The sequence below is a fragment of the Dendronephthya gigantea genome, unplaced genomic scaffold (genome assembly GCF_004324835.1).
Source record: "Dendronephthya gigantea isolate DGI-Jeju-01 unplaced genomic scaffold, DenGig_1.0 000094F, whole genome shotgun sequence".
Taxonomy (NCBI): domain Eukaryota; kingdom Metazoa; phylum Cnidaria; class Anthozoa; order Malacalcyonacea; family Nephtheidae; genus Dendronephthya; species Dendronephthya gigantea.
This window is the reverse complement of record NW_021163104.1, coordinates 1-133767: the sequence shown is the minus strand read 5'-3', so window position 1 is coordinate 133767 and position 133767 is coordinate 1. Positions and strand designations below refer to the sequence as shown.

The window sequence follows — 133767 nt, the reverse complement described above, 5'->3', positions numbered from 1 at the left end:
TTAACAAAAGCACCTCAAAACACATCAGTAAATTATATTGATAAAAATAATACTTGTTTTATTTTATGACTAGCAATACATGAAATGCAGCACCCCTCGCCATTTTAAACCAAGAAAATAATATCCTAGGCCTAGGTTAACTATAACTATAAGTTTATATTATGGAATAAGTCAATGGCAAAGCGTCGATAGCCAATAATTTTATCATTTCGTACAAAATATAGTCACAACATTGAAGGTGATATCATTCGTTTTCTACAGGCGTTTATAGACCCTATACCAGCTTATGTAACTGTTAAAATTTCAACAAAATCTTCAAGTACAGACATAGGCAGCCCAGACTTTGACAGCGCGTGTGATACTTGCGCGCTTGCTTAAAACATTACAGTTCTAGTTTCGTAAATGTAAAAATTAATTATCCGCGAAATTACCTGAAGAAATGCCACAAAATCTACAGCCTAATAATCACCGATGTTTGCACAACATTAGCCTGATGTTTCCACGTTTTTAAACATGATCGAAAGACATCAAATTTTGAAATAAAACAGGAATTCATACGAAATTTTGAGGAAACTATCCGCGGGTCACTTCGCCTAAGGAAACTTCATCTTTTTTAAAATATTAGCAAACGATTATATTCGCGGTCGTGCGGGTAAGCCATTGATCGACGCCGGTCTAGTCAAGCATGGATTGGGTGCATGGAGAAGATATACCAAGGCCTGGGTTAGTAGTTGACTTCACGGACAGAGCTAATTGTTTAACATCAAGTTGCTCTCTAATCTCTTATCTCTGAAAGCAAGGAATTAAGTAGCCTGCAAGTGACAGAATCTTTTTATACGCTTATTCCACGGTGGGAAAACGCAATAAATAGATCTATTTATCGCGTTTCCCCCCCTACCGTGGAATAAGCGTATAAACTTATTCCGTTATTCGCATGCTAGGAATTAAGGAATGGTTTGAAATGATCTTCAATAGAAGTTGGTGGCGTTGAATGTTTTCGGAATTGGTATTACAACTTGTCGTTTAGGTTGTTTTGGATAAATTCATATAGAAGTATTAACAAATAGATAACATTGAACCGTTGTCTTTAGCTATTTTCATCATAACAACTGTATGAAAACTTAAATTGTATAACTCAGCCATTCAATGGGATGCATTTTAGCCTTTGACAGTTTTGTCAAAGTTGGGTTATCTTCAACACTTTATTTTGATTGTTTCAGGTTGATGTCTTAGAGGCTAGCTACCTCTTTCATGGCATGTAGCGTGTGCACATGACATCATGGGACTCGTAATTAGGAGAATAAACCCCAGGACAACGATTTAACGGTCATTTAAGAACGAGTCTTTAGGATGAGAGATTGACCACAAGGAATTACATCCTGTAGGAGTGCTTTCCCCAAACCCCTTCTCCCACAAAAAAAATTACGCGTATGTATGTGTATTGTTTTGCGCAGAAAACCCACTTGTTCGTAATCCTTCGATCATTAAGGGCATCTATAACCTATAAACTCCCAAATCAACAAAAAATTTTGGTCACATGGGAATAAATTTTAATGTTTAAAATGACTTACCACAACTCTGGTTATAAGATTATTGGAAATTATTTCAGGACTTTGAACAGTTGGTTTTTTCTAGAACAGCAGCAAAATACTGATGCATGCTAGCAAATAAATTATTCTTATTCTTATTATAAACACTCAACAGCAAATAAATTATTTAAGTGCAAGCTGCATAATAAGCATCAACGTCTCTTATTTGACAGTTTATGAATAGTCGTATAGCGCCGAGGATTAAATATAATGCGGTTAGGGAGAATGTTGTCTCTGAAGTAAAGTTCTGAAACGGATAGTTTTTCCGGTTTATAAATCAACGAGGATACGCTCTATTATACTAAAATGCATAATCGACCTTTCCATAGATCACTCTGAAAAATGACATTCATCATAGAATAGCAACAATGAAAGGTTTGACTTTAGAAACGTTATAGTTTCCCCCGAGAAACGTGTACATATCACGCGTGAAAAAAAAAATCGAATTCGTAGTAATCTTGCATTAAATTCTCAATAATAACTTGTTCGGTTTTGAGTTAATTAAAAAAGCGAAAAAAGTAGTTAAATAAAACTAAATAGTTATATAAGTTATTGCATGTTAGGAAGTGCTTTCCGCTTTATTTTAACTTCGACTTGAGATTAACTGGCGCGAATAACTTTTTTTACCGGACATCGTTTTCCGTTAACGTAAACAGTAAAGTCTGGGTAATTGAATATTATAAGTACGTCTGGAGGGGGCTTTGCAAAAAAGGTAAACTTTAAAAAAAGTCGTTTTCAAAATCAACCCCAAACAGCATTTTTCGATTGGGCAAAAAGAAATATTCCTCATACAATCTTTTGTTGAAACTGAATGTTATATCCCCGATGATGTAGCAAAATGTCCTGTGATTAAGCTAGTAACAAATTATGTAGTACACAATATTTACGTTGTTATTGCAACAATTGCTGAACGTGATGACTGATTATTAGTCTCATATGTATGGTCAAACGTTTAAACTGTATAAGCTCGCATTCAAATATTCATTGCGAGCAAATCCACAAAAAGTGGTTTTTGGACGTTATCTCTATTCTTTTCTATCTCCTCGCACAAAATAGATAAAATTTTAATTGTTTGGTTCTTTGTCCCGCTTGTGTTTACATTTCGAGTGTGAGTTTATTCATGACAACTGCGTGAAAATTGCATCAGTCAAAATTTAAAATTTAATAGCGTTCTAATCAAAAGAAAATCTCTTGATGTCTTAATTGATGAGAACCTAACCTGGAGTTACCATATCGACAAAATAACTAAAAAAGTAGCTTCTTGTATCGGCGTTATTAAGGGTTTGAGGTCTGTTGTTTCATCAGAAACATTATAATTTATCTATCAAGCTCTAATACAACCTCACTTTGACTATTGTAACGTCGTATGGGGAACTGTGGAAAGACCTTAGCCAATCAACTCCAGAAACTACAAAACCGAGCAGCTCGAGTATTAACCCTTTCAAACTTTGACGCGGATGCAGGACATATAATGGAAATTTTAGGATGGGACAATCTAAATACGCAACGCCAAATTCAGAAAGCGTTGATGGTTTATAAGTCTACACACGGGCTCACTCCGGAATATTTACATTCAAAATTTATAAATCGTAACGATGTAATTAAATATTCGCTCAGACTGAGACTCTGTGAGCAAGCTTGCTGTTCCATTACTCCGCACTATTTTTTTTATTAACAGCTTTAGTTATAGTGCTGCGGTCTTGTGGAACAGCCTACCTACTAATATCAGACAAGCAGAATCCCTAAATGAATTTCAAAATTATTGAAACGTTATATTCGATAAACACGGCATTCATGGAAAACAGGTTCATTTGTATTTGTATTATATATTTTAGTTTGTATATAATTATAGTTTAGTTGCATGTAGCTACAATTTGTAACCCTGATGAATCCACCGTGGATAAATAGTTCAGTTCAGTCAGCCATTCAATGGGATGCATTTTAGCCTTTGACAGTTATGTCAAAGATTGGGTTATCTTCGACACTTTATTTTGAATTTTTCTTGACAATATACGGCATTAAAAAATAATTTCATTCATTTTACTTGTCTCAAGTGCTGTATGTGAACAAATATTTAAACTCTGACACTGGCAGCTGCTCATGCATAAATAAATATTACTGTAATGCAAAGATGCATGTGTGTTAATTTATATATTATTTAACAAAAGCACCTCAAAACACCTAAATTATATTGATAAAAATAATGCTTGTTTTATTTTATGACTAGCAATATATGAATTTAAAATATTAGCAAACGATTATTGGCGGTCGTGCGGGTTGATCCCATTGATCGACGCCGGTCTAGTCCAGCATGGATTAAGTGCATGGAGAAGATATTCCAAGACCTGGGTTAAGGCCCTGTTACACGGTGCAATTTTTCTTGCAACTCGCAATGCAATTCTACTTCTAATATATGTAAATTAGTGAAGAGTCTTGCAGAGGAAAATTGCATGAAGTGTAATAACCACAAAAGTTTCGTTGTTCCCAAATATACATCCCTCAAAATTAGAATTGATTGCAAGGTGCAAGAAAAATTGCACCGTGTAACAGGCCTTTTGTAGTCGACTTCTCTTTCACAGCTAATTGTTTAACATCCAGTTGGTCACTAATCTCTCATCTCTTAAAACAAGGAATTAAGGGAAAACCCTCCCACAGCTTAGCTATATGTGCGAAGTAAGGCTTGTTGGTTTAAGATCATCTTCAATGGAAGCGGTGGCGTTGCATGGTTTCGGAATTGGTATTACAACAGCTTGTTTAGGTTGAGTTTCGAAAAATTCATATAGAAGTATGAAAAAATAGATAACATTGAACCGTTGTCTGTTCAGTTATAGGTACACGATAAGACGTCAATTGTGATAAGAACAAAACAAAGTGGTGGCCACGAGACACCGGGGCGAGTATTTTTATGTCTCAGAAGATTTTCCATGACGGTAGAGAGCCACTTGACGTTTCTTAAGACAGCGCTTAAGTTATGGCGTCATCAGACGAGCGGACTGTGGTTGATCTCAAGGGGAGAAAGCGATCTGTCTCAAAGAAGAGGATTTTATCAAATTTCTTGAACTTCATCTCGTTGTCAGAGATGTATAGGCTATCATATAATTATTTCGATAATCACTTCGGTCAAATGTAAACCATATTCCGGTTTATTATATGCATGGGGTATTTTACTGAGAACTAAAACACTCGTAGAACTCATACGCCACTACATCCGGGGTACAGTGCGGATATTTTTCGCATGTAATTCACGCTGGGGGTGTCGAAAATCGTCACCGAACATTTTGCATTTTATTATCTAGTTACGTTATGCAGTTCAGTGTTACCATAGTGATATCGAAGAACTTTGGAATCGAACACGAACGAACACGCTTTCCGGAGATTTGACAAGAATTTTAACATTTCATTTTCAATTTTTTATGGTGTTTAATGCAAAATATTTGATGCAAAATATATTTTGAACAATTGAGAGAACTTTTCATCCAGTGGTGCGGGGAGCGGGAGCGAGGCAAATTTCACGGCAAATTCCCCACACTGAAAGTGGAAACAACGGCATGATACCGAACATTTGAATAAATTTCTCGTGTTTGGCAGCGGTTTATGCATTGAACAAATATGTTTATGAACAAATTATCTATAAAGGGAACATGGCTACAAAGGAAAAATTTCAAAAGCAATTGGCAGTTCCCGAACTACAAATGTGTGAGACAGAGGAATTCATCACCACCGACGACATCGATGATGTAAAACATTCTGATGATCGGGTTGGACAGTTAATAAACCGACTACTAAAGGCAAGAGATGTGAAAAGGGCACACCTAATGGACAAATATACTAGTCTGGACTATATTAAAGATGAGAGCAAAAAACACCAGGTGACCAGAGTTTCTTGGTCTCTTTTCGGGACATTCGTACGAAGTTGAAAAAGCAGATGGAAAAAATCAATGATCGAGAAGTGGAAGAGAAACTGAAGAACGAGTTATACTTTCAGCAGCGACTCAATGATGAGCATATGAAGTTCCAAGCAATACAGTGGAAAGAAATGGAAGCAGCTGCGATGGAACAAAAGCAAAGAGAGGTGCAGTGTTACATGCAAAAACGGCGTAAAGCTAGCATAGAGACGGTCAAAGCAAGAGGTTCGGCGGAAGTGGTACTAGTAGCAGGAGCTGCCATAAACGACGATATCAATGCGACGGTGAAAGAAAGCCTGGTAAAAGACGGAGACGAAAATGTGAAAAGTGACGGAGTTTGGGAGAGGATCTTCTTACGAGCACCAGTTATTGGAGACTTTTAAGAAACAAGAAAACCCGTCCACTGAAATGAGTAAGAACAAAACCAGGAAGGCTTCTGTTGCTATGTTCACTTGTGCCAGCACGAGAGCGGTACATCTAGACCTGTGCAAAGAGATACAGCTAGTGAGTTTTAGAAAACGTCGAAGAAGTTCGTTGCGAGAGGGAGATCCATGCAAACTTGATCGTTAATTCAATTTTTTACACAAATTTACGCTTGTCTCACCAATGGTCACATGCGTCAGCAACAAGAACGAACAGTCAGGCAGAACAATTTTACATTCCTAACTATCGTAGAAATACATATAGGGACACGTATATAATATCCAGTCTCTTAAATGAATAGTAAATTATATAGATGTTTTTTACTAGTAGTGTACAGTATAATTTTTAGAATGTTTTTAAATTGTTGCATGGCCTCATGCAATTCAGCCGATTGGCTGCCATATGAGTTTTATTAAACGGTTTATCTATCTATCCATCTATCTGTTCTGTTGGTTTATTTTCTTAACTTTGACTTCGGATTAGGCTAGGCGTAGGAGAAGAATCTCCTCTATGTAAATACACGTCATTTATTACACGATTTTAAATATTTACAAAAACCAACAAGTTGCGTGTTAGTGCACTGCACATTTTAGAAAGTAAACGTAAACCTTCTTTATCGTTCAACAACTTTATTTATTCTTTCCAAATTCACGTGGTCGTATCTTCATTGATGTTGATTTCAGAGAATAACGATATCCTTTCCAATGTTTCCAGTTGACTCCATCAGCGAACGATGTGTGTGCGCCATAATGATACAAACCATTCAAATTGGAATAATGACAATCACGATACCACCAGGCTCCTTTGAATGACACTGCACAGTTAACCTTGTTTTTCGCAATATCATTGTCAGAATCTTTTGTGCTGAAAGCCATATCGTTATGATATGATAACGAGTTTCCTGCTGTACCTTAAAATGTAAAAATATATGCATGAATTACCTCCTAAAATCCATAATGGTAATGGAGTGCAATTAATGCCAAAATCATACGCAGTTAATATACTTTGCAAGAAACATACGTAGAGCGGAAATCTATTCATAACTTGTGCCTGGCGCCCGTTACCATGGCAACAGACACGTTTCAAAATGGCCGACGAATAGGGTTTAATCGTGTTTAAATCGCAAGGATGTTTGGTGACCCCAATTTTCTTTTGCATTTAGCGTTTACATTATAGATGCTTGATCTATAAAAAAGTTTCAAAAGAATCCTGTAATGGACAATTTTTTCTATTTACGAAAACGCTAATTCGGCTTATTAAAAAAATTCGCCTTGACAGAATTTTTTTAAAACTTATTTATAGATAAAAAAGCCCCATAGAGTAAACGTTTATAAGGAAAAAAAATTCTGGGACACCAACCTCGTTTGCAATATATAGACGATTAATCCCGGTTTGTCGGCCATTAGAACATTTTCAAACGTCTCTGTTCCCATGGTAACGGGCGCGAGGCGCAAGTTCGGAATAAATTTCTGCTCTATAGATATATGTTTCTGCAAAGTACATTAACTTTTAGCCTGCTAGTAAAACATTTAGATGCCCAATATCCCTGTTTATTAAAATGCGAATCTAAAAATTTCTAGAAACTGTATAGAGCTATTCGTTACTTAATTCCATACTTATTTAATTATTTTTCTTCTGTAATTTAATGGTAGAATTTATTGAACTTGAAGATAATAGTTTCCAGGTAAACGATAATTGAAAAACATAATTACTTCAAAATAATAACTGCAAGATAAAAGACAAATTTTACCACAACAATGCTTCGTAAATAGAACATTGCGATTTATTAAAATTTAGCATAATTTAAAATTCATATTTTCTATCCTGAATGGTGATTGGCTAATTGTATATGCTAGAGTGATTTTTATTAAAGTTCTATGAATAAGAGTGAAAATTACAACTTGGCAGTTAGTGCGAAGACGAACGAGACTTCCGTGCGAAAAGCCTTCGACGGAAAATTGAACGAAGCCTTTAGCGCGTATCACTTGCGTCAACGAAGAGGATGGAAAGAACGGTAAAGCACCCTGGTAATCCTCGTGTGTCAATCACCCTTTCTTTACTTCCAGGAGAGTTATCACCCCAACTTCAATTGCGTAGAGAGGATTATCGCCCCTTTCTCAAAGGGGATTAAAACCCTAACTTTAATTATAGAGGATTATCCTCCTTTAATTCCAGGCGATTATCACCGCTAAGACATGATTATCTTAGAAATGAAAATAACGTAAATTTATTAATAAAACGTAAATTTATTATACCACATATTCATACTGATCTAGCCAAGAATTATTTTATATTTAAGATCGCAGCAAAAACGTAATTACATTTAATAAATAATTAGACTAAAATTAAAATGTTGTATTTTTAAATTAATTAATTTTACTGAATTTTATAAATATTATGCAATTCAGTTTTTCGGCTGAAAGGTAATTTTAATACACTATCTATCAATCTATTCAGGTTAGAGAGGGGATGACAACCCCAGGCCTATTTTGGATGAATTGTGTATTAATTGTCAAACAATTTTTGTAAAAACTGTTGCGGAAGTATTTCAACCCGACAACCCATTCTCCCACAAATTGTTGTTAACAGCGCTTTGATATTTACACGTCAAATGCTATGACCTCAATGTGAATTTGTGATCTGAAATTGTGATTTCGCTAAATTAATGTCATGTTCACTGTTTCATCCCGTCATTGAAAAGGATGTACGGATACTCAACAGTAATCTTGATGAAATCCAAGTAGAATGTTATGCTGTTTGGAAAAAGCGAAGGCTTGATGATGGTTACTGATAGTCGTAGGATATAATATTGTTAATCAAAGTTAATGAATAATACAGATTTTAATTTATCGTTTGATCAAATCTATCACGTAAATAGCAGGGATCTTAAGCATGTATGACGGCAACACCACGACGATGTGGCTGAAACACCTCATTGAATAAATGCCATTGTAAAGAGTTGTTGTAAGTAACGTTCAATTAACCGCGAACTTGGCTCGAATTTGACAATTCCCATGACAGACCCATGTGTACAATCAACAGGACGTGGTTAATTAATGAAAAAGTGTTTAAACCAATTGAACTAATTCAACGTGGCGTGTGTGCTAGAAAAACGATTTGATAAAACTGTTCTTTTTTATTTACAAAGCTTAGAATGCATTTTAACTCCCAAAGGGAACAAACCTAATGTTACCTAATTAACAAACCTGATGAAATATTCATGAATTTCACATTAATATAAATCGTATCAATTTAATGAGGTATAAGACTCTGAAAACATTTGTGAACAATTCTATACAGCATAGCAACGTTGCCTCGACGGCACGTTATCGAATATCTCTGAGTCCTGAGATTTTTGTTTTCATTTTGTTTTGTAATTTTTTTAAGTATTGCAACTATATCGTTTAGAAATTACATCCATGACTCAATGATGATTTTCCCAATACAATATTTGATATACTGGGGCAGGTTGTTGTTAACTACATTTTGCGTAGTTAAATCGCGAAGTAGTTAACTCAGAAATACATAACTCTGATTCGTTAGTTCTGCCACTAACTATAGTTAAAAGTTTACTACGTTTTTTTAAAAAGCCCCCAGATTTATATTTCACTGCAAAGTTGATTGTAAGAAGAGCTGGACAATCCTATAATATCAAACTCAGTTTAATGTAAAATGCTTACCATCATAACCTCGAACCTCCAACTTGTACTTCTCATTTTCGCTGCTGACTTTAAATGAATCATAATGAGCGTATCTGGTGTTTCCAGATGTATCTTCCATGTCGATACGAAGTTTATTTTGTGAAATTTTTGTCATCATGTGTATTTTGTCAAGACCAAGCCAATATTCTCCGCTCAAGTTACCAAAACCTTCTTTGTAATCTTGCCATCCTCGGTAGAAGTCAACACTTCCATCAAGACGACGTTGAAATACAGTCCATCCTCCACCTGATGTTGTCATGTCACAAAACACTTTGAAACTTCCCTTTCCGTCTGGATCAATTTCATAAATACCACTTTCTTTTATTCCTTTATGATATATATCAGCGCAGTCTTTTCCTAAATTGTTCAGAATAAGTTTAATTATGTCAAACATATTTGGCAAACTCAACCTGACTATCGTTTCCATTGAAATTACTTAATAATACGAATGGAGAACGAATGAAGGGCATTTGTAGGCATCAAACTGACTAAAGGCTTATTATCCACTCTGCTCGTTGCTCGAGATACGTTTTATTTTTCCCAATTTGTTAATCGTCGGGTAATGTAGTTAGCAAAATGTTCTCCCAGGTTTTGAATTGTTTTAATTCTTTCTATCATCAACACATACCTCTTTCATTTTCATCGGACGTCTTTTTAAAACAGCTTTCATTGTAACCCTGTAATGAAGAATGTTGTTTGCAATGCAGGATCATATAACGCTAAACCAACCCAGAAAATTGAACCTTGCTAAAGCAGTCAGGTTTATATTTAAATGTCTGAAAATCTTAAATAAGTGACGATTACAACAGAGATATTATTTTATTCCACTGAATCATACCTTTTGTGGGTTAAGAAGATAAACATGATCGTAAGAGGAATTCTTCTCCAGTAAACTCTCAGATGTATTGTAAACCACGTTGTGTAACATTTCGCAATTTGATTCATTTTTTGAAGCCAATACTTCTTGAAGTTGATAGATCTACAACATATCTCAGTTACACACTCCAATAGGCAATCTATCCATTTAGAAACGAATTCTGTCTTAACAACTGTTACATTCAGTCGGAATCCTAAAGCGTGAAATAATTTAATTTAAGGAAAACCTACGCATGGCAAAGTTTAGAGGCACTTCAATGTCATTACCCCAAATTCAAGAGCTATCGTTGCCCCTAACGTAGTAGAGACCTTTAGCTTGACGTTTACGGCAAACGCCAAACGTACCGTTAACAAAGTTTGATGTGTTTTAACTCCACTCTCTTAAATGCGCAGCAATTTCACCAAATTACAAACGTTCTACTACGTGATGTTCAGCAGTAATGTAAGAAAGCAATAGGCTATTTCTGATGTATTTACAATGCAGCAAATTCAGCTTTGCCGTATTATGTCCCACGTTCGCCGTATGAAATTTAATGCTTGAACGGCTGTGGGTGTATGCATTCGTTTAAACATGAAGTTTTATACGGCGAACGTGAAACACATGCGGCAAAGCTAGATTTTATGCTTTTTTAAATACACCAGAAACAGCCTATTGCTTTCTTTAGTTACATTCGGCTGAACATGATAGGTTTTATGTAGAACTTTTATTTCAGCGAAATTGCCGCACACTTAAGGATAGTGGAGTTAAAACACAAACTTTGTCAAACGGTTTGGCGTTTGCAATAAACGTCTGGCGTCAAGCTAAAAGTCTATAGAAACGTAAAGTCAGCCTAAAACGTTTCATATCATCACTGGTCTCGAACCAGATTATTGAAGTTTTGGTATAGTTATAAGATTCGGTAGGTATGGTAGGTATGGTACGTAGGTATGGTATATAGGTATGGTAGGTATACGGTAGGTATGGTAACCTACATGTGGTAACCAACCTATGGTAAGGTTATTCAACTGCTATAAAGAATAGCTATTAATGTTATTGGACACTAATTTGCCGGGTGTCAAAGATGTGAATTTTAGGGGTTGCTTATTTCTTGACTCAAGGCTATACCTCAGTTTTGCCTCTTTCTTCTTAAGACTTTTCTTAAGATGTTCAGTCTATATTCAGGTCCATTTTTGTTCGTCCAGAGCAAGCTCAATTGACCATGCTAGGGGCGAAACTTTATGGGGGGGGTGTGTGACACCCCCTCAAAATTGGTAAGGCAAAATTTGTAGGGCAATCGTTCCTGTAAGGGCAATAAAGATCTCGTTTGGTCAAGTCACGCTTTTGGGAGATCGAACTAAATTACTGAAGGTTGAAAAATCATTGAATAATCGTTGAATATTATGTTATGTATTTTGCCGAGTTAATCGGCAAAAAGCCTTTCAAAGAAACTATAGTGACATCAGTACATTAAAGCGCTATGTGCGTGGTAGTGCATAGAAGCGGAGACAACACTAAAGATTTTATATAATGTAATGACTAAAATATGCTATATGAAATGAAATTATTATGAAATAAATATATAATCATCAAGAGAAACATGGAAGGTGAGCGAAATCTCATTGATTTAGTGATCAAAATATTTGACATAGATAGACATGTATTTTGCTAGTTGCTATCAGACAAAAGCAAGGCATAAATAACTTTGGCAGGGCAAATCCGCGAGACAAACCCCGCCCCCCCAACTAAAGGAGTCTAGTTTCGCCCCTGTATACCTGAATGCTCTATTTTGCAAACGCCGAAACCGATCAGACATTGAGACGCCAATTTCCTATAAACTTCACAACGATAATCTAAACGAGGCAGGATATCTGTCATACGCAGAAAGTTTTCTGATCACCCGAAATTCGATGGCAATTTTGTTAGTGACTTGTGTTAAGTAATGTGTTTGTTTCAATTGTTTGCATGAATTAAGCTTTTAAATTTCTAAACAAAGGGACCAGCTTCATTTTATATTTCTATCTGGTTTCTGTTATTCTCATATTTTATATTTAAAAATGTTTTGTAAAAAGGAGAATAATCAAAGCCGCGTATCATGCTAATAAATTGAGTACAGCGTAAACGGAGGGATAGTCATGCAACGGATATATAGAAAGAAGTTCAACTTTGGAAATTCTCGATTTTACTGATATATATTCTTGTGCAGTGCATAGGGTTCTGACATTGTGATATATTTTCAGATCAATAATTCCTCGCACTTGATTTTTTTCACATAATAGACCAACTTTTGATTTATGTGACAAAAAAAGAATTTCCGAAAAGTCCATACAAAACTTAGTAAGATTGCCAAGTTTGGCTGTGAAACATTGTAAAGTACCGAAGATATAGCCATCCGAAGTTGGTGAATTTTGTATACTTTTGTGTTACGACCGAACGTGTGTAACTAAATTAGTTACACGCTTCCGGCCGTAGTAGAAAAGTTTACAAAATTGGCAACTTCGGATGGCTATATATTTCGTACTACTTGAGATTTTGCAACCAAACTTGGCAATTTAACTAATTTTGGTATGCTCTTTTTAGCTGTGGTTATTTATTTCATGCTTGTCACCTGACCTGATATGAAGTTGGTCTATTATGCATGTGGTCCATTGATCTGTCCCACATTTTCATGAACGAATAGGTTTATACTTGGATGATTGACAAATAAGTGATGAATTATTTAATTTCAATCAACATTTTAATTTCTATATCACTCAGAAGCTATAGCTGTAGGAACCGGTCCGTTTTTAAATGGGGTGACTTTCAAAGATTCTGACAATATGTTGATATACATTATGTTTTACTTTACCTTCAAGAGTGGAATTGAAGCAAAAGTTTGCACTGGTTTCACTTGATATGACATTTAAGACTGCACTTGATATACATGGTACATATAGGAATAAGAATTGTTTCAATTGCATGGTTCTTCAACTTTCAGTTTTTGCAAAATGAAGAAATTTTCCTGTAATGAAAATAAAAAAGCCAGGATTGTTGAATGTAGATATGCATGGTTCGTCGTCCTGAATTTTCTTGCCTTGGAATAAACTAATATGAACGAGTTTTGTGCTTGGCTTTTTGTACGTAACCATGGTGAACAGTGTTTATGATTCGTTCTTTAAGAAATTAATTTCCATAGTTTATTGTGTTTTATTGTTATCATCAACCAATAACAAAGCTTGTTTATATAGGTACGCAACGACCCCAAACTCGTGACTGACATTAATTTGCGTAGGCTGCTAGTTTAATTTAATAATTTATTCAGAGTTTGTTTATTTTTCTCTCACGGCGGTTGCCTAGGCAACTGCAGTAAATATTGCTCGCATGCGAACGACTTTATTAGATAAAAATACACATTTAGGTTTTACACACTTCATTTCTAAACGGCAAATAATCTAAACGGCTAAGAAAAGTATTCAATGCGTCATCTAAAATATGATCGGTTTCGTGTGACAAACGCTGGTAAAGCCGGTTTTCCACTAGCGATATTTTTCGCACGAAGCGACTTTATTCCTTTGTATTTGAGCAATTTGTTCCAGATGGTTGCATTTGAGAGCTCTGGAACAAAAGTAAATGTCGATTCACGCGAAAATTATCCCTAGTGGAAAATCGGCTTGACTATCTTAAAACGACCGACCAGTTTCATTTCAATGATATACAGGGTGAGTCAGAAAAAAGTCCCCTCTATTGAAATCAAGCCTTTGTTAGAATCTGATTGCCTTAATATTATGATAAACCCAATTGAAAGCAAGACGCTTTATTTGAATGCCTCAACCTAATAACTATGCTATTTACACACTATACTGCGTTGATCATGCATTCAAATCAACAAAGGCTTCATTTCAATAGGGGGGACTTTTTTTTGACTCACCCTGTACTCTAAGAATTTACTTTTCCCAAAGAATTGCAGGCCATTTTCCTGGAATTGTATGTCGAGAAAGCTCATACATATATGTGTTGATTTATTTACTGATGGCATGCCAGCTCGTTTTTCACGTTTAACTACGTGAGGGAAATTTGATTCAGTTCTTGTTATCACTATCGCGTCTATAAACTACAACTAACGAAACAATTGTCAATGGAAATAAATTTTAATGTTTAAAATGACTTACCACAACTGTGATCAAGATAGATTGGAAATTATTTGAGGACTTTATTTTGAAACAGCTTGTTTGCGTAGAAACCGGAGGAACAGTTACTAATATACATGTTAATTAACACCATGCAGCAAATAAATTATTTAAGTGCAAGCTGCATATTGAGTATTGACGATCTTTATCACAGGCAGCCGGGTAAATGCGGGTATATGCTACCTTATGTATATAATTATCCTAAGGCTGGCAACTCTCTTACAAAAAATTCAATGCATACATTATACCATCGCTTGAAACACAAAAATTACACTAGTTTCTTGAAAAAAAACTAGATACAAAATAACTTGGATATATTTACTAAATTTGTCTGTCATTTTTTAGACTTGAAAACAATTTAAAAATGCTTAAATTTTGCAAATAAAAAGTGTATTTTTATTTGTCTGTCATTTTTAGGCTTAAAGGGCGGTTTACATGAGCCTAGTTACCCGAGACACGACGAAGCGTGAGAGAACTTTGAGGCATTAAAATAAGTCTTTATAACACCAAACAAGCGCATGCTATTAAGAGGAGATTTTTTACAAACTCGCGTATTGAGCGCTCAAAACCAATCAGATTGCTGGAGAGTGGAGTCTGGAAGTTGATAGAAGCAATTCCATGTAAACATGGCGGCCGGATTTCAAATAGTATGAGTGTTTCAGTGCCGTTTTCACAACCATAACTCTCGGAAAGTTATGCAAATTAACAGAAAATAAAAAGCATGTGATCATCTAAAGATATGAAACTCTTAGACAAAATGGATTCACTGTTTGCCGAATAATTAAGGATGGTGGAATGTTATACAAGAGTTCGCTATGATTGCAGTTCATAGAAGTTAGGATTGTATGATTATCATTTTACTGTTTTTTAGCTAGGTAACTGCCTGTGATCACAATGAATAAAATATAATGTAATCCTTTGACATATCAGTGTTCAAAAATTGCAGTTTCGTAGAACTTTTAGTGCCTAATCTTATTAATATACCATCTTATTTTACAAACGATTCAATATTGGAGTTGCCATTGCAATAATGTATTACAATCAGCACTTTTGACCGTATATCTTAAATATTAGACGGAAATACTGTATTGTACGTGATTTTCTTTTGCAATATATGTATTTTATGTAAAAGCATGCATTAGTTTTAAAATCCAAACATTAGATGTACCTAAAATAATTGCTGAGGTTTTGCTTGATTTGACATGAACTTAAAACATTAGTCTATTGCTAAAACCTATGTTCAACACTGGTAAATTACCCCAAAACTGTTTCCGATCAAACTAATTCATATTTTTCCATACACCCTGGGTATTGTAGTTTACAAAAAGTATAATTTGATTTAAATTTGGGTGGTAGGTCCATGGTCGTTTTTTGACATTTTCAAAATCAAGCAATTTTCCAATTATCACAGCACATATTTACCTGACATCTCAGAAAAGCTATCTACTTCTTGAGTAGAATTTGAATAGAGATACTTTGAGGCATATAGACACCTTCCTTAGTTTATATTACAAAATTTGTAGCAATTAATTTACTGAATAAGCAATTTTCATCTAAAAAATACATAGGTTTTTATTTAAGTTGTTTTTGTCAAAAAGGGACTTTATGCGAACCTTAAGTTTAGCCATTAAAATTCAGTGCAGAATTGTTTCCGATCAAACTAATTTATATTTTATGATAAGCCCCAGTTATTGTAGTGTGCAAAAAATACAATTTTTTTTAAATTTGGGTGGTAGGTCCGTGGTCGTTTTTTGACATTTTTAAAATCAACCATATTTTGTATATTTACTTTAGGCATTAGTATACCAAATGAAGTGGCACCTGTATTAACAATATTATTGATGTAATGGAAATACCTAGGCAATTATATTTATAAGAGGTTACTGTGAAAACAATAATTAGTGGCACAATAACTTTGGTAGTTTGCCAATGTAGTTAAAGTGGCTTTGTTACATTTTTTTCACTTGAAAGAAATGTGCTAGGATTATGTATTACATTACATTTCCTTGAGTTAACCATAAAAAAAACAATGCAAATGTTTCCAATCAAATTTTTTTCTGTATTCACAAAGATGAGTATTATAATTATATTATAAGTATTCGTAAGTATTTAGACTCCCTCCTAATTATTACAGTATAAGTGTAGTACACTATTTATTGCAATTATTGATATATTTTAACAACAAAGTCAGATTATAATGTACAGCTATATGTACACATATATCACACTATATGTACAGCTGCATAATTTTGGAATAAATTGTCCCATGATTGTTCGACCAATTGTCCTACATGTCCCATATTATGTACCCACCACACAAGGAATTCATTGTTAAAATAGAGAGGGCAGTTGTTCTTGAAATAAATGAAAATAGTTTGACTTTATCTTTCTTTCTTGTGTTGTTTCTTGAAATAGATTATTTAGGGTCTTTTTTTATTACTGTATCGTCAAGCTACTACACATAAGTGACATAACCATCCACTATGCGAGTTTAGTAGTTTTCTGGTATCTGTCATCTGAAGCTATTTTTCTGATTTGTTCATATTTTCCAATATGCGTTGGAGACCTAGGAATAAATACGTTGACATTTGAGAATTTCATTCTATCACAAGGTTAATTCTAAATCACTAAAATCAAACTTAATCAGTATATTTCAATATGTTTATACTTTAGTGTGTGACTGTGTGTCACTCCTTCGCACTAATAAAAATGTACGCATAGAAAATTATATCATTCAAAATACTAAAAAAATTAAACGAACACTCACCTGATGTTCTTCTTTATTTCAAGGAGCTTTTCGCCTTTTGAAATTCTCAAAAAGTTAGTATAAAAACAGCTGTCTCTCGACACGAAAACGTTACAAAACGTGTAAATTCAAAATGGCTGCGAAGCATATTTTAGCGAAGGCCTGGTTGCTAAGTTTTGAGCGATTTTGGGCAAAAATACGCGACTTTCTAAAAAATCTCCTCTTAATTGTTCTGGTGATTAAACGACTGCCAGGAACATGTTATCTGCTCATTTCAATACCTCAAAATCAGCTCACGCTTCGTTGAATCTCGAGTAACCGGGCTCATGTAAACAGCTAAATTGTCAGGCTGGGTACGCCACTGTCGTTTCAGCACAAAGAGTTGTTCGCCTGTGCATTTCACGAAACACTCTCTGAATCATGTCTGGCTGCTGCCGTCATATGCTGGAGTCGTTGAGTTACATGCAAATTTCTACAGTTTTGTTTTCTCTTGCACGATTAGAAATAACTCCCAAAGGGAGCAAAATTTATGTTTTAGATTATTTAACCATTCAATTCAAGCAACTTTTGTCAAATTACAGGCGTTATGCGGCAAATTTGAATATGAAAGACATCAGTGTTTTTTAGTCAGCGACACCGTGTAATGGTTGCACATAGACAGAGAAGAGAATTCAAGCAACTAAAACTATATTTATGTGACTATAAAAATATGTCATCAAGAGGTTTTGTAATCACTGTTGATTTTGGTAATATACCCTTGTGTTCGACGAATTGAGAAATGTACTGTGCGATAAGGTAAATAATTATCCAATGTACTTTAGTGTTAAATAAACTATACTCCGATAATACTATAAGTTCATAGAGACTATTGCGCGATGATACAACCGACACAGCTGTCTATATTTCACTGCATGGCCATGGGCTTCGATGCTGCCGTTTGTACCATTAAATATTTGCGTTGTCCCGTACGTTGCCGGTCAAAATTAATAGTCATATTTTCCAATTTGAAACCTGTTCATATTCTCGTTTGTTGTATTGTTTAATAGTATTGTCAAGGATTTTCCTGTATTTCATCTAAGAAACCAACACCTTCAGCTCCAAGTTTATAGGAGTTGAAATCCTTGACAGCATTGTATATATTGTCCGCTAGCATAATACAGGGTGAGTAAAAAAACTGACACCTTTGAAATTCAAATTAGCCGGCTGTAATGTGACAGAAGTTGCCTAAAATATCTCATGGGTATACGAAGCATCTCAAATCATTAATCATTCACAATTGACCTAAAACATAAAATTTGTTTTGTAAACAGTTTTATCAAATCGTTTTTCTAGCACAGGCACCACGTTGGCTTATTTCAATTGGTTTAAACACTTTCTTAACCACGTCCTGTTGATTGTACACATAAGTTAGAGAGCTAATTTGACTTACAATGTCAGGGTTTTTTACTCACCCTGTATATATCACTAATTTACAGTGTTTAATTTTCAGTTATTGCTATGGGCTATACATACTTCGCATTTTTTGGTCGCGTGGAGTGCAGTTCAAACAATAGATAATGAGATGATAAACCTCTTAAAGCGTTATCCTTTCATGTTTGTCATAATTACACGGAATCTCTGGTGAATACTATCTTCAGCGGCTGATTTAGGCCTAGATTAGACGTCGCATTTCAGTCGAATTTAACTCGTCGCATTTAACCGCAGTTTTGTGCGACGTAAATGAGACGTTTGACGAGCTCAGTTTAGAATTTATTCCTCGCGTTTATTAACAGTAATTTACATAAGCAATATGGCGGCTTTTACGAAGTTAATTATTCTAAAGCAAATTTTTAAAATAAGAAGAGAAAGAAGCCAGGGTAAATTACGAATATTGCACAGTATCAAAACAAGAAGGAACAAGATTGTCCAGTTATGTTTGTCATTACCTACAATGATGTTCATTAAGGCCACAAAGCCTCGAATTCGTCAATGTCGCCGTCTTGAAAGAACCACAAAATGGTGGAATTGGTGGAATTTTGTATGGGCAAACTATTCTGAAAGTCGGTTTAGGAATATGTTTAGAATGTCACGGAATATTTTTATCACGATTTTTGGCAAAGTTTGGCAAAATGTCCTGATGGTGGGCGCCAAGCTGCAAAGAGTATCATAACTCCAAGAAATTTTACTGCATGTATACCAACACACCATTTAAACTTGTTTCGGACCTGCTTGATGTTGAGTGGAAATAAGGCCTGTCTCTCCTTTATCTTTTGCAAAACGAGCCGATAAACCTTGATATTTCTTGATATTTCTTGATATTTGTAAATATCAGCTTTCGCTCAAACTGTTCGCTGTTGGTAATGATGTCAACCATGTGATCCAAATGTTCATGCAGATGTCCACATTCGTCTTCTTCCGTTATTGATCTTTCCACTTTCGCTTTTACGTTTGAGGGTTGGCGGATGTTGCAACGAATCATTTTGGCTTTCAACTTCAACTTCGTCTTCATCCTTATCCCCGTCAATTTGTTTGATCGGTTGTTGTTTTGGTGTGAGAAAGCAATCGTTTGCAGTACGATACGCAAGCTTGTTCAATCCAACCGTCAGTTTCCTCGCCTATTTCTGGCACAGAACACTCTGAACGATTACAGACTACAATCAATACATCTGTATTTTGTAGCTAGGCCACAAAATTTACAAAATTCGTCTTTGCTCGCCATGTTAAGTTAATGCCGCTATGAGCAAAATACGCCCTGTGTAAACATTTCCGTAATGACTAAAGCAAGTTCTCATCCCCTTAGCACAAAGATCACAAAAAACAATATGCGAAAGTTTTAAAAACGTCATTTAAACGCAAAACTTAAGCTTCGTAGAGTCCACAAAGCAACAATGGTTGGATCATAATGGATAATGTGGTACAAAAAACAAATGTAGTTTTATTTAACGTCTAAACTGGTGTCGCGCTTAGGTCGAATTATGCGACAGAGCTTGTCGCAAAATTCGACAGCGTCAAATTTAATCTGCCGCGTCGAATAACAAGTACGATCGTACTATAGTGGACCAGGAACTGCGTGACCGAGTTTCTGAACTGCATTGTATTTACAACAATAGAGAGGACAATGTATTTCTAATCGTTTGCGTTTACTTATACAAGGTGTCCCAAAAAAAACGAAAACTATTGAAATCACCCATAACAATGCCATTGTTAGAGTTTGAATGCCTAAGTACTCTGTTGGGCCCACAAGTGTATAAATCGGGGTTGCCATAAGCATTTTTATGCATGCATATGACGCTGCAAAATTTACTTGTTCGCAAAAATGATATTTATTAACAATATTTACAATTTACAAATATGGATAACATTATTTAAATGTGCATCTCAAGGACCATGACCTTCGACATGTCCCCTTTCTCCAGCAACACAAAGCATTTAGCATTTTATAAGTTGCATTAAATCCCCACGGACTGAAATTCGTGAACACGGCATTCAAATTTTAACAATGAGTGATTTCAATAGTTTTCGTTTTTTTTGGGACACCCTGTATATAGGCTGAATATTAATGATATATAGGCTGAATATTAATGATATGTATATATTATTTGCTGCACATATAGACAAGAATTGCTTGTAACTTGCTTCAACGGTCAAAAGTAAAAATTCGAACTCCGTCAATCGATGCGGAATATTACTTAGAATAATTGTGCCAAGTTTCATTCCGATCAAACAAGTAATGATAGAGCCTTAGGGTTTTTTTAAAGATCGTCGCCCCCTAACAACAACAACAACAACAAAAACAACAACAACAACAACAACAACAACAACAACAAAAACAACAACAGCAACAGCAACAGCAACAGCAACAACAGGAACAACAGCAACAACAACACCAACACCAACAACAACAACAAATTAGCAGCGGTTAGGGACCAGTTGAAATGAGCAGATAACATGATCCTTGCAGTCCTATAATCATCAAAACAATAGCATGCGCTTGTTTGGTGTCATAAAGATTTATTTCAATACCTCAAAGTCCTCTCACGCTTCGTTGAATCTCGTGTAACCATAAGGCCTAGTTCATACGTCGCATTTTTGGGTCGCGTCGAGTGCAATTCAAACAATAGATAATGAGATGATAATGAAGCTTAATGAGGTTTATCATCTCATTAACTATTGTTTGAATTGCATTCGACGCGACCAAAATGCGACGTATAAAGTGGGCCTAAGGGCCTGTTTACATGGGGCGAGCTATCTCGGCTAGGCGAGGTAAAAGGCTTAACCTGATTAGTGTTTCATTATAATAATGCAGTTTCACCTCGTCTAGCTGGGATAACTGGCTCAATGTAAACAGGCCCTAATTTAGGCCTGTTTCAGACGTCGAACTTTTCATGTGCCGAATCGAATGCAAATGAACTTGAACAAAGACTTTAGCTCATTAACATTAGGGTTCGCACATGAAAAGTTCGAAGTATAAAAAACTAGCCTAACTTTAAAATTTCCCAATAATTGCACATATTTATAATCAAGCCGAGAGTGACCCGGACCTTTATTATCATTTTAATATAAATGCCTACAAAGAAGTAGTCCGTTGAATTGCATGTCGGGGAATCTGATGAATAATGTGCTGATAAATAAATTTGAGATTTAACTGAAGGCATGTAATTTGCAATGTCCCAAAATAATTCAAATTTTGGCTCCATTTTAACCTATAGGTGATCTTAACATCGACTAAGGCTATAAATTTCTATGAGAATGCGAGCAAGCAGTGCAACAACATGCAGATGCTGGTATAATTGTTATTTCATAAAGGTTTCTTAAAGTTTTTTTATAAACGTTTTGCAATAAAGAATTTCGAAAACAATCAGGAAAATTATCAAGCAGCATTTATTTAAATATACACGGATACTGGATACAGTTCGTGAATGAGTGGTAACGTAGGAACAATTTATGATCTATATTTATAAGATGAAAACAAGCTAAAGCTGTGAAAGTTCATAAAACGCCCGCTCAATGAAGCAGAAAAACAAATTATGTTTACTTCGTTTTTTAATATAGCGAATATCAAGTAGCTTAAGCTCTATCGTAACTGTCATATAATTATTCTGCTGTCACACAATTTATCGTTATTACAGTGCTGGCAATGTGTTGTTTTTTATCATCAGTTATCAGGCTGATAACTGATGATAAAAAACAACACCAATATCAGGATACCTGGTATAGAATTATTATATAAAATAACGCATGTTTTTTGGGTAATCATGACAAGAACTTTAGTTTCAGTTAAAAAACTCGCATAAGTATTTATGGCTTTATTCATAAGCTAATTTTCTAGGTGTCTTGCAAAACCCATTCTATTTGCCGTCACTTGTTTTCCAACGCAAAGATGTATATTATGCGCAGTATACAACGTCTCATGCAACAATGGCTCTGAAAAAGACTACATTATGTTTTATGCATGTTTCTTTATTACGATGTTAAAACATAAAATTTATCGTGTTGTAACTAACACGCAATGCATTTTAATTATAACCGGAAATTGCAAAGCACGTCTAATCGTACGTCTATATTCAGACCGTCTTCGCAAAGCCATTTAATTTTCGCTCATAAATTTAAATCATATTTAATCACCGAATATACCGACGAACTATCAGAATTCTCCTCTTCGAGGTTTTTCACTGGGTTTGCCCGACGGATCAAGCTATAATTCCATCTTAGAGTGAATTTATATGATATATGCACGATATGCACGTCGTTAAATTAATCATTCAATATAATGACTTTTACTCTTTTTTGCTCAGTTTAATAAAACTGCCTCGTCTTTATATGTAACCTATTGACTTATCAGCACACAGGTGTGTATTCAAAACCGACGCAAACGTATCGCAATTCCTGAATAGTTCGTTATCAACTGGTATACAACGTCTCAAAATGACTAATGGAACAACTTTTGCCCCAGTTTCCAGCAGCGTTCTTATCTTTTCAGTTGCTTTTAAATTTATCGCGATGATTATTGGAGTATTGGGAAATGTCACAGTTATAATATACACAATTTTGTTGTGTAAAGAAAAGACAGCGACATCTTACTTGGTAGCAAACTTGGCATTAGCAGATCTTCTCGTGTGTTTAACATTTTATCCACTATGGATTATCGAGTTGACTCAGACTTTATTAAACATTGAAAGTGATCAGGACTTGTTTTGTAAGTTAAGTCGTTCTACCATCTGGTCATTGCTGTTTGCTTCAGTGGCTACAATTCTCTTAATAACTGTTGATCGTTATTTATTCATCCAAAAACCTCTGAAATATCCTATGATTGTGACACGTCGACGAGTAATTCTGGCCATTTCTGGAGTCTGGTTGACTGCTTGTTGTCTTTACGTTATATTTCACGTTCACTATCGGAGATTTAACAATAGAATCAGAGGCCTTTGCGCTTTATCTCCCAGCATTGAATATCCATTACTAGTTCCCCTTGGTTATATTCCGCTTACCTTAATATTCTTTTTGAATTTCCAAATTTTAAGTGTAGCTCAAAAACAACGGAAACGAATCTTTGATGATTCCATGGTCGAAGGCTGCAGCAACCACAACGAACAGCCAAGCAGGACAAGGGTTATAATTCGTCTTTTTCAGGCGCTTACAGAAGTGAAAACATTTCTTATTGTTATTACAGTGTTGGCGATCTGTTGTTTTTCACCAACTGTTATCGGGTCTTTGGTAAACAATTATTGCAATGATTCATGCCGACAGATTTGGTTCGTGGTTTTTAACTTCGAGTTTTATGGGATAAACTCAATTGTGAATGCTTTCATTTATGGAATAAGACATATCAAGTACAGAAAAGCGTATGGGAAAATTCTTTTTACAATTCTTTGCTGTGGCTGTTGTTCCCACTGCTTTTCATAATTGTGAAAATTCCAAAGAGAATTGCAGAACCAATTAGTGTCATCCATTGTCATTGATTTGTCATTTCCGTCTTTAAATGTATACATTTAAAGAAAAGATTTCGACTATACTTATTTGTTTAGAAATCGCGGCACTTTAGGCAGTAGCGTAGCCAGCCTGTCGATTTGTCCCGCTATGCTAATATTTTGGTGTTCACTCACTGTGAAAACAATAGATTTCTAAAGACATGAGTAATTATAATAACTCGAAATTTACATAGCGGGACAAAATCGTCAGGCTAGCTACGCCACTGACTTTAGGACTTCCTAATCCGAAATATATTTTTGTAGGAGATTCTTTAACTTTACTGGGGCCTACAAAAAGGGATAAACTATCTTACGAGGCCTATGTACCTCCAAAGGTCACTCTCACTCATTATAGCCGCCTAGAAAGCGTCGTTTCTCCCAACAAAATTCTAAAAAGCTAACATCCTTAATTTAAGTTTAGTAAAAAACAAATTTTTGGAGTGGAGAGAGTGCTAACCCTATTTTGAGAGAGTTTCGGAGCCTCGGAACGCGCGGTAAATCGTGCTTAAAATTACTCAATAATTATAAAGTTAGTTTTCTGACTTTTGAGATTACTGCGTCTCAGACAACTTGGGGCCATAGAGATAACATAGATTTGGTTTAAATTGAATCCATCGACGTCAGGTAAAAAATCCTTTTCTCGCGATTTTTTTCTCAAAACCCCACTTTTCCACTCTTCGAAATTTTCCTTAAGGCCCGTTTACACTCGCAATTTTTGATGCGTTTTCATGTGCGATTTTCTTCTTTTGACGTATGTGAACTAGTAATCGTAATTAACGAATGCTCTGAATTATAAGAGATTAAGAGCTCTTATTTGAACAACAGTAACTAATTTACTCGTTCACATTCATCAAAAGAAGAAAATCGCTCATAAAATTGGAAGTTGAACGGGGCTTTATTCTTACAGAGAATTTGCTGCTTTTATCAGCAAATCAAACTAAATCGGAATGCTGAAATCGTATTGTAATGATAAAAATGATCGCACTTTAAAATGATCATACAAACGTTCAATTGTGCTAAGAGCCTTGATGTCTGTCTAATATTGCATTTTAATTTAAGCTATCAAACAACTATCACGTTGCAGCTGCTTCCATTTCGTCCAGAAGACGTGACTTGACCGCGGCGAGAATCGTAAACTTCCTATCATGTATGAGCATAAACACCGAGCTAACGCGCAATAAAATCACAAAATATCCTAGCGAACTATCGGAACTTTCCCCTTTGAGGGCGATCCAACTATTCTATATATGGGATCAATTAAATGTATGTCGTTAAATTAATTGATAAAGATAACAAGTTTCACGCTTATTTTAGCTCAATTTAATAAAACTTCTCGTCTTTTGACACTTATTTATATATCAGCAAACACTCAGGTGTATATTCAAAACATTCACAAGAGCATCGCAATCACGGCAAAGTTCCATCGTTCACTGGTATACAACGACTCAAAAATTATTGTCTAATGGCACAATTTTCTTTACGGTCTCCAGCTGACTTCTTATCTTTTCAGTTGCTTTTAAATTAATTACGATGATTATTGGAGTATTGGGAAATGTCGCAGTTAAAATACACACAATTTTGTTGTGTAAAGAGAAGACAACGACATCTTATACTTGATAGCAAACTTGGCATTAGCGGATCTTCTCGTGGGTTTAATTTTATCCACTATGGGTCACCGACTCTATATTCAGTTTATTGTTTTGCAATTGAAGTCGTTCTACCATCTGGTCATTGCTGTTTGCTTGAGTGGCTATACAATTCTCTTAATTACTGTTGATCGTTGTTTATTCATCCAAAAACCTCTGAAATATCTTATTATCGTGACACGTCGACGAAAGGTCTATTCGTCTCGTTAAAAAAGATCGTTCGTTTCAATGGAAACATCATTCTTGGGAGTATTGTTATTCACGTATGCCTAAGCAAGTTTTGATGCGTAGAGATAAAGCAAATGACGGCTTCCGTTATTAATTTTGACACGCATATTTCTTCTTGCGTGTAATTGTATGCCATTCATTCTCTTCTTAATCGTCGAATCAAAATTTATCATAAACTAAAAATATCCGGTTTATGCTGACACCAAGCTGGCGAAGTAATTAAAAATGAACAAAGGAACAAAATGAACAATCTTCGTAGCAACATCTAGTAGCATCTCCATTATTCAGAAAACTCCTTTAGCTAAACAAAAATTGTAAAAAATATCCGTACAACTGTAAAAATATTAGCCTACTGAGGGTAAATGAATTAAAGCAAGGGTTTTAATTTCGAGTGGATTTATACACGTTTCAAATTCAAGCCAGGAACAGTCAACTATCGGTCCTCCGGCAGGAATCGAACTTACGCTTTTTCGACGCCGAACCTACGCTTTTGTGTCAAGAGCATTGCACCGGTATCGCAAAGCGTAGGTTCGATTCCTGCCGGAGGACCGATAGTTGACTCGTTTTCCATCAACTGTTCCTGAATAATGAATAATTTGCATGGCAACAAGTGTCAAAACACATCTTAAAACAAATATAATGAAATTAAAACCCAATTATACTAACTGAATTGTATAAACTATGATTCCAAACACTCTGCACTACTTCTTAAATTAGCGAAAAATATCAAGAGAAAGAAGATAATGGACACGTTTTCTTTTGGATGTACTGCATAGCAGTTCGTATAAAAAAAACGCTGCGTAACCCCCTTAACTAAAAAATCTTCAGCCTTGCTTTTTTCAAATTATGGTTCAAAGAAGAGCTTTCCTGTTTTTTTTTTGAAAAGACGACGACAGATTAAGACAGCAATGAGTTAAAAATCTCTTTAAATAATTATGTATGCTAATTTTTGCACGGAATATTGCAGCACCTATATAATTCCGGTGCTTGTTTGTCAGTCACCGCACTTTATCATACAAAATCTCAAAGTAAAGTAAATGTGGCATATAATATTTCGCCATTCACTGGTAGACAAGGTGCTGGATGCTGAAAAGATGATTAATACAACAAATTTCAGTCAAGTTCCCAGCAGCGTTCTTATCTTTTCAGTTGCTTTTAAATTTATTGCGATGATTATTGGAGTATTGGGAAATGTTGCAGTTATATTATACACAATTTTGTTGAGTAAAGAAAAGACAGCGACATCTTATTTGATAGCAAACTTGGCATTAGCGGATCTTCTCGTGTGTTTAACGTCGTATCCACTATGGATCATCGAGTTGATTCAGACCATATTAAACATTGAAAGTGATCAGGACTTGTTTTGTAAGATAAGTCGCTCTACCATCTGGTCTTTGATATTTTCTTCAGTGGCTACAATTCTCTTAATTACTTCTGATCGTTATTTATTCATCCAAAAACCTCTCAAATATCCCATGATTGTGACACGCCGACGAGTATTTCTGGCCATTTCCGGGATCTGGTTGACTACTTGTTGTGTCTACGTTATATGTCACGTTCACTTTTTAGGATTTGGGAATAGAGTCAGAAGTCTTTGCTTCGTGAGTGACTCTTTTCGCTTGGCCACAACAGTTTCTCTTGGCTTTTTTCCAATTACTTTAATATTCCTTCTGAACTTTCGAATTTTCTGTGTGTCCTTAAAACACCGCAAACGAATCTTTGATGAATCAATTGTAGCAGAAGTTAGCAGCCACAGCGAACGCTCAGGAAGAATGAAGGTTGTACTTCGTTTATTTCAAGCCTTTGCAGAAGCGAAAACATTCTTTTTTATCATTATTTTGCTGGTGATCTGTTTCTTTGTACCAACAGTTATCGGAAACGTGTTATACAGCTATTGTAGTGATTCATGTCGGCAGGTTTGGTTCGTGGTTGTTAACTATGAAATTTATGGAATGAATTCGATTGTAAATGCCTTCATTTATGGACTGAGACATATGAAATATAGAAAAGCTTATAGGGAAATTTTTCTTAAAATTATTGCCAATTGTCGCCAGCTTAAATTTATTTTAACTTTGTGTCCTAATTCTTCGCAATTGTAACACGTTGAGCATGCAATGTTTTTAAATGTATAACAAGACGCCTCTTCTGACGTTAACTCCGGCGTGCCGCGCACGTGCCAGTCTTCAATAGAAAGCTTCTGAACCTAAACAATACAGTTCATGCTCATTTAGATGCTCCTGCGAACCTACATCTTCTTCGATCGCTAAATTCAGAAGCACATCGTACTTTAAAAAGTATAGAAGTTCAGTTGTTCAAAAATGTAAATAAACGACATGATACGTTCACTTTGTCTCAGATTTGCCTTTGGAATTCGCGCTTATATAGTTATATTAAACCTTCAATATTGTGCATGCAAACAGCGCGCCCTTACACGGCCACATCTTGTTAAACGGCCAAATAGCAGAGATATTATCAAAATAAAACCAGAATCTACATGTATTAAATATATTCTGATCCCAATTCAATCTAAACTTAATCGAACGGCATCAAAAGAACGGTTTATTTGTTCCTCCTTGAGAAATTGCAGTATCATGCAAGCGAAATCAAATTGCGCATCGGAAACTGATTAGGCAAAGCTGTGCACCACAACTATTGGGAGACAAAACTGTGACGTAGATAAATACGGTCACATACACATAATAAAACTTTCGAAATTTCAACTCCGTCGCTGACGCCGGAGTAATATTAAGCAATTCGCTTCAATTCAGAAATTGGAAAATTGCAAGAAAAATGTGTTGTAGGCTTTTGTAGACCTCAATTTTATATGGTTTATCATTTTTATTGTTTTTATTCTTCAGCCTTTAATTTTGTACTTGTATAGTTAATTGTCAGGTAAAGAGCCATGGCTGCCAGGATTAATTTCCGCGCACTGCAAAATCAAGTGTAGAATTAATGTCGTTTTTGGTAATCTCAGTACTTTGTATACAACGCTTTGTATTGATATTTGTTTTTTGGGCCGTGTACAGGTGAAGGATTTTTGCGCAAAGCTGTTAAGCGACAGACCCATAGTGAGTCAAATAAATAACTGCAGCAAAACAATAACAATTTAAAGTACCTGCGTGAATGCCCAGTCTATTATTACATCTGCCTCCGGATTTAAGTTATCTATCTGTCTATCGTCCCAATATAAAGAATATATAATTAAAAATTATTTGAGACAATTATTTGAGACAGCAGCGTAGCCAGCCTGGCGATTTATCCCGTAAATATTATTCGTAATTAGTACCAACATTTAAAAAAAATATATTGAAACACTGCTTGAGGGACCTCCTACTTTTTTGTCTCTAGCAAATTTCTTACAGATCGTCTCGTTCTTTATTCAATGTGTGATGACGGAATAACTCAAGTCTCGTAGTGGCAGTCTCTCTCTAATGGAGATAGTTCATGATTATTCATGCTTATCTGGTATATGAATTAGCGTTAAATCACACATACTTTAATTGCATCCATATTGAACTAATATAATAACTCTCCTGACGAACGCCCTCAGGTCGAAACGTCGAGAAGTGTTTTGTCTCTTCTATGCAATTGTTATACCCCATTTGGTGCTAAGTTGCATCCATATTGGCCTGCATTTCTGGCCATTACCATCTGGTCATTGATATTTTCTTCAGTGGCTACAATTTTTTTAATAACTGTCAATCGTTGTTTTTCATCCAAAATCCTGTGAAGTATTCTATGATTGTGGGTATTTCTGGCTATTTCTGGACTGACTTCTTTATTGACTGTTTCAGTGGCGGCCTGGAAAAGTCAGAATAAATTAACAAAGCTCTAACTTGCATTTATATATATATATATATATATATATATATATATATAATATATATATATATTAAATATATATTGACCATATATTATATATATATATATATATATATATATTGACCAATATATATATAATAATATATATATATATATATATATATTAATATATATATATTGGTCAATATATTGCACTTTGTCACAGTTGGCGTGGCGTTGGACGTTGAACCTCGTTGCGGCACATGCCCTCATATAATCACCGGGGACAAAATTGAACTGAAGAATGGAAAAACGTGGACGGTAAAATATGACATGAACTGTAAATCTAAAGGAGTTATTTACATCATAATATGCCCAAATTGCAACAGTTTCTACGTGGGAACGACTGAAAACCTCAGAAACAGAGTAACTTTGCATAAGCAGCATATTAGACACAAAGAATATCGACATTTAACCGTCAGTGAACACCTATCTAAATGTAGCAAAGGCAACTTTAACATTATGCCGATCTATAAGTGTATCAACGCTAATAGACTAATAAGAGAGACCAAAGAGAAACAAATAATTAGAACACTAGAACCTAATCTTAATGCATGCTAATTTTATCTTTGTAAATAATACAACTAGCTTTAACATAGTCACACTAAATAGGATGTATCATATTACACTATATGTAAGTAAACAAAATAACCACTGTCATCATTTATCACCTGAAGAGCTAAGAGAGCGAAAACGTTTGTGAATAAAGTGATATTAAAAAATACAAAGCAGTGGTTATGTTCGAAAAATATCTCTCTAGTTGACAAGCAACCTTTTTCTATATCTACACTTGTATTTGGCACAACGCAACTTTTATATATATATATATATATATATATATATATATATATATATATATTTATATATATATATATATTGGTCGAGTTTTCTGTAAAAGTGTTCCTTGAATATAAGTAGACATGAAATAGCGTTGTTATTAAGGTATTTTGAATTGGAAATTAGGCTGTGTCATTTATTTTGACCCTGACTCCCCCCCCCCTGAACTGCTCGTGCTCTTCAGGTTCAATCATTATACATGAAAAACTTGTATGTTTGGATATTTACATAACTAAATATAACGTCGCATACGTTCTTCGGTGCATGTCAACTAATAGACCATAATCTACGAGCGCAGGCAAAGCGTCGTTAATTTTTGGTGCATTCGGAGAAGTTTGGAGGCCGAATTTTCTGGTCTTCAAGTCTTCGATGACTTAATTTGTCCGCCATAATGAATTTCGTCGGAGTTTCAATGAGTTGAAAACGTATATAACTTGTATTATAGCTATATTAATATTTTCAACCGTCATCTAATGACTGCCATTGAAAAGAATATCGCGCTGGAGTAACAATGAAGAAAAATAATTAATTACTATAAATAAAAGAGTCATTTTAAGGTTGCAGAACGACTCTTTTGGAATCGTTTTGACCCTGTTGAATTTATAGTGTATGATGATAAACAATTTTAATAATCTTAATATTTTACAAAGTCCGATAATTAAACTAATTTAATTTAGCATTATTTATTCTTCTGAAAGATCAAGTAATAACCATGCAATCTTTCCTTATTTGTCGGAGTTTAGCGTTTGAGTGTTTTGAGAACGACGACCTTAACTGAACAAGGTGTGAAATTGTTATAGGTCAATAATATGACGACCCACGTGCAGATCAATTCCTCCTGACGCAGTCACGCCGCTCCGTGTATTTCGTTGTCTTCATTCACAGATAATGTATCAGATAAGCGGTCCAAATATTTCCTCATGGCCAGAAATTACGGGCGCGTGAATTACACATGCGCGCGGTTCGCTTTCAATAAGGCTGAATAGCAGGAGTGAAAATGTATAATAAGGAAATTTACATAATCGTTATTTGCAAGGTTTGTGTGTTAAATTTTTTACTTGCTGAGCTCCGTCGTGATTTACATACATGTCCGAAAGCATCTTAACAATTCCAATGTATGTTACGAGTTGTTACGAGGCCCTGCATTTTACAAATGATATTTCAGCACTTTACCTTATATGTTCTGTATATAAAAGAACCAGATTTTCGCCATAAGGTGATCTTTGTCTTAGCATTAGGCGTTTTCTACTGTTCGATTCACATCTGCTGAGCTCGTTTCGTTTCCAACGTATGTACACCTAATAGTCCAACGAATTTGAGAACTACATTTGTTTTCATCGCCCTGCAAATCTTTGCCAAAAATCGTATAAAACGGGCCGTGAGGACAACGTACTAGCTGTGCTTGCCTCATAATTTTGATAAGAAGAAGACGAAGAAGAATTCCTATTTTGGCAGATGAATTCAACGAATGTGTCAAAAAATTTGTGTGTATGTCAAAATATAGAATAAACACTGTTTATAATCGACCCTCGAATCGGCCACATGTTTACGCTTTGCACCAGCAGAGGAAGCCATTTTACTTTGTAAATATAAATTTTAATTAGATAAGCAGAGCCGCTGAGGGCGTGCGAGCGGGCGCGTGTCCGCAATTTCTGGCCATGCCTAGATCTTAAATGAACATAAATTCATCAAAACAAATCTCTCATAGTCGTTCAACGTTAGAGCATTGCAATTCCAATAGGTTTCTCCAGTAGTTTTCCGTTCTAAATTTTGGGACACAACGAGACATGATAACCTCGTTATCATCATTGTTGAATTTATCTGAGTTGATAAAACTTGTTCACGCGTGGCATTATTTAATATAATATGATAATTAGCTTTTTTAAACATATCGTAATTATTTACCTTCATTTGTCATTCAACGCACAGGTGTATATCGACCTTTCGTATTTGTTCTAACATCTCTGATTCTAGCAGTCATTTTCTAATATACAGCGACATCAAAAATCAAAAATGACTAATGGCACAAATTTCGTCTCAGTTGCCAGCAGTGTTCTTATCTTCTCAGTTGCTTTTAAATTTGTTGCGATGATTATTGGAGTATTGGGAAATGTCACAGTTATAATATACACAATTTTGTTGTGTAAAGAAAAGACAGCGACATCTTATTTGATAGCAAACTTGGCATTAGCGGATCTTCTCGTGTGTTTAACATTTTATCCACTATGGATCATCGAGTTTATTCAGACCATATTAAACATTGAAAGTGATCAGAACTTGTTTTGTAAGTTAAGTCGTTCTACCATCTGGTCATTTATGTTCGTTTCAGTGGCTACAATTCTCTTAATTACTGTTGATCGTTATTTATTCATCCAAAAACCTCTGAAATATCCCATGATTGTGACACGTCGACGAGTATTTCTGGCTATTTATGGAGTCTGGGTGACTGCTTGTTGTCTTTACGTTATATTTCACGTTCACTATGGGAGATTTAACAATAGAATCAGAGGCCTTTGCGCTTTATCTCCCAGTATTGAGTATTCATTACTAGTTCCTCTTGGCTATATTCCGCTAACCGTAATATTCCTTTTGAATTTCCAAATTTTAAGTGTAGCTCAAAAACAACGGAGACGAATCATGGATGATTCCATGGTCGAAGGCATCAGCAACCACAACGAAAAGTCAGGCAGGATCAGGGTTGTACTTCGTTTATTTCAAGCGTTTACAGAAGTGAAAACATTTTCTATTGTAATTACTGTGTTGGCAATCTGCTGTTTTTTACCAACAGTAATCGGTACCATATTTGGCAACCTTTGTAGTGATTCATGCCAGCAGATTTGGTACATAGTTGTTCACTATGAAATTTATGGGATAAACTCCATCGTGAATGCTTTTATTTACGGAATGAGACATATGAAATACAGAAAAGCTTATGGACGAATTCTATTTAAGATCATTAATTGTTCCTTTTTTTAAAATATTCTTTAATTGTTTATCTTAAATCTGCGTAGCTGATGTGAAAATTTCCTATGCATAAAAATCAAGTGAACGTTTTACTGTTTTACTGTTGCTATGTCGTTGTTTCACGGAAGTCATTTCCAATCCCATCCCTCTACTTGAGTTAGGTCACAGAATAGTAAATTGCTGGGTTTCTCTAGTAGTTTTCCCTTCCTAATTTTAGGACACATTGAGACATGAATATCCTCACTCTCACTATCATAATTGTTGAATTGATGTGAGTTGATAAAACTGGCTCACGCGTGGCATTATTTAATATGATAATTAGCTTTTTTGAAGAAACTTAGCCTAAACATGTCATAATCATTTGCCTTTATTTGTTATTCAACGCACAGGTGTATATTGACTTATCGTATTTGTTCTAACATCTCTGCATGCTTCTGGCTGTCATTTTCTGATATACAGTGACATCAAAACTCAAACATGACTAATGGCACAGGTTTCGATGTGATTATTAGTGATTATTATTATTTACTATTTACTGTTGCTATGTCATTGCTTCACCGAAGCATTTTTCAGTCAATTCCATCCCTCTACTTGAGTTATGGCACAGAATAGTAAATTGCTCGGAGTCGTTCTGCTCAATACTCGAGGTCTGATAACGTGTGTCAAGTGTGGAATCCAGCGACTTCCGCCTGCATGGGATGATTTTTCTGATATAGATCAAGTAGATAAGTACTAGTTAAAATACGAGCTTGTGAAATGAATTAACGTGCTTGTGAAATAAATAAATTAAGCTTAAGGCATGTGTGTAACAAAGTTATGAATACAATTTAAGATTGGTTGTATCAAAGTTAATATATTAATTAACAATTCATGAGACCTTTATGGAGAATTACAGATGTATACATGTGACCAAAATACTGCGCAATGATTGCAAGTTAGACTCATTAATTGTTCATGAGTTTCACAAGTTCCAATATAACCAGGGGACAGCGTGGCAGCGTCTTCAAACAGCTTAGCATTAAATGTGGTACAACAACTGTCTAAAATAGACAAAGCACTTCTAGACCTTTCGATCTTAGACCGTTTCGAAAACCGAAACGCGAACTGATTCTTAACGCGAACAAGAAATAGCATTGAAGATTTACTCCATGGGAAGCATTTTTTTGCCGTTCTACCTTCTATAGTTATGACACCGTTCTACCTATTATAGTTATACTCTACGTGGAAGAAAAATTTGGCAAATATAGATATAAAAGCTAGCTGAGCTTAGTAGCGTTCTCGTTATTTTATCTTCACGCTGTATGTATCGGAGATCAAATTATTCAAATAGCCCAAATGCTTTCGATGGAAACGTTTTAGAAGTCGCCAAGTCTCTACCGCCATATATTACCTGATCGCGGATAGCGCATACCAATTTACACTGTCATTGAGATTTCTATCGACTATTGAGACTTAGGATTCTCATATACTATTTTTTATGCCAGGCAAATTCACTGGGAAAAGGAATAAACTGATACACTCTCATACTTGTGTATTTATGAATATATAGATAATATAATTATGATGTACAAATTCTCCGACGGTATATATACAAGACAGATTCAGACATCTACTCTGTCGCCTCATACACAAACAACGACAGTGGCATTTACATTTTCCGAGCTGGCTCTTCTAACTCTTTCCTGGTTTAAACGTTCTTTGTTGTTTCTTTCGAAGTCTTGAATAATTATATTGATATATCAAAAACCAGACTTTGTTTTATAAATAAACGTACGGCTGAAAAATAATATCGCAAAGCGTATAAATTAAATGAGTACGAACTGTAGTCAGGAATCCGCGAATCAAGAGGCAAAGCGGCAGAGTGAAACGATTCCCGTGGACACGGAGCGCTTGAACATTCATGGAAGAGGAATGGTGTGACCTGGAGGTTTTCTTGTATAGACGTGAGCGCGTCGTTGACAAGAGAATCTTCATTGGGACCCTGGCTTGAGGTTTCGATTCCGCGGAGGTAGAATCTGTTGGGGTAGCTAGACGCCATGGTGAATTTGGAAGACCCAGAGGTTGGTAAGAAGGCAACAAGCTTTTGCGTAGCAGCAAGGCAGCAAGCTTTTGCGTGGCTGGCTCGGTACCGAAGACACCAAGGTCACTCGAAAGAGAGGGCAAAGCCACATGACTCACGGACACATTTGACGTTGACGGGCGGCACCAACAGATAGAGCATTGGGCAAAACTTCGAGCTTGGCGAGATGTTGTTGGTAGGTTCTGAACAGCTAGACTCTCGCAAAAACTGCTGTTGGAGCAGTGACACGCTTAGAGCTACGCACGGGTGGCATTGTAAAAAATAACACTTTAAAAGCAGAAATAGATACTTATGGTGGAAATAGATACATTGAGCTTCAAAAGAGATGGGTATTGAAGGCGGACGAGTTTCCTCCAACTTGTATTGTGTTTGTGCATTACTCCCGCTATATGCTATTTTAACCTTCTTCGGTTATGTGCCAGGAACCTCTACAAAGGCTTGTTGTTCAAAAATAAGCTATCCCTCAGCTAAAATGGCTTAAGATGAATTTTATCCTCGAGTTAATTTATTGCATAGGTTTTAAACCCCTGGGTTAGCTGACCTTTAGTTGAACAACCGACTCGTCAGTTGTATGACCAAAACGTCTTTTGACCATCAGAGGCTGGTTGTTCAAAAGCAGGCTATTCCTGACCTAAAATAGCTTAAGATGAATTTTGCCTCGGAGTTAATTTATTGTGTTGTTCAAAACGGGGTTCGCGGTAAACCAGGAATTAGTCATGGGATAAATTTAACCCACTTCGCTAGGCTTTTTCAAAGTTATTGTCAAACAAGGATTAAGATATTCGAGACCTATACACGTTACATTACATATTTCAATGTTATCTCCGCGGGTGATATGGAAAAACCTTTTCTTCATTAACAAACACATCAAATTTTTTTTTTCAAACAGAACGATATTTATTGATAGAACAAATATATTATGTATGCAGAAAAAAAGCAAATCGTACCGCATAGAAAATCACTAACCAAGAGTAGCATGCGTAGAGTAGAATCACAGTTTTTTTTTAGCAGCAAAAATTGACGCAATATGGATAAGACCATACAGAAGGGACAACTTTGGACAAAACAAGTCTTTGTTTTGTCCTCAGCATGCTCATACTAAATGCACCTCATCCATTTCATATTCCTGTTTGCAATTCACCATCTTTCTCGTATTGCGTGCACGTTATTACCTCGCGGTCTTAAAGTCTGCCAAGCTCATCTACCCCAGCAAAGCCATATTTTGCGTACACACACAGTCTATTATTTTTAAAAACTCAAAGTACACAAGTTCCTATGTCCTTCGTAACTATTCTGTTTTATGTGCAATGTGGCAAACGAAGATATAGCTGTCATGAAAATTAGCTGCTTTTAATTAACTATATTTAAAATGCACTTTTATACAGTTGGTTTATTTTCTAAACTTTGACTTCGGATGAGGAGTAGAATTTCCTCTATGTAAATATACGACACGTATTACACTACTTTAAAGTAAACTTTATTTCTTTTGAGTTATTTATTGTTCAAAAACTTTATTTCTTCTCTCCAAATTCACGTGGTCGTATTTTCATTGATGTTGATTTCAGAGAATAATCATATCCTTTCCAATGGTACCGGGCCAGTTGACTCCATCAGCGAACGATGTGTGTGCACCATAATGATAATGATAAAAATAATGATAAAAACCATTCAAATTGGAATGATGACAATGCCAATACTACCAGGCTTCTTTGAATCTCGCTGCACAGTTACGTTTTGAATCAATATCATTGTCGGAATCCTTGGTGGTGAAAGCCATACCGTTTTTTCAACAGGTCTCCTGCTGTACCTTAATGTAAAAGTATATGACGCATTAAAAATTAATGATGTAATAGAACGAATAGGAGTGCGTTCGAGTGCGAAGCAGGAGTGGAATAAACTCGATTGTGGAATAAACGCGATTGTGGATGCTTTTATTTACGGAATGAGACAGAGCAAATACAGAAAAGCTATATGAAAGCTCGACTATGAATGATGTTGCTAGTTTTATTCAAATAAGCGCTACATGCATACATGGAATCAAAGAGAATAACAGGGTGGGATATCATTCAAGCAGCCAATTTTTCGTGGATAAATTAAAGCCCATAAATGTTCTCATTAGTTAACATGGACCGAAGGACTTATAAAGCCTCATTAACGAACGAAACTTACGTTAAGATCATAAATTGTTCCCTATTGCCTGAGACTGCCAAATTTGTTCGTTACCGTAAAATCCCTGTCTCGCATTGGTTGAACGCTTAGTGTGATAAATTATATTCATAAACGCAAATAAGTTTGCAGTTCTGTTTTGCACAAGTTCTTTCAACGCAAGTTTAATATATTCCAATCTTAAAACACCTGCACGCTGATCGATTATTATGTAGCTTATGTGCATTCAAACGCACATTCATTCAACATTATGTAGACTTTTTGGTACAAGGGTCGAACGTCGTTTACGATGACTTCCTTTACGATGTCATCCAAGCGAGCGTCATTCCTTCTATAGCGATCGTAAATCAAATTTCTCTCGACTTCGTGGATTACTCTGCGCGCTCTAACGTGCTCGTAGTGGCATAATTATTGAAGGCAGTAAGACTTAGTTTTATAGAAGACTATCTAGTATCGCAGTTTGGTAATTTCAACTGAATAGATGTTTGTGTGTAAAAGACTGCTTTATATCTCTGTAATATTAATAAACCTTTCTTATAATGACGTCAAAAGCGGAAAGTATGATGTTACATGAAATTTGATTGGCTCCACAAAACTATCGAGCCAATCAAACTTCATGTAACATCACACTTTCCGCGTTTGACGTCATTATAAGAAAGGTTTATTCATGCCGGCTGAGCGAAAACTCGTCCCACAGGACTATGAGTTATTATTTCTCGTGTGAGATGAAAACTTTCACGGTCATTTCGTGCATGCATGTTATAATAGTTTTCTGACTATTATAATGTTTGATGCATATAAAAATTAATAGTGTTAAGTTCAAGTATACGGGGTGTGTTGTCCGCAGGCCCACCCTATAAACCCGTAACGAAAAATGCCATAAATATATAGAAAATTAGTCTGCGCTCGACTAATTGTTTTCAACGAGCATCGTCTCATTTGCAACATTACACATATTTGTTTGGATATTTACATAATTGATATATATAACGTCGAATGCGTCCTTCGGTGCATGTCAACTAATAGACCATAATCTACAGGCGCAGGCGAAACGTCGTTCATTCTGGTGCATTCGGAGAAGTTTGGAGGCCAAATTTTCTGGACTTCAAGTTCTCGATGACTTCATTTGTGCTCCATAATGAATTTCGTCTGAGTTTCGATGAGTTGAAAACGTATATAATTATAATTTGTATAGTTATATTAATATTTTCACACGTCATCTAATAATGATTGTTATTGAGAAGAATATCGTGCTGGAGCAGCAATAAAGAAAAAGAAATATTGCTATAAATAAAAGAGTCATTTTAAGGTTGCAAAACGACTCTTTTGGAATCGTTTTGACCCTGTTGAATTTATAGTGTATGATGATAAACAATTTTAATAACCTTAATATTTTACAAAGTCCAATAATGACTCATTAAATTTAACATTATTTATTCTTCTGAAGGAGCAAGTCAGGAGTCAATCTTCCCTTATTTGTCGGAGTTTAGCGTTTCAGTATTTTGAAAACGACGATCTTAACTGAGCATGCAAGCTGTGAAATCATTATCGGTCAATATTATGACAACCCACGCCAGATCAGTTCCTCCTGACGCAGTCACGACGCTCCGTGCATTTCCTTGTACTCATTCACAGATAATTTATCAGATGAACTGTCCAAATATTTCCTCCTAGATCTTAAATGAACATAAATTCATCAAAACAAATCTCTCATAGTCGTTCAAGGTTGTTCAAGAAACGAAAAATACTCGAGAAACCTATTGCATGGAATTGCAATGCTTCAACAAGCATTGCAATTCCATGCAATAGGTTTCTCGAGTATTTTTCGTTTCTTAATTTCAGGACACATCGAGACAATGAATATCCTCAATATCATAATTGCTGACTTAATGTAGGTTGCTAAAACTGGCTTACGCGTGGCATTATTTAATATGATAATTAGCTTTTTTGAACAAACTTAGCTTAAACTTATCATAATTATTTGCCTTCATGCATTTGTCATTCAACGCACAGGTGTATATCGACTTATCGTATTTTTCAGTCTAACATCTCTGATTCTGGCTGTCATTTTTTAATATACAGCGATATCAAATCTCAAAAATGACTAATGGGACAACATTTGTTTCAGTTGCCAGCAGTGTTCTTATCTTCTCAGTTGCTTTTAAATTTATTGCGATGATTATTGGAGTATTGGGAAATGTCACAGTTATAATATACACAATTTTGTTGTGTAAAGAAAAGACAGCGACATCTTATTTGATAGCAAACTTGGCATTAGCGGATCTTCTCGTGTGTTTAACATTTTATCCACTATGGATCATGGAGTTTATTCAGACTATATTAAACATTGAAAGTGATCAGGACTTGTTTTGTAAGTTAAGTCGTTCTACCATCTGGTCATTGTCGTTCGCATCAGTGGCTACAATTCTTTTAATAACTGTTGATCGTTATTTATTCATCCAAAAACCTCTGAAATATCCCATGATTGTGACACGTCGACGAGTATTTCTGGCTATTTCAGGAGTCTGGTTGACTGCTTGTTGTCTTTACGTTATATTTCACGTTCACTATGGGAGATTTAACAATAGAATCAGAGGCCTTTGCGCTTTATCTCCCAGCATTGAATATCCATTACTAGTTCCTCTTGGCTATATTCCGCTTACCGTAATATTCCTTTTGAATTTCCAAATTTTAAGTGTAGCTCAAAAACAACGGAAACGAATCATGGATGATTCTATGGTGGAAGGCATCAGCAACCACAACGAAAAGTCAGGCAGGATCAGGGTTGTACTTCGTTTATTTCAAGCGTTTACAGAAATGAAAACATTTTTTATAGTAATTACTGTGTTGGCTATCTGTTGTTTTTTACCAACAGTAATCGGTACCATGTTTCGCAACCTTTGTAGTGATTCATGCCAGCAGATTTGGTACGTAGTTGTTCACTACGAAATTTATGGAATAAACTCCATCGTGAATGCTTTCATTTACGGAATGAGACATATGAAATACAGGAAAGCTTATGGACGAATTCTATTTAAGATTATTAATTGTACTTTTTCTTAAAATATTCTTTAATTGTTTATCCTAAATCTGTGTAGCTGATGTGAAAATTTCTGATGCATTAAAATCATTTTTTTTACAGTTGCTATGTCGTTGTTTCACGGAAGCAATTTTCAATTCCATCCCTCTACTTCAGTTATAGGGCACAGAGTAGTAAATTGTTCGGAATCGTTTTGCTCAATACTCGAGGTCTTATAACATCGGAATACAGCGACCTCCGCCTGGGATGATTTTTTCTGATATAGATCAAGTAGATAAGTTCCAATATAACCAGGAAGTAGCGTGGCAGCGTCTTCAAACAACTTAGCATCAAACGTGGTATAACAGCTGCCTAAAATAGACAAAAGACATCTCGAAGTTTCGACCTGCACGAGGGCTTTCGTCAGCAGAGTCAGTATGCTAATAGTCCGCTCTTCTAAAACTAATTAACTTTCGAGCCGAAACACGCACTGATTCTTAAACGCGAGCAAAGAGATAGCGTTAACGATTTACTCCATGGGAAGCATGTTTTAGCCGTTCTACCTACTAGTTATGATACCGTTCTGCCTATTTTATATACCTGTTGCACTTTACGTGGAAGAAAAATGTGGCAAATATAAATATAAAAGCTGAGCGTAGTAGCGTTCTCGTTATTTTATCTTCACGCTGTATTATTGTACAGGGGCCGGTTGTTCGAAAGGCGTTTAGCTTAAACGGTGGATAAGCCAAAGTTTAAAAATACTCTCATAGGAATGAACCTGCATCTTATGCGTTTAATATGTACTTTCATTGAAAATTAAACTATTTACATCAAAATATTTCAGCTCAGTTGTTCAGTAAATCGATAATTTTGTTTTCCATTTTGAACTTATCCACCGTTTAAGCTAAACGCCTTTCGAACAACCAGCCCCAGGAGATTAAATTATTCAAATAGCCGAAATGCTTTCGATGGAAACGTTTCAGAAGTCGCCAAGTCTCTACCGTCATATATTTATATGATTGCGGATAGTGCATACCTATTTACATTGAGAATTGCTATCATCTATTGAGGCTTATGATTCTCATATACTATTTTCAATGCTAGGCAAATTCACTGGGGGAAAAGAATTACTGATTACACTCACATACTGTGTATTTATAAATACATAAATAATATATGATGTTCAAATCCTCCGAGATATATATCACTGTCAGAGTCAGACATCTATTCTGTCGCCTCATACACAAACAACGACAGTGGCATTTACATTTTCCGCGCTGGCTCTTCTACATCTTGTCCTAGTTTAAGCGTTCTTTGGTGTTTCTTTTGAAATCTGAAATAATTATATTAATATGTATATCGAAAAACCAGACTTCGACTTATAAATAAACTTACAGCCGAAAAATAATATATTGTTATTACAGTTTTGTTATTATAATATTACCGTTTGTGGATTGGCTAATTGCGTTTGGACTGAAAAGGGGCGGTTGACAAAAAACATAATTAAACCCGGCAGGTGGTCTTACATCGTCGTTGCCTTGCCCGAATTTAGGGACCGCCTGACATGCAGGCTATACATTACATTGCCAATTAAAGAGACGCCTGATTGTGGGCTAAGAATTAATAGCCCAGCTGCTTCTATTAACTATATACTTAAAATACTCTTTTATACAGTTGGTTTATTTTCGGAACTTTGACTTCGAATTAGGCTAGGCGTAGGAGAAGAATCTCCTCTATGTAAATATACGACGACACGTATTACACTATTTTAAATGTTTGTAAATCCAACAAAATACGCGTTAGTGCACTATTTTTTTTCTTTAGTTATTTATTGTTCAAAAACTTTAGTTCTTTTTTCCAAATTCACGTGGTCGTATCTTCATCGATGTTGATTTCAGTGAATAATCATATCCTTTCCAATGTTTCCAGTTGACTCCATCAGCAAACGATGTGTGTGCGCCATAATGATACAAACCATTCAAATTGGAATCATGACAACCCCAATACCACCAGGCTCCTTTGAATTTTACTGCACAATTACCTTTTGAATCAATATCATTGTCAGAATCTTTGGTGGTGAAAGCCATACCGTTATGTTTTTTCAACGAGTCTCCTGCTGTACCTTAATGTAAAATTATATGACGTCTTAAAAAATTAATAGTGTAATAGAACGAATAGGTCAATAGGAGTGCGTTCGACCGCGAAGCAGGAGTGCGATTTGTGATCATGCACAAGTTTGTGGCACTAGGTTTTTGACACGAAGTGCAATTTCCATGATAAAATCAGGGGCGGATCTGGGGGTAGTCACTGCGATCACGCGATTAACATAAAAATTTCGGCATTAATATAAGTGGAAATTTATCTTAGAACACGGTCCAGTTATAAAATACATCAAACACGAACTGGCGTTTGCGAATTGTTCGTTTGAATTCAAATTTAAATTTCCCCAATCATTCGTTCATTTATTTACGACGTCATGATCGTTTTGGGGGTTTGGTTTGCTCGTTATCGAGGTGTACTAATAGCTAAATCGGCAGTGTCGGATTTAGAGTTAGGCAGAATGAATTAAAAAGGCCTAATTTTACATTCAAAATACCTTAATAACAACGGAATTGATCATGGATTTCCAACGAATATTTTTAAGTAAACACCAGTACCAATTTATTATGCCTAACTCTGAATCTGCCACTGTAATTATGCGGATACGGATGCGAAACTCTATCGACGGGACGGAACGGATATTGCGGATAAAATGCGGAACGAATCTGGGGGTAAAATGTGGAACGGTTGTTGCATTTTCTCGAAGGAAAATAGTAATAAAAATGTCACAACAAGCTGACTGAAATTTCATCCTAAATACTTGAAAAAAAGTCGTCGTTCGTAAAGTCTTGAGAATGAAAGATAACTTTTCCATTGCCATACTTTTAATTCGTTAGAACGAGCCTGGATGCAGTATTTTGAAATGTGACTTTAATGCAAAATGCTTGTAAAGAGGTTGTAAAAAGAGCTGGACAATCCTATAATATCAAACTCAGTTTAATGTTAAATGCTTACCGTCATAACCTCGAACCTCCAACTTGTACTTCTCATTTTCGCTGCTGACTTTAAATGAATCATAATGAGCGTATCTGGTGTTTCCAGATGTATCTTCCAAGTCGATACGAAGTTCATTTTGTGAAATATTTGTCGTCCTGTGTATTTTGTCAAGACCAAGCCAATATTCTCCGCTCAAGTTACCAAAACCTTGTTTGTAATCTTGCCATCCTCGGTAGAAGTCAACACTTCCATCAAGACGACGTTGAAATACAGTCCATCCTCCACCTGATGTTGTCATATCACAAAACACCTTGAAGCTTCCTTTTCCGTCTGGATCAATTTCATAAAGACCACTGTCTTTTATTCCTTTATTGTATATATCAGCGCAGTCTTTGACTAAATTATTCAGAATAAGAATAGATTAAACACTTTTGGCAAACTCTCCTTGACTATCGTTTCCATTGAAATTACTTCATAAAAATGGAAAGTGAATGAAGCGCACTTGTGGGCATCAAAATGACCAAGGGTTTATTATCCACCCATGGTTTTGAATTTTTTTTAATCTTCCTATCATCAACACATACCTCTTTCATTTTTATCGGACGTGTTTTTAAAACAACTTTCATTGTAACCCTGTAATGAAGAATATTCCTTCTTTTTTGCAATCTACGATCATAACGACGGTAAACCATACAACAAATTTAAATCTTACTAAAGCAGTCAGGTTTATGTTGAAATGTTTTAGGGTGAAAAGTAGTTGATGTATCTCAAATAACGCAACAGGTATGCTACTAAAACATACCTTCTGTGGGTTAAGAAGATAAACATAATCATAGGAAAAATTCTTCTCCAGTAATTTCTCAGATGTATTGTAAACCACGTTGTGTAACATTTCACAATTTGAATCATTTTTTGTAGTTAATTTCTTCTTGAAGTTGATTGATCTACAACATATCTCAGTTGCACATTCCACTACGCAATCTATCCATTCAGAAACGACTTTTGTCTTAACAACTGGTTTATTTAGACGGAATCCTAAGAGTAAAAAGTGTCGTCGTTAATCGCTAAGTGAATTAATGGTATACGATATAAGGCATTTATAATTAATGTCAAGGCGAACTAAAGAAACGCAAAAACCAACGCATTTTGAATTTTATAATGACAATCGAAAGGGATAAAATTTGTAATTTCGTAATTGAGTATTGTTTAAATATTCTTATTCAACCACAATATTCTCCACTTTAATTAATTCATTATGATCGAGCTCTATAAATTGTGTCATCATTCGATCACTTTATTGTTTTCTCGATTTTGATTGGCTAAATTACCTGGAAATAACTGCGTGCGAATAATAGTCTGAGCATGTGCATTTGTTGCAAACGTTGCTCAGATACAAATAATACTCTGAGCATGCGCATTGGCTTCAATGTTGTAAGCAATAATGGTGACACGTTTTGTTGAACTTTCGGAAAATGAGTTGTATTGTTTACTCGAAGACGAAAACGCGGAAAATACCAAAAATAATAGTATATAAGTGAGTGATAAAACATATAAAACATTAGATATATTGCATGTAATTACCTAAATTTTATAATGTAAATCAGCACACAGTGCTTGTAAACACTTCATAATTACTCCGGCGTCAGCGACGGAGTTGAAAATTCGCCTCGGTTTTGTTTTGTTTTTGTTTTTGTTTTTTTTTATTTTTTTTTTTTTATTATTTTTCGTCGTCGCAAGTCTGTAATGGCGCGAAACATTCTAGTATTTAAAATGTGTATGTGATTGGATTTATCTATGTCCCAGTCTTGTCTCCCAAGAGTTGTGGTGCACAGCTTTGGCTAATTTTCCGATGCGCGATTCGATTTCGCTCGCATGATACGGCAATTCCTCCAAGAAGAACGAATAAACCGTTGTTTTCATGTTTTTCGATTAAGTTTAGACTGAATTGGGGTAAGAATATATTTAATAAGTGTAGATTCTGGTCCTATTTTAGTAATATCGCTGCTATTTCGCCGTTTAACAAGATGATGTGGTCGTGTATGGGCGCTTTGACTCGTCGTAGTTTGCACAGGATTGAATTAATATAACTATATAAGCGCGAATTCCAAAGGCAAAGTGTAAGACAAAGCGAATGTATCATACCGTTTATTTACATTCTTGAACGATTTAACTTCTATACTTTTTAAACTACGATGTGCTTCTGAATTTCGCGATCGAACATTTAGGTTCGCAAGGCATCTAAATGCGAATATGAACTGTATTGTTTATGTTCAGAAGCTCTATATTGAAGACTGGCACGTGCGCCGGAGTTAACGCCAGAACAGGCGTCTTGTTCAATTTTAATCGCAAAGAAGTGTAATTTTATCAATAATAATAATTTAATAATAATTTATATATTGAACTGGTTATTGCAAAAATTCGTGATTTGTCGGTGGCTCTGCCTTCGGAATCGGCAAATCACGATATTTTACTCAACCTCGTCCAATAATCGATTATTATACGCAACATTCGTCGTTTATGACGTGCCATTCTTGGCTTTTGGACTAATTGTAGACCCAATCAACTGCAAAAATATTAGCCAATCAACTGCAATATGAATAAAAGTGTTAAGAATAAATGATGTCCGTGTATCTTCCTTACGGCTTTGTTAATGATCGTGAAAAACGTTACAAATCAGTCACTGAGGTAGAGCTACACATCCTTGCTGAATAGGAAAGGCGGTCTTAACTTATCAATTTCAAAAATTCTGAATAATTATTGCCTCACCTTCGAAACTGGAATTGTAGCAAATGTAATTTGCACTAGTTTCAATTATTTCGAGGTTCGCCACTGCAAGTGATATGCACAGCAAATATAGCGATAAGATAAACTTCAGTTTCATGGTTCTTCAAACAATCCTTTTAAAGGTTTTCAGTTAAAATGTGAAGACTTTTTTCTGAAATGAAATGAAAAATGGACCTAGAAATGAAATTTTAACTAAATATTCCGCAATCCTTCAGTTGTAAGCCTGGGGCCAGTTGTATAAAACTCTTAACTACATTTTGCGTAGTTGAATCGTAGTTAACTCAGAAAACTCCGATTGGTCAATTCTGTCAACTAACTATAGCTAAAAGTTAACTACGTTTTTATACAACCGGCCCCTGAAGGTTTCCTCTACGGAAAAACATGCCAAAATAATTAAAGATGAGGTAAAGTCCGTTCTGCGCATATATTCTGCGCAGCAACACATTCCATAAGCAACTTTTGGAATGTTAATGATATGCAATATTAGCGCGTTCTATTACAAACAATATAATTATGCTGAAAGGAATGCTTCAAGAATTTGTTTGTTGAATGAGGACACGAGATTGCGAGGCTATATTTGTCGTCGCTACAGACGCTACTTTCTCGCTTTTCTTACAATTACAAATTTATAAAGTTTTAAATAACACTTTATTTACAAGCTTCGCTTTATATCTTCTTCAAAATATAATAATATTTTCTTCAAAATATAATATGAAATAAGCATATTCATCACAGCCGGTCGAGCGAGAACGAGAAGAATATGAGAAAATTAAAACGATACATACGTCATGTAAAGATTATAATTATAACCAACGTAAACCAACATTGTTATGCGCGGAATATATGCGCTGAACGGACTTTACATCGTCTTTATTGTCCGGAGTTATCAAAACGATATAATTTATAGATCTGTAAACTATAGACTTGCATCCATGACAACTAAAGAAAACTTGCACATTATTACTTTATCAAGATTATTAACTTTGTTTTTGGCAAATTTATTAAAACTCAGCAACATGAGTATATATACATTATCGGCTATATATAAAGTTCAAACTTTTTCCGCAATGCATAGAAAAAATATTAGACATAAAGTTCAAATACCGTCTGATATTTCGTAAAATATCGTTACAAAACCTGGCACAAAATGCGATTTTCATTAATTCTTTAAAAAAGTGTCGATTCGTTTGCCTTATATTTCTTATTAAATACATAACATAATTCGTAATGAAACTTAAGTTATTTTTAAACAGTTTTGGCTTTTAGCCTTTTAAGCAGTTCTACTTAGGAAATAAAAGTTGGCAATTGTGAAAATGACTTACCAAGAACGTGACGAAGATCTGTTAAATAAGATGTCTCAATGACAATGTCGTTAGATACAAAACAAGAGGCGTATGATTTAAGCAGTAATACATTGCTTTCAATAAATCAACTTTTTAAGCTCGTGTGCCAGCTGCTTCATATTAAATATTAACGTTGCTTTTTGCGGAGTGTAATGACATACTTGACATTGTTGTATAAGATATATCTAACTTTAAGAAGCACCCTGAACTGTTTATAAACTAGCGAAATTGCATTTTTCGTATACTTTATTTGGATGAAATACTGTAGTTCATCGTCTTAATTAACAGATGACATCATTGAAATACATGATATTATTGATAAATTGAAGTCTGTCGTTGATAGTATATTCCTGCCGATTTTCACTGCTCTATGACTATCATATTTTGTGTATTTGCAATGGCCTACTGAATTGATTTTATATTTTGGTTTTTCCTTGTCTATTTCAAGATGTCACATCAAGTGACATTTCTGCATAATAAACAATGCGTAACAACAGGAAATTTACAGCTCTTATGAGAGTGTTTTCGAGGTTTCTCCATAAATAATTTCTAGTTGGCACTTGTGTGTGAATTTTAACGACTTGCTGTGAATTTTAACGGCAAAAAACTTTTTCTCTATAGTATTTGGAAAATTATGAAATTATTTTGATGGAATTTGAAATTAGCCATATTATTTTCATCGATTCAACGAAATACAATTATTTTAGTTCAAATCGGAGAAAAATGTGTGTATAACTCAGCCCTAAAAATTTTTTTGAGTTTAAAAAAGTCGTAAAGTTTAAACGGACGCACAACTATTTATTAACAATATTTACAATTTGTCCTTTGTCGACCTTTGTCGAAAAGCGTTTCGCACTTCCGTTGTACTTTGGGTACGCGTATAATTTATCGCAATAAACACTCGTTCTGCGGTCAGCTGTACCATTTTCTTTCGAAGCAATAACAAGGCTAATTTAAATTTAATCATAATCACAATCTTAAATTTCTCGTATTTAGCATCTTATAAGTTGCATTAAATCCCCACGGGCTAAGACTCATGAACACGGCATTCAAATTTTAACAATGATTAATTTCAATAGTTTTCGGGTTTTTTTAGACACCCTGTAGTTTCAACTAAAAGTCATATTTGCATAATAATGCTTTTAATTCAGGTCATCAGCTTGACCTCAATGGGCTATAAACTTTTTCAGTATTGTCGAATTGTACCCCTGGTCATAGAAATGAATAATATTCATCTCTCCATAGGCTCCAATAGCCCTCTTGCAGAAGTGCCTGCAGATTAAAGACACACTACTCAGTCAATGCGTGTTTATAATTATTTATTTCCTTAAATAATAAATATAATATCATGGCTGCCTCGAAATTCTTTTGTTTTACTAGTACTGATTAACAACTAAATAACCCGATGCATATACATTATAGGGACGATTACTAACTAATCGTACCTAATGTTTATGCCAAATACCCGCCTTTGTTATTTATTTATCTCCCAGCACATCGAATAACTATAAAAGTATTCCTATTGTCCTGGTAGCCATAATATTACAAACGAAAGGCGGATTTCCACTTGCAGCGAAATCGTTCGCTAGCGAAATATTTGCATATTTTCGTTTGAATTTTAACAGCATAAATAAATTAGTTCGACTTGATTGTTTCGAATTCAAAAGAAAATATGCAAATATTTCGCTAGCGAACGATTTCGCTGTAAGTGGAGATCCGCCTTAATAGCATGGCGTTTTGGTCGATTAGCGATTAAATGTTCCTCAAACCTCGGCAGGTTTAGTAAAAGTTTACTAAACCTGCCTCGGCTTTCGGGGACATTTAATCGCTAATCGACCTCAAAGCCATGCTATTACTTATAATAACAATAATTGGTATAAAAACAGCTTTCAAAGCAGCCGTGCATGATATTTAGAATACGATGACATTAATATCAACAGAAGCGAACAAAAGTGATGTCTTCTTTGCCAAGAAGATTACTGCAAACCAAAAGTTTAAAAAACATGAAACGAGATAAGTATTGTGGCAATCATTGCAAGTGCAAGTACATGCGAGTTTTAAATTAGAAAAGACTGTAAAAAATTATTATTATAGCGAATGGTGCTAAAGAAGTGACCCACCACAATAACCTTCCCATGTCCAGAAAGCTCTTTCATACTGTTAAAGCAGTTATGAGTCAACTAAAGAAGTCAACGGTGGCGCTGAGATGTTGACTCAAAAACAAGCTTTGGATGAAATGAGGGCGGATGGAGTGATTAAGAAAGTAAATGAGCTTAGACTGAATGGATTCTATTGTGGTGGTCGAAATAACAAACAACAGGAAACTACGAATCTGTGTCTTATATAGACAGAGGAGCATTGAAAGATGCCAAATGCCAACTATTGAAGAAATAGCAACTGCGCTGGCAGAGGCTACGCAGTTTTCGAAACTGTATGGAAACGACGGTTACTGGCTGGTACGTTTGATGAGAAAAGTGGGCTACCAACAACTTTGAACACTACGACAAAAATTTCCCTTTGGAATAAAGTCATCCCAGGAGGTGTTACGAAAATGGACGAAGCATTAGTTTAAAAACCTCGGAGTAGAATAATAGGAATAGAAACGACTGTTGACGATATTTTAGTTTTTGGTATCACGTACAGGTAGTAGCGTAGCCAGCCTGACGATTTATCCCGCTATGCTAATATTTTGGTGTTCATTGACTGTGAAAACAATAAATTGCTAAAGACATGAATATTTATAATAACTCGAAATTTACATAGCGGGACGAAATCGTCAGGCTGGCTACGCTACTGCGTACAGGAGACATATGATGAACGCGTCTAAGAAAAACACAGCAGCGGTGCCAAGAAATATATCTTATCTTTAAATGAATTTGAGGCAACCGAAGTCGAATGCATTAATTGCTCAAAAATTGACGACGTATGGAATAAAACTATGCATGCTGATGAGACGAAAGTGGATGCCGTTGGCAAAATGCCTCAGCTCTCCAGGCGAATTTTAGCTTAGATTTATGAGGAAAAATATCTATTTTGGCAAAGTTCAACTTGAAGTACCAGTAAAATGGGTGATTTATTATTTGGCATAGGGGTATTGCAAGTATTTGAGGTATAGGAAAAACTTTCATAATGCATGACAATTACAAAAACTGCATGCCAAAAACCAAAAATATCTATCTCATTTCAATCTATATGCAGTATTGAAAGCCATAAAAGAGTCATTAGCATGAAATTTAACTGCATATTTAAGATAGATTTTCCCCAATCGTATTTCGTAAATAATGATTAATTTAAAAAGAATAACTTGAATAGAGAATTGGCAAATAGGTTTTCTAGTGAAAGATATAGTTTTATTGTATTTAGATAGAGAATAATACAAGGATGCGCGGATATATGGAATTATTTTGAGTGTTGAGAATAATCAAAATAAAAACTGGATTTTTTGAAAAGTTTTTTGTTCCCCTTCTTGATTCAAGATCGGTGGATCAAACACTAATATTATATCTCAACTGTAAATCATCAAATCAGAAAGCTCGATTTGTACCACGTGATCAGTAAACTAATCATTGAGTTCCATCGAATTTTTTCACATTATGCTATAAAAGTTGAATACCCCGCTGCAGCGGGGCATTCGAGTTTGCGTGTACCACGCGTGGAAGCCTCGCACACGATTAGAGGTTGTCAACAATTTCAAAATGGAGGCAAAAGAAGCCATTTCACCCAGCTTCTGTGCTGCCTACACGTTGTTTCGGTATATAATTTATAGACCTTCCGCTCGGGGAATTTGACGAAATATTACCCCCTCGGGAAGATATATCCCTCGGGGGCAGCCCTCGGGATATATCTTCCCTTGGAAGTAATATTTCGTCGAATTCCCCTCGCTCCAGGTCTATAAATGATAATAATCGCACATGTGTTATTATCATGAATAATCACACATGTGTTATTATCGCCTTTCAAAATGGTGGATTCGTCAATAAAACACTGCATAATTTTATTATATGATAAAAGTTAATAAACGGTAGACAATGTAGGCATGCATGCACAAAGGAACAGTCAGAGATCTCCAACTTCAGATAGAACTCCAATGGGTATATGTGCAAATATTTAACGTTGAATTGAACAGCTATAAAGCTGTACTTGATGAAGGATCTTAGGCAATATGACTGAAAAGTTGATAATTAGTTACGAGTACATGCAACTATTTATATATATATATATATATATATTATATATATAATATATATATATATAATATATATATATTATATATATATATATATATATATATATAAATATATATATATATATATATATATAATTTAGTTCAAATTGACGAGAAATTGGGCAACCATGTCTTTCTAGTATAATTGTATCAGAGAACTTCTGCATGTGTCGGAGATCTTGAATTAAGTATTCTATTTCTAGCGTCTTAATGTCTTTTATTTATTTGCTTGGGCCTGAAACTGCAATGTTTATTAATGAGACACTCTTTAATTCATCCAAAATTACAACAGCATATGTATCAATTTTAGCATGTTGATCTTGATTAGAAGGAGACAATTAGCAAACAGGATGCATGTTCGGCTTTTAGTATAAGTGGTAGTGAAGTCTTACTCGATAGCAGGGCCTTTTTAACTATACTAATGGGGTGGAGAGCCTTTTTTAACTATATAACTGTGGTGGGTCATTCAGCCCCCTCTCTCATTTTTAACTCATTTTTGCTTCCCAGTGAATGAGATATTTTCCTTTTACAAAGCAATAAAAAGTTAAGAAACATGTGATGCAAATGTTTTCTTGATGCACGCTGGTCCAACTTAGCTAAGTTTCTCCCACTCGTGCAGGCTCATATTGTCAGCGGACAACTTACATAAAATTGAGAGCAAGGCGTAAAACGCCTGACCGCTGAAAAATTGAGCCCTCTTTACCGGGAGAAAATTTGCCGAATATGACCAACGTGATGGGCTCCATTGTAAGCATGGTTTATACATATTTATAATATAATATTTATAGTATCGCGCGTGCTGATTGCTCGAGAAGCGTTTTTCTATAACTGTTCCCGCCGAACTTGACCAGCGAAGTAATGTAATAGGAATTTGTAATTAAATCGAATTACAACATTTGTACAAAATCTTTTTCATTGTTTGAGTTATCTTATAAAAGAAATAGAAACCATTTTTTCCTGTGAAATTTCCTCGAAATAACGTGAAAAACTCACCTAACGGGCTCGTTTCCCTCCTGATTATTTCTTGTTTTTCCAAACTCCCAGACGTGTTTCCATAACTGTATAGAAACACGGAAAATGTTTTCTATTTCTTAGAATTAATATCAATCACGACTTCAGGTCCCTTTTGTCATTTCATCCCCCCCCCCCCCTCTTAAAAATTCTTAAAAATGCCCTGCAAAGTAGTGTTAAGAATTTGGTTTAAGTTTTAAAATAAAAACGTTAATTGAATCATCTGAAGGTCATTATACGTCAGTGGGCGACGATCGTGCTGGTCGATTCGCCTTGACGGGCATTTTCTGTATCCCCATATTAATCAGCGCATACACAGACGAATGCTGGCTGGAATTTTGCAATTATTATTACTATCTCATCTAAGATCTTTAGCTGATGTCGTTCGTTTGATTCAAAATTGTGCGGGATCAATTTAATCCATGCAAATAAATCACGTTTTGCACCTGCACTTTCGGGCTATCAGTCTAGGTTATTTCAGTGTATTTGTAGGAACACAACCTACATAGAATACTGCTTTGTATTATGAAGTTGAATTATTTAAATACTAATTCATAAACCCTTTCAAATACTTAAGGTCGCTACACAACGTGTATGCAAATTTTCTGTGAAGGAAAATATTAATGACCTTAGCCATTATTTCCCTCTTAATGCAACTTATATACATGCATGCAGGGTGTATACTTAAATATTCAACGCGTCAAAATCGTTGTGGTACACTCTGAAAATCACCGGTATACAAATAGCTACAAGATTTTTTTCAAGAAATGAATAATAACACGATTATCGTTGCAGTCGCCAGCAGTGTTTTAATTTTTTCAGTTGCTTTTAAATTTATAGCGATGATTATTGGAGTATTGGGAAATGTCACAGTTATAATATACACAATTTTGTTGTGTAAAGAAAAGACAGCGACATCTTACTTGATAGCAAACCTGGCATTAGCGGATCTTCTCGTGTGTTTAACATTTTATCCACTATGGATCATCGAGTTTATCCAGACTATATTTAACATTGAAAGTGATCAGGACTTGTTTTGTAAGTTAAGTCGTTCTACCAGCTTGTCTTTGCTGTTTGCTTCAGTGGCTACAATTCTCTTAATTACTGTTGATCGTTATTTATATATCGTAAAACCTCTGAAATATCCCATGATTGTGACACGTCGACGTGTATTTCTTGCTATCTCTGGAATCTGGTTGACTGCTTGTTGTCTTTACGTTGTACTTCATGTTCACTACCGGAGTTTTGACGAAGAACGAGAGGTTTTTGCTACATATCTAACCGCATTTATTATGCTGTAGAAGTTACACTTTTTCATATTCCACTTATTTCAATATTCATTCTTAACTTCAAAATTTTACGTGTGTCACGGAAACAACGCAAACGAATTTTTGATGAATCCACGGTCCCAGACTGCAGCAACGACAAAGAACAGTCAGGAAGGACAAGAGTTATACTAAGTTTTCTTAACGCGTTAGCAGAAGCGAAAACATTTTCTATTGTCATTACAGTGTTGGCGATCTGTTGTTTCCTACCAACAATTATCGGAACCGTGGTATTCTTCAATTGCGATGATTCATGCAGAGTGATTTGGTATGTGATTGTTCACTTCGAACTTTTTGGGATAAACTCCATCGTGAATGCTTTCATTTACGGAATGAGACATATGAAATACCGAAAAGCTTTTGAGAAAATTATTTTTAAAATTCTTTATTGCGATTGTCGTTGATAGATTAAGATGTAAACTTCATGGAGAGCATGACAGAGTTGAGATCGATATCTTTTTTGTCATCATCAATATTGCGCCGGCGTAAAACACATCTGCACATTAAGCCTGCAGCTATCAATAATCAGAAAAAGATCCGTGTTGTTTGAATCATAGCAACAGATAAAAGAAAATAATAGCTATCATTATTTATTCTACGAAATTGAAGCCAAGATTGCCGTATTTGCCGAAATTGGAGCTGTAAGGTACCCAAAATGCCCGGAGTACATGCTTCTTGTACAATTTCAAACGTAAAATTATTCTTTCTCGGGTCATACTTAGGCATTTCGACGTAAAGATCGATAAAATTGATGAAGTTTTGGATGTGGACAAAAATTATTTCCCAATTTGGGTTACATTGAAAGCAAATTTTAATAATTCCCACTCATTTCTCAACGGGACGTCATATTGAATTTTAAATCATGCAAGCTTGGCATCCATTTTGGTCTCAATATCTGGCCATGCGACAAAATATCTGTATGCATATAAAATTGCATGTCATTAATTGATCAATTCATCGTTGGAGTTTATAACCATAAAGAATACATGGAAAAGAGAATAAAAAGCCTGAAGAGAAATTCTATATTCTTGTGATAAATAAATTGGTATATATTAAAATATTAATATTATATATTACTATCATGCATGACAACGGCGATTTCTATAAATCAATGACGACAGGATTATTATTATTCGCATCATCGATTTTCAAAGTTTCATTAAATTTTTCTCCCGATCGCCCGGTATGTCATATGCATGTGTATTGTAATTACTTGTCATAACTCTCTCATCAGACAAAGAAGCAGCAGCAGAAATTTTTCTCCCGATCGCCCGGTATGTCATATGCATGTGTATTGTAATTACTTGTCATAACTCTCTCATCAGACAAAGAAGCAGCAGCAGCGAATCAGCGTACGTCATTTTCCCCCTCGCCGTATACTAAATTGTGCAAAAAAGGCCAGATCGTGTCCCAAAAAAGGTGTATCTTCTGTTGAATAATTATTTTGTTGTTAAGGGTACTTTTTGGGACTCCACTGTACATGTACACATGTGCCCTGATTTATTTCTTAATTTTATTTTATTGGAAGATCAAAATATTTCAGTTCGATCATGAACTGGTAACAGTGTGAGTCATGTAAATATAATAAAAAAAGATAATAAAAATAAATATTAAAAAATTGGGATAGTTGGGTCAGTTGTTCAAAGCCAGGTCAGCGCTAACGCTGGGTTAAATATTAATTGAGTTTTTTAGATAATGTGTTTCTGATCCACTGTTTGTTTTAAAACTTTAGAAATTATGATTTCTATATTGGTCCAGAGAATATTTATGAAAAAAATATTCAACTTGTAAACAAGCGATTAAAAAAATCGATGTAAAGATTTGCTTAAACCCAGGGGTAAGCTGATGGCCCCCGTATATACCTGAAATTTAAAAAGTTAACAACAAAAGACAAACTGATTGCCAAGACTGAGTTTATTAAATAATTTAGAACATTAATTTAGGAATATTCAAAGGCAGTCCACAGTATAGTTGGAAACTTCATAACTCTGAAGGCCGTAGTAAATAGCTACACTACTGTCCAGAAATAACCTAACAAAATCCGCGATCAAGCTATAGGTTGAACCTCGGTCTGATCACGATTGAACCGCGAGGTCAGACCGAGGTCAAACCGTGGTGAGACGAAGATTAAACCTCGGCCGAAGTCGGTCTGACAGACATTTCTTCAGATCTTTTCGATTTGGTCATTGTTTTGTTCGTTCTAGGCTGTTCATAACATTTCGTTGGGAAGCGAACGGCGACTACGAACGTTTTTTTCCCTTGCGGTCGTCTGCAACCGAATCGAGACCGAGCCGCAACCGAACCACAACGGCAGTGTTAGGTTATTTCTGGACAGTACTGTATATAATAAGAGACAAACAATGAATATTCAAAGTTCATCTCGGGAAAACCTTCTTGACTTTTATTCTGAGTAACAGCTGGCAATGCAACTCGTCCACATAACTTCAACTGCGTCACAATCGATTGCTAAACATCTCATACAAGGCTACTGATGAGTTAAACTTTGTAGAAAACCCAAGATCACTTCTATCAATATCTACTGCTGTTTCTCTAACATGATGCATTTCGTTATTGTGATTGACATAGAGCATGACAACCTTAATCAGCTAAATGCCCTTAAAATTAATGAGAAAGTCAAACAACACGTCTAAACATTATGTCTTTATTCTGAATACGTGTGCTCATAATGTTAACAATCTGTTCAAGCATGTCACTCTGCTTTCTGCCTTCTGCCTTGTCAAGCACGAAGCGTGTGCATGAGTTATGCGACACCCAGATTTTAAGACGTAGTCAAACGTGAAGTTTGTCGCACGAGCGTCGGTAAAAAATTGAGTATAACTTTGCTAACCTTAGTTAATGGCAATAATAGACCTTTTTCATAATGACGTTAAACACGGAAAGTATGATGTTACACGAAGTTTGATTGGCTCGATAGTTTTTTGGAGGCAATGAAATTTCGTGTAACATCAGACTCTCAGCGTTTGACGTCATTATAAGTCTATTACACATGTCAAGTTGGTAAATCAGCTAAGTTAGTAATAAAACAAATTCTCAAAATTTCCACTCTAATGTATTTGTCTATACACTTCCCAAAATGACGAGATTACTATATATGCTATCTATATATCTACATACACTTAAAGTTTGGTGCCACAATCCCCTGTTAAAATAGATACGATACAAGTGCGCATAGAGTCCAATGACTGCATGATGCAAACTAAATTGAACGAATTGCATCTCTTCTTTCTTGTCTTATTCAGAGGACTGAATTACTCGGTTTCTCTTAGATCAGTGTGTTTACCCGCATTCAATTATAAACGCATTTCCACACGAATTATATCCCAATTATGTTCTCTAGACTTTGGTTAGGTTTTTACGACAAATAAAACTATGCCATACATATGGGATAATCATTTTCATCGGAATTAGCGTATTGAAATTCCAAAAGGTTTTTTCAATGTTTTTTGTGTTCTTCTAAGACACAACTTGACGAGAACACGGCATGCATGTATGATCAGCTGGAATAAGTCATTTAAGTGAGTTTATAATACTCGCAGCTAAGTATACATATGGCGTTATTAAAATTATATAATTATTCACAAACTACTGAAGATGCTGTAATTATTTGTTTTCATTTGCCGTTCAACGCACAGGTGCATATCGAAAATTTCAACTTTAACATCCTGATGTTGTGTTTACTTTGTTTTATACATTAGTCATTGGGAAGGCGAGTTTGAGCGCCTAATTTTGCAGAAATTTTAGTGCATATACTTCGTCATTCACTGGTATTCAACGGTCAAAAATGACAAACGCCACATCATTTGTTTCAGTTGCCAGCAGTGTTCTTATCTTCTCAGTTGCTTTTAAATTCGTCGCGATGATTATTGGAGTATTGGGAAATGTCACAGTTATAATATACACAATTTTGTTGCGTAAAGAAAAGACAGCGACATCTTACTTGATAGCAAACTTGGCATTAGCGGATCTTCTCGTTTGTTTAACATTTTATCCACTATGGATCATCGAGTTGATTCAAACTGTATTAAACATTGAAAGTGATCAGAACTTGTTTTGTAAGTTAAGTCGTTCTACCATCTGGTCATTGTTGTTTGCTTCAGTGGCTACAATTCTCTTAATAACTGTTGATCGTTATCTATTCATCCAAAAACCTCTGAAATATCCCATGATTGTGACACGTCGACGAGTATTTCTGGCTGTTTCAGGAGTCTGGTTTACTGCTTGTTGTATTTACGCAGTAGTTCATATTCACTCACGGAGTTTCGACAACAAATTCAGAAGTTCTTGTTTCATACCCGACAGCATTTATTATTCAGTACTATTCCCTCTCGGCTATATCCCACTTTCTCTAATATTTGTTCTAAATTTCCAAATTTTACGTGTGTCACGGAATCAACGCAAACGAATCTTTGATGAATCAATGGTCGCAGGCTACAGCAACGACAATGAACAGCCAAGCAGGACAAGGGTTATAATTCGTTTATTTCAAGCATTTACAGAAGTGAAAACATTTTCTATTGTTATTATTGTTTTGACGATCTGTTGCTTTTTACCATCGGTTATCGGGACCGTATTGTTGAAATTTTGTGGTGGTTCATGTCGGCAGATTTGGTTTGTGGTTGTTAACTATGAAATTTATGGAATAAACTCGATCGTGAATGCTTTCATTTACGGAATAAGACATACGAAATACAGAAAAGCTTATGGACGAATTATTCTTAAAATACTTGACTGCAATTGCTGTTTGTAATGTCATTTTAATAAGTAAACATTTTATCATTTTGGTACTAAGAAAAAATATCTGCATATACGTAGCTGAAGATCCAGAATTGATAAAGCATTGCAGAGTAATATTTACTGATAATGTTTTGCCATGCATGCATATCAAACAGCGCCTCATTTTGACTAACATTCCTGGTAATAAAATAAACAAACTTAAAATATTTGAAACATTCTCTGGGGTACATAATTTTTTTATTTCCTTATCTTGCTTATCCCCAAAGTGCCTGCTTAAGGTATCGAAAGCCTGGTCTAGCCTTAATTCTTAAAGTGATTTCCATTCAGTGCAAAATGTCGCGCGATCGACTGTTTCCGATCGCTTTCTTTTGAACTACAAACAGTCAAGCGGGACTAATCCAGTTAGATGAGCTTGAATAAACATGCACATTTCAAAAGAAATTGATCGCAAAAAATCGATCGCGCAACTTTTTGCACTGAATGGAAATCGCTTTAAGGCTAGACTAGGTTCTGCTTGATGTCACCGACAGTCAGGAATGCATATGGCTACCGTGGTTAACCACTGATGAATCACAAGTTCGTGCTTTGTTATTTTGAACACATTTTCTTCGTCACTGGCGACAAAGAATAAATACATTATCGAACGTCGGTGACATATGCATGACAACCAGGCTTAATAAATAATTCAAATAAATAATTCAATAGCACGCATGGCTGAATGAACACTTTTAGGTTAAAAAAAGCTCTTCAGAAACTTCAAAATCGTAGAGATTTTACCAAACTCACTCAGAGGCCTCAACCCCCCCCCCCAACGTCATGCATGACATAATAGCGAACAACTTCAATTCAATTTCTTTATCTGAATTCAGTGGCGGGTCTACGGGTGTGCAGAATAAATTAAACAGCTTAATTTTAAATTCAAAACACCTTACTGAACAACGTTAATTTTTGGTTATAGATCTTAAAAGAATATTTTTACATCAAAATCTTAAATCTGCCAATGCGATTCCGATTTTAACCTGTAGTAATTTATTCTGCACACCTCTATAGATCCACCACTGTCTGAATTTATAATTTGCTGGAAATGCAAGGACAAAAGGGACTGGGACTTACGTATCGTTGACGTGGTTGCTATCACTCGTGTTGGCTTAATGCATTTTTACAGCTAAAATCAATGTCAGTCATCGTTCCAGATAAATAAATTAAAATGTTAACTGAAAAAGACAATCACTGCAAACCAATGTGGATTAAACATTTCCGGGAAAAATGAGTATCCTGGCAGCGCCGCTACCTTTGATAGAACTTAGCTTTTCGCATATATTAGCATGCAGTTGTTGGGCTAGATATTAAAGCACCTTGGTAATGAAAATTTACTATATCTTATTTTAAAGCAACATTCAGTGTATTTCAAAATCCAACCGGTTTGGTTTATCGTGCTTCGTTGATAGGAGAAGAATCAGTAAATTTTCTCGAGCAACTAACTGAGCACATAATGAAGTAGAGGCCGTCCCCAAAGGCTCCATTTCATGAAAATGGCGTAGTATGTATATCTATGGTTGCGATTACGCCATTTCCACGGCATCTAGAATGTACTGCATGAGCTAGAGGACCTTGAACAAGTCATTCTGCAACTTTGGACCAGGTATAAGTGTGGTATAAGTATATGTTTGTTTAATGAATGTCCCGTTAAATCGCGCTCTCGCATTAAAACACAAATCTTGCATGTCTTCGTTGTAGCCCAATCAGGACGAAAAATTGAAAAATAAGGAAAAGATACCAAATAAGACGGCTTCTCAGGTAGATTTTCTTTCGAAGGATCTACTCGACAATGCCGACTGAAAGCCCAAGTTTGCGTTTATTTGAAATTCGCAAATATACAAACAAATCTGACACGCTTGTAAAGGCCTGTAAATGGCTCATCAGTGATTTGACAATGACTTGAAAACGGTCGAAATATCACCAGGGCCGATTGTACGAACTACTATCATGTCGATGAGCGCGCTATCCATCCTTCGTAGTACGATACGATTATGATTTTTTAATCGTTATAAAAATGCTCGAAAAGAGATAAAATTTCATATCTGAATTAAATTTCATATCAAAATTTCATATATAATTATAAAAGAAGATTCTCGATTTAGGAATATTAAGATTTAATCAAAGTTGTAGCAAAAAACGGGCGATTTTAAAGCGATTGAAAAATCACGGTGGACAGCGCTATCCGGCTTTCATACAACTAGCCAGAACTTTGCGTCTTTTGTGTGTTAAAGTTTAGTTGAATGTTTTATTGATAGAAGCGTCGGGTGAATAAGATTACGTAATGAATGAAATTTCAAGGAAATGGCATCCATTTCAAGGAAATTCGAGGATTTTAAATTCCAGAAATTAAAAATCAAAAAAAAATTTGAAATTGAATAGCATGCTGTGGAAACATTGTCTGCGACACGAACAGACACGAATGCATGATGGCCGAAGAAAAGGAGAACTTCCAGGAGGTCTCCTCAAATGCTATGAAGTTCGAGGACTTACATGAGTTTTCAAATATATTCGCTTCCGAATTTAATAACAACAGCATACACGACCGTGTACTATGTTTTGAAATCCTTGATTGCGAAGACTCTGTGAATGAGAAGGCTGAGACTTTACTTCCTTGCGATAGTGAAACAATACCAACCAATTGCAAACCAGTAGAACTGGAGACTCAAGTGGACAGCTCAGAATGCGGTGATCAAAGTGACGAGAAACGTAGGTTCACGACTCAACATCAGAATAGCTCATAGAAATTCTAAATATTGCACCATATTGCCTATTTTTTATGCCAGAGGCAGAGATAGCAATAACCGAATATTTCCGTCTGTGAAGTTATACCAAGGACAGGGGGGGGGGGTAGCCAGGCAGCCGTTTGACCATATATTAATATTTTATAACCAAAGCTGCTCAAAAATTAGTTAGACTTCCCCCCTCAGGCTGGTATAGATTTGGTAATTATTAAAATCAGATGGGGATGAATCCTGACTGAACCTTGTCTTGAGTCATACTGCCACCCTGGCCCTACTTAGCTTCTTGCTCCTCCCCTCTCTTTTCCTCAAAATCCTAGCAATGTCTCGGCATACATGGTGGGAAATATACTAAGAATATTATAATAAAGAATATTACCAAAAACATTAGCAATGTTCATTGTCCCAGAGATGAAGGAAAAATCAATCAGAAAGACAAACACCATGCATTCCAATCAAATATTCTTAACCCTTCCAAATTATTGTATGACAGTTACAGTTACATTTAATTTTACCAAACCCAATTTTTAAAATCATACAATAACCTTATATCTACTCATATTAATTATTAGCTTGAGTTATTTCACTATATAATTATGAACAGTACTCTGCTAGCTTATTTGCAGCACCACTGTAATTAGTGCTATATGACTAACAAATAACAATATTGCTGACAGTATGGCTAACAACTTTCTGAGAGAAACATGGAAGATATGGTGCATGAGATTCTCCAGGATGATCCAGAATTTTTATCTTTTTAATTGAAAAAATTAACCTTTCAAACTTTTCATGTGCCAAATCTAATGTTATAGAGCTAAAGGCTGTGTTTTAGTTTATTTACATTCAATTTAGCACATTAAGAGTTCAACATTTAAAACTGGCCTTAAACAAAGTAGGAGTCATCATTTCCTTTGTGCGCAACATTGGTCTCAAGCAAGGGAGGTGCATCATCTTCGGCAAACTTGATATATATATTAATATATATATATATATATTAATATATATATATATATATATATATATATATATATATATATATATTTATAACTTATTTTCCAGAAACATGCATTGATGAATCAAAGAAGAGTGTCAATATTTATAACTTATTTTCCAGAAACATGCATTGATGAATCAAAGAAGAGTGTCAAGACAGCCATCGAGGAAATGTCACTCATGAGTGGCATGAAGAAAGGGCCAGATTATGCAAAGGAAGATTGTGAACGACCATGTAAAGAAGATGACAGTAAAATATCTGAGGCGTTTGAGGATGATCAAAAAGAAAAAACTGATAATGGTAGTGCCATTGTTGAGGAAAAGATATTCCTGAAAAAATTATATGTTCACAGCCAGTGGCTAGCAGTTCAGAGTCCATATTTCAAGGCACTTTTCTATTCTGGCATGAAAGAAAGTTATACTAAAGACGTAGTAATGAAGGTCCATGAAAATGAAATCGAAGCTCATACAACTTTAATTGAAGCGATGTACACGCTTGATGTTCTCAATGGCAAAGACCTACGTCTTGTTGTGAAAACTTTTGTCCTTGCAAACAAGTATGATGTATCGTTTGTGGCTAAGAAATGCAAGTATGTTATGTTGTCATCAAGATTAGATATGGAGACGTGTGAATATATTCTTGAAGAAATAGAGAATCTGTCAAACACGGAAGATTTATTTAATATGATTGAGCAGTTCCTTGTGGAAGAATTTACCCCAATTGACAAGACGTGGACGATGGATAAGTTTTCGACATTGTCTGAGGCGTCCCTAAAGCTTCTTTTAGGCAGCGATAGCTTGGCCATACTCTCTGAAAACACAATATTTGTTGCATTGATGAAATGGGTTGACTTACATGTGCCGCGTTATGAACGCCATAAATGTGATCTGTTAAAGGTTGTGAGATTTCAGTTTATGTCTGTCGATTTTTTATATGATGTTGTACAGCATCATGTCGTGGCAAAACAAATGCGTGGATTTAACTCGTACGTTTGGAACGGTTTAGCATATCACGGATTTTCGCACATGCGACGAGAAAAACTCGAAGATAAACCAATAGAACGACCGATCTTACAAGAGAAGGATCCCACGTTTTCTTGGAAGGTCGATGAAGAACTTGACAAGAAGTTATCGAATTCTAGAGGAAAATCCAGTTATTCAACTATATTTTGGTTTAAAGGATATAGCATGGAACTCGAGCTAGCTTATCTAAATGATTCCAAGCATTGTAGATTTTATCTTCGTGTCCTTCACATGAGGAAAGGTGCATATTTGAATCTCAGTTGCACAGCCAAATCAAATTTATTTGCTAATAGGTCAATTCAGATAAAACAAATATTCACGGACGAATCCAACGCTTGGGGATACCAAAGTGTGAAACGTAGTACGATTCCCCTGGGAAAATGCTACACAATTGATGTCTGGGTGAAGTCAGTTTAATAAAAAATGCTGATATTAATGTATTAAAATTGTTAATATTGAAATCCTTGAAAATCTTGGATTTACCAAAATGAGAGCTGAATTGAGGAAAGATTGAAAATGTTGGTTGCATTATACGTGAAAGGCAAGTCTATATGTAAACAAACTTAGTTATAGTTTGTTCAGAAAATTTCGAAAAACGTGGACAATGTTTATATCAGGGTCCTCACATTCTTATTCTATGAAAAATAATGGATTGATGTGATGTACTGCGTCTGCAATGTAAAAATGAGATTTATACACGAGTGGCTAAGGAGAATATTTTCTCCTCCATGGTGGAAATGAGAGCAAGAACAGAGACAACAAAAAAGAATGGACGAGTTTAAAAGGGAGTTTAATTTAAAAATGTCAAATGAATGTGTTAGAATATAATTATTTAAACTTTAATTTATCATAAAATACTAGATATCATTTACATAAATCAATCAGGACGTTGTTAAGGATGTTATAATATAAAGTATAACATTTTTCATTGAGTATATTAGCATTTCAAAATTTCAAATTGGTCTTGACCGACTCTTGTTTGGTCTTATCGTATGTTTGTTGATCTGTGCTGGGAACGTGTCCTGATGGTGTCCCTTTTTCTCTCGCACTTTTAATGTGAGATTGCTGATCATCAAAATATATATGGGGATTGATTGCTTTCAATATTTCACCCTTTGGTGCACCTGCCATGAAGAATGACTCATCAATCTTTAATCCCCAATGACGTAATGTCTTCAAAGCACGTTCGCCCACTTCTGCGTCACGTGATGTTACTAGAAATGTTCTGATTGGACAGTCTTGTTCGGAAGGTTCAAACTTCTTCCTCATCTTTCCCAACGCCATAGCGAAAGGTTTTATTGGACCCTGTGAAAAATATGTAATTTTCATGAAATTGGATTCTAATTGGCATTTCTATCACTATTTTAACTAAAAGAGGAAAAAGTATTTTGTTTCCTTCATTAGCAATTTGTGTTTCGTAATTTAAAGAGATACGATTCTGTGAATGCCCTCAAATAACGAGGTAAAAGGCGTCAGGAACTGAAAAATAGTTGCTTTAACTAAAACAATAGACTGGTCTTTCTGAATAAGTTGCTCTAATTTTCATGCTGAGGTTGCCCTTCCGGGTGTTTCTTTAATCTATTTTTCTAATTTTTTACTCCAATCAAAATAGTAACGAGTCTAACTCTAGACAGAGAAGGTTATTTTTTCTGCTTGCGTTACATTAACTAGAAAATGTACGAGGATCCTATCTCTTACATACTTCATCTAAAGGTTTTTCCTTATTCTTTTTTTCGTGCGCCAAAAATGCACCAAGGCCATATTCTTTGTAAATTCTCTCAGATTCATCAGAGAACAACACAGCGTCAAGATCGAATGCGACACGAAGCTGAGTTTCACTTGTAGTATTAGTGACTTGAGTCGACATCACTGCCGAAGGAAAACCTGCAGGAACAACCAATGTTATTGTAGTTGGCGTTTGCACTATTTTTGTCACTCCGAAATTAGTCCATATTGGCATAATTATAATAAAAAGAACATTACACGGTCACGGTATATATATATATATATATATATATATATATATATATATATATATATATATATATATATATATGGTTCAGTAAATATGGAAGGTTCAGTCGTGAATATACAGTGAATACGATCGACCTAATCTTCCTAACCTTGTCTAAGAGCTTCTTTCACATCTTCTTCTTCACTTGTTAAAAATAACGTGATGTTCAAAGCTTTTAGATAATTAGTGGGAGATGTTCCACCTGTTAGTGCCATACGTTCAATTTTCAGTTCTATAATATACATTTTGCAATTTGTTTGGTGAATGACTACATGAATTGTTTAAACGCGACATTTACCCCCAGGGGTGGATCCAGCAATAGTGCACTAATTTGCATTACAAAACAAAATGGCTATTTTGAGCAGTTTTCTTGTGTCTAAGTAATGTTGGGATATATTGTTTGAAATCACTAAAATAAAAAGCTCAGTCTTTGTACCTGGGTAATTTTCAATTGATTTCTGGAGCCGTATTCCAACTTGAGCACTATTCTTTGACATCAGCGTAACTGTAAATAATTCTTCCTCTGCATGATCTCTTCTTTTCAAAGCATCATTGACATTCTTCAGAGCCTAAACACAAACATATTATTGGATTAAATAAACCCTGAGATGCAGTGGACCAGCGAATGGCTATACTTGATCACCGCCCAATTCCCTGGTTTTTATCCTGTCATTTTTATTCAGCCTTGATGGCATTAGACTATAAGATTAGAAGAACAATCGTCCAACGGAACCGCGAAATTCGATGAAGTAACAACTGATAACCTTGATAAAAGGAAAAGCAGATCCAGGTTCTAAACACTCATCTTCTTTGTTCACTTGCATCTTGATATATTCATGCAAACCTTTGTCAACGAAGGTTTTATGCTCCTCGTCTAAACCAAACAGTGCTCTTGATGAGACGGCAATGTTTATAGTTTTTGTAGGATCTCGTCCCTGCAACGAAGTTTAAAAGGAAACTGATGAAAGGCTCTTTTCAACCAGCGCCACTGGTTGTATAAAAGACTAGTTAACTTTCAACTAGCTATAGTAACGGACCGACTTGGCCAATCAGAGTCGTGTATTTCTTATGTAGTAAACTATGCAAATGTAGTCAACACAACGGGTCCCAGTAATCATGATATCCTATATATATATATATTGGGGAGTGCTCGGAAGCTTTCGTCCAATTGGATAAAGTTTTTCTATGATTTCTAAAGAACGAAGCTATATATGCTATTGGTTGAAACAGAAATGTATTGTAATGTTCAGCCAATGAAAATCATTCTTGCGAGGAGCTGCGACATTACCCATATATTGATACTCCATTGACTGCTTTTGTGGATTATACATAAAACTGAGTACAATTAACTTTAACATTAATTACATGTGGTCTATCAGCTACACTGTTAGTTGCTTGATTCGGAGTGGTTGGAACTTGGGTTGGAACTTGTAATTGAACTTCATCAGATTCGTTATGTTTATCGTTTGTTTTCTCGTCATCAATCTATATAATGAAAATGATTATTAATTTCCTCTTTTTAAAAATATATAGCCAAAAAGCATCTTGGTCTTCGAAATAACAACTTGGCATTAATGTGGATTTATCATCGGTGATCGGCTGCCATGGCGTAACTAGAACTATGTCGGGCAGAACTGAATATATGAATATCTACCCCCCCCCCCCCTCCCCCTCTCTCGAAATTATACCAGCACTTTCTCCATTACAAGATAGAAAAAAGATAAATTCTGAAAGAAAATGGCACAAATAAATGCTAAAAGGCAACTTTAGGTGTTTCGACTGAGAAAGGTGTTTCCAGACGGTTTTAAGTAAACTATATGATGCAATATATATTTTGTTTTTAGTGTAATACGAATTCATGCATTTTTTAATCTTTTTTTGTTTAAAGTTTCAAGTGCAAATGCATGTCTTACTTTTTAAGCAAAATATCAAATTACTTGCTCGGTCTTTTCTTCCGAGCCAATTAGGTCCGACATTTAGTATATTTATAGAAAGGATTTTTTAAAACTTGTTATTATTCCAGTATTATAAATTATCCTTTTGGTTGCCGGAAAACAACGAGTACGTTCAATAACGTTGAAAACATATTTTGAGTGATGGGATTTTCACAGAAATTCCCGCGAAAAACAACAATGGCAAACATGGTCGAAGCAGTGAGTTCACTGCAGTGGTTAACTGGGTTAAAGCAGGGTTAAAGCAGGGTTGAAGCGGAAAAATCAACTTCGCTGAAATTATATACAGAAATGAACTTTAAAAAAATCATTTCAGAAAAAGTAGGATGAAGTACAGTATTAAAAGTCGTAACTGTCGTAAGTACAAGTTAAGGCACCTGATTGCCTCTTGAGCATATTAAATAGCTTTATTTTGCAGTCTTTAAACTCATTTGTGTATATATTCTTTAGTAATTGCACCAGTAAATTGTCTTTGCAACAATGAATTAACTGTGGGTTGGTAGCAAAAAATGGCACCATGGTAGCTTCAGTACAATGTTTAAAATTATTATATAGAAAGGGCTTATCTTCTGCCCCACTGCTGGTAGTGGTACAGTAAAGGCAAAAGAGGAAACCATCCTTTCTGCCACCAGTTCTTAGGCCTCTGTGGATAGCTCTACTGCATGCATACTTCTGAATTCTGATAGCACCTATTAACCTTGCAATTAAATACCCCCACCTCCCCCTTGGGCCAGTTTTGCTATAAGACTGTTAAAACCAAAAAAATTAAATGGTGTACATGCACACAAATACATATGAATTTATAGCTCGTACTGAATAGTGAAGTTTTACGAGTACTATTCTGACATCTGCATATTAATTATCAGTACTTAATACAGTGTAGATCTACAACATAGTACAAGAAGTCTGTTAATTTATTCAAATAAACAGAGCTATTCATATGTCTCTATCTGGGATTTCATGGCCTCATAGCTCTGGTGGTGATAACCACTCAGGATGTCTGCAATATTATTGCAATAAGTGAAAGATTAACATATGGGTGTTGAGGCAGTGGATCAAAATCATACCTGATAATGAAGTTGACTTTTAGGTGGCTAATTTTGTCAAAAAAATAAAAAAAATGTAACACCTAACTAAATTTGTGATTTGATAGTCACAATCATAATGTAATTTAATCCCAACTACTCAAAATTATGATTGTAATCATAATTTCATAATTATAATCATAAAAATTAAAAAGTCCTTAATTTAATTTGGTAATCATAGCTAACACTCAATATGGAGGAATATACAGTTGTTTGTTGTTATATCTTCTTTTTACCAAGCTGATCGAAAAGTGCCTAGAACTATTCATCGATCCAGAGACAACATTTTTAAAACTTTTATACAGATAATTTCCGTGCTATAATAGCATGGTATTTCATATATACTGAGTGAATGATCTTCCAAATACGCTAACTACAAAAGTGAAAGTGGTATATACAGCGATAATACTTTCATTAAAGACATTAAAAGTATTGTTAATAAACCAACAAATCTAGTTGTTCTTTGGTTATACGACAACTAGTTATAGAACGGTCCGGTTATATTACTGACAAAATCTCAGTTTCTCAATGTATATATTAATATCGTGTGGCTGTGGCATAGACAAAGGGCCTAAATGAAAATATTTCACCTTTCTACATTTTTTATTTCCCGGTTCAGGAGATGTTGTATTGTTTTTTCTTGACTGATCGCTCTTGCGTTTCTCCCGAGTCATCATTTTTGCTTCGTTCGCCAATAGTTGCTTTAATAAAAATATGTAGACAACGTGGAATAAAATGTAACGAAATTGAACAATAGAACCATGGATAATAAAATCACTGGATAGGAAACTATAGTCACGTGGGGTGCTTAGGAACATTTTGATTGGTCGAGACGCGTTTTTGATGTTTTTAAAATTTCTTGTGCTATTTATAAACTTTAAGATAAACCCATTTATGATTTTATAAAAATCAATCACAGAAGTTGTTTTAATATTCCAAGAAGACCTGATCAACTTGACGCGACTTGAGGCAAGCAGCAAGCTATATCGTGCGTGACGTTACGATTTTCAACAAGGTTAAAATGCTGACGCCATGAGTTTATAGAACGTAGAACAATTATATAGTTGAATATTTATACAATCAGAACTCGTTCAAGTCTCAACACGTGGAAGTCTCGCGTGTATAAATCCACATAAGAAGACGTCATTCGTTCGTGTGGAAATCCTTTTAAAGAATTACCAGGTATCCTTAAAGAAAAGAACTTTTAAAAAGGCTCAATGTTTGGGGCCACAATTACACAGTATGCTGCTTAAAAATACGCATCCTTAATAACTTCAGTAAAATAAAAAGCAAACCAAGTGCTAAAAGTGGTATGTGCACTAAATAATCCGAGAAATATTAGTTATCATGAAAAGGAAATCTTGCGTAAACGTCGGGAATGGTCTATTCTTGGAATGGAATTCTCGATCTTGGTCGTCTTGTTGCTGTTGGGTTGTGTTAAAATGTTGGAATTCTGACTACAATATTTCTTAATTCATGTTGTTTATATTGTTATATATCGTTTGAATGGCAATGGACGTTGATAACGAAGTAGACCAAGATTTCTTAACAAGGTTTAACGCGCTAGGAACGACAGATCGAGATATTTTGATAACAGAATTACAAAGACTGTTGAATTTCCAGCTCAGTCACGCAGGATGTATTTTCTTTCTAGACATGACAAATTGGTAAATATTTGTGTAAAATTGATTTTTGAAGAGTGATGCGGTTGTTTAAGCATGTAGAGCATTGTAAAGTGTTGTCACTGTTGTAAACTCATAAACTAAACTGTTAACTTTCTCTTGCAGGAACTTGCAGGTATGTAAAATTTGATGTTACAGTAGGTATAGTCGAGAGTATAGTTAAATATAATAATGTTATACACAAGCGTTAATATAAACTATGAAGTGCGTAGTAAATTTGTGCCATGTTTGGTGCAGTGCTTCAAAAAACTAACTCCACTTACGTAAAGCAGATCACTAGCCAAAGTGCCAGACTGCATGTGGCAATTGATACCCAAAATTTATAACATTTTACCCAAGATTTTAAATCAATTTTAAACTAATCTGTCCATGCATTTCTATTGCATTTAATAACACTCTCCTTACAACAGCCTTCAGAAATGCCAGCAATGGTGCAACTGATTTAAATATTGTATAGATAGTATTCCTGTATGCATGTGGTTGTATTGATTGAAACTCACTAAATGTGGAGTGTATGTCTGGCAGTTAATACTCATGCAATAGCATAGTTTGGTAATCATTCCTCACATGGTAATTATGTGATCTGAAAACTAATGAGTCTACATTTTAAAAGTACCTGGCAAAATGAATTTGTTACAATCTAATAAATAATTTGACCTAACAACCTGCTAATGCTGTTACAGTGATATATAGCTCTGCTATAATTAAGCATCTCTAGTTTGCAGCCATTGTCTGATTAACATTAACAGTTATCAGCAAGGACAAAACTTAACTTCACTTGCTCACAGCTAGCTAATTAGACAGCGTACAGTAATTTTGTTTCAAATGGTGTTAAGTGTTTCTACTATTATTAATGTATCAATGAAAAATTAAACGATGTTGATCAGCCAACTCATTGGTATGCAGCAGCAGTGTGATCATTGCAACCGGGCTACTGTGTACCTACATACAGACATCAGAGCAATTGGCTTTGTTTGCATTCCACTTTCTTAGTTTTTCTTAATCTAAACCTCACCATAGAGTGTATATATATATATATATATATATATATGTATATGTATATATATATATATATATTATATATATATATATATATATATATATATTATATATATATATATATCTATATAGTGTATATATACAATACACCATAGAGTGTATAGTGTATATATACAATAAATAAATATTAGCTGTTTATCTTTTGAAATTAAGGCCAATAAAGAATTAATTTGTACATGCACACAGACTTTTTGAAATTTTAACCTGTTCATTTGTCCTGCTATTTACATGTACAAATCTCACTATAGCTCAGTGGCAGCTTACTCCATAGCTCAGTGGTTTGAGAGCATGAATCAGCAATGCATGGGATGTAGATCCCTGCTTGATGGCCACCTTTAGAACCACCTTAAATGAGATGAATTTCAAGTTTTACTCTCATAAGCTATGTGAGGTCAAAAGAAAATCTCTTTCATGCATGTTGAGAAGGATGTTTTGCATCTTTGCATGTGGCTTGTGAGAGTAAAACTTGAAATCCAGTGGTTCTAAATTTAAATTTGTGACATACAATTATTGAAAGGGTTGATTGAGATTTTCCAAATTGCGTAGCGTTAAGTTTTCAAAGTGTATAAATATTACACTGGTTTTTCTACCACCTGGAAACCCTCTGTGAAGGTTACACCAGATTGTTTCTTCTTGATCATTTTTAGGCAGCAGTTGGTGCTTATTATGACTTCAATAGTTCTCAGACAGTTGAAAAGTTGCCAAACATGGAATTCATGCAAGATATAACAATTGGTGAAGGAGAAGCTGTCCCACCAAATACAAAATTTATTAAAACCTGGAGATTAAAGAATAACGGTAAACAACTTTTGAAATGAATTTAGTTTCATGTTGTGAATTGTAGTTGTTACGCGCATCATATATAAATGTTAATTTTGCACGGAATAGATATTAAATTATTATTATATTATTGTGGGATTATACTGTAGTAATACTGTAATTCCACAGCTTAATTATACACTTTTCCTCTAACAAGTAAATCATCAAGAATTAATATTCTTGTAAGTTTCCACGGTGGCACAAGTAAATTTACTTGTACAGTAGGTACACCTCGTAAGTACATGTATTTAATACTGCTAAGCTTTTGGTCCGTTAACCTGGAACGTCATCATTGCAGTATTAAATACCTAAGGGATGTACCTACAAGCTAATTTACAGTATATTCATCAAAACAAGAATTAGATGAACCAAAAAACTAAAGTTAATCCATATACTGTACTGGTAATCCTATTTACAGTACCGCTATATTTTTTGGGGAGTCTGACATTCTTTAGTGTCTTTACGTTGTTGAAAAAATCTATTACTTCAAGGCGTATTTTGTAAAAGTACACGAGTATGGTCGTAAACAATTTCAGGCAGTGGACAAATGTCCACCTTACGTGTGATGAAAACTGCGTAGCAGATTGTGGTTGGGGCTTTCTCCTCGGAGAATTTTAGACTTTCAGACTCTTGGAAACCCCAAACCATGCAAGGGTGGCTGGTAACTGGTTGCATTTACAAATAATGAAGTAGGTTTTCAGAATACAATGTCTGAATGCGAGAAGCCGAAGTATTGTTCTCGTAATTAACGGAATATATTTTATGCTATTGAAATGAAACAGCACAAAACGGGACCTTTAAATGATTTTGATATAGCTGCACGCGCAAACATTCTTCACTTCAAAGATCGTTTAAGGATATTTTGCAGAATGAACTGTCAGTGGTAAACCAATTTCCCATGTAGTATGCATGATGAAAAGATTATTATGCTTTAATAAAGTTATAGAAGGAGGCCGTTGTAATATTTTATCTACAGTATGATCCCCACATGTTACGCCGTCGTATTTATAACCTTCACGCTCGCATGCTGGGTGGTTAGAAATATACACTTTATAAGCAAGACGAAGGCTGGTGAAACGTCGAAGATGCATTTCTTTGGTCCTTTCATTGTTTCAATGCTTAAAATTTAGAATTTATTGGGGAACTGCGTCTTACAGATTTCCTCGGTGTTTGTTGGGGTAACAACTAATGTAATTTCGTAAACTACAGTACATGCAGGGGTGAAGATTTTTAGTTCTAAACGTAACTTGGACGTTTCACCACTGCCCCTCCTTCATTGAACTAGAGTCGAGTAAAGTCTTACTACAGTCTATTTGGAGTTCACTGCCATCCCTTAAATCAGAGAGCAGAAGATTGACAATTATTTGCAAATTCGTTTACCTGAGGAATGTGAGCATTACCATGCAGTTGTCGACGAATCTCGCTGACACTGTCGCTGCTGTAAAATACGCAGCCATACAAGGCAGAATCATTGTCTGTCTTCAAACATTGAAAATGTGCTTTTTTTATCAAATTATGATAATTTTGACTTTGTATTCTGAATCAGCATGTCTTAAAATGGTAAACAGCCAATTTTCATACCCCTGGTATTAAAGGAAGCAAAATTATGGTCGTCATACCATACATGCTTTTTACCAGGTGAATATTTATGTACTGTAACCGACACCCGTTTTAGGTGAAATATTGAAAAGCCAATATTTCAAGAACGAATAGAGCTATTGAGCTAAAATTTGGTGTGCTTTCATATCTAACTAATATCTTCACTTGGTATAATTTTGGTGACAATCTGAGAGGGGATGGTGTCATTTTTATTTTTTTCTTGCTGATTTGATGTGGAATGACCCATTAGCAAAATGTTCCCCACAAGGATTACATTGACTCTTTCAACATTGAAGCAGATGAAGTTACCATGAATTTTCCCAACGTTTTTATCTCAGTAATCATGTTATTGTAAACTAAACACTAAACATGCACATGATTTCAGGGACATTGCCGAAATAAATGTTACTTTATAACCTTGAAAGTTTAGCCGAAGTCTCTTAGGGTTCTCCCTCGGGGCTGTTGCTAAATCTTCCTTGGCTTTGCGGGACTTTTATTTTAACCAATTACCCCTAAAGCATAATTATGTTTACTTACACACGTACTGTATAATAATTTATCAGTATTTAATAAATGTGATTCTTTTTCTTGCATGTTTCTAACAGGAGTTGAAATGTGGCCTCCGGGAGTTTTCCTAAAGTTCACTTACGGGGATCAACTTGGACCGATCACATTTGTGTCAGTTCACGCAGTTGAACCAACGAAATCTACTGATGTCAGTGTTGAAATGATCTCACCATCAAGCAACGGCATTTACCAAGCACAATGGAGAATGTGTACATCCATGGGTCAATATTTTGGGGGTGAGTTTTGAAATAGGAAAATGCTAAAGAAGAAACAGCATCTTGTATTTGAATAACATATACTGTAGGCTTTTATTAGCGATATATTACTAAAATGCGATATTTTCTCGTTTGCTTGTTCATCACCAAGAAATTCGGATTCCGGTCTTTTCGTGCAAATCTCGCCTTACGAGCTCGATCGGTCAATACACAAAGACCTCGGTTTGCATAAGCAGACTTCTGTAAATAATGCCTGGCTTCCCTTTAGTCGTAAGTGTCGATAAAGGATTTCTATGTGTACGCAGTTAATAATGACCGATTTGAGTGGTGAAAGACAAATTTGCATCCGGACGACATACTTCTCATCAAGACATTTATACATACGACTGAATGGAAAACCAAGCTTAATACTGCATGCATGGCAACGTCACTACTGTACAACTGGCTGTTTCTATTGAGCCTATTTATATTTTTAGCTTTTTTATTGATCTTATCTATATTTTTATTTATATATGTTCTTTGTTCTGTACGCTGAGATGTATTTCTACTTTGCTTTTAGATATAATTTGGGTAATAATTAGTGTTAACGAGAGTGGTTTGTTACGGGTAACGCAGCAGTTTTCAGAGTTAGGACATGAATCAAGACTATCTCCCGTCAAGCCAAATGATCAACATAATGAACAAACACCATCTGGATTCAATCCATTTTCATCATCTGATACTCCAACTGTCCCATTTAACAGTCCAGTTAAAGCCACAGAAAACGAGGTAAAATCTAGAATATTTGTTTTCGATTTGAGTATACTGACCGCTTACAGTAGAAGGGGCTGGATTGAACTAGCATCTCAGTCATGATGCGCAAGTGCCGTTTGGTCCAGCCAGCAACATTGCAATGTCACTCACTATATCGATACGTAAAATAATTGCTCGCATAATTCGCGTATACATGCCCATACAGGTCAGTTATTCTCGTAGTCTCCGTGTCCATCGACAATTTTCAACACAAGAAAAACATTCCATCATGCTTGCATGACCAGTATACATGCACAATTACGCAAACACAAGCTTCCTGATCTGTCGTTTGTATATCTATATCTTTCCTAAATATCATTACTGATGAAGTTGCTGTATCTTCAGGAGAAATTTCTAGAAGTCCAGTTTCCTTTCGGCCGAAATTTATGTTTATTTATGTATTTACTAACTTCATCACGTCTAAATGTTGTACGCAAATTTCCATGTATAAATTATATGTACTATACATCAAGGTGTATTGCTATACTCAAAAACCTACATGTAATCAGAAGAGAGTAAGCATCCATGATGTATACAACTATTCCATCGTAATAGCCTAAGTGCATGAACCAATATTAGCGCGCGAAGGAGCTTTATACTGTATATTTAACGGCACTTTTGTTTCTTTTGTCGTGTACCATAATTTTTATCCATTCCCGCCCATATAGAGGCATGTCATTCATGTCTATTATGTCTAAATCCTTGCCGTACGCAAACGAACTATTTCTAGGAAAAGGGGTTTTGTTTTTAAATGTCGAAGCTTTTACTATATTTCCAATGAAAGGCATTCAGCCAGTATTCAATATATTTTAATATAATGACAGAGACGGAAAAACAAGAGCATGCATGCGAATGTGGTAGAGTATAAAAAATAGCGTTTATGTTCTCGTGCATGTTATTATTATATGGTATACCTTCACTTTTGTTGCCCCAAGGAGTGCCTAAAACCATTGTGTATACACACAGCGCTGTTACTATTCGATCTATAATGATTTATATGGAGGTGTATATTTATAGAATAGCTGTAATAACCAAATATCAAAAGAAGATCAATGATGATCAATCATTATTCGTTCCTCGACCTTATGTCCCGTGGAAGATAAACTAAATCAGGATCCAAACGAATATCTCCAACCCTTCTCTGACCGCTCGTCCGTAGTCTAGACGGAATATTGGCTGTGCCAAAAATCCTAGAACTATGGTAAAAGTACCTAAAATATATTCATTCCAAAGTTTGAATGAATCTATAGTTAATACGTTTCAGTTCCTGATAATGAGTGCAAGTACCGGGGTACTTCCGGTTGTACGAAGACAGTTTTTAAACCGTGCATGGATTAGTGAAATCGATAATTACGGTACTCTAATGACTTTCGTTAATGTTATATAAAGTATGTACTATAAGTATATCTAGTCGCATTATTTAGTCCATCAGGTCATGCCAACATTTAGGGCTGCTTTCCACTGTCGCGTTTTTTGCACATACATATACAGTGGCGTACGGGGAACGATAATTGGGTGGGGGGTACAAATTCATATTATCATATATTCATGTTGTACAAGACTAATTTCTTTTCAAATCAATTGTCTTTATATATAGGTCTGTCAACATGAATATATAAGAATACGTGACCCCCCCGCCCCCCCATTATCGTCTCCCGTACGCCACTGTACATATACACGCACCAACCCTATGCATCTATTCAATCGTTGATTTCATAAGTATCATTAAAATGATTTTAAACTTTCACGTGCGTATACGTAGGAACAAAAAACGCGACAATGGAAGGCAGCCCTTGCGCAAAACAGGGTGAGTCAAGAGAAACGTGAAATCGAATTAAACATTACATGGCGAGAAATTTTGGACACGCACGCGCGGTAGATACACAGACTTCGGGAGATTCGAAACAATATGGCCACGCGAAATTACACGGCTTTATTAGGGTTATATTAAAAATGTGGCCTTACCTCTAAACTTTTTAAAAATGTGAAAATGTTCTATCTGATTCTGTTTTTAGACGTAAAACTTGATATTTTGATATCATGGATGATATTTAGATGTTAATACTTCTTGCGGTTTTGCAGGAAATAGCCAACGGCTATTAAAGTATAGAAAAACACCATTTATAGCCTCGAAAGTTGTTTTGACCGTTGAACTTGTAAGCTTTTCGCGCGATCGGGCCACGATTACCAAAATGTTCTATCGGTTTTCTAAACTCTGAGCGATGATTTTGAACACCCATCAGTGCAAAAATGTGAAGAATATATATCTCTTGCGGTTTTTAGCTTCAAAATCAGCAAATTTCAACGTTATATTTTCATCAAGACTGACCTTTTTCCCCAAAAAACTCTTCAAAAAATAACTGAAATTGTTTTTCATCGTCCATATTTGCTAGGCAACCAAGCCTTGACTTGTTGCCATGGTTTTAAGGCATATTCGAACTTTTTTTGTCGCATTTTAGGCTATTTAGAATGTGATATATCGTGTGTATTTCACTTGTGATTCGTTAGAATAAATTAGAACAATTTATTCGTTAGAATAAATTAGAACCCCCCTGTGCGTGTCCAAAATTTCTCGCCATGAGTGTTTTTCATCTTTCCCTGTGGGTGTTAAAACGCTTTCCAAAAATGCACAAATTTGCATGGAAGCTAGGCATTTTACTTGGTGGGAACACATAATGGTTTAAATGTAGCGGATCCTCGTGTCCCGTCATGATTGAAAAGAAAATCAGCCGCTGTTTGACACAAGAGAATTGTCAAATTAAGCCAGCCATAAGTTCGCAGCAAATTTGAATATTAGAGCCATCAGTTTTTCTGGACTCATTCTGCACCCTTGTCAACTTTGCTAACTTATATTTGAAATAATTCCCCGTTTAGCAGTGTCACATGCATGGCTTCTTATAACCAGCCCTGATAAATACGAATAAAATAAAATTTAATATATTTCTATCACTGCTGTTCATAAAACATTTTAGTCACCTGAAAATTGTATTGTCCCCTTATTTTTCGATTATTGTCAGTCGTGTGCAGTGATTCCATCCATCACATGTACGCTTGTTGCATTTCCTATTAGGAGGTTACTATACATGTACGCCATCGATAGTGACTATAGATGACATTGGACGCTTCCCCTATGGGGCCGCGGAGAGAAGGGGGGGAGGGGGCAGGGGAAGCATTTTGCCCCGGGCCCCCAACCTGAAGGCGCGCCTGACTTAAGAAAGAACCTAAACTAAAGCAAATGACGTTTTTGACTTCACAAACGGCATGAATAACGTGAAAAGACTGGGTCAAGGATTGTGATTGGTGGAAAACAAAAACTTTACTTCCGGTTAACGTACGTGTTGTCAAAAACGTCACTTGCTTAAGCTCACTAATTTCTATAAGATACGTTGATATTGTTTGTAAAAAAGTTTTTTTGTTAAACTTTTTCACATCGCTTTGAAGTACTTTATGCCTCGCAGATATTTAAAACCATGACGTCATAGGGCCGCCGAAAAAATTTTTGCTTCGGGCCGCACAATTTCTCTCGGCGCCCCTGCCCACATACTTTAAGCCCGTTTTTCACTAGGCGAATTTATTCGCGCGACTCGAAGCGATATCTGAAATCCGGTGATGTGATTGGTTTGCGAAAAATTTCGCCACGAAAAAGTAGAATCGCTTCCTACTTTTTATCTGTTCGCGGGAAAAAAGTCGCCCAGTAGAAAACGGGCTTTACTCGCATTTCTACAATTAACGCCGGCCACGCTGTTCACTCACTCCCTAATATCGCCGCTCGTTCGAGTTATGAAGCACTTGAGGAGGAGGTTGGGGCGCATATATTTATAAGGAAAGAGATTTAAAAATGCCACTACGGCTATAGAAGGATAAATTAGTAATAATGCAAAGCTTGGTTACAAAATCATTGAAAAATGAGAACACTGCAGATATCAAATACTGAAATTAAAAAAATATTAAGATTATAAATAAAATATTAGCGATGGAACATTATTTTATTACCCAAGTACTGTAATTTCTGCGCTGACATAAGTCGACTTTAAGTCCTTCTTTATGCCACTTTCCCTGAGCTATCGCCTGACACGTTAGACACCATCTATCAAATTTTCCTCCAATAATTACCGATAATCGTACCACTTATGTCACCCAGCCCTTTAGTTTTCCATTCCAAATACTTGTTATACTCTGTTTCATTGTTCATCAGAAATTTTAGGTGTTCAGCCAGAGCGGCTGGATTTTTGAAATCCCTGACATTAACGATGGAATTTCTAAGATTTCCTGGTAAAAATTCATAAATCTTGTCCGTACTCATTACAATAGGTACAGCACCTGCATTTAGGGCATGCAAAATTTGATCATCGACGAAATAATCGCAATCTTGGTTAAAGAATGTTATCGCAAATTTATAGGTCTTCTGTAAGAGCAACTTTTTCTTTTTAAAGTCAGTTTCGTAACGGTTAATTAGTCCTTTTTTATTTCGTAAACATCGACCATACGAATCTATTTTAATGAACTTCATCAGTTGTCCAAGATACTTGGTTCGAACCGGCTCACAGTTTGAAAATGCAGCGATTATGCCTCCCGTTTTGTTTTTAAATGGTAACGGAAGGTCCAAACTTGGCTTGGTAAAAAGAGGAATGGGAAAATCTGAATCAAGTCTGTAGCTTTGTAACAAATGGAACTGTGACATGTATTTTGGGTTTTTTAAAACCGGTGTGTACACAGGGTTTTCCTGTGTCATAAGAACCCAAGGTATGTCTTTATTTGGAGGTAGGGGGTGCGGGTCACGTGCATGAACTAGAAATGAATCTGCATCCTTGACCCTGTTCCGGTCAGACGTCACTTCACAGGCAACTGGACATTTCCCTCTGTCGTTTCCCTTCTGTATTTCTATGGCTTTTTTGGCGGGCTTGCCCCATAATTTAGACCAGAATAGAAGAACGATTTTTTCATCAACAGCGTGAGGTATTGGAGCCACGTTTTTAAATGTGTCGTTCGATGAAATGGTCACGACCAAAACCAAGACCATACCAGTGACGAGGATTGATAAGGCGACAAACAAAATTATTTGTTTCCTCGTTTCGATATGATAACACATCTTCTCAAATAACACGTGGGATAGGCTGTTGCGATAGAATTCAACCTGTTGCAAGTTCTATAGATAAGAAATTTGTTGTTATAATTTCTCAATGTCGTGGCCTATAGGTAGCCCAAAGGTATTTGTGTTTTAATGTAAAGCGTCCATCCAGTTTAATATTGCGGTCTGTGACGTAAACACCAATTGCTATATTTGTATTATAATAAGATAAGGTTGGCAACTAAATATAAATTATATTTCAGAACAGTCGTCTCGATATAACAATGTAATACCACTTTATTTCACTCAAAATAGCGAAATAAAATGGCAACAAATATAAATTAACCACGTACAGCCTCAAAACTATCGACAAAAACATTGAAAATATGAAAAATATATCACAAAAAACATCATAACAATAAAATTTGATGTTTTTAATTGCTCCCCAGTACATGTTCTTGTTGAAAACAACTCTAGAAATACGAAAAATTTAGCGATACTTTTCGTGTTGCCATGAATTTTTTCGCCGTAACGATGCGGGATGTCTTTTGCCTAGCACTGGTTTTCGATTCAAATGGCGAAGCAGCGACCTCATTGGCTATTAAAATTGGCGAATAATTAAATTGGTGTTCGCCAATTTTATGAGCCAAAAGACATCCCGCATCGTTACGGCGAAAAAATTCATGGCAACACGAAAAGTATCGCTAAATTTTTCGTATTTCTAGAGTTGTTTTCAACAAGAAAATGTACTGGGGAGCAATTAAAAACATCAAATTTTATTGTTATGATGTTTTTTGTGATATATTTTTCATATTTTCAATGTTTTTTGTAGATAGTTTTGAGGCTGTACGTGGTTAATTTATATTTAGTTTCCAACCTTATCTTATTATAATACAAATATAGCAATTGGTGTTTACGTCACAGACCGCGATATTAAACTGGATGGACGCTTTAGATTAAAACACAAATACCTTTGGGCTACTAGGGTCGTGGTGGTAATAATTAAAAGGCGGTTAACGCTAATCTTAGGATTAAAAGCCTTAGGGTGAGTAAAAAAAAACTGACACCTTTGAAATTCAAATTAGCCGCAAACTTATGGCTGGAATTTGACAATTCGACACAATTTGACATTGTGTACAATCAACAAGACGTGGTTAATTAATGCGAAAGTGTTTAAACCAATTGAACTAATTCAACGTTCTTTTTTATTACAGAGCTTAGAATGCATTTTAACTCCCAAAGGAAACAAACTTTATGTTCAAGGTTAATTAATGGGTTCACTTATTTGATATGCTTCGTATACCCATGAGATATTTTAGGCAATTTCTGTCACATTACAACCGATTGCAGACACATTGCAGCTAATTTGAATTTCAAAGGTGTCCGTTTTTTTTACTCAGGCACCCTGTACAAATTTTTTCATAATTTTGGTTTGCTAACAATACAATAGAACAATGAAACAATAGAATACGCCGATCGAACTCTTTTGTTTGCGCGGAGTAAAACCAATAAAACTTTTTGTTTAATTCTCGTATATTATATTTTTTGAAAAAAAATATTCAGGATCGCTTAGAGATAGCTACATTTAAATTTCAGTTGAATGCAAATTCATTTGAATACAAATTTTAGTTGAATACAAAGTAAATTCCCAGCCGATTTCTTTAACTTTTAGCCTATAACAATATTCCAGGGTTCTTGACTGTGAAACAGTCAAATTCTAAGGTGCTGATTGAATGTTTTACCAGGAATACATGCATGCAGCAAACCCTCTTGCCAGTTCAAACCAAGTATACAAAATTCTCTGAGCTAATCGGCTGACCTAAATGATCTAAACTTAAATAGTTATAATGCAAAGACTCAGGTGTGTATATTAAATGTATATGTGATGTTGCTACTCTGAGTCACCAACCGGGCAAGCTGAAAAATTAGCTTGACGACGGTGGGAATCGAACCCGCGACCTTTGGTTTGCTAGTCCAATGCTTTTCCAATACCTTGTAGCTCAGTTGGAAGAGCATTGGACTAGCAAACCAAAGGTCGCGGGTTCGATTCCCACCGTGGTCAAGCTAATTTTTCAGCTTGCCCGGTTGGTGACTCAGAGTAGCAACATCACATATACATTTAATAAACTTAAATAATTATGAAATGACTCAAAAGTCTTTATCGAGTATATTTAATATAGCTAAGTGTTTCCATCATTCAGTACAAAATAATCGTAAAGCTAGTGTAAACATTGTCATTGGCCGTTCAATTTTTGCCGCATTATATGTTATGGCAGCAATTAAGTATAAAATAAAGCTTCACACCTTCAAGACAGTACACAATTTCAGAGACAAAGAAAAAGCCCTAACTGTTATTACTCGGACTACCGTAGGTAGACCGAGTTGTAAAATGGGCTCGGTTTTTTCTTTTGCGTCGGGAGTTTAATGTGCCCCAGTTCAAAATGGCTGACACGTCGATTAAGAGCTCTAACAACGAAAGCGAATTTGATGTGGATAACAACGAAAATAAAGAGCCTAATGCGATAATTAACGCCACCTAACATCTAACAGTTAACCACAAAGGCAAATTTAGCTGGCATGGTTCGTTTGAAAGCCTTCAAGCTTTCATGAGTAAAGTTACTGAGACAGAGACAAGATGGACCCTGCCCGGTGGCTCGTGCAAAATGCTTGAATTGAACGAGGCGGGGATCAGATGGTATGCCGATAGCAAATCACTGATAATTAAAGGGAAATCTAGCGACAAGATTATTACACAGCTTCGCATAATCGCAAATTTAGCTCAGGCCAACAACGAGGAGATAAATATCATCGAAAAAGCAAACAACTCTGACGACACTTTGGTCGATAACACTAACAGTAGCGGGGGCGAGACCATAAATGGTCCGGCAGATGACAAATTAGAAAAACTAAGTGTCGCCGTACACGAACTTGAAGCAAAATTCGAACGAAAGATGAGTCAACTTGCATGCGAAATAAATGAGACAAGAATCGACTTATTTAACGAAAAAATGATCAGAGGAGAGAACGAAACCTTGAATAAATTAACGAACAATGAACAATCATCGGTTCTAAAAGGGTTACTCGCGAAACAAAACGAGAATTTGAAGAAAGAAAACGACAAACTTAAAGAACAGATCGATAATTATAAATGCGTTATGTCTGATCTTAACCAAAAAGTGAAAGACCTAGAAAACGAAAAAAGCAGCTTAGTCACAGTCATTAAAATTCTACAAAACGAGCAAGAACAACATAAACCTGAGTCAACATGGAATATCGCAAATAGCTGCAAAAGAACGTCTAAAACCCAAAACATCCCAGAACGAAATCCCAGCGGTATTAAGGTGGCTCCCTACAATTTTTTAAAATATTAAAAACTTGTGGTTTTGATATAAAATTTTAGCACGAGATTTCTTGCTAAGGAAAAGAAATTTCCCAGATGTATTAACCAACATTCTAACAGTCAGAAATTGCCCATAAGCATGACGTCATTACCGTTGTTATGGTAACAATGGCGATTCAATATGGCCGACATTTTACCTATTCATGCATTTTACTCGAAAACAAGTTCGGTTACCCCAATTTTTTATTTTATAAAAAGTTTTCTTACAAAAAAATGGAAAATTTGAACCATTTAAAAAAAATTCTATAGAGCCAAAATTATTAAAAATTAAAAAACGTGTTTTTTCGTTATAGAAATTTTTTGGCTTTATAGAACTTTTTTAAACTTGCTCAAATTTCCTATTTTTTTGTAAGAAAACTTTCTATAAAATAAAAAATTGGGGTAACCGAACTTGTTTTCGAGTAAAATGCATGAATAGGTAAAATGTCGGCCATATTGAATCGCCATTGTTACCATAACAACGGTAATGACGTGAAACTCAAAGATAATTTTCGACTGTTAGAATGTTGGTTAATATATCTGGAAAATTTCGTTTCGTTTAGCAAGAAATTTTCTGCCAAAAATTTCAATCTAAATCATTAGTTTTCAATATTCTAAAAACTGTAGGGAGCCACCTTAAAGTCAACGATGAACAATGTGATTTACATCTACAAAATCAATTCGACATTGTAAGCGACGACAGTGAAATTAACCGAGACGTCTCGATAGAAAGAACAGATAAACAAAACCAACGCAAACATATTAGTGGTGATAAGACTAGACGACACCGAGAAACCAAAAGAAACACACAGGATCGTGGACCATACATGCAAAAAAAAAAGAAAGCAATGAACCAAAAGCAGTAAAACAAAGTCAGCCCAAGAGTGACATTGTAATCTTGGGAGATTCAATGTTAAAGCATCTAAATCCTCGGCGAATTCAGCATGGAATTGACCAAAGGATTTCAATAAAAACCTTTCCTGGGGCTGGTGTAGATGATATGATCCACTATGTTAAACCGACCGTCCAAAACAAACTAAAGCATATTATTCTACACGTAGGTACCAATGACTTAAAAACGAAGTCTCCAGATGCGTTGATTAAAGCGGTAACGAAACTTGGAAAGGCTATTACGGAAGAAGAATGCGGCATTGAATTAACGATGTCTCAAATCATCACAAGGAACGATGATCAACAACTTGATAACAAGGTAAACTTATATAATAAGAAATTAGATGATTTATGCACTGAACGCAATTGGGGACTTATCTCTCATGAAAATATCACTAAGACTCATTTAAACAGTTATGGTTTACATTTAAACCAGAAGGGAACAGTCACATTAGCTAGAAACCTGAAACAATTTTTAAAGAATCAATCCTTAAGTTGAAGTCAAGTTGAAGTCAAGAATACCGACAACCATAAAACTTTTAAGCATGCAACCGGCCCTAAAGCTACAAAAGCTACAAAAGGATTTAAGATTGCTCACATTAACATACGCAGTTTAACGAAGCATATCGATGAGTTAAGATTATACCTAGATAAACAACAATTTGAAATAATTAGCATTAATGAAACTATGCTCGACTCGTCGGTGTCTGACCAGGAAATCAAAGTTAAAGGCTACGATGTTGTAAGGAAAGATAGAAATAGACATGGCGGTGGAGTCGCAATATATGTACGAAACGTAATAAATTTTACAGTAAGAGACGATTTTAGTGATGATAGTCTTGAGACAATCACCCTTGAAATTTCGAAACCAAAATCCAAGCCATTTATAATTAATTCTTGGTACAAACCACCTAACACCACACTTGAAATTTTCGATGAGCATTTAGTTAACCAAATGGACTCTGAAAACAAAGAAGTAATTTTACTTGGAGATTATAATTGTGACTGGTCTTGTCTGGCTTCTAATAACGCTAATTCTCAAACAAACAGGCTTGCCGAAATTACTCAAATACTACAATTTCAGCAATTAATTACTGAACCAACACGGATTACATCAGATAGCAAAACGTTAATAGATTTAGCATTCACAAATAAACCTGAATTGATTAATGGTTCGGGAGTCATTCACTTGGGCATTAGCGATCACAGTTTGATCTATATTCAGCGGAAAATCGCTGCCCCTAGTGAAAAACCAAAACTTATAAAATCAAGAAATTTCAAACACTATAATCTAAGTTACTTTAAGTCAGACCTCTCTACATACCTGTATGATCAAACGTATTATGATATAATACTTGATCCAAATATTATGTGGGAAAAATGGAAAACTATATTTCTGTCGGTTGCAGACTTTCACGCCCCAGAGAGAACAAAAAAAGCTAGAAGCAAATATGCACCATGGATAACTGATAAAATTAAACAAACAATGCATCGAAGAGACTTTTTAAAGAAAAAAGCGGTTAAAACTGGTTCGAAGCAATTTCATGACGCTTATAAAAGCGCACGGAATGATTTAAATAGACTAATTAAGAATACAAAAGCTATATACTTCACAAATACGTTGAATGGCTGCGAAAATAACCCAAAGAAAATGTGGAAAATAATTAATAATCTTACAAACAAACAGTCAAAAACAACCCTTATATCTGAAATTCATTATGAAAACCAAAATTTAACTGAAAGGAAAGATATTGCAAACGCCTTAAACCTACATTTCAATGAAGCTGCCTTTCGGCTGGCTGAAAATATGCCACAGAGCTCAAGGACGCCCGAATCATCATAACAATTCCCAATGCACAATTTGTATTACAAAATGTTCAGTAAATAAAACATATAAATTACTATCTACAATCAACATATCCAAATCAGCAGGACATGATAGAATATCAACTAACTTCTAAGAGATGCTGCCGAAGTAATAGCTCCATCACTAACAGCAATCTTTAATACATCTATAAATACTGGCATCCTGAAGATTTTAAGACAGCTATTATTTCGCCAATACATAAAGCTGGAAGCAAAACTGATTGCGATAATTATAGGCCAATTTCAGTTTTATCTTCTGTTGCTAAAAACTTGACAGACTTATCACAGAACAACTAGAAATTTTCTTGAAACTAATGAAATACTAGTAGAACAACAAGCAGGATTTAGGAAAAATCACTCTACTCAAACTTCACTACTTAATAATACAAACCACTGGCTAATGAATATGGACAAGGGTTTATTAAATGGAGTGATTTTTTTGGATCTTAAGAAGGCGTTTGATTGCGTTGACCATAACATATTATTTAAAAAAATGCATTGCTATGGAATAAGGGGTCACGCGCTCGCCTGGTTCCAGTCTTATCTTTCTAATAGAACTCAAATGTGCAAGGTAGATCAAATATTATCTGAACCAAGAACTGTTAAATGCGGAATACCTGAAGGATCTAACCTTGGACCACTTTTGTTTCTATTATATATAAACGACTTGCCAAATTGTCTAACTTCATCATCGGCAAGCATGTTTGCAGATGATACAAATATTTCAACCAGTGACAAGACTAGTGAAGAATTACAAGAACACCTAAATACTGACTTAGAAAACGTGCATCAATGGTTACTTGCAAACAAACTTACACTCAATAAAAAAAGACTGAATATATGATTATTGGCTGAAGACAACGAATTTCAAATCTAATATCAAATCCTAAAATTGAACTCGGCGAATCAGTTATTAAACAGGTCCAAAAATCAAAAACATTAGGTGTTATAATTGACCAAAATCTTTCATGGAGCCATCAAATCCAACACATTTTCACCAAAGCTTCACGAGGAATAGGAATGATGCGACGAATAAAACAGTTTGTCCCAAAATCAACTCTAATAAAAATTTATAATGCTATAATTGTGTTATCACACTTTGACATTATAGCCTTGTATGGGATAACTGTTGTGAATACTTAAAATAGACTTCAGAAATTGCAAAATAGAGCAGCTCGCGTCATAACTGGTAAAACATACGAAGTTAGTAGCGAAGATGTCCTAAAGGAATTGGACTGGAAGCCTTTAAATCAACGATATAATGTCAACAAAGCAATCTTTCTGCACAAAATGCGAAATCAAAAAAATCCATCATCAATTTCTAACATGTTCAAAATAAAAAGCAACGATAGATATAATCTAAGAAGCAACTATAACGATTACGATCTTGGGAAACCTAAAACAAATTTCATGAAAAAAAGTTTCAGTTACTCAGCTGCATCACTTTGGAATGGTTTACCCAATGAAGCGAAAGAATTAGGCATAAGTACTAAAAAATTTAAACGTATTCTTGACGACACTTGACCCAACACCAAAGTATATGTATAGTTATATTTGTATATTTCTGTAATGTATTTTAGTTCTTTTTAATTGCATGCGTGTGATACACGGCCCTTTGAAAATCAGGCTAACTGAAAGGTTACCGTGTTTAAATATTTTTAAATAATAATAATAATAAAGATTACAAAAATCACGCGTGGGCGGCACGAAGTCTTATAAGCTTGCGGATTATGAATGGGTAGTGTCGCAGCTCCTCGCAAGAATGATTTTCATTGGCTGAACTTTACAATACATTTCTGTATGTTTCAATCTGCATTCAAACGGCGGCAAACAATTTTGCCTTTTACTTACAAATATTTTTGGAAGGGAAACGACGTATCTCTCCGTTTTTAGATTGTTACGAAATACATTATCTAGGGGGCAGATACAACGAAATATCCAGGAAATGGGAGATATCTCTAATTAGGATATAGTGGGCCATGAATATAGATTAACCACATCAAGAAATCCAAGACAGTAGCGAAAACGAGGAGTCTAGGCTAATAGACGATGAAGCAGGGGTGGATCCAGCACTAGTGCACAAATTTGCATTACAAAACAAAGTGGTTATTTTTAGCAGTTTTCTTGTGTCATGCAAATTAGTGCACTAGTGCTGGATCCACCCCTGCGATGAAGACTCGACAGAGGTCTCTAATGCCGCACTAAACGCTATACGAGGCATGGAAAATTTCTTGACAAACTCGTTACAAAGCCTTGCAAAAACGTTACAATCCAGCCTTGCTTCGTTGCAAAGCAATTTGGCGCCAACGCGGCCTCGAAAACGACAAGGAAGCCCTCCGTCCTCAGTCTCAGACGACGATAGCTCGTCTGAAAGCTCGGGAAAACAGGCCCTAAAGCCAAATAACAAGAGAGTCATGAAAATCCTGCGGATGAACTTGATTACGCGGTCAATGCGCTTTTGAATAAATCAACCGATCAATCTCTAGTTGCTGAAAAGACGACTTCCAACGCAGGTGGCGACGCCATTTTGACAGGCATTGCCAGCGATTTTTATCCTATTGATCAGTGTGGTGAAGACATCCCCACACGTACAGCTTGCTGAACTTGTGGTAAAAATTCTACAATCAAAAATGACTGAAGGAAAATTAAGAGAGAAGCAGCAAAAATATCTTCGGCCGATATCCCCACAAAAGTAAACGCTGCATCTGGTCATGGTTGCAAAGCGAAAAAGATGCAGAAGGTCCAAATGCTATTGCTTAAAGCTCTAATTGCTCAAACTCGAGTGACTGAGAGTCGACAAAAGGATTCGACTCCCATAGCATCTAAAGCGCGGAGCGACACAGCTGATGCAGCTGTTATTCAGTCCACGGATGCCTTTGCCTTCGTAGTCCAAGCCAAGTCTCACGTAAAGGGTGGGTGGCACACTATGTTACCAAACAACAGGTAGTCGATGGAGTATGGTGGAGTCAGCATGCCATATCCATCACCCGCACTTGCTGGCTGCTTTTCTTGCCCTAAAATCATTTTCAGACAAACTAAAATATATTCGTGTTGGTCTGAAAATTGACAATGTTACCGCAGTTACTTATACAAATAATACGGGCGGCAGCCACTCCAAAACTTGTAATACCTTCGCTAGGGAGATTCGGTTATGGTGCATTGACATCTGGCTTACTGCTTCACATGTACCTGGGGTGTTGAACAAACTAGCTGATAAAGCATCCAGAGAGTTCAATGACACAACTGAATGGGCTCTTGACCCCCAGATCTTTGCTAGTATAACTAAAGCACTTTTTACACCTGAGGTAGACCTGTTCGCGTCAGGGCTCAACCACAAAACAAAGTTGAGAAATACATAGCCTGGAGACCTGACCCACAGACCTGGGCAACTGATGCTTTAGCCCAGAATGCCTTTCCTCCTTTTAGCATGATCAGCAGAATACTGCACAAGATGGAGGAAGTAGAGGGGATCCTTATTGGACTACTCAGGCATGGCAATGAGAATGCTGGTTGCAAAACCCCGGATCCTACCAAACAAGGACAACGTTGTGTACCCCTTTCTTTGACCCCAACAGAAAGCACCCACTTACAGGAAAACTGAATGAAGTTAATAGCTTGCCATTGATCAGGCAATGCTACCAAAAGCAAGGAGTTTCTGAACGCTCAGCAGATTTTTTCATCAGTTTGAAAATGGATACAATATTGCTGCGCAAGGCATAGGCAAAATTCTATAATAAATCAGTCCAACAACCTGGACTTTTTGGACAGTCTATATTAGCAGCAAATTTGTAGCTGTTAACTTGTTGTGTTCATTAGTTTGTTGATGTTAAGGCTATTATAAAAAAATGAATTCTTTCATCACCTAACCACTGGGCTTTAAATTCTCCATGTGACTCCTTGTAACAGGTTATGACAAGGAGGTAGAATTGTAAAATTAAACGAAACTTACCTGGAAGTTCAAGTTTGACGAGGATTCTACCGACTTGTCATACCGGAACAAGGGGTCACACCCAACTCAATATGCAGCATTGTCAGCCCCACTATTGCAAAAAAGGTTTAAAACTGAAATTACCTCATGAAACTTGATGAAATGGAAGGTTTGTGTTTACCCAGCAAGTATTAAGTCGGGGCGTTCATCTAAGTTATAAAATATGTAATTTTATCACGCATTGTGGCAAAACGCGAAGTTTTTGTGGAAGTTTTTGTTGTTATCATTACAAATAATGCCTTGAATCATGTTACATAAACGACAAAAAGAGTAAATATTAATATAGGAATATATGAAAACGATAGACTCAATAATTTTGAATTAAATTAACACATTTAGTTTGTCTTCATTTGAAAACATTTGGCGCCCTTCCTCGCTAGCCCCAGTCCTAAAGCGCATCACACATGCTTCTTACCAATATATCGCATCAATTGCATTGCAACTAATAAAAACTCGATGCAGATAAATTCTAGAGGTTTTAAACCGTCTTAATTTCGAGTGGAATTATACACACTTCAAATTCAAGCCAGGGCAAGAACATTGCACCGACCGGCATCGCAAAAGCGTAGGTTCAATTCCTGCCAGAGGACATATGGTTGTCTCATTTTTCCATCAACTGATCCGGGCTTGAATTTGAAGTGTGTATAATTCCAATCGAAATAAAGACCGTTTAAAACCTCTAAAATCTGCATGCATCAATTGCTTTGCAACTTGATTTACATACACGTATCAATTGCCACTTCAGTACACGATAAATAACCTACTTTTTCAATGTGTAACAACTCCGCGAATGCACAGGCAAAAACACATAAATATAGCTTGAGTCTTGAGAAAAGTACAATCGCTTCTGTTGTTATAATCCGGAAATGGACACCGCAGTGTAGCTGTCAAATTAATGCGGGATTACAAAGTGATGACAACCGGAAATATAAATCGCCCTTGGAATTTCGTTATTTTCTTCCTTATTTATTATCCTGTCGTCTTTTAACCGTTATATATAAACAACAAGACGCCTGTTCTGGCGTTAACTCCGGCGCACGTGCCAGTTTTCAATATAGAGCTTCTGAACATAAACAATACAGTTCATATTCGCATTTAGATGCCTTGCGAACCTAAATGTTCGATCGCGAAATTCAGAAGCACATCGTACTTTAAAAAGTATAAAAGTTAAATCGTTCAAGAATGTAAATAAATGGTATAATACATTCGCTTTGTCTTACACTTTGCCTTTGGAATTCGCGCTTATATAGTTATATTAAATCTTCAATCCTGTGCAAACTACGACGAGTCAAAGCGCCCATACACGACCACATCATCTTGTTAAACGGCGAAATAGCAGCGATATTACTAAAATAGGACCAGAATCTACACGTATTAAATATATTCTTACCCCAATTCAGTCTAAACTTAATCGAAAAGCATGAAAAGAACGGTTTATTTGTTCCTCTTGGAGGAATTGCCGTATCATGCGAGCGAAATCGAATCGCGCATCGGAAAATTAGCCAAAGCTGTACACCACAACTCTTGGGAGATAAGACTGGGACATAGATAAATCCAATCACATACACATTTAAATACTAGAATGTTTCGCGCCATTACACACTTGCGACGACGAAAAATAATAAAAAAAAAAATAAAAAAAAAAAAAACAAAAACAAAACAAAACCGAGGCGAATTTTCAACTCCGTCGCTGACGCCGGAGTAATAAAATCTTTAGTTATCTTTTCTGATAGTTTTTAAGACAGGATGGGCAGAAAAACTCGAAAAATAACGATTCTACATTGTTGTTGATTCTACATTGCTGTTGAAATTATCACTACAAATCACCCAATGTAGTGTATGTCAAGTAAAATAGATGAAAATGTTGATCACAAAGTGAGCTACAAATATTTGTAGGTTTGTAGGCGAGATTCCTGGAAGGCATTGCGTATTTACGCTTCTCTAAGATTCAATTTAAAAAGTATTCGATCGGCAATAAATATTTTGGCTATAGGAAAGCTTTTGAGATGAACTAAACTTATACAAAGCTTTAAGATAATACAATTTCTAGTTGATTTGATGATAAATACTTGCGGATATAATCGAAATCATCTAGATCTGCGTGCGATGGCAATGATTAGTATCTTAAAGTATACTGAGGCCGGTTGTTCGGAAGGCGATTGGAGAAGCAAAAAGTTTACTGAATATACTCTCGTACCTCTTGTGAAGTATTAAATATTTACTTCCATTAGTTTTAAACTATTACAGCTCGGTTGTTCAATAAATGGATAATTTTGTTTTCCATTTTGAGCTTATCCATAGTTGATCATGACTTTCCCGTGTTTAGGTTACTTTATAACGCGTGTTTATGTCATGCTTATTTACCACATGTCAATTATGACGAAATATTGTTTAAAATTCACAATAAAACTCTCCACTGAAATATAGGTGTGTATTTACATGGTAGTCAATTTATTGATACGGCAGGGGTAAAATTGGTACCTGTACCTAATTCTATTAGTGCTATGCTACCAAAACAAAGGCAGAGCGCTGATGAATTGGTTACGGGTACCCGTTTAAGCCGTGCATGCCGATAAATTGTGTGTAGTGAAAACAGGGCTTATATAAGTGAGTAAAAATTGACAGCATGCATGCATCCATGCATGCACCAGCATTTTGATACAATGATAATCGAAAAGAAACTTTTCTAATAATTATGAGTATTGACTCACCTGCTCTGCCTCAACTAGGGTTCACCAGGCAGTTTATTTCAACGTATATTCTTTGAACGATGTCGAGTAGCAGAAGCTTGTTCCGTCTTCCACGTACACAAACTAACATAATAATTAACAGCACCATGCTGTGTTTTTAACGCATTAATTTACTTAGACAAGCACAAGTGGAATCACTGATCTGAAATAAAACTGGATAACGCATCTATAGAAGGCAAAAGTGAAACAAGAAGAGAATTGAGCAAAAAATGTTATGAAGTCGAAATATTCCAAATTTTTTGCTCAAATTTCTTCTCTTATGCTTCTATGTTTGTGATTCTAAAATTGGCCCGGATAGAAACGTGAACAAAGCAAAAAACGCAAAAAACTCCGGTTCTGTAATAGAAATCTATATTAAATTATACGAAAGTGAGGCCTTTGAATCGGATGGCGGCCGGATCACTTCCGGCTTCACTTTTGCCTTCTATAGATGCGTTATCCAGTCTTATTTCAGATCAGTGAGTGAAATATATATAACGATATAACTGGAACGCTACCTTCTGACCGGAAGTTGAAGCTAAGTCACCCCAGTCTTATACACTGTCAAAACAAAAGTATTTTGTTGTGATTTCGTAAAAAAAAATTTTTAGGGAGATAAATAACTGATTTTCTTAGTACTTCCTGCCGGCTGAGGCATTCTTGATGTTAGTAGAATGCATTTTATGGATCTATTTTTGGAAATGCGGAGTAAGACGGTTCTTTGCTAGGAAAAAGCGTAAAGACTAGCGTGACAATGCAGGAATATTTGTTTCACTAGATAATTAATACAACTTTTTTGCCATCTAGTCGCTTAGAATTATTTAAACATAAACTTATAATATTAAACAATGTCTATCAAGTGTATTTTGCGATGAAAAGCTTTTATATAGGATATCCGTTTTGTAGTACAAATATTGTTGTCAAAATTGTACATTTAGAAATTTCACTGCGACTATGCGGGTTGCAAGTTGCCTGATACCGGCTTCAACTTGAATCAGAAAGGCTAATTTTCATTGTCTCTTAAAATTTTCGAACTTTTAAAAGCCAATGAAATATTGAGAACGTACTGATTACTGTAAGAGACAACATGTCATGCTTCTTAAGGCGCGGATTTCCATTTACACCAAAATCGTTCTCTAGCGAAATATTTGCATATTTTCTTTCAAATTTTAACTGCATGAATAAATCAGTGCCACTTGACTGTTCTCTTCAATATTTCAATTCAAAAGAAAAAATGCAAATATTTCGATAGCGAACGATACGCTGTAAGTGGAAATCCGCCTTTAGAGATGAAAGGCTTGATGAAATTCATTACATGCATTGGCGTCCATGACCGTGCTAGCCTATATGGCAGGCGGTCCCTAAAATCGGGCAAGGCGTCCAGACTCTTTTCACCTTTAGTCGAGCATGCCCGTCGTAAAACAAGGTTTGCTTAAAGTCGCTATAAACTTAGTTGAAACGTAGGACTGTCGACGGAGAACATATACCGTATACAACGCGATACACCTTGACCAAAATGTTTAATTCAATTTTCAAAGACGTCAAGCCAAGCCGAGAAACAAAAGATCAAAGAATATACACGACAACAAACTGAAACACAAACCTATACATTTACCTGTTACTAGTAATACATTAATTAACACGGTCAGTTTTATTCTAGGAAGAGGTTCAAAGGGATATGGCAATAAAAATTACTTTCTCAGTTAAACTTTCTTTCATAAAAATTACGTCTAAACGAAAAAACCACTTGTTATGAAGTGTTTTACATTAAAAGTGCTATTTTTGGGGTATTCAGGAAGCCTGGACGTCTTGTATCAAGATTCCCTCTTCTAAATAATTGCAATTGAAAACACCCGTTCACCCTTTGGACTGATGAAGTTAACTTCAGCGTATCTTGTATTTCTGGAATGTTGCTCACGATTTAATTTTAATGCTTCACGTAAATAAGGAGCAGTATCGCCATTTATGCTCTTATAAGCAAATACAGCTTTATTTACTTTACTTTCCTCATAAAATGGGAGCCGTTTCAACCGGTTAAAGAGACAAAGAGTTGGATTGTCGATGACATGTATAAGGAGCGTCTAAGATAACTCTTGCCGCCCTCTTTCGCAACTTAAACACCATATCGGCCATCACTCGAATACATCATAATGGGCTTAATTACATGATTGTAGTAAAGGAGCCCTTTAAACCGGTTTTAAAGATGGATGTTTTTTACCATAGTAATACTCACAGTAATACTACACACATATTATTTATTTTTTGTTGCAGCTTGATTTTGAATTAATACAATATTTTTTCTCTTCTTACATTAATCATTGAAACTATATTTTACCAGATTATGCATGCATAATTATAATGCAGGTGAACCTTACAAGCAGGCTTGGTAAACACACTAGCCAACTTCAAATAAGATGTTACTCTTGTGAGAATTTTACTCCAAAGTTTAGCTATTCATATGATTAGAAACCTCACTTAAGATTTAAATAAAAGAAAAATTGCATGTTCCTGAAATATTTCATTTTTTTTAAATTTGTACTAGCCGCCAGAGGTCCTGTTTCATCCTCACAGTCCTGTTCCACTGAACCTATGGAGATGATTTTTCAGAAAACTCATTATGCTTTGAAGATGATGTATTGAAAGTGTCAATTCCAAAACCTGTAAAATATTCTTTCACTAAACGTGTTAAAGTAGAGCATCCAGAGTACCCAGGGTATTCTGTCCATATATGTGATTCAGAATTGCGTGCTATAGCTAAATCAGGAAATGTCCACAGCATTAAAGCAGAGGTTGATCAGATCAACTGTTGTTAACATGACAGCAAGAGCAGCAGCATCTGAGCCATTTTGTCTTTAAATCTGCTCACAGCAGAAATAGAGGAGCTAGCATCGATAATTGGGAGCGGGACCCATATTCATATATTCATGTCAACAGACTGTAAAGACAATTGATTCGAAAAGAAATTAATCCTGCGTATCATGAACATATGAATTTGACCCCCCCCCCCCAATTATTGTGCTGGCTACGCCACTGCTTGTAGCTGTATGTTAAAATCATCTAAAAAGTATAAGGAGAACTCTTCTTGAAAATTATGCATGTATTATATATATGTACACCATCTTTGATATTTGATGTTGGACCCTCTGTTCCATGTTAATCGTGCATGGTGAGTTTGGTTACTTTCGTTTCTTATTTTCCATCACAAGGATGCTGAGTAACAACAATATGACCAAAAAATCGGATGAGAAATAAAGAGTTTTGCCCTTCAAAAGCTCTTAAGTACTTGTCGATAAGCATTTAATTCTTATCATTATAATTATATTCAAATGATTGGCAATTATTTTTCCGCATTTTCTCATTCAACTACTCCATATTGCATGGTAACGTCGATGATCTTTTATTGAGAGGACATATGTGACCGTTCTGACTCATTGCCTGAGAATATTATGCAATTTTCGTAACCATATGATCTAAAGGTCACCTTGATTGATCGTGGTAATGAAAACTAAGAAAGTAACGCATATGCTTAATTTTATCACTGCACAATATGCTTGGAAATTGAACAGATTTTTTCCTAAAACCAAGTTTTTAAACAAGTTGGCCAATTTTGCAGTCACAATTCTTCATTTCGCAGTTTTTTCTTTCCCACTTTACATCTCTGGTGCAAAAAAAGTACAAAGCTGCGATGACTCACAATGACATGAAGACACAAATTTCAATATGAATTCTAATTTTAACAATTATCAGTTGACAGAAATATGGTAAACATGTCAAAGAATTTAGATACATCTAGATGCATAATGAAACGAACCTATGAGTTTTCAGTTTTATATGGTACGAGGGGACCAAATTCGTGAGGGAATTTTCACTGATTGCACTAGCAAGCGCAGGTATGTTGAAGTATGTGCATTACATCCACTTATTGAAGATTATATTTAGATACCTAATTCGTTCGAGGTAACACCCTGATATCAAGCCTTGAATTTGTAATATAATCATGAAATATAATTTATCATTGCACATTTTATTTTCATCACTGCACATAATGAATTGTTATTACTGCACACAAAAATTAGGTATGAATACAATCGAAAATAAGTTTGTTATTATTTTCTTACATCTGGAGCCACGCTTATTTATTGGAATGCTGAGGTATCCCTGTATGTTAAGGAAATCACAACCAAAAAGTGTTAGTGTGATATACAATACATGCGCTAGAGATTAAGTATATAACACCAAAACCAACATAAAGAATTATGAAAGTTTATTTAAATGCAGCTAGTTGATACGAAAAATCAACTCCAGACTCTTGCACAGGAATCAAACCTGCATACTCCTCTGTGACACTCGATCTTATAAAACATTCATTTTCTTCCGTGTATATCCTCTACCTACAAAATGAATCTTCGTCTCGCCCGTACTGCAGTGAATTCTTTCAATTTTCAATGACAATGCAATATTCTGGAGGAAGCATGTTCAAGAGAAAGAGATATTGATTTCATCACGTCAGCTGTGAAAGATGTTTTTATTCCAAGACAGAACAAGTTTAACAAGAAGGAACAACTTGGATGAAAAAAAATGGAAACACGAGTACCGGAAAAGTTGAATTATCATTGGTTGGGGCGTGGTTATCAGCTGTCTATAAAAAAAGTCGCTAGATGGTTGTTTCATTCATTTCTGATTTCACAGATACCTCAACGCCTAGCAAATTGATCTTCGTGAAAAGTTCTAGAGTCGCTTCAGGTTGGGAAAGTATTTTTATTTATATATATGTATATACATATAGCTATGTTTCTGATAGTATAAAGTGATCTATGCCGTCAATTTATTAATAGTGTACAATGATGCAAGTGGCTTTCGTATTCCTTATATTTCTGGTTAACGTCATGAGCGTCCATGCTGGGACCGACTTCGATAAGACATGGACATTCACTTGTCCACATGGTATGTTAAGTGTCCTCCTCCAGTATTTATTGCTTTTATATTATCAACAATACAAGTGTCAAGGCTCTGCAATGATATGAACATTAGCTTAATCACGAAGTAAAAGTGAAAGAGGAAAAAATAAAGTTTTCTTCTGAAATGCGAACATTCGTCATTTGAACTCAGGTTTTTGACCCCAGACGAAGTTGAAATGCATTGTGCGATTTGTACATACACCTCTTAGGGCCTGCTTACATGGAGCGAGATATCCCGGCTATAGGCGGGGTAAAAAGCGCATCACATTACAGGATTAGTTATTAGTCTTTCATTATATGCAGTTTTCACCTCGCCTAGCCGGGATAACCCGCTCCATGTAAACATGCCCTTATTTTTTAAACTTTGATTTCACATACATAATGTACAGTAACTTTGAATTGAAGCTACATGCATATACAAACACGATAAAAATCCTGCAAATAGACCTTTCTTATAATGACATCAAACGCGAAATGTCTGATTATACAAGAAATTTGATTGGCTCCACAAAACTATTGAGCCAATCAAACTGTGTGTAACATCAGACTTTCCACGTTTGACGTCATTATAAAAAAGGTCTATTGCCTACAACCAAAGTCACTTAATAACTTCATACCTATAATAATGCCCTAGTCCGGCTAGATTACTTTGATAGGTTGTTTTTAGCTCGAAATTGCAGTTCACAAAATCTTAATTCTTAAACATAGGACAATCTATTAATCACATCAGCAGTGTCCATAGCAACAGGCACGAAGACCGCTCGTGGACATTCAGGTGCAGATATAGCTCGAAAATTGCTGCGACATGCTACTGGACAGGATGGGTGAATGCGTACGATCAAGAGCTAATTTATCAATGTCCTAATGGAGTTATCGCGGGTATAAACTATATTGTGATATACGTGCATAAGTAATTTTCACATTGGTTGGTTGATAAAGCATGAATGTTCAAATCTCAAAATGTTTTTTTATTAATATAATTCAGGTGTTTATTCCAAACACAGCAACAAACGTGAAGACAGACGATTTAAGTTCAGATGCTGTCGTACAAAAAATAATTGTCAACGTGATTGTTCATGGACCGCTCATGTTAATAACTGGGATGGTTATATGAATTACAATGTACCCTTGACTAAATTTCTCGTTGGAGCACAAAGCCTTCACGATAATGGAAAAGAGTAAGTCTGTGAATATTTTTCTTTTTCCACCAATGGAAGCTAGGACACAAAAATTATTGACTTCAATCATCGCTGCATGGTAGAACTCGAAGAAAGCACATTCAATGATAGATTGCCTTAAAAACCCCAAACCCGGCCAAAGTATAAAATTATAATACCCAAGCATATTATATAATACCTATAAATATAAAAATTATACATTTCACTGCTTCTCTCTCTCAAGAGAACTTACTTTTCCCTGTTAAATTCAACAGCGCTGCACTGGACGTAACAAACAAACATGCATCAAACAAACATCAAACTATTATATATATCAAATGAACAACACTCTGATTTGCACTGATATTTTCACTATGATTTTAATTATATTTAATGAGTGGCCTATTTTTCCTGTTTTTAAATAACATGCATTAGTTGTCAGCGAAGATTTATGCTTCTTAATTACTGCATGCGTACGGCATTGATATTATTTTCACGTTGATCACTTTTTTTAATTCCTTCATAACCACCGCAAACTCGTATTACTAGGGCTTTATAGACCAGATATGAAACCCTACGTAGAGTCTTTAAATTCCCTTGATTATTACAGATGTTTAGATCGATGCTGTTTTCATACCCATGATTTTTTTTATAGGGACAGGAGATGGAGATTCCTTACCTGTCGACAAAGCTGAATTCTGATCTTTTATTGTGTCCTCACTAATTCTCATATAATGAAATCATGCATGTTTAACTAAATTTTCTTAAGAATCCTTACTGCAGCATAAACGAAGAAATAGTTTTAACTACGAAATTCTTACTTATCACAAATAAAATTTGAAAAACACAACAGTTCTTTATCACTTTCAATTATTCCTGCACCTCGTCTCGCACTTATCCTAACCGTATATATACGTATTATAACTAAATTCATATATAAAGCATTTGTCTGAATTTGTGGATGCAAAACCGAATTTCTTTAACTTCAGTCTTCATGTTTTATCGGTCTTTTTACTCGTTTTGATTAGCTTTACGAAGCTGAAACTTCATAACAAACAGTTTCAATTAAACTCACGCAGTGACCGATTTTAATAAGCCCGGTAATAATATTTTGAATGATGTCAGACTGAGATACGATTTTTATTGAACTATCAGACACGAACTATTTCAAGACATGCCTGGTATGTTTATACCAAGTACCAACGATCAATAGGGTCACACTGATTTTTTGAAGTTGCGAATCTCACCTTTCTAACCCGATATGTAAATATAATTTAAATTATCTGATAGAAACCTACTCATCTGTAATATTATGGTGTTCATTCTAATCTATGCAAATTACACAATAGACATGATTTAGGAAAAAAATCCATCGGGCTCGCCCGGGAATTGAACCCGGGACCTCTCGCACCCTAAGCGAGAATCATACCACTAGACCAGCGAGCCACGCTTGTTTTATAGTTTTAGAATACAATATTTATATTTACTACCAGTTGTACAACAAAGAAGTATTCACGGCAAAATTGTTGCCTGGCAACTTGGGCTGGTGGCGTGCGCCATATCTACAGGTCATATTTCACATTTTTAAATCTTGTCAGGGAACGCACGCAATAAACCTCGTGTAACTCACGGGGTAAATATCATTGAAAAACCTGCGGTTTTTAAAGTCTGTCAGTCAGAGTTTCAGAGATTATGATACACAGGAGAAACGTTAAGACTTTTGTGATTGTGCGACGTCAAGGTGCAATTTCAACTGAGGTCAACCCTGGGTCAATCGACAACGGGCATCAACTGTCACAACATTGACAAAAGAGCGGTTCAAATATGCTTTTCTTTGCGACGATACAATTCTTAAGCCTGGTTTCCATTTAATCGTAATTGTCGTGCATGAGTCATTTTCGCCGATGAGAAAGAGTCCGGTTGTAAATCTCTATTTGTTGTCTGCACACAAATAGAAATATTTTATCACATCAGCCACCTTGACATGTTCACGACACTTAACGACTTTACGGAAACCAGGCGTAAAGGCTGTTTTCCACTTATCGCAAAATCAACTCGCGAGGTCGCTGCGAGTATTTGCGTGTAATTGAAATAATTTTTTAAGGATAAAGTTCTCAAATTTCTGAGATCTGGTGTTGTATACCTTTTCAAGTGATGATGCTGTTCCACATCGTACGTGGGTCAAACCACACGCCATCTACACACCAGAGTATCCAACACTTGGGAATTTTCCCTAACTGGAGACCGTCATCCAGTCCAGTTAACCATCATCTAGTCCAGTTAAGCGTCATCCAGTCCAGTTAAGCGTCATCTAGTCCAGTTATGTCGAGCATGAACTCTATATGATAAGGCAATTCCTCCTAATGATACGGCAATTCCTCCTAGAGGAACAAATAAACCGTTCTTTTGATGTTGTTCGTGTTTAGATTTAAATGGGGTAAGAATATATTTAATATATGTAGATTCTGGTCCTATTTTAATAATATCGCTGCTATTTCGCCGTTTAACAAGATGTCGTCGTGTATGGGCGCGTTCACACGTCGCAGTTTGTACACGATTGAAGATTTAATATAATCCGGCAAAGTGGAAACGGGGCGCTTAGCGAATGATCGGAGAGCGTAATTGTACAACAACCGAATGTAAACTAGGTTAATTCACGTCAAATTCACAGTTGCATGTACTACACGGAACAATGTCAAAAGCTCTTGACTGATATTATGACACATCGTCATTTAATACAAAGTGTAAGTTCCGATACCCAATATCCTCGTAAATTCTATGTACACGAAGCTAGCGAGTTCAGTGCCTCGGCGAATATTGTCGTGGGTCGAGGAATAAACCAGAAATGCCTGGAGAAACTGAAGTTAATGGAAAATGAATTTCAAGAGTGGAATCGTATTTTTAATCGCATACTATATCGCAAAGGTTTTTTACCTGAAGAAGATATATATTTAGAAGCTACATTGTGATTTTAAGATAAAATAATAATTCCCGCACAAAGATAAAATTATTGCATGCGAGTTCATTTTTTTTATTATTTGAACGTATGCATGGTTTCAGTGTGAGCAGATCTGGTAATTTTTATTACCAAATTCGGTGCATGGGATGCACAAAGGCAACCCCGTCTGATTTTAATAATTACCAAACTTATACCAGGAGGGGGCATTCTAAGTAGATTTGGACAGCTATGGTTTTAAAAATTTTGCGTATATGGTCACACTGTATGGTTTACCAATTGGTCTAACAATATCAAAGTGTAAAATATTGATCCCTTTTTCCCACCCATCTTGGGCAGTGCAAAGGAATGAGAACTTTATTTTGTTATAATTTAGATTATTAGGACCAAAACAGTGTGCAATTAATATGGTTTACAGTACTGAAACACTAGCACGCATGTCTTTACTCGAATACGCTGCCAGGATTTAATACTGGAATTCTACAACGACTGGACTCAAACTTTTGCCCCCTACTGTATGGTCACACTGCAGTATGGTTTACAAATACATGGGTGTAACAATATCAGAGTGACATATTGATCCTCGACATTTTCTCGTCCCCTTTGGACTGATTATCCTCGACCCTCGACTATTAGTAAAACTCGACGCGTGTGAATACACATATTCAAATCAGATTACCCTTCATGAACCAAAGGAGGAGCAAACCGCATGAACCAAAGGAGCAGCAAACTGCTTTAACAACTTGAAGTAAAAATATAACTATACGATAACTGGTTTTGTTACCTCGCGAAAACTTTAAGAAAATTTGTTATCCAGGAAAATGGCGGAACTGAAACTCCTCGTATTGCTTGTCATCTTTCACGCCTTGCTGCATTGGCGCAAAAGGTATGCTCCAAGTTTCATTTTAGGAATTTGAAATTTAAGACGGAAAACGAACGGGGATTGCTGATAATACAAACGTATAGCATACTCATATTGAATACCAACATATAAGACAGGCTGGCGCGGTAAATTAGGCCATAAAAGGTCTAAAGCTGAGTGATTCCGAGTTTGATTGAAAATTTGAGTGCAAAATGAAAGTGCTAAATTTTTTTCCTTTGCTTAAGACATCTCATCATATGACAAAGAGTGACATGAGATAGAACTATTGTTTGCTGATTGCACATTTGAATCACCGAAGTATCGTTCAATCTGACTTTTATTTCTCTGACTTCCTTTCCTGTAATGTAGTTTATTTCCTTCACTCCATTTTTTTATTATTAAGCACATGCATGTTTTCTTAAAGAGTTGTAAACAATTATGAACGCTGTGTGTCTTTCTTCTTCCGTTTAATATGAATTCTTTGCATATTGAAATATGGACAAAAATGTTTAACAGCAATCTAATTTAGTCATGTGGAGAATGCCATGCAAGAAAAGTCTAAACGCTTTTATATAACTGCTTATTTAGTGCATTCGATTTTATTCCTAGTCTAGCAATTCCCCTCGTTATAATTCAATACACGTTGCAAAATTTGAAACAGAATTAATAATGATAGAAATAACATGTTGGGCTAATATAAGTCGTTGGCAATCACTGAATGAAAGCAATTCCTGCGGTTGTATACAGGTTTGAATTATATGGCAATATAACATTACTTGAAGCAAACACACATGTGACTGTCAGTGTCGCAGATGATCTGTCACTTTTCCTGATGTGTCCGTGGCGTGGCTAACACACGCTTTCCGACAAATATAAGTAGGCTTGTATTTGTGCATCGGTCACGTCCGGTCTGTGTACTTATACTGACATTGATCTCAACTTTTATGAATGATGCAGTATTTTGTTTTGTTTGTTCGACGGGTTTCAACTGCAACCATTATTTGGTACAACTTACTCGTTAACGGTCAAAAGAGAAAAGGTACCTTCATGTGGCGGGGCAAGCCCAGATTCCACAAGCCAAATGTTTAATTTTAGCAAAATTATGGAATAGTTATACGCATGCGTGGTGAAGACAGGTGAGATTTCGGTTGGGAAAGATAGTAACAATTTGGCATCACGTATCACGCATGGAGATATTAATTCTCGTGAAAAAATTCCGCTTTATTACACAAAAACACGAAAGCCCTGTTCATCTGGGCGGAAGTTTACGACCAACTAAATTCTACCTTACAATTTACATATGACGAAACTTTATCCGGAAAGACGTAAAATTTTCAGTTGTGACGTATGCTCTTCCTGGTTGGCGGAACTTGGCGACAAAATTAGGAATTCGACAAAGATGCTGACCAAACATTTGAGGAAAATATTCTCCCACTTACCGAGATCTCGCCTTTTATCAAGCGACCGAAGCGAGATCTCGGCAGTTGAATTTGCAAATAAAAATCATCGCTCGGATTTACATTCCTCCACTGCCGAGAATGGACAAGAGTTCATACATATACAGGGTGTATCAAAAAAAACGCAACCACTTAATATTCTAAAATTCATATTGTTTATAAGCTCAATAGATTTTATGCCCCTGGGATTTTAAAATGGCTTCTAATCGTACAGCTCAACTGCTAATGGTCAAATCAGCTAAACTAATAACGGTGCAGTTAACAACCGAACAACGAGTTTTTATTGTCGTGCATGATAACTTGAATGCTAACTGTCGACCTTGTAAGATGAATTGTAAATAAAATTTTACTCGTTAAATACTTTCAATTCAGCTCGTTGGTTTACGCACCCGACTTTGTTTACCAACGATTGTGCCGCTAGAATATGATTACAAGCTTTCTCGCATTCCAGGGGCCAAACGTCTTTTGTGTTGTAGAACAAAGAGGATATTCATGAATATTAAGTGGTTGCGTTTTTTTTGATACACCCTGTATGTACAAGAACATCCTGCAGTAAATCAATTTGAAATGAAACGAAAGCGTGTTGAATGATGTACGAGCAGCTTTCAGGCTTAAAATGCCAGAAATCATTGCTTGGTGTTTAAGTCAGTGTTATTTATTACCTGGAAAATGTGAGTTGCTACGTTCGAGCAAATATCAAACCGGTATATATTATTACTGTAAACGCTTGTTATACCGACGAATATAAGTGAGAACAACGGCTTAACTTAGAGCCTCTACACACGAGAAGTTTTTTTGTGGATAATTATTTAATAACTTAATAACTTAGCCATACATTCTATACAGAACGTAAACGCGGAAATAAAACAAAAGGCACATGGCGGGGTTGACATGAGCTCCCTAGGACGTTAATCAACAGAAGCTATTTAGGGTGAATTATTTGTTGTCAAGTCGTCGAGAAGTTAGTGAAGTTAGTCGTAGACAACTATATACAGTCGATTCAGTTTAGTTGTTGGCAACTAACGAGAGGGAAACTCGTTATTTGTTGATAACTATTTTTCAGAGCGACAGCCGACAAGCTATAAATTATAACGCGTATGAGACGGCCATCTTCAACTAACTTAAAAACTAGTGGAACTTTCTTTCACCCTGAAGTTTGACACAAGAGTCTTAAAGGGTCTTTTTTTAATAAGTATCATTTAAATGATTTTAAACTCAGCGTACATTGTACAACAGTGGAAAACAGCTCTTAGTCAGCTGCTGTTGATTTCGATGATATGACTTAAAATGCAATTGTTATATACCTAGTGTTATATACCTATTGAAGTTAACTTTATATTATTTCATATTTTAATTTATACAGGTAATGTCTAGGAATTGGCTTTTCTTTGGCCTCCGGTTTACTTTCATTTTGACACTAGATATAAAAACAAATCATTTATTTACTGACACCTCGTGAAAGAAGTGTGTTTTGTTGACTCTCGACCGTTCGTTGTTGCCCTCGGCTTTGCCTCGGGCCACTACGACGGTCTCGGGTCAACAAAACGACACACAGTTTCCCTCGGCGTCAGTAAATAAGTGCTTTTAAAAAATCTCTTTTGACTCGACTTGGAGTAGTTTTAAATGATACATGCAGCTGTTTAATTTAATACTTTGATTCAACCAGTTTTAAATATTAGCAATCGTGCCTGTCGATAATATAATTTGTTGTTTCCAATAGAATGTTCTTCTCCGTGGCAAAATTTTGGCAATGTCTGTTATTCCAAGACTACTCAAAGTGCTACCTGGAATAATGCGAAGGAGCGATGTAAAAGCAAGGGTGGTCGACTTGCAAGAATTCATTCGTCTGCCCTCAACACATTTCTTTTTCAGACGTTTGTAACAGGAGATATTAACGTGTGGGTTGGTTTAAAAAGATGTAAACATGGACCATGGTGTTATCCATATGGAGCGCGATCAGATTATTTCAAATGGGCAACAGGACAACCTGATAATGCAAAAGGGAAGGAAGATTGTGTCGCAATGAACAACACCGGATTTTGGAATGACGAAACATGCAAATTCAAGAAACAAGGAATCTGCGAGAAATGTGAGTGAAATGAATAATTACACACTACCAAATAATTGGTCTTTTTAATGTATCCTGAACACATATTAGTCATGATTTTTATATACCTATCCCTGCCTCTAGTGTTGTTAAACATAGACTAATCAAGTTTAAAACTTTGCATTTGACAGTTGTTTTTAGCAACAGTAATAGCACAACCTGCCAGATGTTGAAATAGATTTTCAGTTCTGTATATTCCGTTCAAACCTAGTTACAAACTTTCCAAATGGGTGCGAAAAATCTTCAAGACGAACAATGCTTAGCACGCGAAACGAGAGCCTCGCTTTTTTGCTGAAGCTTATCTCTGCAATGGCCGAATTCCTTTAAGAAATTAGAAATCCTTTTCATGCCCAGCATGAATTTTATTAATTGTCACGACAACAGAGATTAAGGCGAGGGATTTAGGGACAGCTGATTATAGATGGGAATAAAGATTTCCGGCTCATCCCCGATATTAGTGATGACATAATTTTTATTAACGCTAAATCATTTCTTTTGAAACTAAAACATTGTAGACCAGGATGAATGTGTGTTTGGAAAGCCAAAATGTCATTCTAACGCCACGTGCAGCAATACTGTTGAATCATACAATTGTACTTGTAATGAAGGCTTTATAGGAAATGGAAAAGTCTGCGAAGGTAGAGTGCATAGAATACGAACAGCTTATGAAGAATATTTAACACTTATTTATTGCAAACAAAGGAAACATTATGTTTTCTGGACCCGAGGCGAAGCCGATGGTCAAAGCCGAAATATCGATGGTCGAGGGTCTACAAAACATAATGTTTTCTGAGTTCTCGGTAAATATTAAGTTTTTTATTATATACCACTTGTCAAAGAAAAATTCTATTTAATACCACTTAATTGTCAAAGGTAAACAACGAAATATCTATTCATATAAAAGACATAATTTTAAATGGATAAACAGTCTGAAGGTCACACGTTTAGGTGCGCCTAACACGTTATCTCACTCTGCAGGGGGTCGCGCTGGCGACATCAAAATTTCGTAACTCTCGCGCGATTCGCTCTCGACCCAAGAAATGCAACGAACACCAAACTTTGACAAGTGGTATATAATAATCAAATTTCACATCGAGTAAATCAGATATTCGCTCGGTGAATATGGTATTCATGATATTTATACTTATGATATCACACGTGGTATGAAATATATTTATGTAATGTCATTTATTTACGCATACAGCCATTTGCAGGCCATATATTGCCAGCCATGAATTTCGAACACCCCTTCCGCTCAGTTTTCTGAGCATCAATAATGACACATTAAATTTTACGCAGTTTTGGGATAATTTTGGCTAAGAGTAATGGTTCTCCTAGCCGCTTTATTTCTGTCAAACAAAACGATATTTATTAATACATTCCATTAAAATTCCAAATATTTAGGCACACTACTGCCAGCACCTGTATATACGCCTACTAAGATCGCTAATTAAAATATAACGGTCGTCTCTCTATATATATCAGCTACTGTAAATCATGCAATGTACATAATTGCTAGTGGAAGCTTTAGGGAGGAGGTGGGTTCAACTTTAAACGAGATCTTTCTTCTTCGATGTCACGCTTAAACTGCCCGTTTGTGGTTTGGGCATTCGCTCTTGTTAGTTATCAAATTGTTGCTGGCCATTGACCACCGTTCCCATATTCCGTGCACTCCATTACCTGTCGGTCTTTTAGATAGGGCAGCCAGCCCATCCTATAAGAGTTTTAATTATCGTCGGCAAGGCGTATCCTCTTGGGGTTACACCTTGCCTTAGTACTCTATTTATAAAATCACATCACATAAATTTCTTATTTCTTTGTAAATTTTTTGTTTTAATATCAGAGTGTGAAATTAGTCTCAATTAGTCTGGCAAAAAATGGTCAAATATTCCGGCAAATTTTGATGACCATATTTCAATGATCTAATTGCCAATGATCTACCAATACTAATAGCATTCTCTATCACACGCGACTATATTTAATAATGCATCCGAAGAAAATAGAGAGTTTAATTAATTCTTTCATGAAAATCTCGATGAAACAAATCTCGAGGAAAACATTTGGATTTTATGGAAAACAACACTGTCTCACTATTTCGTTCTCACTGTTTGTTTTTACAAAAATACTACATAATATAAATCCAGTCAATCCATCCATACTCATTTCTTCGTATAAAAAGGAAAATCGTTTTTTTTGAACGACACGTGATTACGAAATCAACGTGAGGTTACCTTCACATAAGGCTACCTTATGTGAAGGTCTATTCACATGATCCAATTTTGTTGCATCCCATTCACTTCTGATAGATGTTTTATAGTTTGTTGTCTTGTCTTGTATATCAGCAGCAAATCCACTGAAGTCAATGCACTACGGCTTCATCGATAGTTGACTATATTCCATACGTCTGAAGTGGTTTGGATCCAAGAGTCCTGTTATTTTCAAGGTTTATTTGCGGCGATAAACATTAATTGGATATTGCATGTCTTAATTAACATTATTTTGAACTTCAACCGTAGATCAGGATGAATGTGCGTTGAAGACTCATGGATGTCATTCTTACGCCACGTGTCACAATACCATTGGATCATACACATGTTATTGTAATAAAGGATTTACAGGAAATGGAACCGTTTGTGAAGGTAAAGAGTGCGACCCGAGGTACAATGTTCCTTGTTCATTACAGGAATTCGGTACTTATGGTCTAAAATAGTCATAACTTGTCCAGAAGGAAGATCAAGGAGTGCGCGTAGCATGTTGGGAAAACTTAAACCTTTCTCTACCTAAACCTTTCTCTTCCAAAACCTTTCTCTTCCAATAATTCACCCGAGCCTCATGCATATATGTAATAAACTCTATCCATCTATTTGTTCAAAACTAAATTCTGCAATCTGTTCTAGACGTGGACGAGTGTGCGTTGGAGACCCACTATTGCCATTATGAAGCCACGTGTAACAATACCATTGGTTCATACGCATGTGTATGTAATGAAGGATTTTCAGGAAATGGAACTATTTGCGAAGGTACATTGCAAAAAGTTGAACGTTGCACTCAAATACCGATTGTAAAATCCTTTCTGTTTAGCAAGCCGATGTCCATCAGCGTCCTGGACAAGTTTTGGAAGCTACTGTTATCGTTTGAATTCCAATGCTCTAACCATGCAGGATGCGAGCGACTATTGTGACAGCATTGCCGGACAGCTTGTCAGACTTACGGGGGAAGATCTCAAAAACTTTCTTGTTCAAACGTACGCAAAGGACATCAAAACAAGGTTTTGGATTGGTTTGCAGAAGTGTAAAAATGGATGTTGTTATCTTGATGGGAAGAAAACGATTTACACCAATTGGGAAAGAGGAGAACCGAATAATGCAGGGGGAAGGGAAACTTGCGTCGAGATGTTCAGAAATGGGCGATGGAATGACAATCCATGTTATCACAAATACCCATCTATATGCGAAACCAGTAAGTCATTATTGAAAATTATCACATTTCGAAATTATAATTATTCACGAATAACTGGCAATTAAATCATTTCTCTTGATTTCCCACTCAGGCATCGATGAGTGCCATTACAGATGTCATCATAATGCAACATGCAACAAAACAATCGGATCATACACTTGTGTTTGTAACGAAGGATTCACAGGAAATGGAACCGTTTGTGAAGGTATGGTAGGTCAGTATTACTATAGTCTATCCTCGCGTTACTACAATGCATGTTGATGCTACGTCTAACAATATCATTGAATTGGATAATACATGTGTACATGTGAAGAAGGGTTTACATTAAACGGAAACATCTGCATAGGTTGATTAACGTCAGCAAAAGTACACGGTTATCTACATATGTTGGGTACTAATTATCAAACACTTAAAAATTAAAACTTTAGATGTAGATGAATGTGCATTGGAAACGCATACATGTGACTTGAATGCCACGTGTAACAATTCTATTGGATCATACACATGTACATGTAAGGAAGGATTTACAGGAAATGGGACAAAATGTGAAGGTATGGTAAGACGTTAGCAGGTTACGAGAATGACATGACGATGATCATCTTACATAATTGAAACTGAACATTTAATATATTTTTCTAACTCCTAAATTCTAGACGAAGATGAATGTGCTTTGGAAACCCATACATGTGACTTCGACGCCACGTGTAACAATACCATTGGGTCATACACATGTATATGTAAAGATGGATTTACAGGAAACGGAACTAATTGCGAACGTACGTTAAAAAAATTGAATGTTGCATTCAATTGCAAATATTCCCATCATGCATAAAAGATTTGAGCTACGCTAATCAGCACTGATACTTTACAGTAACAGAGTCAAAAAAACAATTGCACGAGCTAAAATACGGGTTGTAAAAAGTAAAAACCTTTCTGTTTAGCAAGCCGGTGTCCATCAGCGTCCTGGACAAGTTATGGCAGCAACTGTTATCGTTTAAATTCCAATGCTCTAACCATGCAGGGTGCGAGCGACTATTGTGACAATATTGCCGGACAGCTTGTCAGACTTACGGGAGAAGATCTCAAAAACTTTCTTGTTCAAACGTACGCAAAGGACATCAAAACAAAGTTTTGGATTGGTTTGCAGAAGTGTAAAAATGGATGGTGTTATCTTGATGGGAAGAAAACGATTTACACCAATTGGGAAAGAGGAGAACCGAATAATGCAGGAGGAAGGGAAACTTGCGTCGAGATGTTCAGAAATGGGCGATGGAATGACAATCCATGTTATCACAAATACCCATCTATATGCGAAACCAGTACGTCATTAATGAAAATTATCACATTTCGAAATTATAATTATCAACGAATAACTGGCAATTAAATCATTTCTCTTGATTTCCCACTCAGACATCGACGAGTGTCATTACAGATGTCATCATAATGCAACATGCAACAAAACCATCGGATCATACACTTGTGTTTGTAACGAAGGATTCACAGGAAATGGAACCGTTTGTGAAGGTATGGTAGGTTAGTATTACTATAATCTATCGTGGCGTACTACATTGAATGTTGATGCCACGTCTAACAGTACCATTGAATTGGATCATACACATGTACATGTAAAGAAGGATTTACATTAAACGGAAACATCTTCAAAGGTTTATTAACGTCAGAAAAAGTACACGGTTATCTACATGTTGGGTACTAATTATCAAACACTTAAAAATAAAAATCTTAGATGTAGATGAATGTTCTTTGGAAACCCATACATGTGACTTGGATGCCACGTGTAACAATACCATTGGATCATACAAATGTATATGTAAAGATGGATTTACAGGAAATGGGACCTCGTGTATAGGTATGAAATGCAAAAAAAATTTATATTTACTTGCGAGGTACTGATTATTATTGAACATTAATTCTCAACTAAAACCTTGAACGACGATGAGTGTGTTTGGAACCCTATGGAGATCACTTTAAAGCCACGTGTAACAACGTCATCGGATCATACCTGATTTACTTGATTACAATAATTTTGAAAATTTTAACCTTAGATGAAGATGAATGTGCTTTGGAAACCCATACATGTGACTTCGATGCCACGTGTAACAATACCATGGGATCATACACATGTACATGTGAAGAAGGATTTACAGGAAACGGAACAAAATGTGAAGGTATAGTAAAACGCTAACAGAATACGAGCATCACATCACGGCTTATGTACTTGGAATTGAAAATTTAATGTATTTTTCCAATCTAAAATGCTAGACGAGGATGAATGTGCTTTGGAAACCCATACATGCGATTTGGATGCCACATGTAACAATACCATTGGATCATACACATGTACATGTGAAGAAGGATTCACAGGAAACGGGACCTCGTGCAAAGGTATGTAAATTGCAAAGTAAATTCATATCTACTTGCGAGGTACAATTGAACAACATTGATTGAAAACTAAAACGGTAAAAAAGCAAAACCTTAAACCAGTGGTGTACCGGGAACGACAATGGGGGGGGGGGCAGGGGGTCACATATTTATATTTTGTTAACCTGCAAAGACAATGGATTTGAAAACAAATTAATCTTCCACAACATGAATATATGAATATGTGCCCCCCAATTACCGTCACCCGTACCGCGCCACTGCCTTAAACGACGATGAATGTGTATGGAACCCTATGGAAATCACTTTAAAGTCATGCGGTGTAACAATACCACACTGGATCATAGTTGAAATGCTCTAATTTCCACATGCCTTTATCTGATTACCGTAATTTCGAAAATTTTAACCTTAGATGAAGATGAATGTGCTTTGGAAACCCATACATGTCACTTCGATGCTACATGTAACAATACTATTGGATCATACACATGTACATGTGAAGAAGGATTTACAGGAAATGGGACAAAATGTGAAGGTTTGTTTAAACGTCAGCAAAAGTGCATGGTTATCTACATGTTGAATCTACAAGTTTATCAAATATATAAAACTAACAACCTTAGATGAGGATGAATGTGCTTTGGAAACCCATACATGTGACTTGGATGCCATGTGTAACAATACCATTGGATCTTACACATGTACATGTAAAGCTGGATTTACAGGAAACGGAACCTCGTGTATAGGTATTTCATGCATTTTAAATGTATATTTACTTGCGAGGTACTGATTATTATTGAAAAGCAATTCAAAACTAAAACCTTAGAAGAATGTGAAAGTGTATGGAACCCTATAGAGACTACTTTAAAGTCACACGTATGTCATTGGACCATACTTAAATGTTCTTCTTTTCACATGCTTCTGCTTCATTACAATAATTTTGAAAATTTTAACTTTAGATGAAAATGAATGCGCTTTGGAAACCCATACATGTCACTTGGATGCCACGTGTAACAATACCATGGGATCATACAAATGTACATGTGAAGAAGGATTCACAAGAAATGGGACCTCGTGCAAAGGTATGAAATGCAAAGTAAATCTAAATTTACTTGCGAGGTACTGATTATTATTGAACATTAATTCTCAACTAAAACCTTGAACGACGATGAGTGTGCATGGAACTCTATAGAGATCACTTTAAAGCCACGTGTAACAATGTCATCGGATCATACTTGATTTACCTGATTACAATAATTTTGAAAATTTTAACTTTAGATGAAGATGAATGCGCTTTGGAAACCCATACATGTCACTTGGATGCCACGTGTAACAATACTATTGGATCATACACATGTACATGTGAAGAAGGATTCACAGGAAACGGGACCTCGTGCAAAGGTTTGTAAATTGCAAAGTAAATTGATATTTACTTGCGGTACTGATTATTATTGAATATTACAGTAGTTCAAAACTAAAACCTCGAACGACGATGAATGTTTATGGAATCCTATGGAGATCACTTTAAAGCTACGAGTAACAACGTCATTGGATCATAGTTATAATGGGGTTTTTTACTTGCTTTTACCTGATTACAAAAATTTTGAAAATTTTAACTTTAGATAAAGATGAATGTGCTTTGGAAACCCATACATGTGACTTGAATGCCACGTGTAACAATTCTATTGGATCATACACATGTACATGTGAAGAAGGATTTACAAGAAACGGAACAAAATGTGAAGGTATAGTAAGACGCTAACAGATTACGAGCATCACATCACGGCTTACGTACTTGGAACTGAACATTTAATGTATTTTTCCAACCTAAAATGCTAGACGAGGATGAATGTGCTTTGGAAACCCATACATGTGATTTGGATGCCACGTGTAACAATACCATTGGATCATACACATGTACATGTGAAGAAGGATTCACAGGAAATGGGACCTCGTGCAAAGGTATGTAAATTGCAAAGTAAATTGATATTTACTTTCGAGGTACTGATTATTATTGAACATTAATTCAGAACTAAAACTTTTAACGACGATGAATGTGTATGGAACCCTATGGAGATCACTTTAAAGCCTCGTATAACAACGTCATGGGATCTTATTAACATTCTCTTCTTTTCACATGCTTTTACCTAATTACAAAAATTTTGAAAATTTTAACTTTAGATGAGGATGAATGTGCTTTGGAAACGCATACATGTGACTTGGATGCCACGTGTAACAATACTATTGGATCATACACATGTACATGTAAAGATGGATTTACAGGAAACGGAACCTCGTGTATGGGTATGCTATGCATTTTAAATGTATATTTACTTGCGAGGTATATACTGATTATTATTGAACAGTAATTCAGCAAATAGAACAAAATGTGAAGGTATAGTAAGACCCTAACAGATTACGAGCATCACATCACGGCTTACGTACTTGGAACTGAACATTTAATATATTTTTCCAATCTAAAATGCTAGACGAGGATGAATGTGCTTTGGAAACCCATACATGCGACTCCGATGCCACGTGCAACAATACCATTGGATCATACACATGTACATGTGAAGAAGGATTTACAGGAAACGGGTCATCGTGCAAAGGTTTGTCTAGAGGTCAGCAAAACTTCATGTATACTTATGTGTTGCGTACTAACATTTGAATTATCGAAAATTGCTATCTGGTGAACCAGATGAAGATGAATGTGCTTTGGAAACCCATCCATGTCACTTCGATGCCACGTGTAACAATACTATGGGATCATACACTTGTACGTGTGAAGAAGGATTTACAGGAAATGGAACCATTTGTGAAGGTATAGTTATGTGTTAACTGTTAACAGATTACGTACGACCTGGCTGCTTATAGATGCTTGGAACTAAAAATTTAGTATAACTTTCTAATCTAAATGCTAGACGAAGATGAATGTGCTTTGGAAACCCATACATGTCACTTGGACGCCACGTGTAACAATACCATTGGATCATACAGATGTACATGTAAAGAAAGATTTACGGGAAATGGGACAAATTGTGAAGGTATAGTAGCAGATTACGAGCATGATAAATCGTTTATAAAGTGATAAAAGAGAAAAATTTTGCATCTAATGACAATGTCCAATCAATAATTGTGTACATTTCTAAACGGATAACATTTGAGTAATTTCTGCCTCATATTCCTATCCAATTATATTTTCTGAAAACAATCGGCTCTCATTGCCAATATGATTTCTTTAAACACGCCTAATGTTACCGGTAAAACATGCGGCTTGCACGTGAATGACTTTTTAGAAACTACAAAGTTCGACGATGATGAATGTAAGTTGAAAAATTACACATGCCATTCGGAAGCAACGTGCAGCAGCACCAATGGGTCATTCGTCTGTACTTGTATCAAAGGATTTACAGGAAATGGAACGGTTTGCAAAGGTAGGGTCTTGCTGTGATGTATGCGTGAATTGCTTTAGATTCAAAATTTTAGAGTAAAACGCCTTCAATTTTAAACGAAGAAGAATTTTGGTTGGAAAGAAACAAATGTATTGTTAGGCCATGCTTAGAGATACCACCAGAACGTACAGGGTCTAATTTTTCTAAAGAATAATTTGTCTGCAAACCTAAGTGGGGCGAAAAACTACTTAGAGGCGCACAAGTACTAGTATAGAAAAAAGGTTCTTATCCAGTCTTTTTTCGTGACTAGTACGTCTTTTTGCGCACTTCTTCATGGAAAACCTGTTAAAACATCCAGTTTTAAATAATATTTTTTGCATCGGGAAATGCTTGAAGTATCAATAGTGTTACAAATAACAGATATTTGTTTTATATCTTACAACAATAGACGTGGATGAATGTGCGTTGAAGACTCACACATGTCATCGTCAAGCCACGTGCAACAATACTATTGGATCCTACATCTGTACTTGTGATCAAGGATGGACAGGTGATGGGAGGAGTTGCAAAGGTACAGTTCACAAACTAACTATGCTTTAAAGTGCCTATATCACTTGTGGGATCTTTACATGAAGAGTTTCACTGGCGATATAGTTTGGCTTTTCAAGAAAAAAATGCGGGAACGGTGCGTTGTGTATGGCTGTAGTTGTGTATGAGTTTTTCTCAAAATATTTTACGTTATTGGAAGATCGAAGTAAAATTACAATTGATTATATTATGTTTGACAAGAACTCGGTTCCTGAGTCCCAGGCCCCCGAGCACGACGGAAATTTAGGCAAATCGTCATGTTTAGATGTAAATATTTCCGAAACTATTTAACTATATCAAAAAGGGTTGTAGAACTTATAAACTAATTTTTCAAGCTCTGTTCAAATCCGTAAAGATCCCACAAGTGATATAGGCACTTTAAGATACTGGCTGTTGAGTTAAAAGCCGATAAAACTGAGTGCTGCGTATTTTCTTAACAATGTGAGGCTAACATCGTGTGAAATTTAATTTAATCCCGGACCACAATAGTTTAGATATTGCCAAAATCTTCGCTAGTTTCTAGTAATTTTAATATCAAACTCGAGTCTAAAATGAATTTAAGCTACAACAAATTCCACAGTACTTTCACGGGAAAAAGGAACATAATTAGATTATTATTATAATTCCACTTTAAATCATTTATTTAAGTCGAAAGATATGAAATTTTTAATGTTTTTGACTGTTATTTTCATATCAGTTTCCGATATATAATGTTTTGCCAAAGAATTAACGTCTTTTTTCCGATTGCATAAGTGTCTATTATTTCTATGATAACTATTTACACGCCATTACTAAATACAGTATTTTTGAAAACTGAAACTTACGTTAGACGACGATGAATGTGCTTCGCGAACACAAAGATGCCACCTTCATGCTATTTGTCAGAATACCATTGGATCATACACCTGTATTTGCAAAGATGGGTTTTCAGGAAATGGAACGGTTTGCAAAGGTAGTATTATTTTTTAACACTTTTGGGTGTAGGTATAATCCTGGCTGAAAGGCTGAAAACTGATTGCAGGTACACGAGGTACCTACAATCCTCGTCAAATTAAAACTTTAAAGACACTCAGAGTTAATTGACACTATAGTCAACAGTCGCTGGATTTATTTCAAAATTATCGCCCTTTCCGCCGCAAATCAAGGTTGAGTGATGTTTCAAACTCATTCAAGCATTTAGCATAGATTCAACATTGATTATCGACACAGAAATGTTGATGTTTTGCGTAAAAAACTACAAATCATTCAGAGTGTAGTCGATGGTTTTGGCCAGGATTGTAGCTCAGTTTTACGTAATTAAAGTATTTACTTAGAGAACGCATTGCATTGTTTAGGATCCCATCCAATCTGTTTCTCAGCGAGAGACACGTTGCATAGCAAGTTCAGCGTTGGAATGCTGGATAGACTGGATGAAGAGGTAAGAGATAAAATTATATTTTCTTCACATTTTTTATCTATTAGTTTGAAAAACGAGGCCATAGCCCATAAATGAGTTCTCCCAAACTTCCACAAGTGTTTCTATAACTGTATATAAACACAGGAAAAAATGTTTTCTATTTCTTCTATAAGATACTCAAAAAACGATTTTGTTCAAATATTATAATTCGATTCAATTACAAATTCTCATTACATTACTTCGCTTGTCAAGTTAGGCGGGAAAAGTCCTGTGTTTCTTTACAGTTATAGAAACACGCTTCTCGACCAATCAGCACGCGCGCACTATAAAAGTCTTAATTGATTGGTAACATTGGTTCATGATTCATGTTCAAGGCATACGAACTCTATCGTAAAGACAAATCCACTGAAGACCGCAAAAACGTCGCACAGGAGATTATCAAAGATCTGACCTGCGTAACAAATCTTGACGCAGTCACGGGTAAAACAAGCCAAATGAACGAACAAAATTTAACTGAAGCGGTCCGAATACTTCAAAAAATAGTTAATCTGAACATTTCTGATCTTGATGTTTTGGGTCCTGTAAACAATATATTGGATCCTAGGAATGCAGATGCTTGGAGAACTATGAAGGTAAGAAAATTAGAAATAGCAAATGCGATTTGTAGCATTCTGGGCGATGTTTTTATTGAAATTGTGTATCGATCGAAAATGCCCGATTTTACAAGAAAAAGCATTGCAAACCGTGAAACCTTGTTTGTCGGAAGAAGAAAAGCGCTCTTATTCTAATTTGTTTTCAAAGTTTTGCGATGATGTAATCTTACTAAGGCTCACAGGGCCATGGTTATTTCGGAGATTGGATTGGGTTATCCTTTTGCTTGATGCAATATTTTATATCGATTCCTACCTTCTGTACTAACCTTTGATTCATTTCGTTATCAAAAGGACGGAAAATTAATCGGCGATCTGGTAATGACACTGCAAAATTATGCAACTCAGCAAGGAGAAGCCTTAAAAAACGATGCATCTAATTCTGCTATATTTTATAACCGTTCAAACATCCAGTTACGCGTTGAATACACAAACCAAAGTCAATTGACGCCAGAAAGAGGAATTTTTAATTTTCCAAATGCATCCTTTGTTCTTTCACCTGATGCACTTGCTAAAGATTCTGGTGCTGTGGTCGCCGTTGTTTGGTATAAAACATTGAACAGCTTTCTAACGGACGGTTTAGATGATAAAGATGATATTAATGGTATCATAAATAGCACAATCATCAGCGCAAGTGTTCAACCTCATCCAATGAAGAATCTGGAAGAACCTGTTCGAATCAGCTGGGACACAAAAGAATCAACAAAGAAGGTCGGTTGTCTTTTATCACAACAATATTCGTATCAATGGTTTAGATAAATTTACCTTTCATTTTCACATTTTAGGATTCTTTTACCGATTTATTTCTATCCTTCTAATTCAAAATTTTTAAAATTAGATATATTGAGATTATGCAGTATTATGCAATATTATTGTCTGGACAAGTATAAAATACTCTATCCCGTTACCCTCAAACCATACTCTGTATGCTCGAAAGTCGTCAAAGCCTTAAATATATCGACCAAATTTTACTCTTTCCGGAATTTATTGCGGAGAAGGAGGTATAGTTCGTCCCCTGAAAAATTCCAGGCTTCGTGATAGTGTATCAATCCATTGTCCTGGCCTAACGCTAGTCTTCACTTCAATTTTGAAACGATATCCAAAATTTTTCAAAGATGGCGGTGATAGTGACAATATTCTCTAAATAGACCTTTTCGGCTTGCATACAAATTAACCATTTCAGATGTTGTGACCATGGAATTGCCAATAAAACTTTCAGGCCATTTGACTTGAAGTGGATTAATTTGCATACAAGCTGAAAATGCCTATTGAATAAAGTAAAGTAAGCAATGTGAAAATTATGAAATACTACTAGAAATAATTAGAAATGGAAATATTGTGTGTTGCAGAACAGAAAATGTGCTCACTGGAATCCTGAATTAAGTGAAAGTGGATGGAAAACAGCTGCATGTGAAGAGGTGTTTGATGAGTCAAATAATCACCGCATTACATGTGAATGTCAGGAGCTGGCAGCCTTCGCTTTTGTAGAAATTTTCAGAAATTTGGTAAGATCAAATTAACCTTTATTTTTCCTATTAATTTGTTGTTTCTTAAGAACGCAGAAAGAAAAGTTGAATTGACTTGATCACACATCCAATTTTTAAAATATAATTATTTCGACACGTGATAAAAAAAAACACTGAATGCGGGGATACTAAGTGGATACTTGTGTGGATATCAAGTGGACACTTAGATAAATATAACGTCACTTTAGGCATTCCATGGAGGACAAATTAACTTTGTTTTGATTTAACACATATATTCAAAAGCCAATCTCGATTTGAATCAGGCATCCTGTACCATGCGTCCTAAATTTTTTTACTACAATTTTTTTTTACTATAATTTTTCTACGATTTACTTATCTTTTGATAAACACCTTGGGAATTATTTCTTTTTTCTCGGATAAGTAATGAACGAGTGATCCTTCAATTCATATCGCTGCTTTGTTTTGGCGAAAAGTTACCAGGCGTGTAACCCAGTGTATACCTATATGCTTGCCAATGTTTATCTGTTTCAGTTGTGAAACCAACCGTTGCGCCCTTCCCCCCAATATTTGTCTACGCAATCGCTGTCTTCACTTCTTATTTTTGTCACAGAGTAAGCTCTCCAAAACATTGCTTGGTCAGGGGAACATGAACCCCGGATGCCCCGCTTAACTTGACACCCTGGGTCCCTGACAGCCCCTCGTTTTCGTCAAATTTTGAAGATAGCTATACACTAGGGGTTTAAAAACAATAACATATAGCGATACTTCAATGCTTTCAGGTTCAATCAATTCAGGCTCAGGTTCAATTCAGTCTATCCTTGACAATACTTGAGTATCACACATAACTCGGGCTAAATACTCGTTACATTTGCGATTTTTGCTGCGATTTTCGTTTCCTTTGAACGAGTAATAAGTTACGAATGCTCTGATGTGTACGAGTTCCTATTTTGAACATCCGTAACTAATTCACTCGTTTATAAGGAGAAAATCAAACACAAAATCGCAGTGAAAGTGTAAATGGGCCTTAAATATTTTTCAAGGAGAGCCATCGTGAAGTGAGAAGATCTAATGTTCACCCAATGTCAATTGTTGGCTGCACAGTATCACTGGTTTGTGTATTGCTTACGATACTTGCGCACGTTTTCTTGTGGAGAAGGCTTGATGAGAGAGCCAAAATTCCATCTAAAGTTCTCATGAATCTCTGCGTCGCTATTGTAATCGCAAATATCTTTTGCATCATCGCTGAATCCGCTCTACATCATGAGGTAACGCGAATATAGTCACCTAGAAATTTATAGTATAAGCAATGATTATATCTATAACTATTTACGGGTTTTTTATGTTTCAACTATAATGACTTGCTTGCCTTTAAACAAAAAGCTCACATATTATTTGAACCATGAATAATAAACAAAAGCGTTAAACAAACGTTTAGTCGTGCGAAGCCAAAAGTTTCAAACTTGAAACGTGCACATTTCATGCTTTTTGATCGATAAGGCACGTAATTAAAGGTTTAAACTTATATTCGTATTCCTTTGTTTTAAAGTCATTAGTTGCATGTACCCTACTGTTTGGACATCTCCGGTTCGATAGGGACATGTCACTTTGCTCGGAAGATTTCGTTCAGTTGGATAGATAATGCTTTTCTATGATGAAATAGGTTGTAACAGAAATGTATTGTAAAGTTCAGCCAATGAAAATCATTCTTGCGAGGAGCTGCGACACTACCCGTTCGATACTGTTCTTGGGTGTGCGTGGGTTTTTCCCATTTCATTGTTCAATACATTGTTCAAGTCGATACCTAACAGTCTGAAGGTGACAAATAATTAAAACTTAACCAATCCCTGAGCCAGTTATTGCAGAGATAACGTTTTGAGCTTGAACGCAATAATTATAGAATAGCAAGTAACAGCTCTTACAGATTTCATTCAATTTTTCTATTTGACCTGATTTCTAGAAATTCTGTATTGCTGCATCGATATTATTGTATTTTGCTCTACTCGTTCTTTTTGGATGGATGTTGGGCGAAGGATTTATCATTCTCTTTCGACTTGCGAAGGTCTACCTGGTTTCAGATTATTGGGGAAAATTTTTGAAAGCGTTCTACGGCATATATTGGGGTGAGTATAGTTATAATTTACATTTATGAATTTACATCCATTTTTCATTGCCTCGTCTGAATGCCTTTAATGGGCTTAATTTTTGTATAGTCTCTTACGCCCAGTTTTCATCTAATCGTTGCTTTCCACTGTGATGACAACTCACAAGTGGTGGATGTTAAAGAGTGCCATTACATCTCTGCAATCAGTGAACTGTAATATCAACTGGAACGCTAACTCCTATATTTCAGCGTAATACTTAACTGAATTAAGCCAAAAATTGAAGCAAAAACTGAGTTTTTGACTGACTTTTTATAAAAATTAGCAAGTGACTGTATGATTTTACATAGTTCTAGACGTTCCTAGATAATTAATCTCTACGTGTCTGTCTTAAACGTTCAATTGGCTTCATATTCCGCGTACACCTTCATATTTGGCTTCAAAGATGGCGGCCAAGTTAACGTTCCAGGTTTTATTACAGTTCACTGGTGAAGACTGATTTGCCACACTTCAACAAAAGACGTGATAAACTTTCACTATTTCCTGTCTACCATTTGTCACTAAAGAGACAGGCATAAAAACCAAACGGAAACTAGACCTAATTTTGCTTTTCGCCAAGCATTAAAAGTTTTCTAGTAGACTAACGCCTGTATTCTAAAAGCTCACTCACACTCAAACTTCTCATAACGTTTCCATGGCGGTATTTCCAACCGAAAAGGGGCTTGATTTTCAGTGATTTACCTTATATCTTTCCATCTATTGAAAGAAAACTTTCTCATTCACCAGCATTAACAAAATTTATATGCCACACTCGATGAGTGTGAGTGAGCTTTTTGAATACAGGCGTAAGTAGTTTTATAAACCAGTTACTATGACTAAGTACTTTTATAAACAATGTTATAGGCAGCTTTTGTATTCGTCTTCGATAACAATTGAATCTAATCTCAACTATATTATTTTCAGTTATTTTTACAGTAAATACTGCTATCGATTCTCATTCAGGTATCCCAGTTATCATTGATATTAACGTAGCTACTGGAGTAGACGATTGGGTGATTCATAACGAGTATGTATGTTGGTGCCGTAGTGGAAGTGAAGCATTCTGGATTTTCATTGCTTCTCTTTGTGCAATTTTACTTGTAAGTCTTCACACGAATCTTTCAGCGAAGTTCAACGTATTTATCTGATTTGCTAATTTAAAAGAAATCACACACAAAAATATTTAAAGAACCAACAGTACAAGGTATAGCCAGCCTGACGATTTAGGCGTTTTCAAAATCGTTTTTGACAAGTCTATTGTTCTAACGACCTGCTAACATGATGCAGGGGAAATATGCTTAATATCTTCATTTAGCTTCAACTTCTTTTGTAAATTGACGGCATTTTTGCCACGTTTTTCCGTTTTGCCACGAAAACGAAAATGCTCCAAAACTTTAACTAACCGTGTTCAAATATAGTCTTAGTTCTGCTATGCTATTATTTTGCTTGATTGTCATTAACCTCAATTTCTAATGAAAGGAGTAATTATAATAATCAATTTAAAAATCCTCAACATTTGAGCAGCATCGACAAAACTTCATCTTCTCATTTTGGCCTAAAGCCCTTAGAACTTTCGTTAGGAGAGTTGTCAAATTGAATAACTGAAGAATCCCCTTAATGAATCCCCTTAATGAATCCCCTTGAAATGTCAAGTCGTTTTCTTGTACCAGGGTTGGACTGAGGGGATGTCATATAATTACTCTTTGAAGAAAGCCATAAATATTTAGAGCCATCACTAAAGCAAATTTTGGGGACGAACAATTTGTGTTGTTGTTGTTTTTTTGTTTTAGATCAACGTCGTTATCTTTCTCTTTGCCTTCCGACATGCTTCATCTTCTCAAGAGTTATGCATAACGCAGACAAAAGAGGACACGGCACATGAACACGAAAGAGAAATTCTTGGTCTAAGATGCGCTGCTCTGGTGCATCTTCCGCTGCTTGGACTCACGTGGTTGTTTGGTTTACTTGCATTTCATCAGAATCAGAATGCGTTGAAATATCTTTTCGTCATTTTCAACATCTTGCAAGCATTGATGTTAGTCGTTTCTCACGTAGTGTTGAATCGAATGGTATGTTTTTAGGTCAAACGCTAGCCTCGGCTGATACATTATGTCTGTGGATGAAAATAGTCTATAATGGGGGTAGACATATACAGGGCCGTAGCTAGAAGCTTAATTGGGGGGTGCATATTCATATATTTGTCTTATGCCCGAATGATCTCTTTTGTATGCTATTGTTCCTATGGTATACAAACATGAACATATGAATATACACCCCCCCACCCCCAATTAAGCGGTCTAGCTACGGCCCTGGACATATATGACCGAATTTTTAATTTTATTTTCAGCATTAAAACATCTTTTATTCTGTTTTGCTAGAATCTGCAATAATTTTTGCCCCAATACATTAGTTCTGAGGAATTATTGGGACAGGGAGACTGTCCCTATCCATTATAAACATTAATCTGCTTCATCTTTCCCTTAGCTTCACAAAGCCATGCACAAAGAAAAGCAAGATCGTCTTTTCAAACCGACTAAAGGTACACAACTCCTCTAGAAAAAGGTCTCCTTTAGAAAAATTGAACCAAATAAGGAATGCAAAGAGGAATGATAATTTTTTGTATATGGTAGAACAGTTTTTCGCTTGCAATTGTAAATCGTCCATACACCGTGTATCTCTGTAGCTATCAAGAGTATATCTTCAGTTTATATTATTTCACATAACTTGTTCAAAGCATTTAGCATTCCAAGTAGTATTATATATCAAGCATTCCTTGAAGAAAATCTTTTTGAAAGCACCTTAATATTCCATTCTAACATAATTATATCCAATGAATAATTGATTTTTGTTCTTGCTTAGGCGTTCCTTCGACAACACGCGAAGACGACGATGAAAAAGCACCAATTGCAGTTACATCAGTGTAATGTTTCAGATTCCATTATTCGAACAACCAGCTTTAGATGCCAAAGAAATGAGTTTGATGAGCAGTCTACTTGATGGAGGGTGTGAGATTCATTCAATGAACTTGTAATATATAACCAGGCCGAAATATTTAGGTTTTTGTGGGAATTAAAGTAGAATGGGTTGCAATTGGGAAGTGTATTTAATTGAAGGTTAATTCAACTAAACTGAATAGTGTGAACACACAGTTAGTATGAAATTAAGTTCTGGGATTTTGATTATATTGCTTTTCGTAACTTGACTATCTTATTCACATAGACGTGCACGCCAAATTATTATATACAATCTCCGTCATATCGCATGATTTTGAGATGACCAACCCTGATTGAGTTTTAATCCACTGTGAAATTTGGTGAACACGTTCAACATAAGTTGATTAATAGCTCATGATAGCAATATGTGTTATATAAACTTAATGTTCATAACGTAGAATTTTCTTTATCATTTGTTGGGCCAATATAAATAGTTTTATTGCTTTCCAAGAATTAATATTTTCCAAAGATTGAAAGAAGCAATATTGATTCTGTGGAAGAAGACTTGCAAAGAAGACTTGCATTATTATGCACTTCGATCAGGGAATAAAATTACCAAAATCTGACATGACAGACAAACAAGCAAACAAACAAAGGACGTACATTTGTGTTGGCGAATATCTCAAAAAGTAAAGAGGATTATGAAAATCTCTAACTTGAGTTTGTAATCAAAATTTTCATTGCTCTTTCATTGATCTAGACGCAAAAAGCAGCTAAGCGCTTAGTAAATGAACAGACATGGCTATTAGGACAACCAAACGAAATTAGACATAAATAACAACACAGGAGAAAACGGGACATATTGAAAAGAGAATATCTATGACTTGACAAAAAACACTGCAGGAGATACCAAAATTATGTTTACTTATTACCACTTTTTTATAACTATCACATTTCCTATGATTGCTTCGTAATAGAAAGATATGATTGGAATCAATTGTTATCAGTATGTTGAACTTTACAATTTTTGAAGATCGTTCTTGATGATCATTATGAACATTATTTAAATTAGGTTCTCACATTCCAAACGTTTCTGGTCTAATCTTCATTGCACTGTCTTTCAGAGAATAATCAGCTCCTTTCCAGTGCCGCCAGGTGACGCCTTTGTGATCTCCGTGACTATGAGCACCATGGTAATACATACCATTAAGATTGGAATAACAACAAGCTTTGTACCACCATGGACCTTTATACATAACTGCACAGTCACCATGATAATCATCATTGTCTGAATCGATTGTTGAAAATGCCGATCCTCGGTGGTATGTGAAAGAGTCTCCAGCCGTACCTACTTGATGCATAGTATAATTTGACACTGTATGAAATATTCTAAAACACTGATGATAAAAAAATTGCTGCTAAATTATTGGCGTAGATTTGAGCGTGCAATTTTTCCACTCAGGACACATTTTTTACGACAGCTTGGAAAAATGAGTGTTTACAATAGGCGCCATAACTATATAACTATAGCTATAACTGCAAGAGAAACAATTAGCTAATTAGAATCACACCACTCTTACACTTGATATTTCTCTGCTAACAGTACTTACCAGAGTAGGTTCCAACGCTCAATTGATATTTTGCTCGTTCACTCGTGACAGCAAAATAGCTGTATTCGGCATATCTCGTATTGCCCGATGTGTCTCCAAGGTCAATACGAAGATTATTTCTTTTTAACTTCGTTAGTCTACGAATTTTATCCAATCCAAGCCAGAATTCACCATCCAGCACCCCAAAACCTTGTTTGTAATCTTGCCACCCTCGGTAGAAGTCAACACTTCCATCAAGACGACGTTGAAATACAGTCCATCCTCCACCTGATGTTGTCATATCACAAAACACTTTGAAACTTCCCTTTCCGTCGGGGTCAATTGAGTAAATTCCATCTGTTGTCACTCCTTTTTTGTAATACTCCGCGCAGTTTTTTTCTGGAAAGAGCAAAGTATTCGTAATGTTGAGCACGTAATGTTGAGCACGTAATGTTGAGCACGTAATGTTGAGCACGTAATGTTGAGCACGTAATGTTGAGCACGTAATGTTCAGCACGTAATGTTGAGCACGTAATGTTGAGCACGTAATGTTCAGCACGTAATGTTCAGCACGTAATGTTCAGCACGTAATGTTGAGCACGTAATGTTTAGCACGTAATGTTCAGCACGTAATGCTGAGCACGTAATGTTCAGCACGTAATGTTGCATTCAGTAATTGTATAAAGGTCAGCTGAAGAAACGCGCACGCGTGGGGGTGCTTGGGGTGGTCTTCGCAAAGGGAGCTTCTTCGCTAAACAAGACCACCCCAAGCACCCCTGCGCGCTTGCTTTTTTAAGCTGACCTTTATACAATACCTGAATGCAGCATTATATATTTTACTATAAAAGCGCCTGGGTACGAGGCTGCCCTCTTCATTAATCGTTTGATGTTATATATTTTGATTCGTGAGAATTAGTATATTGTTAGCGTTCCCTAAAATAGTTTCTTCTTTCCATTTTATGCACCGATGATGTGATCAACAACAATTTGCATCGCCGACCGTCAGTGACGAATGCGAATCAAGCTCGACAGGTTGTGAAGAAACAATTTTAGGTGAATTTCATAAAAACATAATATATACGTGCAGTTTATAAACTAAAGGTAAATTTAAAAACACCTAATAAAACTGAAAAAAAACAACTTCGTGCTTGCCGAAAGCTAAGGCGATGTTACACTTGTAGGCAACTTTTGCAACTTGCAATGTAAGTCTACTCCTGATGTATCTAAAGTTGTCAAAGTTGTTAATATCCAGACTTTTTTTTCTGATTATACTAATTGGTAAGTTTAAACCATTAAACACTGTTACCTGTTTTTGAAGGAGCAAAGATCTTCCAAACAGCATCTATTTTAATGGCCATATCGTTGAGACGGATTTCAATATTTTTGAGATTACAAGAATTTGTACGTGCTTGAGTTGGTACTGTTGTCGGAGTTACAGGTACACAGTCGATTCTGTGAAATAATATACTAAAAATTTATCATTCATCTACAGTAATTGGAATATTTAATAGGCTGAGAAGACTCCGCAGTTGCTTTAGTAGACTGAAAATAATACGGGAAATTTATTAAATACAAGAAAAGCGTCAGAGAGTTCTAAGCAGTGACACGCTAAAACAGAATAACAGGGCCGTCCAGAATTTGCAATTCGGTCAAGGTTTGTAATTCCCATAAAAAACATCTGCGGGAAGATGATTAAAACTTGTGTTGGAAATATTTAGCTCTCGTACAAAAAAATGCAATATGAATTAGTACTCTAGCATAGCCCTCCTCACTGGGTGAGGAATAATATTAATATAATTTCGCACCCCTCATTAAGAAATCGCACTCCAAAAACTAATGAAATCGCAACTGCTGTCCCATGCAAGAACGCTCTATTCCTTAAAAAACAATATTTGGGAAACACGTTATTGCTTTGCAATGGCACAAACTATGACGTTTCTTTCATTTGCAATTGGGTCACTATAACGACTAACAAGATTTTTCCCAAAGATCCTCAAAATTTCTGAAAAATGGAAATACCTCAAGATTTTTGTCATATATAGCTGCAGAATTAGTGACATTTTTATGCCTGCTGCTTTCAACATATCAGGATTGCAAGCAGTGTCGATCTAGCCGCTCCAACGCTGATATTTCATCTTACACACAATTTCATTCATAGCACGCAGCAACTGAGTGAATTTCCGCAGAGTGAATTTCCGCAGAGTGAATTTCCGCGATAATACGAGATAACAGGTTAACCAAGGTTAGTCTCCGTAAAAAACCTCTCATATTTTAGCCAGATGTCAGGATTCAAGTTACGCAAATGACGCACATTATAATGAGATTAATCTGCCATCACGGCATACATTAGGAATTGAACTCAGATTTTGTTAAAATGCACTAACTGCAATTACGTACAAATGATCATATACTTTCACATCTGGCGATACAAAACCTTATCGCACAGGGACAAAGTTACAGTCCGACGTTAATAAAGCGTCCGTACAACGTTCAACTCAATGTTCATATAACCTAATGTCCGGTGGAAATGCAACGTTCAGCCAACGTTCGGCGCCAACGTTTAAATAACGTTCAACTAACGTGCTAGGATAACGTTGTGTGCTAGCTGGATAATTGTGTTCCTTTATGTAAATTGTTACACTCCTCGTGTGGACTTTGATCGAAGCAGTCATGTTGGTTCTCTTTCTGTGACAATTTTTAAGTTTAACGAGGCAACTGTATCCTGAATCTGAGGCTATTATGTTCACAATGTCATTCTCTCAGTCTCCGCATTTTGACATGATGCCACAAATAAAATAAATGCATGAAATTTGGTTTATTTGACATAAGATGTTTAAGAATAAGGCATACCTGACATGGAGCAGAAAGAATATAGCAGCAGTAAACACAGAAAATAATGTGTTTTTCATGTTGATAAACACGACGACAAGGAAGCGTTGAGTTTGTTGATGATTGTTTCAAGAAATGTGAACCCTTCGAGATTAATCCCCGCAAACGTTCCGTTTCGTCGATGGCTTAGCTTATCCAATTAGAATAAGAGGCGAAAATGACGTCATAAGATACACGAAAATAAACTGCGAGATTAAACAATAAACTCGGGAAGGTAAATGAGTGTGTTGGACTGTTCATACTTGATAGTATATTTTTAGTTTTATATGCGAGGGATTGACGGAGTGGCGTAATTACCTTAGGAATTAATCTGAAGTTCGTTAAACAAAAAGAGGACATGACCCTACTAAATGACCGCTTCGCGAAACGTTTGAACGGTTCGCTTGGAAGATCTGGACAATTCATTACTTTTGTGGACTAATAATGTAAATGCCAACCAGAAATCTTTCATCGTCCTGTTTACATGGAGGTAGGGTGTCCCTAGCAGAAAGGTTACTCCACTAAGAGTCACCCTGAGTGTTCTGTCTAATATGTTTTATATAGAAATCGCCGGTTTAACATGCGCACTGGGGTTATCCTACAAAAGTAAGTTTCCTCTATCAAATAGAAGGAGTAAACCTGGAATTAGAATTGGGCCTAGTTTTCTAACACAGGCAGGGTCAATGTTCAGAACAACTGTGTTTCGATGAAGATTAAGAATAAGCAAATATTCCTGACGAGTATTTTCACAGACACAGAGAAGATTTTCCGCAAATTCCGGGTGTAGAGACATTAACAGATTTAAAATGTATCACATGATTAAGATTTTGACGACTGCGCTAACCTAAAGAGGAAGCAGCCTTAGAGCGTTAACGCATCTTGAAAAACAAGGCCAAAACTACCTACTAGCTTTGCTGGCATGGTGCGCTTCTGTTTACCCCATTGGTAGAGTAACCATATACCTTATGTAACATTCATGCCCCCCGTCAGCCCTGAGCCTCTCGACGGCAATATAGCATTGTGAATGATGGAAAAAATAATAATATGAACGTGCAAAAGCTCCAATTTCATTGTTTTTACATCAAAGGAGACGTGCCAATGGAAGGAGACGAGTCTGACGAGACTAGTCCTGTGGAAGAGCTACGTGGATTTCAGTGTAAAATGTATTTAGTTTGGAATTACAAGGGCAAATGAGGGATATTTTTGGTTAAGATACACCTGATGGTCCCTATATTTACTTGCTTGATTGCGCGATTACTCATGTGCTTTGTAGGATTCACACGGAATTGAGACCAGGTTAGCTTACAAAACTTCAATTACTTAAACCGATCAGAAAATTCATTTTTGGTGACGTTGTTTACATTAAAAGTTTAGCTGTAAGGCATTTTTTATGACAAAGGTCAGATGATGTTGAGTAGTTATCCAAATATAACCGAATAATTCGTTTTCACTTGGATTAAAAAATCTCTAATTCCTCCACTAGGCGTCTATATTACAATTTTCACGATATTATTAAGCGATATATTTTGTTTGTCGATTCGATATGCTTCGTTTGCTCGTTACTGGTTGCAAATTCCTCGCAGATATTCCAACTTAACGCTCTAGTGAAGAGTACTGGTTCTAGTCAACGGGTAGCGATCCATCTTATTGACATAACTGTACGCTTCACGGCATCTTTTAAACTTGAAGATTTCACAACGTGTCTTTGTGCCGGTAAAACCATTCAAGCAGGAAATCATTGCAAGATCCAATTTAAATTATAGGCAAAAAATAAATCAAACTAACTTAAAAAGGCATTTCAAGTTTTTTGCTAAACTATAATGGAGTAATTATATTTTGCTAAACTATAATAGAATAATTATATGTTGCAAAATTTTAATAGAAATGTTTACTAAGTTATTCTATTATGTACTGAATTATATAATACCAGTCTGAGATGCAAACGCGTGCTTTATTGCCATAAAACTTTCAATTCCTGATTTTACTGCACAAAGCCCCGTTTTCACCCAGTTTCCTATAGTTCTTAGCCCATTAATAAGTTACAATTTTCCGATGAACCCTTTGACATTTTAAGGATAAAGGCTTCCTTTTAAACTATATATTATAATCATGTCGGTCATATGCGAGACTGTATAGACTATAGAGTAAACTGTCGCCGCCTAAGTATTACTTAACCTCGCACGGGTGATCTAAGCTGAAATGGTAATGTACAAATCTATCATTTATAATTCACACTTTTGAATGTATGTATACGTGGATTATATTTGTTGCAAATGAAGATGTACTAAGTGGTACTGAATGTTACAATTTTATTCAAATGACAGTTCCGTGCTTTTCTTTGTTTATTTTCAAACTTTCAGCAAGCTACGGTTCAGCAAGCATATTTTGTGCGAAATCTAGCGGCGTTAAAACCTACCTGTTCATATTTCTCTCTCATAACACAGCCACCTGTCAATTCAATAATCTTGCTTTACTACGTTTACTTTGCTTACAAGCCCGCTTCATAAAGCTCAAGACCACAACACCGTGAAGACCATCCACCGTGGCAGATGATTCAACTATCATTACTCATGAGAAAAATATGAAAACTTGAATTCCATATTCATTACGCAAATATGACAACAAATTTTGGAGGTAAACACATATTGATGTTATTAGATCATTTAGTTCTGATTAACATATTTATTCAATTGCATTGTCATCAAGGAAGAAGCAACGGCTTTTGAATTTAATATTACATTTTGAAAGAATTTATGTTTCCGTATTTAGCCCTCCCAAATGCCAGCATTGACACTTTTATATGCTGCCTTGAATAGCAAAAAAATGGCTCAAATTAATAGCCAAGACTCAATTTGAAATCAACTTTTGTTATATGACTCCAATGAACTATTGAGACATATGAACCAGAGTTAGGCACCTGTCAGATAGGTTTTAAATATTTTTATACATAATTATGTTTCATCGTACTTAGCTTAAATGTACTCAGCCAAATAAACTGGACTATAATTCGACAGTGATAGTAAACTTGGTTTTCTAAGTTATATTTTAGGTTTAATTACATATAACAAAAATAAAGGTGAAATGTTGTTAATTATTCATGTCGGTAACAAAGGGTTCTTGATTCTAGCTTGTAAAAATATGTCTCAGGATTTCCTGGCGGGAAAATTTAACGTATCTTCATCTTTATTAAGTGTATAACGCAGTTTATAGTTGTATTTTAGATCGCTTGGTACAATAGAGTATTAACGCTAATAGCAAAGACATT

General features: G+C 35.7%; 10 protein-coding genes and 2 non-coding genes across 15 annotated transcripts; 6 read left to right on the top strand and 6 right to left on the bottom strand.

Moving 5' to 3' along the window:
* Positions 1 to 6546: 6546 nt before the first annotated feature.
* Positions 6547 to 13352, bottom strand: LOC114533711 (microfibril-associated glycoprotein 4-like). Its single transcript, XM_028555309.1, has 6 exons — positions 13320 to 13352; positions 10457 to 10688; positions 10247 to 10295; positions 9598 to 9975; positions 6859 to 6861; positions 6547 to 6827 (listed from the first exon to the last, which is right to left on the bottom strand). Exons 2-6 carry the CDS (start codon positions 10544 to 10546, stop codon positions 6547 to 6549), a joined length of 801 nt encoding a protein of 266 aa, XP_028411110.1. The 5' UTR covers positions 10547 to 10688; positions 13320 to 13352.
* Positions 13353 to 42975: 29623 nt separating this feature from the next.
* Positions 42976 to 44685, bottom strand: LOC114533710 (ryncolin-1-like). The gene is made up of 3 exons (XM_028555308.1): positions 44670 to 44685; positions 44186 to 44557; positions 42976 to 43253 (listed from the first exon to the last, which is right to left on the bottom strand). Exons 1-3 carry the CDS (start codon positions 44677 to 44679, stop codon positions 42976 to 42978), a joined length of 660 nt encoding a protein of 219 aa, XP_028411109.1. The 5' UTR covers positions 44680 to 44685.
* Positions 44686 to 62075: 17390 nt separating this feature from the next.
* Positions 62076 to 65285, top strand: LOC114533709 (BTB/POZ domain-containing protein POB1-like). The gene is made up of 2 exons (XM_028555307.1): positions 62076 to 62355; positions 63502 to 65285. The coding sequence occupies exons 1-2, from the start codon at positions 62076 to 62078 to the stop codon at positions 64818 to 64820; spliced, it is 1599 nt and encodes a 532-aa protein (XP_028411108.1). The 3' UTR covers positions 64821 to 65285.
* LOC114533774 (cytosolic 5'-nucleotidase 1A-like) lies at positions 65173 to 70372 on the bottom strand. Of its 2 annotated transcripts, XM_028555368.1 has the most exons (7): positions 70045 to 70370; positions 67783 to 67902; positions 67182 to 67352; positions 66854 to 66986; positions 66527 to 66649; positions 66106 to 66287; positions 65173 to 65708 (listed from the first exon to the last, which is right to left on the bottom strand). In XM_028555368.1, the coding sequence occupies exons 1-7, from the start codon at positions 70270 to 70272 to the stop codon at positions 65349 to 65351; spliced, it is 1317 nt and encodes a 438-aa protein (XP_028411169.1). In that variant the 5' UTR covers positions 70273 to 70370; the 3' UTR covers positions 65173 to 65348. The 2 variants fall into 2 exon arrangements, with proteins under 2 accessions (XP_028411169.1, XP_028411170.1); XM_028555369.1 differs by lacking the exon at positions 66527 to 66649 and having other exon boundaries at positions 70045 to 70372.
* A 268-nt stretch (positions 70373 to 70640) lies between these two features.
* LOC114533691 (uncharacterized protein C6orf106 homolog) lies at positions 70641 to 96782 on the top strand. 2 transcript variants are annotated; one of them, XM_028555289.1, is made up of 6 exons: positions 70641 to 71121; positions 71242 to 71251; positions 72843 to 72993; positions 75219 to 75416; positions 75955 to 76163; positions 96651 to 96782. In XM_028555289.1, exons 1-6 carry the CDS (start codon positions 70961 to 70963, stop codon positions 96705 to 96707), a joined length of 786 nt encoding a protein of 261 aa, XP_028411090.1. In that variant the 5' UTR covers positions 70641 to 70960; the 3' UTR covers positions 96708 to 96782. The 2 variants fall into 2 exon arrangements, with proteins under 2 accessions (XP_028411090.1, XP_028411091.1); XM_028555290.1 differs by lacking the exon at positions 96651 to 96782 and adding an exon at positions 77205 to 77744 and having other exon boundaries at positions 70651 to 71121.
* Positions 80076 to 94183, bottom strand: LOC114533690 (alpha-(1,3)-fucosyltransferase B-like). Its single transcript, XM_028555287.1, is given in 4 exon segments — positions 80076 to 80286; positions 80288 to 81333; positions 91341 to 91431; positions 94091 to 94183. Coding segments are annotated over 2 exon segments (1107 nt in total). The 5' UTR covers positions 81277 to 81333; positions 91341 to 91431; positions 94091 to 94183; the 3' UTR covers positions 80076 to 80168.
* Positions 83245 to 83317, top strand: Trnaa-agc. Its single transcript has one exon. It is a non-coding gene; the product is annotated as a tRNA-Ala (tRNA).
* A 4815-nt stretch (positions 96783 to 101597) lies between the features above and the next one.
* On the bottom strand, positions 101598 to 101669 carry Trnap-agg. Its single transcript has one exon. It is a non-coding gene; the product is annotated as a tRNA-Pro (tRNA).
* A 2379-nt stretch (positions 101670 to 104048) lies between these two features.
* LOC114533708 (fibrillin-1-like) lies at positions 104049 to 113267 on the top strand. Its single transcript, XM_028555305.1, has 13 exons — positions 104049 to 104065; positions 107219 to 107587; positions 108121 to 108243; positions 110122 to 110244; positions 110503 to 110625; positions 110687 to 111064; positions 111156 to 111269; positions 111493 to 111615; positions 111718 to 111840; positions 112006 to 112383; positions 112475 to 112588; positions 112809 to 112931; positions 113128 to 113267. The coding sequence occupies exons 2-13, from the start codon at positions 107521 to 107523 to the stop codon at positions 113265 to 113267; spliced, it is 1929 nt and encodes a 642-aa protein (XP_028411106.1). The 5' UTR covers positions 104049 to 104065; positions 107219 to 107520.
* Positions 113268 to 113337: 70 nt separating this feature from the next.
* On the top strand, positions 113338 to 116549 carry LOC114533707 (adhesion G protein-coupled receptor E2-like). The gene is made up of 8 exons (XM_028555304.1): positions 113338 to 113467; positions 114737 to 114859; positions 115081 to 115203; positions 115298 to 115420; positions 115640 to 115762; positions 115948 to 116070; positions 116160 to 116282; positions 116383 to 116549. Exons 1-8 carry the CDS (start codon positions 113338 to 113340, stop codon positions 116547 to 116549), a joined length of 1035 nt encoding a protein of 344 aa, XP_028411105.1.
* Positions 116550 to 116690: 141 nt separating this feature from the next.
* LOC114533688 (adhesion G protein-coupled receptor L4-like) lies at positions 116691 to 126464 on the top strand. The gene is made up of 13 exons (XM_028555285.1): positions 116691 to 116895; positions 117302 to 117424; positions 118271 to 118393; positions 118776 to 118858; positions 119212 to 119469; positions 119782 to 120198; positions 120837 to 120992; positions 122015 to 122239; positions 122932 to 123094; positions 124076 to 124212; positions 124903 to 125181; positions 125597 to 125651; positions 125972 to 126464. The coding sequence occupies exons 1-13, from the start codon at positions 116691 to 116693 to the stop codon at positions 126034 to 126036; spliced, it is 2289 nt and encodes a 762-aa protein (XP_028411086.1). The 3' UTR covers positions 126037 to 126464.
* Positions 126465 to 126975: 511 nt separating this feature from the next.
* On the bottom strand, positions 126976 to 133130 carry LOC114533768 (angiopoietin-related protein 7-like). Of its 2 annotated transcripts, none has more exons than XM_028555363.1 (4): positions 132919 to 133130; positions 128941 to 129086; positions 127656 to 128033; positions 126976 to 127393 (listed from the first exon to the last, which is right to left on the bottom strand). In XM_028555363.1, exons 1-4 carry the CDS (start codon positions 132924 to 132926, stop codon positions 127122 to 127124), a joined length of 804 nt encoding a protein of 267 aa, XP_028411164.1. In that variant the 5' UTR covers positions 132927 to 133130; the 3' UTR covers positions 126976 to 127121. The 2 variants fall into 2 exon arrangements, with proteins under 2 accessions (XP_028411164.1, XP_028411163.1); XM_028555362.1 differs by lacking the exon at positions 132919 to 133130 and adding an exon at positions 130485 to 130638.
* Positions 133131 to 133767: the final 637 nt, after the last annotated feature.

What these genes read in the sequence shown, in the direction of transcription:
- LOC114533708 (XM_028555305.1), top strand. Translation starts at nt 107,521, where the DNA reads ATGAACAACACCGGATTTTGGAATGACGAAACATGCAAATTCAAGAAA. An exon ending in ACAAGGAATCTGCGAGAAAT is followed by an intron (nt 107,588 to 108,120) that starts GTGAGTGAAATG and finishes AAAACATTGTAG; the next exon opens with ACCAGGATGAATGTGTGTTT. An exon ending in AAATGGAACCGTTTGTGAAG is followed by an intron (nt 110,245 to 110,502) that starts GTAAAGAGTGCG and finishes AATCTGTTCTAG; the next exon opens with ACGTGGACGAGTGTGCGTTG.
- LOC114533768 (XM_028555362.1), bottom strand. Translation starts at nt 130,543, where the DNA reads ATGAAAAACACATTATTTTCTGTGTTTACTGCTGCTATATTCTTTCTG. An exon ending in TTCTTTCTGCTCCATGTCAG is followed by an intron (nt 129,087 to 130,484) that starts GTATGCCTTATT and finishes ATTATTTCACAG; the next exon opens with AATCGACTGTGTACCTGTAA. An exon ending in CTTTGCTCCTTCAAAAACAG is followed by an intron (nt 128,034 to 128,940) that starts GTAACAGTGTTT and finishes TGCTCTTTCCAG; the next exon opens with AAAAAAACTGCGCGGAGTAT.
- LOC114533711 (XM_028555309.1), bottom strand. Translation starts at nt 10,546, where the DNA reads ATGTTACACAACGTGGTTTACAATACATCTGAGAGTTTACTGGAGAAG. An exon ending in ATCTTCTTAACCCACAAAAG is followed by an intron (nt 10,296 to 10,456) that starts GTATGATTCAGT and finishes TCTTCATTACAG; the next exon opens with GGTTACAATGAAAGCTGTTT. An exon ending in GTCCGATGAAAATGAAAGAG is followed by an intron (nt 9,976 to 10,246) that starts GTATGTGTTGAT and finishes TGAACAATTTAG; the next exon opens with GAAAAGACTGCGCTGATATA.
- LOC114533710 (XM_028555308.1), bottom strand. An exon ending in GGAGGTTCGAGGTTATGACG is followed by an intron (nt 43,254 to 44,185) that starts GTAAGCATTTAA and finishes TTTTACATTAAG; the next exon opens with GTACAGCAGGAGACTCGTTG.
- LOC114533688 (XM_028555285.1), top strand. Translation starts at nt 116,691, where the DNA reads ATGATTTCTTTAAACACGCCTAATGTTACCGGTAAAACATGCGGCTTG. An exon ending in TGATGGGAGGAGTTGCAAAG is followed by an intron (nt 117,425 to 118,270) that starts GTACAGTTCACA and finishes AACTTACGTTAG; the next exon opens with ACGACGATGAATGTGCTTCG. An exon ending in TAGAAATTTTCAGAAATTTG is followed by an intron (nt 120,993 to 122,014) that starts GTAAGATCAAAT and finishes ATATTTTTCAAG; the next exon opens with GAGAGCCATCGTGAAGTGAG.
- LOC114533774 (XM_028555368.1), bottom strand. Translation starts at nt 70,272, where the DNA reads ATGTTCCTAAGCACCCCACGTGACTATAGTTTCCTATCCAGTGATTTT. An exon ending in GAAATAAAAAATGTAGAAAG is followed by an intron (nt 67,903 to 70,044) that starts GTGAAATATTTT and finishes TTCATTATATAG; the next exon opens with ATTGATGACGAGAAAACAAA. An exon ending in AGGAAAAACCTTTAGATGAA is followed by an intron (nt 65,709 to 66,105) that starts GTATGTAAGAGA and finishes TATTTTTCACAG; the next exon opens with GGTCCAATAAAACCTTTCGC.
- LOC114533709 (XM_028555307.1), top strand. Translation starts at nt 62,076, where the DNA reads ATGGCCGAAGAAAAGGAGAACTTCCAGGAGGTCTCCTCAAATGCTATG. An exon ending in TGATCAAAGTGACGAGAAAC is followed by an intron (nt 62,356 to 63,501) that starts GTAGGTTCACGA and finishes CTTATTTTCCAG; the next exon opens with AAACATGCATTGATGAATCA.
- LOC114533691 (XM_028555289.1), top strand. Translation starts at nt 70,961, where the DNA reads ATGGCAATGGACGTTGATAACGAAGTAGACCAAGATTTCTTAACAAGG. An exon ending in CTGGAGATTAAAGAATAACG is followed by an intron (nt 72,994 to 75,218) that starts GTAAACAACTTT and finishes TGTTTCTAACAG; the next exon opens with GAGTTGAAATGTGGCCTCCG. An exon ending in CATGGGTCAATATTTTGGGG is followed by an intron (nt 75,417 to 75,954) that starts GTGAGTTTTGAA and finishes CTTTGCTTTTAG; the next exon opens with ATATAATTTGGGTAATAATT.
- LOC114533707 (XM_028555304.1), top strand. Translation starts at nt 113,338, where the DNA reads ATGCTAGACGAGGATGAATGTGCTTTGGAAACCCATACATGCGATTTG. An exon ending in AAACGGAACAAAATGTGAAG is followed by an intron (nt 115,204 to 115,297) that starts GTATAGTAAGAC and finishes CTAAAATGCTAG; the next exon opens with ACGAGGATGAATGTGCTTTG. An exon ending in AAATGGGACCTCGTGCAAAG is followed by an intron (nt 115,421 to 115,639) that starts GTATGTAAATTG and finishes TTTTAACTTTAG; the next exon opens with ATGAGGATGAATGTGCTTTG.